The sequence below is a fragment of the Mytilus galloprovincialis genome, chromosome 5 (genome assembly GCF_965363235.1).
Source record: "Mytilus galloprovincialis chromosome 5, xbMytGall1.hap1.1, whole genome shotgun sequence".
In the NCBI taxonomy this organism is placed as follows: Eukaryota; Metazoa; Mollusca; class Bivalvia; order Mytilida; family Mytilidae; genus Mytilus; species Mytilus galloprovincialis.
Genome location: NC_134842.1, coordinates 89,728,328 through 89,851,988, shown reverse-complemented (window position 1 = coordinate 89,851,988; position 123,661 = coordinate 89,728,328). Strand labels below are relative to the sequence as shown.

The following is a 123,661-nucleotide window of genomic DNA, read 5'->3' as shown; positions in this document are numbered from 1 at the left end:
ACTTATGTTTTTTTTAAACTATCAATGCTATAGTCTACACAGGCAAAATTTGCTCACATGAATTTCACATGAATCTCACATGAAATTCACATGAAAAATTTCACGTGAGATTCACCTCAATCGAGCTTATACATGAAACTCACGTGAAAATTTTCATGTGAAATTCACGTGAATTGAAATTCACATGAATTTGATGTGAATTTTTTCACATGAATTTCACGTGAAATTTACAACAAAAAAAGATATTTTCATGATTTCGATTAAATTTGAAAATTTAGATGTTATTTGAAATATTCTATTTTGAAAATTCATGTGAATTTCACATGAAAAAAATTTACGTGATTTTCATGTGAAATTCACATGAGTTTCACATGAGATTCGTTTTGCGTATAAGCTCGTTTGAGGTGAAATTGATGTGAATTTCACGTGAGATTCACATGAATTTAATTCACGTGAGATTCACATGAATTTAATTCACGTGAGATTCACATGAATTTAATTCACGTGAAATTGATGTGAGTGTTTGCCTGTGTATATATTTGACAATTTCAATTCGAGCTCCCCTTGTAACAGGATGATCTACAAAAAAATTACTGCTTATACGGAATCAGAAAGATATTTCATCGTGACTACATATGAAAAAAAACCCATTCAAAGTTCATTTATTTATTTCATGTCCGATTTTTCTGGTTGCGACGTGACAGGCGCGGGTCAGAGATATGAGGGTGTGGATGGGCGTCTGAGAAAAGGAATTAATCTATAGGATTTCGCCTGAATCCGAATTTTTGGAAGTTAAGATTGAATATGTTCCTGTTGTCTAAGATTGATCACAAGATTTACCGGCCCTAATGGCCCAGTATTCAGTGGATCAATAGGCCACATCCATAATGGTTTGTAACTTGTGATGACATAGTAAGGTGGTGTTAAAACTCGGTGATGGTGGCTTAGTTAAGTTTCATACTTGATGATAGTGACATATGTTGCATACTTGATGGTGGTAACATATTATATATATATACATTTTATATTTGATGATGATTAAATTACGAGTGGAAATGGGCAATGTGTCAAAGAGACAACAACCCGACCGAAATGCATACAACAGCCGAATGCTACAAATGGGTCTTAAATGCAGCAAGAAACTCACGCACCCGGGGGCGTGCTTCAGCTGACCCCTAAACAAAAATGTATACTAGCTCAGAGATAATAGACGTCATAATAAACACTGAAATATACAAATGAAACTAAAATTAAAAAGCATACAAGACTAATCACAAAGGCCAGAGGCACCAGACTTTGGACAAGCGCAAAAATGTGGCGAGGTTAAACATGTTTTTTTTTTATATTACATATTTACGTTCCAGACTGGATGATGGTGACACAGTTGAGTTCCATTCTTTCTAATGGTGACACAGTTGAGTTCCATTCTTTCTAATGGTGACACCAATAACTTTCATTCTTGGTGATGATGACATAGTAGCATTTCATTCATGGTGGTGGCGACATATTTTAGTTTCATTCTTTGTGATTGTGACATTGGTTCGTTTTATACTTTGTGATTGTGACAATTAAGAATCCTACTTTGTGATGGTAATATATTTATGATTCATACTTAGTGATTATGACAAACTTATGTTTAATACTTTGTAATGGTGATATCATGATTACATTTTACACTTGATGGTGACAGAAATGTTTCACATTTGTTGATGATGACATATTTACAGGTCATACTTGGTTATGGTAACATAGATTAGTTACATATTTTGTATTGGTGACAATGATGTTTTATACTCAATGTGGTTATATAGTTACATTTCATACTTGTGATGGTGAAAGTAATGTTTCATACTTGGTGATGGTGAAAGTAATGTTTCATACTTGGTGATGGTGACCATAATGTTTCATACCTGGTGATGGTGACCATAATGTTTCATACTAGGTGATGGTGAAAGTAATGTTTCATACTTGGTGATGGTGACCAGAATGGCTCATATTTGGTGATGGTGACCAGAATGGTTCATACTTGGTGATGGTGACCATAATGTTTCATACTTGGTGATGGTGACCAGAATGTTTCATACTTAGTGATGGTGACCATAATGTTTCATACTTAGTGATGGTGACCATAATGGTTTATACCTGGTGATGGTGACCAGAATGTTTCATACTTGGTGATGGTGACCAGAATGTTTCATACTTGGTGATGGTGACCAGAATGGTTCATACTTGGTGATGGTGACCATAATGTTTCATACTTGGTAATGCTGACCATAATGTTTCATATTTCTTTCCTAATTGTGACATTGTTAAATTTCATACTTTATGATGGTGACAGTAATTTTTCACATTTGGTTTATCACTTGAGCAACAACTAATAATATTTCTTTTAGTTTAGAGGGAATAAAATTAGGGTGTACTCATTATTTGGTGGATATTGTGGATATCTTTTAAATTCAAAAAGGTATTACGTAATATTTCTTGGAATACTCTTTAATTACCAGTATGTATGTACTCGAGATTCCGCCAATTTAGACGCACCCCTTGATTGCCTGCAAGGGTACAGTGGATCCATGTACACTCCCTAAGGATTAATGGAGATGTGTCCTTTACCATATTATCCCACCACCAGAACAATCCCCACCCAACAGTGCCCATGGGAGCGTGTAGGACACCGGGAAGTCTGTTATTATGGTGGAGGAAGCCGAAGTACTCGGAGAGAACCACCGGGCCACTCGGTGGAAACAGACAAACCAGAGAGATATCAGAAGATTGATCTCCAGGTCAAAGTAGGGGACAACTTTGACCAACCGAGGCCCCCAAGTGTTGAATTTATTCATTTTTAATCCAAGCTAGTTTAGTAAAATGTTATGTGCTGCTAAAGGAAAATGTATATGAATTTATTGTACATAAAAGTGGCTAAAATTATATGTGCCAAACAAAAAATTTAATAACATATAAAACATTGGCATGTGCATTGCAAAGCAAATTTCATCAAAACTTGGTCACTCCATTGAAGTTTTAATATCATTTCAAACTCATATTACTTTCATTCAGCTAACTTCAATATTACACAAATTCCATATTTGAATATGATTTCAATTTTAAATAAAACATTGTTATTTACATTTTGAAGATTTGTCAATAAAAAATTATTCAATATTTGTTTGAATTTAAATAAAATCTACAAATTTCAAGGTTAAAGAGTTAATAAAATATTTAATCAATACCATTTAATTTGTTTGCTTTGAGTAAATACATTGAAAAATGTCATTCAATTTGGATTTATTCAAAAAAAAAAAAAAAAAAACTTTATTAATAATTAACACATGGATATGGCTTGTCTGTGTATCTAAATCATAAACTTTAACAATTGGACGAAAGATGATGAATGGATTGACATTCACCGTCTTGTGGCAAATTAAACGCACTTTAGAACAAGAACATAATATGTGTGTAAAATTATAGAGCTTGCTTTGTTCTCTAATGACATGCTGACATAGATTTTTAAACATGCTAGTGGTAATTTCTATGTGATTCGGTCTCTTGTGAAGAGTTTTCTCATTGGCTATCATACCACATCTTCTAGCTAACATTGTAACAGTAAGAAAAAGACATGTCACCCTACTAAAATTATTGTAACTCTGAGCCGACCAGTATTTGTTCTTACTCCTAACTGCCATGAGTAAAGAAGCAGCAAATACCAATTCTGAAATCTTTGGTTTGACTCGGCGGAGAAAAAAAAACCCAACGATACAAATTGAGGTGAGCAGAATACCACAGGCCAAAAAAGGTGTTTTTATAACAAATATCAGAATTCTAATGTCTTGGCTCTGCAATTTTCCTCACAGTGAAAACCAATAATAATATTTTATAGTCATAATTAACAAATGAATATGATATAACTAGATGACCAGGTTACCTTTGAACACAATAACCAGATAATGTATTTAAAAGACAACATACAATGTTCAACACTATACAAGAGGGACGAAAGATACCAAAGGGACAGTCAAACTCATAAATCTAAAACAAACCGACAACGCCATGGCAAGTATACAAGAGTTTACTGTAAGTTCAGAAATTATTGTGTGCATTATTATTGGGATTTAAAAAAAAGAACAACAAGAATGTGTACATACATGTAGTACACAAATGCCCTACTTACACTTTTATTTCCTATGTTCATTGGACCGTGAAGTTGAGGTCAAACTCTCATTTGGCATTAAAATTATAAATGTCATATCATGGGGAACATATGATTAAAGTTTCAAGTTGATTTATCATCAATGACAAATTCTTTAAAATATAAACATTGGGAACCACTCACTTATTTCTAACTTATGACTGTTCCCTTAAAACATATAGGTAACCCGGAAGGCACTTTGAAAATTGGCCAACCATCTTGAGGAGCAAATTTATTATTTCTATTCACATTTTTGCTATACCACACCACACATAGCAGAGATTTCCAAGTGATTCCTTGTGGGCCATTTTAGTCTTTAGGAAACAGTCCTTCAGTCAGACCCATCAACATGACTATTTTAACTAGTTGTACTGAGTACTCTGCCTTACTTCAGGAGAGAAAAAGGACTTAACTCATGGGCCTTTAAAAATAACAAACATTCAAGCACTTTGTATTTCTTTGATACAACTGAATTCTGATAAAAAATGTACATTTCATGAGAAACTGACCTTTGTTTTAGAATAAACCTTAACAACTGGTTTAAAACATGTAAATATTTCAAAGAACAATATATAGAGTAATAATTGAATATTATTCCAATGATATTAACATAATCATTTAACTTGGTGATAGTTTAGAAATGTACCCAAATCAATTTACCCCATATATCAATTATATACAGAGGTCTCATAGTCCTTATAAAAATATACAGTTTACTATTCACAAAAAAACATGTCAGTAAGTTTATGGGGTAATGATCCTGCTTTGGTTCAAGTTCAGACAGTTTTATAAATCTTCCATTTGATAAAGTAAAGGTAGACAGCTTTATATCTTCTTAAATCCTGAAAAAAAGGAAAAATAACCTGTCAATATTTTTATTTTATTCATTTTACTGTATGAAATTTTGAGTTAGAGACATCTATCACTATTATGTTTTCTCTTTGTATGTTCATTCAGTTGTTCAGGTAGCAACAACAGTTAGATGAAGAACAGCAATAAGTGCTATTCCTTTCCTTTCTTATCAAGAGTGTGAACAAATTCTATGCTATGAATTGATACAGAATATCCTTTATTTCTATGTCAGTAAGGGACAACATCAAAAGATCGATGTAGAATAAAAAACTTAAATCAAATAGTTTAGGGGTGGGGTGGGGGGTCAACATTGCTGCAAGTTTTGTTAATCCAAAATCGATTTTACATATATCCATATAGGTAAATCAATTTTTCCCAAATTAAGTTAAGAGGGTAGGGGGGCTATGAGCACAATCTATTCATATCAACATTAAACTGACAAAATACCTTCAATGCTATTTTTTGATGCAGTGCAATAATGACAAAATGTTATTTAAGTACTTTTTATTGTTTTGTATTGCTATGTTTTATCGACAGAGGTGTAATTTTTAGTTCCAAGATTATTTTTTATAACCAAATCAAACAGATACTGTTCATTTACAAAGTTTTACTTTGAACAGTTACCTAATTTGCAGACTGAAAGTTGTAATAATCCAAATTTAATGTTGAGTGAGTTTTAAAGATACTAGTACTCACTTTTTTATGACCTGTACCACATCTTCATCACATAACACGTGATCTCTTCCTACTTTCTGTGGCTGATGTTTTACTGATGTTCCCCAAACCAAGGCACTGAAAAATAAATATAGCCTCGAATTTCAATATTAATATTTGGTAAGTCTGTATACTGAGGATTATTTATTTACATGGTAACCAATTCAGAAAATCACACAACACCATTGGAAATAAGAAAAGAACAAAAAAACAATTATAAGAGCAAAAAAAAGCTGATCTAATGATTGATAAACAAACACAAACTGAAACCAAGAATGAACCAAAGTTTTTTTGTTGTTTAATGTGCTACTCTTGTGAAAATATGTTTTAAATAATTCATAATTAGAGATTAGCCATTATGTAATCAAGATTATTTTTTACTGGTCAAAAGTTTACTTTAAGTTAGCTATTACCATTTTATTGTATAATTATAACAACAATAGCTTCAATTGAGAACAAATAATTTTTACTTTGCTCAAAATATTAAATATTTAGAGGAGAATTTACAGTTAAGTTCACGAAGCATATATATAGTATATTTGGATCACTCGTTCTTTGATCATGCACCTATCATTCTATTCATATGGGTCAAACTGTGTGCTATAAACTATATTGTACTAAACATTCTTATTGTACGAGGGAATCTTCTAAAAATAGGAAGTTCAATTAATGTGTAATTATTATGTAATTTATTGTATTATATTATTTGTTTTGTCTAATTTGTTTGACCTTTTAATATCTTGCACCTAATATAATTCTTGTGCCAATTGTTGATTGAAATAAAACTGAAACTCCTAAATTCAATAGAGTTCTGTCAAACCATTTCAATGCATGAAAAAATTCATTTATCTAGTTGAATGAAATGAAGATCAAATATATGAATTATAAAGCTTCAAATACACAGATTTTTAAAATTTTTATTTGCACTACATTCCCTCCTAAATAAATAGAATTTTTATATAAATCTAAGTATTAAACATATCATTTAAAAGAAACATTTATTTTATTTACATTTTTATTTTCTCGCAAGAAACTCCCTATAAATATGATGATTTATATTTTTTATTAAAATTAGAGAATGACACTACATAACATTTTTTTCTTTGCTTACTGGAGCTCTGATAAAAGGTTAGTTACTTGGTTAAATTCCATATGCTGTGCTTTTGATGTATATTTTTTTTTATACTGAATGACATGCAATTGCTTTACTTTTAAATTACTAAAATCTATTACAGTTAATTATTCTAGTTTTTCTAGATATGTAGAATAAAAAAATTTCAATTACATGTACATTTACCACTTTGATTCATTCAATATTTGTCTAAATTAACTTTTGAAAAAGAAAAAAAACTACTGTTAACTTTGAACGTTGAAGATCTGACAGTAAATGTTATTATTTTTTATTTTATTTTTCTTCAAAGTCAATAATGTGTTTCTAGATTCTGACAATTATTGAGAAAATTGAAAAAAGCAATTAATTTGAAAATGCCTTTGTAATTTAGTCATTGATACACATTATTCAAATTTTATGTTAATCCCAAATTCAACAGAATTCACTTATATTAAACCAATTAACTCAATAAATGTGTTTCTTGAGGCTCTATCAGCTCTTTTTATATCAGATGATGTAAGAAAGAAAATGAAATATTGGGGGACAAAAAATTAAAATCTGACTAAAAATAACAATACTTTGATTAGTTTTATTTCCAAAAGAGACAACTACGGAACTAAATTGACTTAACCTTATATGACATAGAAATTAACAATGAGCAAAAAACAAATATGTTACACAGCAAACAAGAATGTGTCCATAGTACACGGATGACCCACTCCCACTATCATTTTCTATGTTCAGTGGACCATGAAATTGGGGTCAAAACTATAATTTGGCATTAAAATTAGAAAGATCATATCATGGGGAACATGTGTATTAAGTTTCAAGTTAATTGGACTTCAGCTTCATCAAAAACTACCTCGACCAAAAACTTTAACCGGACGGACGAATGGAGGCACAGACCAGAAAACATAATGCCCCTCTACTATCGTAGGTGGGGCATAAAAACTGCAACCTCTGAATTACAGGCTTCTGACTTGGGACATATATAAATAACAAGAGGTTTTATAATTGCTAATGAGACAACCAGAGGCCAAATGACGCAGAAGTTAGTTTGTATACTATAAATTCAAAAGAAAACATCTTAAACAACATTACAAGTAATCCCAATCACAATTATAAATGAGGTTCTGTCACTTGTCTTTTATAAAGTTAAATATTATTTGTCAAAATATTAATTAGTGTCATATATTGTTGTTTGTCAATTAAAATAATCTTAATAAAAACACCACTCTATAAGTACATCAAATGTCCGGTAAGATTCGTAAACAATTAACTAGAACAATTGTAAGCCTTTTGTATACCAGCGACAAATACTTTGATAATCTTATAAATCACTGAATACACAATATAAGATGATCAGTCAATCCGATATTATTATTATTTTCTATAAGTGATTTTAAATAAATAAATAAGATGTTTAACAATTCATGAAATTTACTTGCATAAGAAACACAATTGTATCTAATGCTTACTTTTCTTGTTGATAATCAAAATAAATATTTTTTAATTAACTTGTTTAATTCATACAGGATTATATATCATATTGACAGGATTTGACTATCCATTTTCCAAATATTTACACATTCGCTCCCATATTCCAACATATTAATTCTGATTATTCATAATTTTGAAATCAGCCAATTTTTTTTCAGATATCTTTTGAACCTACTGCTTAAACCACAAAATTTTACACCAACCGAAATATGATTTTATATTGATAGGATCCAGAAATTCTTTCAAATGATTTCTGTCATTTTCAGATGACTTTCAAGTTGTTGTCCTGTCTTTTTAACCATATTTTATCAACATCATTCAAGTCTAATTCTTCTACAGAATACATGATATATATCAGTAGTTCAAGGGTAAAGGTACTGTTGATTAATTAACAAATTTCGTGGAATGGGGGAAAATTGATATTCCATAAATAATAATGAATACACAGTAACCAATATCAACTCCTTAAGAAAGTCCTATATCCATTTGTTGAGAGTTTGGACTAACCAATATCAACTCCTTAAGAAAGTCCTATATCCATTTGTTGAGAGTTTGGACTAACCAATATCAACTCCTTAAGAAAGTCATATATCCATTTGTTGAGAGTTTGGACTAACCAATATCAACTCCTTAAGAAAGTCCTATATCCATTTGTTGAGAGTTTGGACTAACCAATATCAACTCCTTAAGAAAGTCCTATATCCATTTGTTGAGAGTTTGGACTAACCAATATCAACTCCTTAAGAAAGTCATATATCCATTTGTTGAGAGTTTGGACTAACCAATATCAACTCCTTAAGAAAGTCCTATATCCATTTGTTGAGAGTTTGGACTAACCAATATCAACTCATTAAGAAAGTCCTATATCCATTTGTTGAGAGTTTGGACTAACCAATATCAACTCCTTAAGAAAGTCCTATATCCATTTGTTGAGAGTTTGGACTAACCAATATCAACTCCTTAAGAAAGGCCTATATCCATTTGTTGAGAGTTTGGACTAACCAATATCAACTCATTAAGAAAGGCCTATATCCATTTGTTGAGAGTTTGGACTAACCAATATCAACTCATTAAGAAAGGCCTTTATCGCTATTTTGTGCATTTTTTCTTTGATCTTTTTTTGTGATAATTTACATATCATGCTACTCGCTCGAGATGGAAAATTATCGCTAGAAACTAAGCATGAACGTGGCGTTGCTAACGAAATTGACATGAAATTGACATGAAATTGACAACGTCGTCATAGGTAAAACAGTGATAAAAAGATTATCATTGTTCATCTCAACTCGATTGCCTTTCTCGCTTTCGCCGTCCTGGCTCAAGCGAGAAAATCAATCTTGTTGAGATAATCACCGATAATCTATAAATATCCATTTGTTGAGAGTTTGGACTAACCAATATCAACTCATTAAGAAAGGCCTATATCCATTTGTTGAGAGTTTGGACTAACCAATATCAACTCATTAAGAAAGTCCTATATCCATTTGTTGAGTTTGGACTAACCAATATCAACTCATTAAGAAAGTCCTATATCCATTTGTTGAGAGTTTGGACTGTTCAAACTATCATTGTAACCTACCATTTAAATTCTTTCATAATACTTCTATGTAGTTTGTTGCAGAAATCTTCCACTGAATTCCTTCCACCTTTCAGTACAACAGGTGCTGTGTAATCAGGTAACTGACCTTTAGGTTTTGTGTATCTAAATAAAATAAAAAGCATAAGTATTGTCAAGAGGTAGGTTTAGGTACAATGTAAAACTTGTTTACATTGGCAAATTATAGCATGCCTGTCCAAAGTCAGGAACATCACCAAAGATTATAAATAAGAAGATGTGGTATGAGGGCCATTGAGATTACTCACCATCCAAGTCACAATGTATAAAAAGACTTTAAAGTAAACAATTATAGGTCAAAGTTGCCTTCAACACTGAGCAAGCTACAAATGGCCCCCAAAATGAGTCCCAATGACTAGTGTAAAATAGTTTAAACAGGAAAACCAATGGTCTAATCTATATAAAGAAGGAGAAACAAGAAACACTTATGAACCACACTAACAAACAACAGGCTCTAGGCTAGGACAGGTACAAACAAACATGACAAATGCTGCAAGTTTAAATGTTTAAACAGACATAAGCTTCACCCTAACTTGAGATAGTAGTGTAACATAACAACATAAAATTGTCTGTTTGATAAACAAAGTATTTTTGCATTTTTGCCAAATTTTCTTTATTTGATGGCAGCATCATTATTGTCTGAAGTTGGAAAGGATTATCAACCATAAAACTGTTTAAAAATTCTTAAAACTTCTTTCATAGATCAGGAACAAATTTGTTGATCAAGTGGTTTTACTATTATTTTTCCCATAGAAATCATAACTTTAAGTGTGAATAATCATGAAAGGTCATGTCTGAGGATGGTTTGGGTAATCAACCATTCCTCGTACAAGGTATGTATGATTGCATCATCAATGTTTTATATCCTGAAGTCCTAAGTTATAAGCAATCTGTGGATTATTTTATTTTCGTAGGTACCAATTTTTGTGGTTTGATTAAAATCTGCATTTTTGTAGATATTTGATTTTCTAGTGGTTTTGCTAGATTTGCATACAACTCTGTAGAAAATTTGCAGTTCATTGAGCTTTTAAATTCATGGTTCACCTAAATCCTTGAAATCCACGAAAATTGGTATCCAACCAATGAAAATGTATCCACAGTAAGTCATATGAAGAGTTTTAAGATTGTGTAAAGGAACTTTTTTGATTAATTCATCAACATGATTTTTCAGCAAAAGCAACACAATTGGTAATAGCCAATGGAATCATCTAGTATAATTTGTCCTGTAGATTCACAGAATTATGAATTTTTTTTTACATTGGACAATGAACAGACAGATGACAGACATCAAGTGATGCCAAAACCTAACACGGGTCATTTGGACCAGATGAGCTTCAAAATCTGTATTGTAAGGTTTTAAATAATCAAGGAAAAACTGACTCATTTTGGTCTTTTGTGGACAGTTGTCTCATTGGCAATCTACCACATGTTCTTTTTTTATATTAGTCATCATTTACAGCAAAATGCCTTGAGTGTGTAGGTAAAGTTAATATCTTTGGTTAGCTTGCTTACTACCTGAACTGTGAATTCATTATTATATTATATTACATGTATATTAAGGTATACTACCCTACTTTCGGAGTAGTCTAGTCCTACGGAGAGATAGATTGGTTATCTGTCACACAAGTCTACTCTTAAAGGTGGTTAGGATACCAAACATAATAATGACTTCACGGTAACCAAACATATTACCTTCACCTACACAATCAATGCATTTTGCTGTAATATATGTATATACATGTACTTACATTCTGACTAGTTGTAAATATTCCCACATTTTTTCTAGTAAATCGTCAAAATTCCATTTGTGATGAGCTGATATGGGAACACAATGAGGAACTTTATAAATAATATCCAATTCCTAAAATTATATCAATTATAAATTATTTACATGTATCACAAGAAAGGGAATATGCCAGTGGAAGAAATGTTCTGTAAATATGAATAAACAAAACAAGAACAGGGCGGTTCAACAATGATATACATGTAGTAACACAACAACCACCCCTTCCAAGAAGAATTTATCATTAAGGTCTATATGACAAGTACTTAAGTGACTATTCAATGTGTCCAGCTCTATTTACCAAAGAGTGAGTTTGTTATTTCTCACTCGTAATAAAACAGCTAAAACTATTTTGTAAACAAGACAATGATGAGCAATGTATGTGCAAAATCATGGCACCATACAGAATGCTAAAGCCTGCTTAAAATTTCAAGAAACTGTTAATATAAAAAAGAAGATGTGGTATGATTGCCAACGAGACAACTGTCCACAAGGGACCAAAATGACACATACATTAACAACTATAGGTCACTGTACAGCCTTCAACAACTAGCAAAGCCCATACCGCATAGCCAGCTATAATAGGCCCCGATATGACAATGTAAAAAAATTCAAACGAGAAAACTAATGGCCTTATTTATATAAAAAAAATGAATGAAAAACACATTTGTAACCCATAAACAAACGACAACCACTGAACTACAGGCTCCTGACTTGGGACAGGCACATACATAAATATTGTGGCGGGGTTAATAATAAACATGTTAGTGGGATCCCAACCCAACCCTTACCTGGGACAGTGGTATAACAGTACAACATAAGAACCATTTAAGTACTTTATGGGTAAAATGCATTGAAAAATGTCATAGATAGTTGTTAAGGATACGAATTTATAAAGTACAGAGTAAACAGGAAGTTGATTAACAATGAAAAGAAGATACAATGCAGCATCACACAGTTTAAACCTCAAACAAAACCTAATACATTGTACCTTTAAAGAAACTTGTAGTTCCTATGAGAGAATTATTTGAATGAAATTTCATTGAAGGGAGCAAATAAATGAACAGGTTTAATGCAATGACAGGAGTCAAACAGTACACCCATCATCCAGAGCTAGGACTGTAATAAAATCTTAGACTCTTATAAATTACCTCTATGGAAATCTGGTCAATCTTGTTGAGTAAATAAATACATGGAACAAAAACACGATTTCCTTCAACAACATCCACCAGATCATCAGCCGTGCAGTCGTCTCTCAACACAACATCAGCATTATTTATCTTGTACTCGTTTAGGATTGTTCTCACTGTGTCAATGTCTAATTCAGATTGTGGAACCTAAAAACAGGTATTTAATGATAACTATGATAAAATTGAGAATGGAAATGGGGAATGTGCCAAGGAGACAACAACCCGACCATAGATAATATGGCCTACAATATACACAGCACTTGTACAACTGATAATATCATATCTACAAATAATATCAAGAAGTATTTAAGGATTGAGTAATTGTATGTTGGTGTTTTTTTTTATATAAAAATAAGGAGATGAGGTGACACAACTTTTAGCACTATTCACTATATTGTGGTGAACATCTTTAATTGGTGGAGGAATCTGGAGTGCCTGGAGAGAAAAAACTGGCATTCATACTAAATTAAAAGGGTTTGATCTCACAACCTCTGTGTTTCAAGCTAGTTATGCAGTAGATAAATTACTAATCTGCAACCTTGTCACCAGAACTGGTCAAAAGTACACCACCATATATAACTGGTATAATAACCAAAACAACTAAAAAAATAAAATATAAACTGTGGACACAGAAACATGTTTTATTCTTACTGTATATCTATTTTATATCAAATTCAACATTAGAACATTAAAAATTCGCACAACTTTCTAATTTCAGGAACTTTATCTTGTCTGTTTATTTATTTTATATTAAATGCAAATAAACTGCTTTGCTGAGAGCAGCTGGATATGCCTGTAAAGGTCTAACCCTGAACACTTGGGGCAAGAATGGACACAATATTCAAGCTTTATACAGGTCTGAGACTAAATTTGGATTGTAATTAAATATTTGACATATTATAGGTTTCTGAATAAATGTAGTCAAAGAACTTGAAATTGGTTATATGAATTGAATGTATATTCAATTAAAAATTTCTTTCTGTTGTGCAATACACTGTGCTGTTGCGCAATACATTGTACTTAGTAAATCTGTTGTCAGACTATAAAAAAATAAATAAACTCAGAAATGTAAAATCGAAAATTTATAAAAATCAAAAGGGAGCTTACACAAATAGATATAAACAATTTACCAAAGTTTCATAAAAAATGCTGAAAGCTGAAAGCATTTTTGAGTTATTGTTTGAAAACTGGAAAATCCCCCTTTTTGTAATGCATAAAACCCCATAAATTGGAAAGGTAAAGTATAAAACTTATAAAAATCAAAAGGGAGCTCATGTCGATAGAAATAAACATTTCACTAAAGTTTTTTGCAAATTGGTGAAATTGTTTTTGAGCTATTGTCTGAAAACTAGAACCCTCCCCCTATTTTAATGAATAAAACCCCAATACTCAGAAATGGTAAATCCGAAATTTATAAAAAAACGAAAGGGAGCTCTCATCAGAAGATATAAACAATTCACAAAAGTTTCATGCAACTTGGTGAAATTGCTTTTGAATTAATGTCCGACATGTTGACGATGGACGGACAGACAACAGGCGTATAAAAATTAAAATCAAAATTGCAACATTAGAACATTGAAACTAAGCACAACCTTCTAATTTCAGGAACTTTGACTGGAGATGCTCGGCAAAATAATCTCTGTGGAAATTAAATATGCATATGCTAATATAACTGCACTCTAAATATCATTCCCTTATCAGCTTTGAACTTCTGAGCCAAAATTGATTGGAAGGAGCATGCCAAACTTGCTAAGTCTCAAGACAATAACTGATTGTGAAAACTTTATTTTACACAGTATAAGGGAGACAACTGCAAAAAGATTTTTTAGAACTAGTTTTGCTTTATTTATTTCGTCTGCTTTGCATGTGCTTATAATCTACTTTAGTGTTTTACTTGTTTGTGCTTGCGTTTATATATGAACATTTTTGCTTATGAATATATCTTTCTTACTTTGTATGTCTAATGTGTGTATGTTTTATATGTCGTATATGTCTTATTATGTTATTAACCCTTTCCTCCATGGATACTTTTTTTTTAAATTCTTGATTTGCATAGGATTTTTTGCAATAACAAAAATTATAAGGTTTAAAGTATTAATGCATTGCCAAAACAAATGTTTCATCAAAGAAATTCCAGTCATAGATTCTCATGAATATCCTTTTTATATTAGATACAACTTTTATTAAGTCTGATAAAGATTTTTCGTAGGTGAGACGTTTCAACTGAGGCTATATACAGGCGTCATTATGGAGTTAAGGGGGTGGCGTCAAAAGGCGTCATTATGGAGGAAAGGGGGTGGCGTCAAAAGGTGTCATTATGGAGGAAACGGTTAATGTCAGAAAAAAACTATACAGAGCTATTATTTGTAATGTATATGTAACCCAGACTTAAAAGAAAATTTTCTATTCTGTACTATTGCTTAGTCATTTCAAGCTACTGACAAAATAAATAAATAATTACTTTGAAATACCACTCTTAGAAACTATAGACTTTAGAAATTTCTTCTTTAAACTAAAACAAATGCCACGCAAGACTTTTATATTTTTGCTACTTACAAGTGTTTGAAGATTTATTCCTCCCTTTTCTTTCTTTCTAAATCCTATATTAGGTGGTAGTTTATTAAGCCGTATACCAAAGCCTTCCAATTCTTTTTCTATCAGTTTTTTATGCTGTAAAGGTTTCAACACGTCCAGCACAATAAAAATCAAACCACACGTTCTTGCCACTGTAATAAGGAAAAAAAATATTATACAACATCTTTCTTATCTACCATGAAACTACATTTACACTCAAACATATGTTTAAGCAACCTTCTTTTTACGTAGATATATTTTCAATTACATGTGATGCTAATAACATTTCCTGTACCAATTTTAAATGCACCAGATTAGGCTTAAATTAAAATATTGTTTGTTTGCCCTTTATCGACCGACCCTTTAAATTCGTTCCGCCTGAAAATCTTTTATTTGTATTTATCAGCAAGATTTTATTTTATTTTATTTTTTCGTTCCTACCAAAAAAATTTTATTTGTATTTCCCGTTCAAAACTTTTTTACCGGAATCCTCGGGTTTTATCTTTATCGTGAAAGGTCTAGTCCGTTTGGTATCACGTGAGCGTTTGACATGGAACACTTGCATTTAGAGTTTCAAAGCATTTGTTTGAAATCGATGTTGAACGCTTTGAAATCATGATATGTCGTACGTTAACTCTATATTTTTATACTTGAAGAGCAGGGTTCATTTACAAAAAAGTTCGTTTAATACAAAATTATCAACGTGTGTACAAACCGTAGTATTTTGTGTAAACGGACGTTGTATTCTATGTAGGGATGGCCTTTTGTGATCCGTAGATCAGGAAGATATGTTAACGATGCCTTCGACCAGCATTGCTATATTATTTATATCTGACATGAACCAAAGGTGACAAAAGCCTGTGAAGTGGAGAATATTTGGCAGTAAAATCGCCCAAGTTTTCCATACAGATCATTTATAAATGCGATGTAAAATATGTGACAATTGAGTTCAAGTCTTGTAGCATTTTTGTTAGAAACATAGGCACACACGGAAATTTAAACACTCTAGGGACTTTTTCTACTAGTAATGTATGTCTGCCCGGACATATTTTACCAGGACAAAGTTATCTCTTACAGAAAACCTTTAGGTAGAGGTAAAAAGTAAAATCACAAAAATACTGAACTCAGAGGAAAATCAATTTGGAAAGTCCATAATTACATGGCAAAATCAAATAACAAAACGCATCAAAAACGAATGGACAAGAACTGTCATATTCCTGACTTGGTACAGGCATTTTCAAATGTAGAAAATGGTGGATTGAACCTGGTTTTATAGCTAGCTAAACCTCTCACTTGTATGACAGTCGCATCAAATTCCATTATATAGTCACCGATGCGTGAACAAAACAAACAGACATAATAGGTACGTAGTACAGAATATTAGTGCAAGCTAAAACTCTTCAAAGTTCCAGGCATATTTAAACGTTGAAAATATGCGGCACAGCTCTATATTTTGATATTTGAAAACAAAATAGTAGTGCATATGAATTAACTTCACATTCTACATGATACTTTTTTTCGAAGCGTAGTCCCAGAAACTTAGAATGAAATTCAAAACAGTGTGGCTGTGGCCATTGATTGACACATTAAATTCATCCATTAACTGGGACAATTTAGGTGAACGTGTGTCTGTAACGACCACTGTTCACGACGTACCTACGATAGACATTTAAACTGTGGGGTCACCAAAGGTTTCTTAATGCCTTTAATTATAAAATAGTTCGAAAAATTAATCAGGAATAACCTTTATGTTTTGATTTATACAATTGATATAAATCAAAACATAGTGTTATTCCTGATTAATTTTTCGAAATACTTTATTAAGGTGTTGAGGACCTTTGGTGACCCCATAGTTTAAGTGTCTTTAAAAAGTACACAGTGAGCAATGGTCGTTACATACAAACGTTCGCGTAAATTGTCCCAGTCAATGGATGAATTTAATGTGTCAATCAATGGCCACAGCCACACTGTTTTGAATTTCATTCTATTAGCAAAAGCAAAACAGACAAAAATGACATTATGCAGATTTTGTATCTATAAAATAAAATAGTATACCTACCTGCCTACCCATGAAAAAAAATATACCGAGCCAAGTTATTTTTTTGGGAAAAAAAATAAAATATTTTACCTACCTACCTACCCTGTTTCAAAACATAGGGTCGGAAAAGGGCAAACAAACAATATTTTAATTTAGGCCTTAGCATTTGTCTCTTCAATGATGCTCTAAGACAGAAATATTTGAATATCCAAAATCTAATATAAATATTGAGGTGCTGATCCGTCAAAACTCCATCAAGCGAGACAAAAATTGTGCAGAAGTATAAAATGAGGAAGTGATAAATTCAGTGGCAATGTAAATAGGGGAAGAAGGTATGAAAGTAAACAGGAATGTTAAATAAAATATGTGTAAGTCATAGAAATTAAAATGTTAATCTCAATCTTATTAAATTAATGCAGCAATCTAAAATTTAAATAATAATAATGGATCCTCAGAAATGCAAAATTTCCAATAAAATGACATTTTTCATTCTGTAAAAGACATTGACTATGTATAACCAGAGGTCTTTTACCAAGACTTCATTAAGATCCTCTTATGTTGTTCTATTAAAAAACTGTCCAATATGTTAGGGACGACATCAAAAAATCAATGAAGGATAAAAAACTTAATTCAAATAGTGTGGGGGTGGGGGTCAACCTTGCTGCAAGTTTTGTTTAATTGACATTCATTTTATATATATCCTTATTGGTCAATGAATTTTTCCAAAAATAAGTTAAGAAGGGGGATAGGGGGGTCAGTGAAAAAACTATATGAATTAAGTGTTTTATCCTTCATTGATTTTTTGATGTCGTCCCTTAAGCTTCCTTTATTATGTACTTGTTCCAAATCAAAATCCTGTTGTCCAGTCATCCAGTTGTTGTCTTTGGTTGATGTCTGTATTTTACCGATTTCTATTTGCTAAAATAAATCCTTTTGTTTTTCTCCCTCATTTTTTTTAACCAGACACCTTTTATAGCTGATGTGTTTTGCTCATTGTTAAAGCTAAATGGTAATCCATAATCATGATAATTGGTGCTTTCATCCTTCCAACTCTTTATATATTAAAAGAAATTGACTTTCAGTTTTACCTGCAATGACCTGTTTTCCTCTCCCTTTTCCATCCTTGGCACCCTCAATAATACCAGGTAAATCAAGGAGCTAAAAAAATAACATCAAAATTTATGATAAATAATTGATGAAAGGATGGACAGACATTCATGAGAATAAAACAATTAAACATCAGCTTTGTAATGGCAAAAGCAATTATATTTTGTTATCTCAGAACAAATACAGTATAAAACTCAAACTTATCGCATCTAATAGAGACTAAAGACTTACAACAACTATCAAATTACCCCAAAGTCATTGTTTTATTGGTTAACATGTTTTGACATCAAGTTTGTTGTCTTCAAGTGAAACACAACGTTATTGCCATTAATTTTCAATATTTCTAACTCTTTCAAAGACAACTGTGAATACCTTTCATTTCTATAGCCAGGTATGTAATTGTTTATGATCCTACTGCATAACCACTACTTAAGGCATTATATAGTAACAGTTAATATTTATACTAAAAGATAAACATAATAAAAGGTATATTACCTGGACTTTAGCCCCTTTATATTTAATGACACCTGGTACTGTTGTCAAAGTTGTAAATTCATAAGCAGCTACCTCAGAATACACTCCAGCCAAGTTACTCAAAAGTGTTGATTTGCCAACTGACGGAAAACCTGTAATATAAATGATTTTAGAATTTAATTTCAGTTTACATTACAATTTCAAATCAGTCCTGTGCTGGCAAATATGACTATTAATCTTTGTAAGGTATGGTAAAATAAAACCTTAAATTTAGCACCAGATGTGCTTCGAAAGATGAAAGAAAAAAGTTGTTCAGTGGTTGGAGTTTGTTGATGTGGTTCCTAAGTTTTTCTCGTTTCTCATTTTTTATAAAGATAAGACTGTTGCCAGTGTTGGTTTTCCTGTTTTCTAGGTTTTACATTAGTTATTATGCCCCACCTACGATAGTAGAGGGGCATTATGTTTTCTGGTCTGTGCCTCCGTTCGTCCATCCGTCTGTGCGTCCGTTCGTCCGTCTGTGCGTCCGTTCGCTTCAGGTTAAAGTTTTTGGTCAAGGTAGTTTTTGAAGAAGTTGAAGTCTAATCAACTTGAAACTTAGTACGCATGTTCCCTATGATATGATCTTTCTAATTTTAATATTCCAAATTAAAGTTTTGACCCCAATTTCACGGTCCACTGAACATAGAAAATGATAGTGTGAGTGGGGCATCCGTGTACTTGGGACACATTCTTGTTTTTGCATGTTTTGGGGCCCTTTATTGCTTGCTGTTCGGTGTGGGCTAAGGCTCCAGGTTGAAGGCTATAGTACTCTCAGATCTGTTCATTGTGTCTTTTTGTGTCGGGATGTATAAGTACCCGACCACGTCCACTTGTATTTTTGTCCATCTGATGAGTTAAGCCTTTTTCAACTGATTTTTATAGTTCGTTCTTATGTTGTACTGTTATACCACTGTCCCAGGTTAGGGGGAGGGTTGGGATTCCGCTAACATGTTTAACCCCGCCACATTATTTATGTATGTGCCTGTCCCAAGTCAGGAGCCTGTAATTCAGTGGTTGTCGTTTGTTTATGTGTTACATATATATTTGTTTTTTGTTCATTTTTTTACATAAATAAGGCCATTAGTTTTCTCGTTAGAATTGTTTTACATTGTCTTATCGGGGCCTTTAATAGCTGACTATGCGGTATGGGTTTACCTCTTTGTTGAAGGCCGTACAGTGACCTATAGTTGTTAATGTCTGTTTCATTTTGGCCTTTTGTGGATAGTTGTCTCATTGGCAATCATACCACATCTTCTTTTTTATATTTGACCTATAATGGTTGACTTTTTATAAATTGTGACTTGGTGGATGAGTTGTCTCATTGAAACTCATACCACATCTTCTTACATCTATAAATTACCATACTTTGTCCAGTTTCATCAGGCATATGAAATAACTGATATATGAAATTATTTAATATTATGGGTTAACTGTGTTGTCTGTTCATTGTCATACCCGCCAACTGTCACTATTTGCGGGGGATTTCCCCCATGGAGGCTCCCAAGTGGAAATTTTGTAAGAGCAATTTTGTCCACTGTTTTAAAGAAAACAATTAATTTAACAATGGCTATGAGCTTGTTAAAGCACGAAGAAACCAAAAAAACACATTTGAATATATTTGAAGGCCACCTTGAAGGTTTTGTAGGACTACAAGAACCATCTTTCACGTAAAACCCCCATGGGCATTTTGAAAAGTTGGCAGGTATGCATTGTTTGACCTAGTAATCATTGGTGAAAGACTTTGATTATCAATGTTGAAAAGTTGAATTATCAATATTCTTGAATTTTTGAAATTTCCATTATTTATTCTTTTATAACATTGACTTTCTAAGCTTCCCCAATTTGTTAAATGTTTTGATGCAAAGTTAACGTCATTCACAATCTGTTTTTATTCAACTGGGAAATCAGTGTTTCATTGCAACCAATGTCATAACTACATTTACAAAATATTCAACATTATCAGGCATGCTTGTGACAAGTTATTGCCTTTTATCATGTGTATGCCAAATTGGAACTAATTAATTTAAACTTATTTCTTACCCACAAAACCAATTCTTGCATCACCAGTTTTTGCCACGTCAAAACCATCTCCCGTACCACCTCCCCCACCTTTTGGTTCAATAAGTTCACGTCTTAATTTAGCGAGGCGAGCTTTCAGTAACCCAAGATGTCCCATGGTTGCTTTGTTTTTCTGGGTTCTTGCCATCTACAAAAAAAGAATCCTTAAATATCATCTGCAGTGTTTTTAGTAAGTATTTGTAAGAAATGAGGTCATGAAATTTTTGGCATAGATTAGAATTAAGTATATATATATACAATGATATATGTTATCATGTCTGTTCCGTTTCTCAAGTTTCAAAACAGCTATAAAGAAAATACCTGCTGCAGGACGACACCATTATTATCGACATAACTGACACAATACAATCAAATAATAAATGAATGTCACCAAAATGTACTAGTTTTATTTTAAATTGCAATTACAGATATATTTGTTTAAAAATATGTTTGAATATAATCAGAATTTTTTTTAAAAATTATTTCCATTAATCATTATAAAATTAGATGTTTTAATATTAATTTTATTTAGAAAACAATTTCTTATGTCAGTGCTTGTGTTAAGAATAGCTGATTTCTTTATTCTGTTGTTATTCTTAATGAAATAAAAATCTTCGGAATAAATAAGAGTTTTTTCCTATACACACTTAAACTTTTTTAATCTTTTATTGTTTTAGTTTGATTTCAATTTCAATTTTTATTTTAAAATACATGAATTAAGCCATTTTGATTAAATAAATTATTTGCTTAAGATGACTTAATATTATCCTTTTGTTATTTGTAATTTTGTAAATAATATTTTTTTAGTCTAATCTTATTTCACAATCAAATTGTGTATACTCTGCTAAGTGCTAACATAAATTAGCTAGGACTACCTTGAGAATATTAAATATGAATACCAGTTAAATAAAATATTTCAGAAGATTTTTTAGGTATTTCTAACAAATTCAAGCAAAATGTACAAGAGTCAAGATTTTCTTATAAGTTGTTATTAATTGATTAATAAGAAATTTAGTATAATTTGATGGGATCCTAATTAAACTAGAAAAGGAACGAGATGTTGCCCATGTGATATTGGGCACACTAGGGCTGCAGGTCATCAGAATAAAGCAAACTGACCATAGTTCATAAACTAGAACAAAACCATGATAACATAAAAGTGATTTCAGGACAATTTACCAAAAAATAAGACTATTTGCAATCATTCCCAATAACATGAATTAGACAACTTTAAAGAGATAAAATTCATAGAAGTTATCGGTCACCATATTTAATAATACTAAAATTTAAAGGAACCTATGTGATATCCAGTTATGGCAGACAAAGATATATATGGTGTATTAATTAAAGCTGGGAACAGAATATATATCTAAAAGGAAATAAATCTGATAGGATTTTCAGTGTAAAGTTGATCAAATCCCAAACTTCCTGCGACCTTGAGTATGTCGAGAGATTGATGGATTTTGAAATGTCTGACTGCAAAACCATTGAGAATGTTCAATAAATTAACCACATTATTACAAATATACAACAAATTAAAGTTTTATTTTCAAGTAGATATATATATACAATGTACTTTGTCATATATAAAATAAGCAGTATACATTTAAGTGTGATTTATCTGATGCAAAGATCTTTATATTGGTTTGTGAATTTCACAGTTACTGTGAAGCCATTGCACCATTTTTTATTACTCTGTTTGCATTCAGTTCTGTGATGAAATGAATTCGATTATATATGACAAATTTGAAGTGACAGAAATCAAGTTCAATACACTGGCCTCACTCATTACCTAGTTTGAATGGCATGTCTTGATATTACTAGATAATATTAAGATAATAGCCATTTCATATTTTACACATTTTCATTTACATATCGTGTTATTTTTTTACCCCAAAAAAATGACGCGACAATGAAATCCTCTATTATTAGATAGAGTCAAGTCCCACCAATATATATGTTCTTGATCTAAGGCACTAAATCATTAGATCATATATTTTCTGTTCATCATATCCTCAATGGAGATGTGACAATACATTTTAAATAGCGCAAAACCCCATGAATAATATGGTATAATTATTTATCTGACATTCCTAGCAAACCTAGTCTATCAACACAGCCACAGGACATATATGTCACTAGCGTATTCAACATGTTCAAAGGCTTATCCCACAAATTGGTAGTAGAAAGTTTTGAGAAATATTGGACTTTTCATTCCATGGGTGGGTAATATAAAAATTTTCACCATGCCCATGGTATCAAATGAATGAAAAAAGGGGTACTCAAGAAGTTTTACAAAGCCCAAAAACTCATATTACCTCAGCCTCAATTTCTGATATTCTTTCTAATATACCCATTTTGAGGTTTACTGTAAAGTCTCAATTAATGAAAGTGTTAAAAATGAGAAAATGTGTTGAACAAAACTGAGGGAAATGTGTTGTAATTTTTGGTTCGTTCGGAATGGTTGTCGATGGAAAAATCTAAAGATTTCCAAATGAAGTAAATGACCCGGAAGCAGTCTGTGAGCGATTTTATCGAGAAAAAAATTTGGGAGACAGATTAGCGTGTGCATTTCAAATCAGAGGTGCTTTTGCAAGAAGGCATATTATTTATTCTCTCTTTTTATTCAATCAATAATTGCATTTACTGGTGAAATTTTGCAAAATTTGACCTTATAAATGAAAATTAGGTCAATCTTGCTCTGCGCATGCAAGTATCCGGGCGATTTCCAACATTTTCCGATGTTGTACTGCAACCGTTCAAAAGTGGACTATGTATCATCTGTTTCAGCATGTATTAGGGCGACATTATAGTTAACCAGACCATATTTAGATATACTTTAGTTTCCTATTATATAACATTTTCGTTGTGTATTGTCTTTCGTGTAAATCTTCACAAACGGGGCTTTGCCCTGCTGAAGGTAAGCCATCAATCAAAAATCGACAGAGATGAAAACAATGCACTTATACTCTTGTTCTTACTCTTTGTGTAAAAACAATCTGTTTTGAAATCTTGATTTGTTGTAATGACATGAGTCTTGCATCATTTTAATTGTTCCGTTTCCATTTATTCCAGCAACTGAGAAATGTCAAAATTGTTTACAAATTTAATTACTTAGTATAAAATTGTGTTAGCATGGTATTGGTAAGTGAAATACAATATTGGAATACAGGACATCTCGGCACACTACAAACTCGGGACATGTATAACTCAGCATAGTACAAACTCGGCCTATACAAACTCGGCACATTACCTATACATACTCGGCACACCAATGAATATATTTATGGAAATGGTTCATAAAAAGAAATTTTATATAATAATTACGATGAGAAAAAAATAAACAAATTTTATTTTAAAAATAGGTGAGAAATGGAACAAATTATAGGACACTAAATGAAAAGTTAACGACATTGACAGAAAACTTAAAGTCGATAACAAAAAAAAATGACGATTATGAAACTTACAGGTTTGTAATCTTTTGTCTTCTTTCGAGACATGAGCACGAAGACCAGTGGAACCTGCTTCAAACTGTCTCCCTTTTTAATGAAGGCGTGGATGGACCATAGCTGAGTGAATGGGTCTTTCATTATTTTAAAGGTTCCATCACAAAACCATTTCTTTGCATATTTCAAAAGCTGTAACTGCCCGGGCGTTGAAAATACCAAGTGACGCTGGTCGTCTACTCTGATGTCCTCAATCAAAAAGTTGTCACATTGGAGGTAATCTGTATCGAGCTATATATAGAAAATTTGATTGAATTAGTTGAGTGTTAACATATTTATTTCAGAATACCGTATCACAAATAAAAAAAAATAAATAAAAAGGATTCCGAAACAAGCTTTTTGCAGCATTAAATTTATTTACTAAAAGTAGCTATACATGTGTGTTGCAAGTTGACTATCTAGAATATCATAAATATTTTACCTCGAAAAACAATGAGGTTGGTTCATCTGGCCTAAGTTCTTCTCGGACACGGTTTGCAGTTCTTTTTAGGTTGTTTTGATTTGGCAGCTGATGATCTTCTGGTTCTATATGACGAAGCATAGCATCATCCACAATACGACCTGCAGGTTTATGGATGTCTTGGAGTGCTGTCTGTTTTACCTAAAATTTAAAAGAATATAATTTAAAATTTAAAAGGTATATGCATAAAATTCCGAATGCAAATTAATGTTCCCAGAAATGCTATTCCTTCTGAGTGAATATTAAATATGTACTTATAGTTACAGAAATTTTCATATCTAATGCCAGTTTCCACTGTATTTACATTTCACTTTATGATATTTTATAATAGTTTAAGTGAAACACGTTATTAAGCTAATATGTTCCTCTGTCTAGGCTTTGCATACCTCTTTATGAACTAGAACTTTTTTTAAAGCCCCCTTGTCTGCTGGGTGAATGTGGGGTTTAGGGTTTCTTTTAAAATGTTCTCCCTTCTGTGACACAGTAGCGGGACAATTACTGCCTTTTGATCGTTTGATGCATCTCCAGTAGGTGAAATCGCCTTTAGACATCTAAAATATAAAGAATATACATGTAGTACCGTAGTTAATTTATCTTTTAAGAAGATACCTTTTTGCCAAAGCTTTAAAAAGATAATTGTCGAGAGATATAAATTCTGTACTTGAAAAATAAATATACCTTCTTTGTGTATTCGTAACCGTCACTGCTAACCAGTTTTAGATTACTTCTTTGTGTCCCCTTTTCTATGATGGAAAATGTTGGTGGACCATCTGGTAAAATTGTGTCAGGCAACTCCGACTCTTGTATGGAACTGTAAAAATAAATGAAAACATAATAAGCATTCTTTGAAAGTAAGGACTAGTTTTGAAGCTATGAAATGCAATATTTATTTGTGTTAACACTTTTCAGATAAATCAATACGTTTTTTTTTTTATGTTATGACATATTTTATGAAAATCAAAAAAAATCATTTAAGTACAACATTTGTTTAATATATTTATATATATATCTTACTTTTCAACAATCTCCTGGTCATCATTTTCATCTTGGTGATGGGTAAAGTCAAATGAAGCATCAAGTGGTAAGGGCGATAGAGGATACACACTAGTTGTTCTATTTAAATGCGTCTGGGATGCATCGGGCAGTGAAGGGCTGACTATTCTTGATGTATGATATGTTGGTGGCTGCATTACTGACTGTTCTGGTGCCACACTAACAACGTTATATGTCCTGTTAGGTGACAATGGCGACAGAATACGCCTTGGCACTCAAGGTAAGCCATTTCGACGTGGCGTGTAACTTGGTGACGCTGGAGTTGCATCGTTTGTTGAACTGTTTGCAACTGTATTTGATGTTGGTTGTTCTATTGATGCCTGTTCTGGTGCCAAACTTGTAACGTTAAATGTCCTGTGAGGTGACAATGGCGGCAGAATACGTCTTGGCACTCTTGATAAACCATTTCTGTGTGGTGTATTAACTGGGGATGCATAGGGAAGATTTGTTGGCTTGCTCGTAACTGAAGGTACTTCTGTGAATGTGGAATTTACAGAGTTTGATTTTCTGCTTATCAAGGAGATATTGAAGGTACCATATCCTGTCAGTGTGGAACGTTGCTCACTGTCTTGCTCTAATCTGGTGGATTCAACAGGAGCATTTTCTGTTGTGTTCTTGCATAAATTGCAAGTAAATGCAATGTCAAGCTTTCCTTTCATAAGACGACGATAGTCCTTTAATAGTGCAACCTTTTTAATGAAAGGTACAGTAAGCTCCATAATATCAAATGAAGATAGAAGTGATTGTAATCTATCTTTATCAGAAAATTCAAAGTATTATGGATATATATGATCTATATCTTTTTCAACAACAAATGGAAGTTTTTAAGCACCTGAGATCACCCATAGTTTATCTTGTATATATGAGAAAACAATAAAATATACCATTTTTGCTAAGCCATTTATAAATTGTTCATATATTTTACTAAGTATTAATCTCAAATTAAATGAAAATAAGTCTTTATTGGCACAATAATAAATCTGATACATTTTTATTATAAATGTACCGAGTTTGCAATATGCCGAGTTTGTAATGTGCCGAGTTTGCACTATGCCGAGTTGACGTGTCCCGAGTTTGTAATGTGCCGAGATGTCCTGCTTCGCAATATTGGGTTACAGAAAACCGTTTGACTGTTTTCAAATTAAGTCTTTCCGAGAAACGGTCAAGTATAGTTTTATCAGTAGTATTAAGTAACAATTTACATGGCTAATCTATCATGTCTTTTAAAGGCTATTTAACTTTTAGCTATTTATCCACTGTAACAGAGTAAACAGCTTTAGTGGTGTCATAGTAGAGTGTTAGCCTCGAGTGAGGGATATTGTGAGTTCCAACCTTGACTGGGTCAAACCAAACATTTTAAAATTGGTATTTGCTGCTTTTTCGCTAAGGACGCTGCATTTAAGAATAAGAGTAGAGACTGGTGGAAATAACATGAATAATGTGTCCTGGTTAAGTGACATGTCTTTCTTCAGAGCTAGCACGTTAAATATCTGACTCAGTGTGTCGGTCTAGTACAAAGCAGGGTAAATCTTCCTGAATATGCTTATCATCATGCCGCTGGATGTTAACTCATTGGCCCCTGTTGACACGGATATGCGTCATTTTTACTTTCGTTTTGCTCCCTGGTGACGCATATGTGCGTCTGAATCCGCCATTTTGTATTTCCCGAATGACGCATATAAGCGTCATTTTGGTTCGGTCCCGTTTTGGTCCCGTTTTTGTTAAACCTCTTCTGATTGGTTCCTAGTAGGAGCATGGCTTTAGAGTCACATGATTCTCTAATGAATATTAATGAGATTTAACACGTGGCACAGTTTTCATTCATAAAATACACATTGGAATTTTACTACAAAGTCATCGATCTGTGAAACGTAAACAATGGCCTTGTGAAAATGAGAAAAGGGGACGTTGCAAACAATGTTTTTCTAACTAAGGGAGAAAAGATGTTAAAATTAAACATAAAGGATGTCATGTGTTTCTTTGTCTGAGCTGTTTCAGAGAATTTCACAAGAAATAATGGAGAAATATATGAAAAATTTTTACAGTACAAAACTACGATAGAGTGCAATAAACAATGAAATAAAAATAAAAGTAAGAATGTATTAATTTTTATTTTTTTTTATTTATAAAATATAACATATTATTGAAACAAAAAACAAAACACAACAATTATATCTATTTGATAAATATTTTTAATTATTTTTTTAAATACACCCTATGTTTACAATCTATGGCAGCCATTTTCCTTCAGGGAGAGAGATGCTGCTGTTGAAAATCTTATCAGGAATACAGTGCAGTTTTCTAAAAATAGATTCAGGGGGCAATGAGTTAAGCAGCCATCGATCGATCATCATGATCATCAAGGAAATAATCTGATTACACTTCCAATTATCACTTGTGGATTCTGTGTAGTAAGCAATTTTCTAATAAGGCAAAAGTGTAAATGTGTTGATGTATCAGGATAGTTGGCAAGTCTGTCCGCCCTCATAAACCTTAATCCTTATTACATATATAAATGTAATAACATTGAGAATGGAAACAGGGAATGTGTCCAACAATGTAGACAACAACTCATCAAAAGAGAAAAAAAATATTCCATGGTCACATTTCGTCTTCAACACAGACAAATGACAGAGTTAAAATCCCAAACCTGGTTGGGGGCATCAGTTCTTTTTTCACTTTCTACGTATGTTCCTCAGCACAAACCTGTGTGGGTTACGTTAATATCAGCAGTACATGCATGTACACTTAACTTAAAATAGACCTGTACAAATTGAAGAATTTCATAGTCTGTAGTTTGTCATGATTATTTCCCATTGTATTTTGATGAATTAAATTATAATGAAACCAGTATCAGCCATTCATGTGCTTATTCTTTGGTTGTCTATGTTGTGTTTTTTCATGTTTTGCCATGGATTCATCTATTTAAAGATTAAAGGTGGTATTGTGTCCAAGAAGATGGCTATCCACAAGAGTTTCAAGTGATGTGGATGTAAGCAAATTGCAATTATAGGCAACTGTCATGACTACCACCTTCAATAATGAAAAAAAACATATATATATACATGTAGGGTATAGTCAGCTTTTAAAGGCCCTACTGACAAACAATTTAGTTTGTTTGCTGTGGGTTTGAATGTCTATGTGGTATCTTTTGATCCCAAGACATAACCAGTCTTTGAATATGGAATGCTAGACTCCATTTCAAAAGCATTATGATGTAAAGCAATTTACTAAATGCAAACTTTCATAGTAGGTTGATAGTTTGGTCATGAAGAGCTAATCAGTTGACTTTAACATTTTATTGATTTTCTGGTGTTAACAATAGACATTTTCTGTACAAATTAATTTTTTTTGTGGAAAGATATGTCATTGTATGTGACTGTGTAAATGTTAATTATTTCAGAATGGAAAAAGAATTTAATTCTGATGACAGTGGCAGGAATACTCCAAGAGAGGTTGTTCTGACAAGGTCTGATACTCCTGGACCTACACCAGCATATATCTACAGTAGGGTAAGTTGTTAGAAGAACAACTGAGGTCTAAAATATGGTTATCTTTGACCATTTGTGAGAGAAACAATTCAGAAGAGTCACAGTACAGAACTGCCAGACCAATTTGCATCAAAACACAATACATTGTATTTACTCTTTAGTATTACAATATACCGTATTTATTCTAATAAACGCCCCGGGGGCAAAGACAATTTTCGAAAGGGGGGCGTCAATTAGAGAAACAAATTTCGTACCTTACTTCATTGACCTTTACCTGAATTTTGTTGAAACAAACTATAGTAACATACACATGTTTCTTATTGTCTCCATAATCTATAAATAGCGTTTATCGGTAATGTGACCTCAACTTATAATTTGTTAAAATTTTCGAATGAACAAGCGTGCACATCAATGGAACATAATTTCAACAGCGTACTGTGTAACTGACAGATCTATTTTTGGAACTTGTTCACACTGTGTTGGATTATCAGAGTGGATTAAAACATGGGCATTATTGATTTTTCGTTTCATGTTTCTGAGTGACCGGGTCGATGTCTTAGCAATATTGTAATGAGGGGGATAGGACCTTTATCGGGACTCCGGGATCGTGTGTTTTTAAGCTCGGGATTTCGGGATTGACCCTTTCGGGATCCGGGAATTCTTCTTTTCGGATTTCGGGATGTGGGGATTTACTTTATTTAAATTCGGGACCTCAGGATTTCGTGTTTTTAAGCCCGGGATTTCGGGGTCAGGACCCATCCTATCCCCCTCTGTAATGGGTAAGTTTCAATTTTATTTTTTTTAACTACAAAATGGGGGCGTTTATTAGAAGTCAAAAGTTCTGAACGCACGATTTTCGGTAGGGGGGCGTTAATTAGAAGGGGGGCTTTAAATAGAATAAATACGGTATGCAAAACAATGTAAAAGAAAAATTATTGCAGTCTTGACAAGAAACTTGGTCAAGTAAGAGGGTATTCATTGGTATTTGGAAACACCATCAGGGTCAAGATTATATTTTCCTACTATGACAATATATTATATACATTGAGTTAAGGGATCCGTAGTCATACTTCACACCATGGCTGACAATTTAACAAAAATGTCTTCTAGGAAACTCATTTTTAGGTTGAAAACAGAAGGGCTTGGTAGTTGTTAAAACTGGAATCCTTCAATATCCAGTTTGAAAGATGAAATCTTAACATGCTTAATGAAATTTAACATGCCATACATATTTGGATGTTCATTTATCATGTTTATATAAAAAAAGAAGTGGTATGATTGCCAATGAGACAACTGTCCACAAGAGACCAAAATGACACATACATTAACAACTATAGGTCACCGTATGGCCTTCAACAATGAGCAAAGCCCATACTGCATAGTCAGCTATAAAAGGCCCCAATATGACAAATGTAAAACAATTTAAACGAGAAAACTATAGGCCTTATTTATATAAAAAAATTAACGAAAAACAAATATGAAACACATAAACAAACAGCAACCACTGAATTACATGCTCCTGACTTGGGACAGGCACATACATAATATGGTGGGGTTAAACATGTTAGCGGGATCTAAACCCTCCCCTAACCTAGGACAGTGGTATAACAGTACAACATAAGAACGAACTATAAAAATCAGTTAGAAAATAATCTGTTTGTATACAGTATATAACTATATTTTCTTATATTTCTATTGTCAAGTCTGAATGTCACTAAAAATTGTTAACACTAATAATGTTGCTATTTATTGATACATGTATTTGAAAACAAGATGATACATAAATTACATTGTGATTGATCAATACATTGTGATTGATTGTATCTTGTCCTTACAGGACCAGTTGTATGAGTTTGCCAACAGTAAAACAGCAAAGAAAAGACCAGTTTGTTTGTCTACTGATTATGATAAGTATGCTATCATTACTTGTAATGTTAGGGCTATTCCATTTGTGTGGGAGGACCCATATATAGAATAAGGACTAAGGAGCCTTCAACATCAATTTTAAATAGAACAGCTCCTAGTTACTTTTATTCATGTTATTAGATAAATGTTTTGAAACCCATTTTAAAATCTTAGACAAACAAGCCTTGCCATGAACATGTTAAAATGCATTGATGATCTATGGTTTTGAAGCAAAAGGTAGTTTCACATCTGCAATAAAAAAGCAAAAACATTCTAAGGCCAAATAAAAATATATGTGTGGTTCCAGTTGCATACTTCTGAAAAATAGGGTCAATAGGTCGGCAAATTTTATTTTTTTTCTAAATTTTATTTTGGATTGTCAAAATCTAAAAAAAAATTGTGTGTTTACCGAAATTGTTCCCAGTAATGCACACATCAATACTGGAAGTCAGCCATTTTAAAAGTGTTTGGTTACAAAATAAAGACAGTCATTTACGTTTTTCATTAATTTTGTTGCATTTTGACAACAAATTGTTATGATTTCTTGCATTTAATCAATAACAGATACTTCTTATGGAAATTCAGATGACAGAAATCTAGGAATATTACATTATTTTAATTCACAATCCTCAAAATTAGATCGTTTGAAATTTATTTTTCAGAAATGAATTTTTAAACTAGGGTTATTCGGTTTACTGGAACCACACATATATTTTTATTTGGCCTAAGTTAGAAGCTTGATATATGGAAATAATTTAGTAGTTAAAATACAGTAGTTGTTAGCATGCAGAATATTTTCTTTTACATCTGATTATTGTCTTATATCTCAAATCTTTCATAAGATACATATTCGTGATATTCTCTTACTACAATAACAAAATAAAGTCTTAACTGACAAATTTTATTGTAATCTGTAAATGATATTTTGATATTTTTTCAGCACCGAAGGTTTATGGGATCCAGAGAAATGGTTTAGATCTTTCGATAGTGGTGCTGGTGACAGATTGTCTCCTCTGAATGTAGGAGAGAAAGAAAAGAAAACGGAATATTTAAACAAAAGAAGACCATCAGGTTAGAAAGGTTTTTGTGACATTTTGGATAGAGAGCAGCTTTTTGTAAAAAGTTGCTTTTATATGTAATGATGTAAAATGTAGATTCTCTAAATTGAGTAAATTGGAAACTTATCATCAATTACTGCTTTCTGCTAAACTTTTTACTACCTTATGGTTGACACAAATATCAATTTTATGCCATGAAATTGAGGCTGAAATGAGTTTTGCACTTTTAGTTGTTCAGTTGAGAGATTTAATATTAGATTCTAACATGACGTCCTTCAAACACTTTGAGTACACACCCGTGGTAAATGAATATAATGTAAGGGCTGTTCCAATCGTACTCCCACGTCATATGCTTTTTATACGACCGCAAAAATTGAAAATTTTTTGGTTGTATATTGGTATCACGTTGGTGTCGTCGTCGTCCAAATACTTTTAGTCTTCGCACTCTAACTTAAGTAAAAGTGAATAGAAATCTATGAAATTTTAACACAAGGTTTATGACCACAAAAGGAAGGTTGGGATTGATTTTGGGAGTTTTGGTCCCAACATTTTAGGAATTAAGGGCCCAAATAAGCATTTTCTTGGTTTTTGCACTATAACTTTAGTTTAAGTAAATAGAAATCTATGAAATTTTGTCACAAGGTTTATGACCACAAAAGGAAGGTTGGGATTGATTTTGGGAGTTTTGGTCCCAAAAGTTTAGGAATTAGGGGCCAAAAAAGGGCCCAGATAAGCATTATTCTTGGTTTTCGCACAATAACTTTAATATAAGTAAATAGAAATTATTTGAACACAAGGTTTATGACCATAAAAGGAAAGTTGGGATTGATTTTGGGAGTTTTGGTCCCAACAGTTTAGGAATTAGGGGCCAAAAAAGGGCCCAAATAAGCATTATTCTTGGTTTTCGCACAATAACTTTAGTTTAGGTAAATAGAAATCTATGAAATTTTGTCACAAGGTTTATGACCACAAAAGGAAGGTTGGGATTGATTTTGGGAGTTGAGGTCCCAACAGTTTAGGAATTAGGGGCCAAAAAAGGGCCCAAATAAGCATTATTCTTGGTTTTCGCACAATAACTTTAATATAAGTAAATAGAAATTAATGAAATTTAAACACAAGGTTTATGACCACAAAAGGAAGGTTGGGATTGATTTTGGGAGTTTTGGTTCAAACAGTTTAGGAATTAGGGGCCAAAAAGGGACCCAAATAAGCATTATTCTTGGTTTTCGCACAATAACTTTAATATAAGTAAATAGAAATCTATGAAATTTTGTCACAAGGTTTATGACCACAGAAGGAAGGTTGGGATTGATTTTGGGAGTTTTGGTCCCAACAGTTTAGGAATTAGGGGCAAAAAAAGGGCCCAAATAAGCATTATTCTTGGTTTTCGCACAATAACTTAAATATAAGTAAATAGAAATCTATGAAATTTAAACACAAGGTTTATGACCATAAAAGGAAGGTTGGGTTGATTTTGGGAGTTGAGATCCCAACAGTTTAGGAATAAGGGGCCCAAAGGGTCCAAAATTGAACTTTGTTTGATTTCATCAAAAATTGAATAATTGGGGTTCTTTGATATGCCGAATCTAACGTGTATGTAGATTCTTAATTTTTGGTCCCGTTTTCAAATTGGTCTACATTAAGGTCCAAAGGGTCCAAAATTGAATTTAGTTTGATTTTAACAAAAATTGAATCCTTGGGTTCTTTGATACGCTGAATCTAAAAATGTACTTAGATTTTTGATTATTGGCCCAGTTTTCAAGTTGGTCCAAATCGGGGTCCAAAAATTAAACTTTGTTTGATTTCATCAAAAATTGAATAATTGGGGTTTTTTGATATGCCAAATCTAACTGTGTATGTAGATTCTTAATTTTTGGTCCTGTTTTCAAATTGGTCTACTTTAAAGTCCAAAGGGTCCAAAATTAAACTAAGTTTGATTTTAACAAAAATTGAATTCTTGGGCTTTTTTGATATGCTGAATCTAAACATGTACTTAGATTTTTGATTATGGGCCCAGTTTTCAAGTTGGTTCAAATCAGGATCCAAAATTATTATATTAAGTATTGTGCAATAGCATGAAATTTTCAATTGCACAGTATTCAGCAATAGCAAGAAATTTTCAATTGCACAGTATTGCACAATAGCAAGAAACTTCAATTGCACAGTATTGTGCAATAGCAAATATTTTCAATTGCACAGTATTGCGCAATAGCAAGAAATATCTAATTGCACAATATTGTGCAATAGCAAGAAATTTTCAATTGGAGTTATCTTTCTTTGTCCAGAATAGTAGTTGAATCAACTTAAATCATTGTTTTATACAATATACAATGTATATTCACTTTTACTACCAACTGATAAATTAAAACAATCTTTACCATTCAGTGATAACAAACACTTTATTTTACATTTTAATATTTTATGATGTATTTAAATGAGTAGTTATTGTTGCAAACTCCATTAGAAATTTGAATTGAGATCAGTTTTGGAAAAAGGGAAAGGGGATGTGAAAAAAAATGGTGGGGGGGGGGGGGGGTTAAATTTTTCTCATTTCAGATTTCATAAATAGAAAGAAAATTTCTTCAAACATTTTTTGAGAGGATTAATATTAAACAGCATAGTGATTGCTCAAAGACAAAAAAATTATTTTAAGTTCATTAGACCACATTCATTCTGTGTCCAAAACCTATGCTGTGTCAACTATTTAATCACAATCCAAATTTAGAGCTGAATCCAGCTTGAATGTTGTGTCCATACTTGCCCCCACTGTTCAGGGTTCAACCTCTGTGGTTGTATAAAGCTGCGCCCTGCAGAGCATCTGGTTTTATGAATGAGATACCCGACGTCATAGAAAGATGATACAACAAGGAAACGCAAACAAGGGATGCTAAAATGTGGTATAAGTCAATTCTTTTAAACATATAAGACATAAGTAAATTATCATTTAATTCATCCAAAACTATCTAAATACGTTATTGTAAAAACTTTAAGCATATGTCACTAATTCAGTTTGCTCCGTTCTTTTACGCCAATTTGATAGTGCGTTTATTTTATTTATGGGAACAGCAAATATTTGCCTCCACCTAGACCGCTTCGATCCAAAACAATTGCTGTATTTGTCCTATTGAATCTAAATAATTCATGGGGGCTTGAATATATCGTGATTTTACTATCATTATCGCTCATGGTAAAATATTTGTCATAAAGGGCCAAACCATGGTAAAACCATGATATGTTCAAGCCCCCATGAATTATTATACCCCACGCAACGAAGTTGCAGAGGGTATAATGTTTTTGACCCGTCAGTCCGTCCGTCAGTCCCTCCGTCCGTCAGTCCGTCCGTCAGTCCTGTTTCTTGTCATCGCAACTCCTCTCAAACCACACAACAGAATTTCACGAAACCTTTTCAGATAATAAGGACATACTAAGTTGTGCATATCGACGGGAAATTGCGATTCAATTTTTTTTCTAGGAGTTACGCCCCTTTGAACTTATTTACTTTAATTTACTACTGCAACAGTTTGTCATCACAACTCCTCTCAAACCACACAACAGAATTTCACGAAACCTTTTCAGATAATAAGGACATACTATGTTGTTGTGCATATCGACGGGAAATTGCGATTTAATTTTTTTTCTAGGAGTTATGCCCCTTTGAACTTATTTACTTTAATGTACTACTGCAACAGTTTGTCATCACAACTCCTCTCAAACCACACAACAGAATTTCACGAAACCTTTTCAGATAATAAGGACATACTACGTAGATGTGCATATCAACAGGAAATTACGATTCAATTTTTTTTCTAGGAGTTATGTCCCTTTGAACTTATTTGCTTCAATGTACTTCTGCAACAGTTTGTCATCTCAACTCCTCTGAAAACACACAACAGAATTTCATGAAATTTTGTAGATAATAAGGACATACTATGTAGATGTGTATATTGACAGGAAATTATTATTCAGTATTTTTTCTAGGAGTTACGCCCCTTTGAACTTATTTACTTTAATGTAATACTGCAACAGTCATGACAGTTTGTCATCGCAACTCCTCTCAAACCACACAACAGAATTTCACGAAACCTTTTCAGATAATAAGGACATACTATGTTGTTGTGCATATCGACAGGAAATTGCGATTCAATTTTTTTTCTAGGAGTTACGCCCCTTTGAACTTATTTACTTTAATGTAATACTGCAACAGTTTGTCATCGCAACTCCTCTCAAACCACACAACAGAATTTCACGAAACCTTTTCAGATAATAAGGACATACTATGTTGTTGTGCATATCGATGGGAAATTGCGATTCAATTTTTTTTCTAGGAGTTACGCCCCTTTGAACTTATTTACTTTAATGTACTAATGCAACAGTTTGTCATCGCAACTCCTCTCAAACCACACAACAGAATTTCACGAAACCTTTTCAGATAATAAGGACATACTACGTAGATGTGCATATCAACAGGAAATTACGATTCAATTTTTTTTCTAGGAGTTATGCCCCTTTGAACTTATTTGCTTCAATGTACTTCTGCAACAATTTGTCATCTCAACTCCTCGGAAAACACACAACAGAATTTCATGAAATTTTGTAGATAATAAGGACATACTATGTAGATGTGTATATTGACAGGAAATTATTATTCAGTATTTTTTCTTATACAATTTTTTTTTCTTATACTTATTTAATTTCTCCAATGACAATGTGGGGACGTGGGGTATGTGAGCGTGCTCACTAAGGTTCTTTAATTTCTTAATTTTAGATTAAAATCTTTGATTTCACAACTAATAACTTTAATGATATCAAGTCATGTTGTTTGCTTTTCTACAAATGTTTACAAGAAGACTTGATGACCAGAAATAAGCAGAGGAGGTGGACTGAGTAAAGATTTATGACAGAGAGCCCTCATTATGTCTTTCATACTTATTTATGACAGAGAGCCCTCATTATGTCTTTCATACTTATTTATGACAGAGAGCCCTCATTATGTATTTCATACTTATTTATGACAGAGAGCCCTCATTATGTATTTCATACTTATTTATGACAGAGAGCCCTCATTATGTATTTCATACTTATTTATGACAGAGAGCCCTCATTATGTATTTCATCGTGTTCATTCTTATTTATGACAGATCCCAAAGAAAGACTGAAAGAAGAAAAAGATGGCATAGTACTGAGTCCCCAGAGGAGGAGTTTTGGGACAGGATGTCATGTGACAGCTCCTACGATGACAAGACAAGTTAGTTGTCCTGCAGATTATAAGGACGACAACAGGTACTATAGCCAGACATACATGACATAATCAATGTACTCTGTATTCTCTGTGGTTTTCTTGTTAAAACAATCAAAGCTACAGGAGTTCAAATTAGCGGTGGGTCTGTTTGGTTTTTTTATAAACTTTTTTTTTCTTCTAAAAATTGAACGTTTAAAAAAATAAAGCAGGACTGTTAATTTTGTTCAAAGGTTCTGGACCTTTCTTTGCCTACAGTAAATTTAAAAACCTGCAAGCAGTTGTATTCTGTTACTGCTAAATGTTAGTTCACAATAAATAAATTATGTGGATGAATTGATCATGTTGATATTCGTTTAAATCTTTTAAAAATTTTTAAATGTTTTTCATTATGGAATAAAAAACTATAAAACTCTGTGCAAAATTGTTATTGAAAATCATAACATTTTTAAAACAAACAAAGCATAACAAAGTAAATAGATAAAGAATTATTATAGATTTGTATATTTTAACAAAAAGTTTTTATTAACCAACAAAATTTTCACACAAAACGAGATGGATGAATTGTCAATAATTCAATTATCAATTTAGGGATGAAATAGGAAAGATGTAACCAAACACATGTCTCTTTTACAGAAATGTCAGACGTATTGGTAGTGGTAGAATTCAAATTGACCGAGATAGAGGAGAAAGAGACCGTGAACCTCAGCATGCTCAGAGAGAGCGTGAACCTCAGAGAGAACGGGACTATAGGGCAATCCGTGATAGATTTGATGACGGAAGAGATAGGAGATATGATAACAGGGGAGACAATCGAGGCTACAGAAGGGAGTATGATGACAGGGTAAAGTTTGTTTTAAAAATATTGTATTTAAGATTGGTATCAATGACTATTTATTATAGACGTACTGATGCATTATAAAAATTTCTGAAAATTTTCAGGTATTATAAATTTTAAAATTTTTTTTTCATTGGGCCTAAATTATAAATGAACAAGTACAAGTAACTTGCAATACAGGAAGTTCTTTTTTCTAAAATGACAAAATCTGACAATTTGAATTGATTATGGATTGCCTTAGAAACCAACTAGATTGAAGGGCCAGCTGAAGGACACCTACGGGGCGGGAATTCTCGCTACATTGAAGACCCATTGGTGGCCTTCGGCTGTTGTCTGCTCTATGGTGGGTTGTTGTCATTTACATAATTTAAAATTATTTTTTTCATCATTTTTTAGAGGGACTTCAGTCGGCATTTCAGCAGAGACAATGGTTAGTATGATAGAAGAAATTTATTTGTTTGTTTTTGAATAAAATTCAATAAATATATACTTAGTACATGTAGTGTAAATACAAATCTTATTTTGTTAAATAAAACTTATCAATTGTTTAGCAATATTTCATTTTCCTTTCTAGGTCAGAATTTTAAGAGTAAATACTATTCATCCTTCATAATAATTTTAAATTATCATCTTGTTGAATTCTTATTTCATGTGGCCGAATTAAAAGAAAATTTGGTAGCCATATCAATTTTGATTTTAGAAGAAAAAATTCTGATTTTGTGTTAAAGTTTTAGTCTGTATTTTCAGTTTGAAAATTGAAATTAACCTTTACCTTGTCCAAGTATTGAAAATTGTCTAGTGACAAATGTTAACCTGAGTGTTTTGTGTCAATTGTAGGTCGTAACAGACACGATTCTTACCGTCACCGTGAAGAAGAGGAACCGGAATGGTTCTCGGAGGGACCCACCAGTCAAAATGATCGCATAGAACTTCACGGATTTGAAGGCCCCAGAGAGGTCAAAGAGGAACATGTAAAGGGCAAGGACGATGAAGAAGACGATAACAACATGGATACTGGATTTGATGAGGAATATCATGAAGAGGCTCAACAGGATGAATCAAATAGTAAGGAACTTTGTGATAATGCCAAATTTTTTTTAGAGAAAAAAAATATGGTTCAGAGGGTGCTTCAATATATTTTAGATATTGAATTAAAACAAACATATTTGAGGGGGCATTAATTGTTACCCTTGTCTGTTTGTAAAGCTGTCCTTATGAAAGTATGTTCCAAAATTGGTTTCCGTTCTCTAACTTTGTAGCTTGCCTCATCAAAATACAATGAAACTTAAACACTATGCATGCTACCACAAAGTTTGATCATGTACTAAATTTGGTGGTTTCACTTTAAACATTCTAGTGTATGTTCCTTTTAAATGTTGTATGCATACAGGGCCATCATCTGTGTCTTATTCTCCATATCTTGTACATTTCTTATATTATAAAAGCACATTTTATATGCTGTTTTATTTTACAGAAAGTTCAGAAGTAAAAGTAGCTGATGTGAAGGAAAGAAATGGAAGTCTGGAGACAAACGAGTCAAGTTCACCTGAAGAATCAAATAACTCTGGCAGTCTACATGTCCAATCACCACAGGCAACAAACTTGTTTGACTTTAATGAGTTCTTCAAGATAGAAAATCTACCAGGCTTAAATGTAGGTATTCTGGTATCAACTATGATATGTATCTCTGATTCCTTAAGGCCAAAAAAAAATATATGTCTGTTTCCTGCTGCCAAGGCAAAAAAATCAGGGTCGGTAGGTCGGGATTTTTTTTTTTTTTTGATTTTTTTTTACTATTTTTGCACTATTTTTGCACTCCCTGTCAGATTTGCAGATGGTTAAATGTCATGTTTGGTTAGGGTCCTGTACCCTAAAATCATTTAATCTCTTTAAAGAAGCTTCAATTGAATAATCCTCCCAGTGCCAACATTTTTTAAATCTTAATTGTAGCACATTTGTGCTGGGAGCAGCCATTTTGCTTGTTTGGGTATAGTAAAATATGGATTTGGATCGGACCGGAATTTTTCCGGACCGGAAACGATTTTTTTTCCGGAATTGAATAAAAAGTTCTAGGGTCGGGGTCTTTGAGTCAGGGTCGGTCGGGAAACAGGAAACAGACATATATTTTTTTTTGGCCTAATATTTAATGTAAATTCAGATATTATTGTGAGCATTTATCATTGTGAATTTGTCATTTTATACTAAAATGCTATTTTATTTTGCGAAAATTCTGGTTTTATTTCAGTTTATTTCATATCTTAAAAATTCAAAATGCCAGTTTAAATTACTGCAATTTTTCACAATAATAAAAAATCGCAATAATTTCTGAATTTACAGTAATCACTATTAAAACATACAAGCAAACTGACCTTGACTTTCCAAACAGATGAAAAATAACAAAGATACAACCAACAGCACACAACACAGCATAAAAACCTTTAACTAAGCAACAGTAACCCTCATCTAAACAGGTGATGATCTCAGGTGCTTCAGAAGGGTAAGCAAATTGTGTTCAACATGTGGCACCTGTCTTGTTTCTCATGCGAGTACATAAATAAGTTTAATATCGTAGGTAACATTACCTGGTATCTTATCATTCAGCGAAATTGATATTGGAAAAGAAATAAAAACCTACAATCAAACTCATTTAAAATGTATATGATATTTTTATTATTGATCCTCTGCATTCTCCTTGTCTCGGAAGAAGAGGGGATATTGTTTGCTTGTCCCTATGTCCATGTTGTAGTTAATTGGTCTTTAGAAATTGAATTCATCTGGTCCAGAAATCAACAAAATTCTACTGTTTATCAAACATGGTTTCCAAAAAATTCTTGAGAGGAAAAGAACTTGTTAGTCATAATGATTTGGGTATTGCTTCTAATCTTAATATTGTAAAAATGTTCGTGCAAAGTTCCATGTATTTTAGGTTGTTTAAAGGCCATGTAAATGGGTCAGCATTTTATGCTGGTTTGTCAGGTCTACGCATCCACCAAATACTAATCATGCTTATTAAATATTAACGCTTTGTCTCCTGATACTTTAATTCTGTGTTGTTTACATTTGATGATATTTTGATTTTGATAGTAGAATTAGAACAGTTTGATTGTTGCGTTACATTAGTACATATTGACTTTGTAGGAAGGAGGTAGTCCCACTGCTGAAGTCCAGGCTGGATTCCAGAGTCGGTTCAGTCGCTGGTTCTCCTCCCATCATGGAGGAGGCAGTATGGGTAACAGCAGAGAGAACAGTCGCAGATCATCAATCAATGAAGACTTCGGATATCTCAATGGTCAGTTTATTTATGAGATGAGACTTGTATACATTTTAAGTGGTAGTTGGTATGATAACTTTGCAATTATTTTGAAATTTATGAGAAAAGTCCACTGATATTTACATGATTTAATTTTGTTTTAAATCTTTTTATGCCCCACCTACGATAGTAGAGGGGCATTATGTTTTCTGGTCTGTGCGTCCGTTCGTTTGTCCGTCCGTCTGTCCGTCCCTCCATCCGTTCGTCCGTCTGTCCCGCTCCAGGTTAAAGTTTTTGGTCAAGGTAGTTTTTGATGAAGTTGAAGTCCAATCGACTTCAAACTTAGTACACATGTTCCCTATGATATGATCTTTCTAATTTTAATGCCAGATTAGAGTTTTTACCCCAATTTCACGGTCCACTGAATATGGAAAATGATAGTGCGAGTGGGGCATTCGTGTACTGAGGACACATTCTTGTTTGTATGTATACTGCATACTGCTGGTTCATGGAGAAAAAAATTCCATGCTGTACATCACTGTATGACTATATTTATTCAAATGTTTAATCAATGATTTATTCAAAAAGTCTTCATGGATTGGCCTTGACTTTTTTTAGATTTCCAAAATTTTGAATCTGAAGAATTTGATATCTATTTGCAGTAAGAAACTTTTATTGTATGTCTCTTTTAAATGTATTTTCAGAGCTACTTAGTGGAACCAAAAGTCCAATTGTTCCCTCACCACCACCTAACACCATTAATTCAATGTACGACAAGTCTGTGTTCATGACACCAGGCAACAGCACATTCTCTGACAAACCACAGTGTATTAGCGTGGACATGTCTGTCTCACAGAAGAACATTATAGCTCCAATGTTAAACAGTATATTCCAGAATTCTGGATCATCACATCACAAGCGTAATGATAGCAGTAAGTAGTCAAAATGCTATAGCATTTATCTTGGTCAATAAGTGAAGAAATGGTTCTCTGCAAGTAAATATGAAGATTTGGAAGCAGTAAAAATATATTGCCTATTTATGACCTTTTAGTGCTGCTTGGGCATACATCATCAATAATCAGATATTCATCAGAACATTATATTTATCTTTATTTTCTTTTTTTCTATATTAATTTTTTCTTTTTTTATTATTTTAAATTTGGTTAATTTAACTTATTTTTCCTCAAAATTTCCATTCTTAAAAAAACTATAAAACTTAGAATATCTATATGTTTGTTAAAATAATTATTCCAATATGATGAATACATTTATTTGTGGTCCTTATTTTTGAACTATTATTATGTTATATTTTAACATGTTTAAAAGCAAATGAAAAATGTGGTTATATATTATAGTAACTACAGCTTATATATTTTTTTTTGTAAAATGAACTAACAAATACTAACACATATATATTTACATGATCTATTGCTAACATTAACGAGGCCAGGATAAGGTACCGGTATTCGATGTTTTCATTACTAACAAATGTACAGATTTCAATAAAAAATGAAAATGAAAAAAAAAAAAAAAAAAAAAAAATAATCAGATTATCAGAGTCAGCAAACACAAAAGAATGTTGTTAATTAGTTTTTAACTAATTCCTGTAAACACTACATACACACTAAGTGATTGCTTTGTGCTTATTTTCAAAATAACAAACAGTGGCTTCTCCTGCAAAATTTGTTTTTAATTCATGAATTGAACCCCTGCATGAAAAGTCTTAACAATCTATGTTTACAGTATAAACATAAATGCAGCCATTAACAAAATTACTTTCAATTGAGTAGTAGTTAAAACAGATATTTCATAATATTTACATAAACATAATTGAAATGGAAACCTAGCACAAGACTTAAAAATGCAAATAACGGACATCCTTTGAGTCCTGAAATGTTGAAACAGTCTTACTTGCCTAATCTGACACACTGGGGACCAGAAAAACATGTCTGATTAAGCAGGGTGTCAGAATACTCAGGTTAGGTATATTTTGGGACCATGAAAATGTATTAATTAAAGCAGGATGTTCGAATACTCGGGTGTTTGATTAGGCAGGTTGCACTGTATAAGCATAATTCCACAAAAGGTGTGTTCATAAATATGTTTTGTTTACAGACAGCAGTAATTACAGTGTACAGGATGTGGAGGCCCAGCTGAAGGCTTTATTGTTTGGAAGGAAAGACTCCACTGCCTCTAGTAGTGGTAATAACAGTCCTGCTGTGTCCTCACCTAGAAGTAAGTCTCCATCTTATACAACATAACTACCTCAGTTTTCTAGCTTAAGGTTTTTATGTCCTCAAGGTAGCAGAGGGCACATTAACTTTTACCCTTGTCCATCTGTACGTCCCAAAGTTGGTTTCAGTTCTCTAACTTTAGTTTGCCGCAACCAAATGTTTTAAAGCTTATATATACACAATGCTTATAACCACAAAAGACAGATTAAGTTTGAATTTTGGTTGTGTAACTAAAATCTTTTTAGAGCTTTGCATGTGTCTTTACAGTTGGGAAAATTGCTGAATTTTTTGTTTCCATTCTTTAACTTCAGTTTGCCTCAACCAAATGTTATGAAACTTATACACAATGATTATTACCAAAAAACTTATATCAGCTTGAATTTGGATGGCATCATTTTAGCTGTCTTAAATAATGTCCCTTTAAAACATTATATGCAAGCAGGAGCATCATCATCTTTATCCCATAGACATATTCTCCATTGGTTTATGTATTTAAACATTTTTTGACAATATTTATTTGGTTTACAGATGTACCATACATCAAGACTGTACAGGAACTGGAAGCTGATATGAAGCCAACGACCACACCTGGTGGACATAACTACCCTCAGCAGCCAATCCCCCACCCCCTGGCAATGAATCATCACAAGATTGAAAGACAGAACAGAATGACGCCTCCTGGTGCAAGAATGACTCCTCCTGGTGTGAGAATGACTCCTCCTACTGTGATTCACCATCACCAACCACACCAGCAACAACATCAGCAGCATCAGCAGCCCTCGTCTCAACAATCTTCCCGACGATCAAGTGAGGATGAAGGAGATTTGACAGCATTTAATAAATTACTGAGTCTGATGCAAGCTGGTGCAGCGGCAGCTGTAGAATCTCCAAAAATTCCAGTAAGTTTCTGTTACATTGTAATGTCTAAATTTAATACATTACCACAAAGAAAATCATTTTCTACTATGTTTCACTAAAATAGAATTTATAAAAAAAGAAAAAAATATATTCAAATTTAAAGAAGTGCGATTTTTCAGGAGAAATTATCTCCACTTGATAAAACTTTGACCTGTTCGTCATATGTCTTGTTAGCATACCTGTTTAAAAAGATATTAAAACTGTACACTGAACACTACCTGATAGTGCGGTGACAGAATAGGAAAAAGTCGATTATTCAAGAAGTTTAATTTCACTCCATGGTACACGGCTAAAAATTGGCACAGTACTAGAAAAATGATTTTACTTGAATTTAAGATTGGTCGTCAAAAAGTCGTATGGTGCAGTTTTTTTTATTTCAGCTTTAAATCAGCGAGTTTGACATCAAATGCAGATCATTAGTGGCATGCAATTTGGCTTTTTATTCAAAAGCTGTCATCGCATATCTTTCTTTTTTGTTTTATTCAAACATCGGACATAGTGTTCTCTGCATTAGGCGAAAAGGGTAATCCTCTAAGCCTTTTGATGACAAATTATGAAGGTACAAACTACTATTAACGGGGACATTTTGTGTTTTACCCGATTCCAGCATCATACAATAAAGCGCTGATGAATAAATTATATCGTATCTACTATAAAGTAATAAAACTGCTATTTTTCTTTTCATGTACACATGTTTTTATGAGATAATATTGTTTAAAACAATATCTTTTTTAATTTTAAAAATCTCTGCTAATCAATCATTTACTTTAAAAAAATCCGGATAGTTGTGTCCTGTCCATGATCGGGCTGAGACATAGTTTTCCTGTAATATTTTGGACTTGATATTACTTGTTTTTGTTGATTGTTTATTGTTTCGTTAAATTATTTTGGTGTTCATAATTCTTTTTAAAGGTTCTGTTAATCTCATTTTATTTATGTAAGAGGCAAATTACGTTTTTCAGTGGTTTATTTAAGAAATAGGAATCCGACAAAATCCCCAAAAGATAACAAAACTAGAAAGTCCGTTGAAACTTTGCTTTAACATTTCAAAGTAGCAAACATTCATTTTAATCCCTTAAATAGTGTTAATTTCTTAAATGCAGAAGTGGAATAATTGATATATGTTTACCAACGTACAGTAAATTGAGGCATTTTGACACAGTTGATTGGTGTAATGATGAAATATACCCGAAATTACGTGGATAATTCAGTGTGACTTTAATCATAGATGTACATCTATCATCGGGTTAGTTCTATTCGCTTGAAAATTGTTTATAATAAAAATTGAAACGAATGATGCATAAGTCTACATGAAATAGTGATATCTATACAGTTCGGACTGCAATTTGAAATACAGAACCTTTAAAAGACCTAAAGAAACCATTTTGCTTAGTTCTTTGATTTCAAAATTCAGATATATTGAAGATATCCTGTCTCTATTTACCTACACATAAGTCAGTCAGTACTTACATTTCCCAGTTCGCTTGTGATAAAAGATACTACAGAAATTAGAATGTTCGCATCGTATCTTGACCTTTTCTTTGATATTGAGACGGATTGTGGACTACAAACAAAAATTATATGACAAAATTTGGAGGGCGATTTTAACTTTCCAATGTCAATTCCCCAGGTCTCAATGTACTACACTCCTCTGCGCCATCGTATAAAGTGCACATATCTCAAATGATACCTTACGTTGGTCCTTGTTCAGTCAATAAATACTTCATGAACAGGGGTGTACCTCTGACTACTTTAAACAGGCCACAGGATTTAAAGGGATATTAACACATATTAGTCGACGATAATATCAAGGGTAAGAGTAGAAGAACGACGTAAATGGCAAACAAAATTCTGCAAAACTCTACATAGACCACCCAAGATAACACGAAGCATACTGAAAAACAGGGGTTATCTCATGTGCCCCCGGAAGTTTTAGAAGATTCTGTTTCAATTGTAACACCTGAGTGTCGAACGTGGAAATTTAATTTTGGGAACATGTACTTAATTATGAAGAACTGGCGACTAAAACAGAACAGGCAACAGCAGAAGGTCACCGTATCACGAGTAATGATACCTGTAAGCTCTGTCGTTGCCCATCTCATTAGCAACATTTTGCAGTTTACAATTTTGAGATACTAAGTATCAGATCAGATCTGAAAATTTGCAATTAATTTGTTTTCCATTCCTGCTTGTAACATATTGATACTTGTAACATATTGATACTTCTGATATGCATGACACAACCAAACTGAACTATTTTTTTTTCTGGAATTCCCCTAGTTTTGGTTAAAACATAACCATCGGTAACTTACGTAATGTTGTCTGTAATGTTTCTTTGAGACATACAGACAAAATGGCAGCCGGCTAAAGTCAAGAAATTGAAGTCACGGCTATCAAAGGTTGTGCTATGTGTACTATTGTCTGTCGGTGTTTTCCATTTTTTGGCCATGGCGTTGTCAGTCTATTTTCGTCTAATGACTTTTAATGTCCCTTTGGTATCTTTCGTCTCTCTTTCATATGCTTGCATCTATTGTAAAGAAAACTACAACCAAGACGAGGAATTTCATTTTCTAAAACAGAACATTTAAGTAAAGGCTGTTTAATGCTTATTTATCATACAGCCACTGTAAACCTTTACTGGGAGTTAAACTGTTTTATTCTGAATTACAAGAACATTCACAGAAGAAAGTTTTTTACCATCAGCAGTGTGATATAAATGCTGTCCCTAGTTCAGATATCAAATCACTTATACAGACCAGACTGTAGGTATAACGACCACGACAATCGGAAATATTCAGCAGATTACAGTCATGTGATCATGGCTAGTGTGTACTGTCGATGCGGATCACAGATGTTGTTTTTTCTTGACTTTTGTTTAGATATATTTTGAGTTTCAAGCTGCAGGACAAGACGTTTCTTTCAATACAGGGTTCTTTTGGCATTTGTCCCAGAGGTGCACTGATATTTCAGTTGTTTTATGTCCCAAATAAAATAGAGTGACATGGCCAAAGTGTATTTTATAATGACGATGATGTCCAATGGTGATGGATAAAAGCTCGCTATATGTGGTACACAAACATTTGACCACCACTCTATTGCAATGCACAGCACGTTAAATGTCCGAAGTTTAACATTGATATTAGCAATATTATTATAGGATTCGTGCTTAAGAATTGTGTCGTGTTCTTTAAACACTATGGACCAATACTGACATTCGAGATTTGTCAAACCTTCATGCACCTGCGGAAATATGTATTCCAGCCAATGGTGAGAACGTCGTAATAATGTTACCACATTACAAAAGTCATTTGAGGTCTGAATTACTGATTAAAGTTTAGTATATTTAGAGCTATGTCAATATATCCTGCATAAAAACAATATGATCTAGACTTGCGTCACTTAGTTTGGGATTGAATAACCGAAACTTTCTCCATTTTCAAACGAATAAAAGGCTGTTCTATCATAAAACATATCTTTTTAAAGTTGTAAGTTTATCTTAAAATGATTTATTTTACTACTAATACAAAACATTATTTCATAGAAATCGTCATGAAATCTTTAAACCTCAATCATAAGTATGTTTTGAAATAATTTTTGTTGTCCGTTTTGCATGTAGCGAATTCAACGTATACATGGTATATGGCTAAAACTTAAGTTTTCACTTTTATTGATGTATACGAGAATGGTTATAGTAATAAGTACATATGTGTTCATAATTTTCTATAAATTTTGTTAAGTTTTGACAGACGTTGTTCTTATTATTTGAAAAAAATACATCATTTAAAACTGAAAACTACCCCCCTTTTTGTAAAGTCGCATACGTGTGATTGGAAATTTCATTTATTGATGGGTTTCCATTTTTTGGAGGAAAAATTGAATAAGGAAGAAAATAGATTTAAGTTTTCAATCATTCTACTGTAAAAATGGTATTTAAATTGGAGTTAGATATTCAATTTTGTTTTTCCTTGAAAACGACCTGTGACCTTTGATCAAGATTTCTGAAAAACTGCACCATATTTTCTTTTGACGACCAGAAGAATCTCAAAGTACACATATTTCCGAATCCAATGATATATAATATAGCCGTGTACCATTTTTGACGATTAAAATTTCACAATTCCGACTTTGGTCACCGGCCTATGAGGATGTATAAAAGGAATATAATCCATGTAAAACGATTAAGGGGAGATAATCACTTTGAAATGTTAAAGGGGAGATAATTGAATTAACTTATTTCATTATTTGCCTGTCGGAGGGTATTCTTTCACAGTTCTAGTTTATATTGTATATAGCACTATTCTCCTCAATACTAATTTTTCTCGGATGGCACTTAATCTGATACTCAACAGGTTGAAGTACTTTTACAATCTCCATTTGTTATTTCAGACTCGACAGGAGACTAGAGTTCCTTCCCCACCACAACAGATGATGCAGGCTAGACCTCAGACTCCAAATAGTCAACAGACTCAAGCTCAAATTGCACAAAATGAGTTCTTACAGGTTAGCTCATATTTTTCTACCATAACAGGAAGGAGACCCTGACCTGGAAATATCAAACTGCCTATTAAAACATGCATGTTAGAATAATATCTAACAGTCAAGGGTGTAACTTAAACAAGTTATCAGAGAAAAATAAAATGCATGCCTTATAACAGACACTTTCATGAGTTGTCTACTCTTTTTTCCTTAGTGACACCTTTTGACGCCACCCCCTTTACTCCATAATGACGCCTTTTGACACCTGTGTAGTACCTCAGTTGAAATACTTTGACTACAAAGTGTCTGCTTCAGACTTAATAAAATTTGTATCCAATATGAAAAGGATATTCATAAGAATATCTGACTTGAATTTATTTGATGAAATATTTGTTTTTTTCGCAATTTGTTTATACTTTAAAGCATATTTTTAGCATTTTATTGAAAAATCCTATGCGAATCAAGTATGCAAAAAAAAAATGTCAATGGAGGAAAGGGTTAATCTGTAATAACATGTTTGTTATCACTTAAATATATATATCATAAATATTTTATCTTTAGTGGGCACTTGGGAATTTTTGAAACTTTGCGCAGTAGCTTAATATTACCTTGATAACTTATTGTTTAATTCCATTAATACAATTTTGATCAACCATGGCAAATCAATGAGACAAGGCCTTTAGGGAAATCTAAGCTGTTATAACAAGGCTTTGTTATTACAGGCATGTAACTTATTATATGAGAGTAAATGAGACACTTGGAAATTACCTGGAATTTTGCACAGTGCCTCATTACAAGCTCTGATCATCATTTCTTACATTGAATTGAAATACATTGTGATATATGTCTGCTGAAAGGCTTTAAAGAGATGCAGATAAGCTGTGATAACACCCTTTAGTTATTACAGGCATATTTTTTCTGTAATAACATAGGTGTTCTATGCATGATTGGTAAACTATGAACTGTTATATCTTTGCAAAGTTTAGTTAACATAAAGAAAATTATGATATCAATAGAACTTGTGAAAAATTTAACAAAATAAAAGTTGCATATTGTCCCTTTGAAACATGTAACATACATATGTTGTCACAGACTCAGTATTTTGATATTTTAGCCCACAATAATGACATGCATGTTATTTTTCTCTAATAATTTATTTAAGTTAGACCCTTGACTGTCTATAGATGCTTTATATCTGAGCTATTTAAAAATTTAAAATTAGTGTCTCAGATTGAACATTTTTTAATTAAATTGTGCTGACTTGTATCCAAATATTCAAAAATGATGTTTATTTTGGCATATATGGAGTTAATTGTGACACATAAGCAAACACAAGCTGTTTGTAACAAAGAAGACCTTATTATAGTGATATGATTTTTTTTCAGGCTTTACTTCGTAACAAGGAGCAACAGAACCTGATAAGACAGCAGGCTCTGATGAAGATGAATTACATGACAAAACAATCCACGCCTCTTGCCCAGCCAACACCTTTAGGTCAGCAGACACCAGGTGGCCTACGAACAACCTTGCCCGAATCATTGGCAAATTATATCAAACAGAACCCAACCATCATTACAAAATCAGCCTCCCCAACCCCTCCGCCTCAAACTGTCCTTCAACAGCCACAGGCTCCAACCATGATGAATATCATACAGAACACATCCACACCTAGAGCTCCATCACCGACACCACAACAAGTCATTCCAAACTTCATGCCACAGCCAACATCATCACCTCGTGTACCTTCACCAATCAGTAAGTCATAACGTTTACTTAATTATGTGAAAAAGACTGAGGATAATAGATTTAGAACTTATAGAGTTTAAACAGTGGACTCCATTTAATTGCCAATCTGATTTAATTTTTTTTTTTTTATACCCCCGCTTTAAAAAAGGGGGGGTATACTGTTTTACCTCTGTCTGTCCGTCCTTTTTATACCCCCGCTTTAAAAAAGGGGGGGTATACTGTTTTACCTCTGTCTGTCTGTCCGTCCGTCCGTCAGTCCGTCCGTCCGTCCGTCAGTCAGTCCGTCCCATGAAACTTTCGTCACATTTTTCTCAGGAACTACACATCCACCCTTTCTGTAATTTGGTATCAACATTTATATATGTCAGCCATACCGTGTGATGCGTTTTCAGATTCATCACTTGACAACTTCCTGTTTACCGAACACTTGTATGATTTTACACATGATAGCCAAGTTGAAAATTTTCGTCACATTTTTCTCAGGAACTACAATACAAGGATTTCTGAAATTTGGTTTCAGGGTTTATCTAAGTCAGCTATACCGTGTGATGCGTTTTCAGATTGATAACTAGACAACTTCCTGTTTACCGAACACTTGTGTGATTTTACACATGACAGCCAAGTTGAAAATTTTGGTCACATTTTTCTCAGGAACTACAATACAAGGATTTCTGAAATTTGGTTTCAGGATTTATATAAGTCAGCTATACCCTGTGATGCGTTTTCAGATTCATCACTCGACAACTTCCTGTTTACCGAACACTTGCATATTTTTACACTATTAATATTATCCACTTGCGGCGGGGTATCATCAGTGAGCAGTAGCTCGCAGTTACACTTGTTTTTACTCCTTCAGACTTTGTTGCAGATGTGTAAAATCTGAAGACATACCTCATGTTTGTTTTTTTTACTGTAAAAAAATTGTAATGTTAAGTGTGCGGGAGTATAGGACGGGAGTCCTTCAAGGGACTTTCAAAATATCCCTGCAACCAAGAACCTTTTTTTTAGATAATTTTGCATAATGCAAACTGAAAAAAGACCCATGACCCACATTCAATAATTGAACTTCCCTTCCTACCCTCCCACATATATGTTAATGGAATAGCCCTGATGAAAATATCTTAAAAAAACGTTATACATTATTTATATGCTTTGTGATTTTAGTGTTCAGTCAGCAACCACCAATGCATCTCAATGCGCCATCACCGATCCATCCATCTCAGTTGACAAGTACATCACCAATCAATGTACCAGCAGTTTCTATGTCTGTAAGTACACAAATTATCCAATGTCATGTCTAAGATACTTAGGGGACTGTCAACACTGAGGCTGTAAGTTCAAAATCAGGTGTGCTAGGCTCCAATTTTAATTGACTTAGCATTGTCAGTTTTCCTATTTCCGGTTGTGGTTCTCTGTGGGCACTCTGGATTCCTCCAACATTGACCTCCTTGAAAAAGCACAATAGTATCAAAAGTGGTATTGAACAACAATCAATCAAACTCAGAAAACTGTCAAAGTATTAACAAGTACGTAAATTATCCAGCAGTTTCCATGTTTTTCCGTGGGTTATTTTTGCGGGTGTAAAATTTTGCAATTTTCATTGAATATGGTATACGAAATATTTTGGTGGTTCAAAACTTTTATCAATACCATTGCATGTGCACTTTTAAATTGACGAAATATATTTTGGCGATTATGTTTTTTAAAAGAAAATAAGCGAAAATGTACACCTCTTGAAAATAACCCGCTATACGGTATGTTCAAGCAAACACTCACTACTTGTCACTTAAGATATATTTATATATTTATACATAGTTTAGTACTCCATTACTTATTATTTTCAAGCTAAATAATTAATAAGAGTTCTTTGATAATGTTTTGTTGGTCATGTTACTCAAATATAAACTTCACTGTCTGTTTTTGGCTATTTCAAGAGAGCATCATTTTACATACCTAACCGTACATTTTCAGTCGACTGCTTCAATAAGGCCACCTGTTATCCACCGTGGACCAAGTCCACAGGAATTAATAGCTCATACACAAGCCATAATGCAGACAGCTTTACTTAAGAAACAACTGGAAGATCAAAAAGAAAGATTTATGAAGAAACAACAAGAGAGGTATGCCTACTAGTATATTTTATTCATTTCAAACGAACATTGATAAGAACTTGCAGTAGCAGGTTAATCAACAACTATCTGAGCAGAATTGCATGTAAATCTACCACTAATCTTGTTTATTTTGAGATCTAGTATTACTAGATGGATTTTTGTAATATTTATATACTTGAATGTTTGAAATTGAAATAAGAAGATGAGGAATGAGTGCCACTGAGACAACTCTCCATCCGAGTCGCATTGTGTAAAAAGTAAACAATTATAGGTTAAAGTTTGATTCTATAGTAGTATGATTTATTCCTGTCAAATTCTCCTGGTTACAGTGCATCTGACAACAGTGGCCAACAAATATTTGTATTATGCCCCACCTACGATAGTAGAGGAGCATTATGTTTTCTGGTCTGTGCGTCCATTTTTTTGTCCATTAGTTTGTCTGTTCGTCCGTTCGTTTGTCCGTCTGACCCGCTTCAGGTTGAAGTTTTTGGTCAAGGTAGTTTTTGATGAAGCTGAAGTCCAATGAACTTGATTCTTAGTACACTTGTTCCTTATGATATGATCTTTCTAATTTTAAAGCCAAATTAGACTTTACCCTAATTTCAAGGTCCAATGAACATAGAAAATTAAAGTGAGAGTTTCAGGTTAAAGTTTTTGGTCAAGGTAGTTTCTGATGAAGTTGAAGTCCAATGAACTTGAAACTTAGTACACATGTTCCCTATGATATGATCTCTCTAATTTTAAAGCTAATTTCTAATTTTAAAGCTAAATTAGATTTGACCCCAATTTCAAGGTCCAATGAATATGGGTCAGAATTTACTGTCATGAAATTTTTGTTACATCCAAAACTGTCTTTTTAGAAAATTTAAAACTACTCATAAAATGAAAAGGCCACTGTAAATTAAACCTTGGGATCAAGGCCTTTCCATTTCTGTATGCAAAAAGATAACTTGTTCATGCAACATGATATTAGTGGCCTTTTTTCATTTCATTGAATGATGTAACACAGACTCCAAAACTTCTTGTAAATACTGGTTTTCAGAAATTCTATGAACAATTTAACATCTGTGTAGGGTTAAGTCTGTTCATTATCTCTAAACAGATTAAATACTAGCAGTATTCTGTCTAATTTTGAACCATATTCAAGAAATTTCACTTTTAAACTCATGGATGTAACAGGACACAATTTCGGATTTCTTTTTATGTTTCTGAATATACCACAATCAATTTTTGGTGAAAGGTTACAGGATATCAGAAATGCATGGTGCAGATGAAGAAAAAGTTGACTAAATCCAATTGGTTCCTCATACTTTTTTTATTATAAACTATTTTTCAAATTTGTTGTCTTTGTTACATCAAAAATTGATTTAGTTTCAGTGTTACACCATATACTGCAGTATCCATATTAGCTTATCTTTTCATGGACCTTTCCTAGTATTAATATTGTGGTGCAATGTGAACTAATCTCCGTGTGTAAATTGGGTTACTTTTATTCATGAATTTTTCATTAGCCTAAATTTTGACAAACAATTCAAGGGTGTAACAATGAAACCATATTCTACACAGACTTATTGCAGCGAAATGGTTGTACCATTCTTCATCTATCATAAATCTGTTTACATCAAACTTAGCCGTACCAAATTTGTCAGGTTAACAATCTTTATGATATCAGATTTAGAAATAACAAAATTAATCACAGTAATCCTTCATTACATGTATATTTATGTGGTAAATATAACTGAAATATTTCATGTACATGATGTAACTAATGTCTGGTTTGCACTTCCTTCAATTTTGCAACCTTGTTTTCTTCCATTGAAAGTTGAAAAGACTGCATGTGTTGAATATGGTTGTACATTAGTATGACATTATGTCATAAATTTTTCAAAACATCAATTGAATATTGCTATTATGTTAATTGGTTCTCTTTTATTTAATTTATTAGTGTTGTATATAAGATGTAACAAATTGACACTATTTTCATGGATGTCCAACACTTGCGTATTTGAAGTACTTCTAGGAAAAACCGTCCATGCACAACATTATACCCGAATGTTGGAACAGTTTATCTCCGGGTAAAACTGCATGTTTTTGACAGGGAACATCTCAAAGCTGTTTTAAGTAACATTTTTTGGATGTAACATTTATGACACAAAATGTTACATCTTCAATTTCTGCAAATATAACCTATTTTCTCGTTTTAATATGACATGTATACCCTATTAAGCACCATTAAATAGTTATCTAACACCTCTTATTGATATTAATATTCATATAGCAAAGAGTATTTGAAAGATACAATCAACTGAGACGTATTTTTAACCACATGATTTTTACGGACACGATAAATTCAACAAAATGTCCACCAAAAATCACATTGAAATTTAGTATAAGAAACACTTGCATCAGAAAAAGTGGAATTCTATTGGGATTATTTATATCATCATCATGCAAATTTTCTTTCATTTTATGTTTTATTCATTCTGAATCTTAATTGACTATACATTTTAAGAAATTGTCAGATGTAACACAAATTCCATGACAGTAAATTCTGACCCATATAGAAAATGAAAGTGAGAGTTTCAGGTTAAAGTTTTTGGTCAAGGTAGTTTCTGATGAAGTTAAAGTCCAATGAACTTGAAACTTAGTACACATGTTCCCTATGGTATGATCTTTCTAATTTTAATGCTAAATTAGATTTTTTACCCAATTTCACGGTCCATTGAACAGGAAAAATGATTGTACGAGTGGGGCATCCGTGTACTTTGGACACATTCTTGTTAAATGTGTGATACACTTATGTGCAGTAACATCATGTGACACATTTGTGTACTATAAATAGATGCTAAAAGATAACATGATGTCAAATTTATTACTTGCAAGACAATATTATATTTAAGGGAAGCTTTTATTTTATTTGAACAAAAATTGAACGAAAGCTGGTGGTTTATAGCAAATAATTGTTCAATGTTCTGTTCTGTCAATGTAAATGTTTAGAACCAGGAAAATAACTTGATTATTTTTCAAATTAAACTTAAAATATTAGATAATGCTTCTTTAAGAATATGCGGATACGGTTTTATTGTAAAATTAAACAAGGAAAATATGTCTTATTCTTCTTCTAAAAACTATATTGAAATATAACCTTGTAATGAATAGATTTTTTTAATAATATGTAATATTTTACAATTGTAGGGCCAAGTCACCTAACCCTACAGGAACACCTATTCCATCAAAGTCACCAAGTATGATGCCGATGCCCATGTCCAACAATCCAGTTATTGTTAATAATCAACCAAAGGTAGGTCTTACACAACTCAGACATGATCTATGCATCAACTCTGAAACTTTTTTTCAATTAAAAACTTGTCATTCTTAAGAAATAACCGACATACTAGTACATTCAACAAATGTTTAAACATCTTACATGAAATTTTTAAGACATAATTACTACATAACCTGTCCAGCTATAACCAAATGTAGGAGCAGAGACTGGTACATGATAATTAAAGAACTGGCCTTTTTTGTTTCAGCCTGCGGTGTCAGTAGCTTTTACACCAACATCAGTGATGAGAAAGATGCATTCAGACAAAGCAAGTGAAAAGGACAAACAGAAACCAGAGATGGGTGAAGGTTAGATAAAAAAATTGCTTGATCTAGGATTGTAAATGTTGTTGTTTGAATAATTACTTCTTTCAGTTCTTATTTCTTGTATTGAAATTTGTTTGGTGTGGCTCTACATATTCAATTAATAGAACTGCTAAACCAATCAGTATACATAAATTTCTGCAGGAAATGACTCTTAGCATTTAAATTATAGTCTAATCTTTAAAAGGTTGATGGAATTGTTACTGCAAACATCTACTTCCACAGCTGTTATCAAATACATCTTAAAACATTTTTTGTATGTTTTCATATTTTATAAATTTCTTTGCCATTGACAACTATTTTATGTAAATTTATTTTCTGTAAATTGTTTACATCTTGAGCAGTTATCTGTTGGAGAAAATAGTATGCCCCCAAAAATGCAATAGATAAACCTAGTATTAAATTTCATCATTCTTTTTCTACAGAAATTTTGGTACATAATCATGATAATTAGCCTTGTCAAAAAGTTAGGAATTAAACAATCTACAGCATAATACTTTATGTTTAATACAGTGATCTTTGACTATTTATTGAACATCAAGATCTCACTCCTCTTATTAGGAACACCAGTGCCTCCTCCACCAATAAGACAATTAATACGACCTGATGGGTCATTGAATGATGAAGACCACAATAGTCCAAATAATGAAATTGACAGACACCTAAACAACAAGTACCAAGAGTCGAGGAATGGTCCTCAGTCAGATCAACAGTTCAACACTCATGTGCCTCCTCCTGGATATTCTATGGGGTCCAGTACAGGGAACATTGAACAGGTAAATAAAACACCCATATTTGTGTGTATTATGGTAACAAAGACAAAAAATATGTTGAAGGACATACTTTGACCTATAAATGTTTACTTTGTACAAATTGTGACTAGGATGGAGAGTTGTCTCATTGGAACTCGTACTACATCTTCCTATTTCTATGTATATTTCATGAGGAATATATTTTTCGCTAGTTTTCTTGATTAAGATAAAATCACAAAAATGTACCCTCGTGTTCATTTGTTCTTCAAGGAGTAGCAGGATTGGAGTAAGCAAAAACCCATAATAAAAACTATTTCAAAGAAGCTTGCCTTGTTAATACTCAACATAAGCAACTTTACAAAGTAACTGTATGTATTTGACTCTAAAATCATTATTTTGATAATTCCCATATAAATCAAACAAAAGCTCTGCCTGCTTTCTTCTATATATGGCAGATTTTACAGTATTGTGTTCTGTCTCCTACTTTCATGTTGCTAATGTGACGGAGACAAAAATGAGTAACGTTAGCGACATTTGGACATGTCACATGAGCAACAACATCTTTAAAAGTTAAAATGTATGCACACAGTGATGTTTAATATATGCCTGGAGTAATAAAATTGTACAGTCTGGTTTAGAATTTCTAAATATACAGAATGTCATTTGCAGGTGTACTTTATATCAAATGAATACACAAGAAACCAAAAAATTAGTAACGTTAGCGACATTTGGACATGTCACATGAGCAACAACATCTTTAAAAGTTAAAATGTATGCACACAGTGATGTTTAAAATATGCCTGGAGTAATAAAATTGTACAGTCTGGTTTAGAATTTCTAAATATACAGAATGTCATTTGCAGGTGTACTTTATATCAAATGAATACACAAGAAACCAATTCGTAATAGTAACATTAGCAACATCTACTATCATGACATTATGTTTTGTTGCGAACGTCTTTTTGATGGACGGAATACATTTAAGGTCCTCTTGTAACGATATTACATACAACTTACCTTCTTTGCTTCCCCATCATGTGAAGGAACTGACTCCGAATCTATTTCTGCAAAGGGCGATATCGTAACTCCTATACAGGAGAGTTACAGATATAAATATATGTTGCTCACGTGACACTGATTTGGACGGAAACCTCGAACAGTAACGTTCGCAAAAAATAAAACAGCCAATGATATTGATTCCTCAAGTCCTTTGACCCCCTTACGTCATCCAAATTTAATATGATTGCTATTTTCAATTATTTATAAAACCCGGGATAAAAATAACTACAATGGGCTGTCTGAGAACTAACAAGAAAATTGCGATCGTGACATACCACAATGGACGGAAAAGACGTGACGTTAGCAACAATATTATTAAATTACCTTTTTTAGCCTTTACCAATAAAAATCTGCCTTAAAGTTATGATTAAAACACAAAAGAAGACTTTTTATTAAAATATAAGTCCATGTTATTAGGCTCCACTTATAAATAATACTTCAAAATTCCACTCCAAATAAGCTGGATGTCAGTAAAGTAGGTCATGATGTCTATTCCATGTCCAATATTTTGAAATTGAAAACCCTCTAATTCTAACATAAAACACAAACACAGAGTAATTTTTATTTTTATTTACTCAGAAAGACACATTTTATTCAATAACATAATGCATTACTCCATTACACAGTCTGTTTCACAGTTTCAGCAATTGCTTTTTTGATGGATACAAAAAACAATAATTCCTTCTTATTGTAAAATCTGCCATATACTGTAAGTTCAAAAATTATTGCATGCACTTATTATTGCGATTTTATCGGTTTAGACTACTATGTGTTTTAATTTTTTGTGAAATTGAGAAAAGTCCTATTTAATTCATATAAAAAAATCTTAAAACATTAGTTTAATTTATAACGATAATTCAGTATACCAATCTACTTTATTATTTTGTGCACAAAGAAGGACTTCCATGATTTGAATTTTGTGCTGCTTCATATCTTTACAATAAATTTGAAGGAAAAATCTACAGGCTTCTTCATGTTACTTACAGGGAACAGGTGCAAATAAAAATTCTCGTCCTGGACCAAATATGATGTCTAACATGATGCAAGCCAATGGACCACTTCCACAGATGAGTGGGCCTCCACCACTTTTGTCAACACAATTATCCACTCCTGGTAGACCAATTGTCAAAGGTGCGTTTTTACATGTTTTTACAGAATAACTTACTATAAATGGCGGCAATGTTGTGTGCTACATTAAATACTTAATTAAGAATGAACAGTTTGACTTATTGTTTTGGGGACCAATTGAGAAATGGTGTTGCATTAATGATAGGTCAAGAGTATGTTTTTAAAAGACTGTGTAGTGTGAAATATAAAGGTATAATTTGAATTTCAGATTTGTTGTCTATCAAAAATTACATTACTGCTAAGTCGTTCATTCAATTTTTCTGTTTAATCCGGCAAGTTCTCTGTTTAATCGGGCATGTTTTCATCCAGTTAATCAGCTGTTAATATTGCTCTTCGAGTAGTATCACAAATATTTCAAACTGATCTAGTATGTAAAATATTTTTAAGATTTTGATCACCTGTAGTCTTTTGGAAGAATGGGATAAATATAAAATTATTAAATTTCCTTTCTGTCATATCTTTGCAGCAGTGAATGTTAGTACCAGTAGTGTAACAGGTGTTATGACACCAAATCAGGTACCTATGCGACAGTTCTCTGTGTCACAGCAACTAAATACTCCTCTGTCCTCTGCCAGTATACAACAGAGGGCTATAATGGGGCAGAACACTTTACAGACGGCATCACCCAACATGCCACCCAGACCAATGAACATTTCCCCCAATCCACTGACAAGACCGATCGTTGGGACTCCGGTGTCTCAGAACTTTTCAATGGGTATTCCCATAACTGGCCGGATGCCTATCCCACAAGGAGGTGTAAATATGAGCCCAAGTCCTCTTGTTCTACAACAGATGATGCAGGGAGGTATATCACCAGCTACAGCTAGAGGTAATTTATACAGATGAATGTTGTTAGTTTAGGGATTCGAAAGAGTATCGATTGTCCTAAGGTATGATAGGGGAGTTATTTGATGAGTGTTTTAGAAGTCAACCATTTGAGAATTTTTAATTTTGACTGTTGGAAGTTTCAGAAAAGTGTTTATTGTCTGATTTTTGTTTAATCTTTTAAGAAAACCTAATTAGCACTTACCATAAATTTAAGACATTTTATTGTAGTGTTTTTGAGCATTATATACAAGTTAAGGGCATACGATACAGTTCTGATCCCATATTAACAGTTTGATGAAAATTTCCATATAGGCTATTTTTGCCTGATTAAATCAAATTTGTAATAAAAAATATACCTTCATGTGCTACTTTTTGAGATAAATGAGGTCGAAATTTTGTATATTTGCTCAAAATACGGAATTGTGGCCGTATTTTTCATTTCGAAAGAAAGGCACAACTTTTTTGTTTTAAAAGATAAACACAAATTGTTTTTATGCCCCACCTACGATAGTAGAGGGGCATTATGTTTTCTGGTCTGTGCGTCCGTCCGTTCGTCCGTTCGTTCGTCCGTCCGTCCGTCCGTCTGTCCCGCTTCAGGTTAAAGTTTTTCGTCAAGGTAGTTTTTGATGAAGTTTAAGTCCAATCGACTTCAAACTTAGTACACATGTCCCCTATGATATGATCTTTCTAATTTTAATGCCAAATTAGAGTTTTTACCCCAATTTCACGGTCCACTGAACATGGAAAATGATAGTGCGAGTGGGGCATTCGTGTACTGAGGACACATTCTTGTTTGTTAAATAATTTGTAATATCTGTATTTTATAAGTATCCTAAAAATTTATGCATTTTTTATTCAGAAGTAACTCATATTTATCAAATGGTCATGAATTGAGAAAAAAAGCGTACTTTTTTGCTGTATATTTATCAAAATTAAAAAAATTGCACTATTTACAGTTTTATAAAATTTGGTCCACATAATCTCCCTGCAAAATGAAAAAAAATGTCGTTTAAAAAAATAGGGGTCCATGTACTCGTTTTCAAATTAAATCAGTTTGAATGATAAAAATCAGTGGAAAAATGCATCTTTTCCCGATATGTCATAGTTTGACGTTGCGAAAATAACATTTTACGTTAGCAACGTCATTACCTCCCCTATAACTGTATCGTATGCCCTTAAGACAGTTTTAATGGATAAGACATGTATTTTTCTGCCTAAATGGGAGATTTTAATGCTATAGTTTAATGGTATTTGTAACTTCAGCTGATTGAGTGCCAATGAGACAACTCTCCTTCCAAGTCACATTTAGTAAAAAAAGTAAACCTTTACAGGTCAAAGTACGCTCTTCAACACGGAGCCTTGGCTAACACTGAACAGCAAGCTCTAAATGAACCCCAAAATAATTAGTTTAAAACAATTCAAACAGGAAAACCAAAAGTCTAATCAATATATAAAAAAAATACTGTTATGAACCACGTTAACAAATGACAACCACCATGACCACTGAACATAAGCATGATAAGGGTTTATTCTTTATATTTTAGAAAATGCTCTTAATATAACTAATTGATTATGGTAACATTTTAGTGAATGCACTGAATCAGATTAACCAAATAAACCACCTGAATCAGATGGCTCTACAGGCCCAGCAACAGCAGCAAAGGATGATGGACCCTAGACTTCAAGGTATTCGTGGAATCTATCCACCTTCTACAATGAGTCCACGGACCTCTTTGCAGTCGGCGGGACTTAATATACCCAACTCAATGGGAGTCAACGTTGCCATGAGCCGTGCTTTGTCACCACATGCACTATCTCAGAAACAATGTTAGTGATACTTTCTGCTTAAGAGGGGGCATTTCAATGGTATATTTTTAGGATGGGTTTAAAGATACCACATTTATGAGAAGGGGGTGACGACAATATCTTTATTGGATATTGTGTCTTGAGTTGGAAGAAAACCCCTGTTGATTTTTAGTTCAATGGGTCTAAGCTCAGCATTGATATAGCAATTTAAGCTTACTTTAGCGACAATTTTTGCCATGGGGTGGGATGAATATTTTCAGGTCAGTGACACCGTCACTATATAAAAGTTCTAATCTGACGGCAGCAATAAACTGAAATTTGCAGAACTCCATGTTTGTTGCTTTAGGAAACTTGTTTTTGTTTTTACCATGCATCTAATCATCAAGAAAGTTAGTGTAGGGATATTCTTTGTAAAAGAATAATTTTGGGTAAAGTTTTGTTCTAGAAAACAAATTCTTTTACCAAAAATTCATTAAGATAGCAATTGTCTTTTTTGTATCAGTAATTTCATATATATATGTTAACATTTCAGCAATGGGTGGACCTGTTTCTCCAGGATTATATAACGGGAACAACAACCTAACAAAAACAGGAGAACCCAATCTGTTCAAGTGGTTTGGTAATGATGTGTTGAAAGGACAGATACCCAACATGCCACCGCTTCCTCAACAGGGAACCAGAGTCATGACAGTTGACGAAATTGAACGGTGTTAAATTCAGTGGTGGAATGATGTGCTTTTCCTAATGATCTGTGAGGTCTTTAACAGGAAATATGGTGGCATCATTTTATGATAGACTTCCCATTACTTACAATGTGATTGTCATTGGAAGAGGGAATAGAACAATGGCATGGTGATAGATTCATGTGGTGTTCAGACAGACTCATATGAACAAGTTATAAATTTATGTATAATGACATCAACTTTGTTATCTAATCCAACGATTTTGTAAGCTTGGCACAAGGTCTTTGATAAGCTTTTTTGTCAATTTATAAATTACAGGTTTTCATTAGTGTGGTACCTAATACATGAAACAGTGATACATACTTTTTGCTCGATTGCTTAGTTACAACTCGGAAACCTTATTTTGTCTCTGTAAATATTAACTTTTGTGTACAGAAATGTTGTTTTCGCTCAGATTTATTTTGTGAATGTATATTTTTTTTCCCATGAATATGTAATATTGATTGTATATCCTTGAAATGAAAATGTATGTATATATGTGTTAATTTCTTTTTCGATTGGTTAATTTTGTAAATAAGATGTCTTTTTTTTGTGTTGTTTACTTGGCAGATGTAACATATCACACAATCAACTCGTCAGTTTCACTGTAAATAAACGGTATATCATCTCTCAGTTAAAACCTCCATGAATATTTCGAATGTTATTTAGAAACTGTTATTTTTGTGCTAGCGAGTTGTTTCTGTATTGTAAGACAGACCAGTTGTGTCTGTACTAGTCATTTCATTATTTTTGAACACAAGAAAAGTGCTTGGCATTTCGTAACAGATGTTTATATATATATTTTTTGTTTTATTAATATTTTTTTCTGACAAAGTCATCTTTCTGTACATTTGTAAATAGTCTGGTGTTATTTATTGTTTTGATTTTGTTTGTAAAAGAATTAAACATATATCTACTCTGTACTCGGGGGTTCAACAAACATGGCAAATGTTAAAGCAAGTCAGAGGTCTTATCAATGGTCTGAGCCTCACTTTGGAGTTTGGATATCACTGCCAAGTATAAGCTTAAAATGTTAATAGGATACAGTTGTTTTCCAGTTGATTTTATTCTAAAGCATAATCCTGTTCAGTTTGAATTTGAATATGATGGGGCTGATAGATGTGCAGTAGGTTTGGTATATTTTCAAGATTTAAATTTGTTATATTAAAAGAAGTGAACAAGTTGGGGGTTTTATTTAAAACAAAGAAACATGGATATTTAGATTTATCTTACAAATCAAATTCCAGTTTAGATTTTGCAAACAAAATCATTGTTGTATGTACATAGCTGTAAAGAATTTACTTTTGTATGTTAGAAAAATAAATACATGCATTACTTATAACTTCTCTGAAAACAAAAGGTCATTTTTCATGCATATAAAGTTTTTAGTGTTTTATGTATTAAGATGTACTATTAGTAATACAAATTTTGACCAATCTGCATTAGGTAGAATATATTTAACTTATTCAAGCTTTAAGCATACATGATGTATACATTAAAAAGCCATCATTAATTGATATGTGGTTTGCCCCAAGCATGCTTACAGAAATAAAATATATGATCCTTGAAGCAGTGACTTCATTCAGACCCTTAGGATACTCTGCTTTTGGTTTAAGTGCGTTATATAAATATAAAAGCCAATGTTTTTAAATTATTATACTAGGGTTTGTTTTTATGAATATGAGAGGTAATGTTTCAGTAAATATGTGTAAATTTGGTAACATTCAACCTCAAGATTAGTTCATCTTATAATTTTTTTTTATTGTCTTAAGTTATTTTAGGACATTCAATAGAAAATAGTCTAGTATTGCATAGGGAGGTAAAAAAAAAGTTTTAAATGGAATTACACAATAGAAAGCCATTGAATTGGCATTTAGATTAAGACTAGTAAACAAAACCGTGAAAATGTGAAATGATTCAAAAATTTCTTCATTATAGTATATCACAATTACATTATCATTAGAATATGTTATTTACATGTATAAGTTTGTGTTCATATGATGAGAATAAGTGAACTCTATATCTTATTGTTTTACAGTGCTTAAGATTTAAGAACATTCTCTTATTGTGGTCTGGTCAATTCTTTGTGAATAAGGTTTTCTAAATATTTTAGTGCTGTGTTTTAACAGTTGTTTTATTTTGATATCTTTTTCTTGTGCTGATGTGTATTTTAATTCTGTCAAAGGCCAAGCAAATCAGAAGGTGTCTTCATAACTTTTAAGCAGTTGGTTGCTATTATCATTTATTATCATCTATCTGAAACAAATAATTTACTCAACTCAAATATTGGCTTCTTATAGTGCCACTTCTTATTTCTGTGGACAAAGACTTTCATTAGTAATTCAAAATCAATGACAGTTTTTTTGATAAGAAAAAAGGATTAAATGAGAAAACATGATTTTTATAAATTTGCTTGGCCTCTGATAACTCTATTTTTTTGTGAATGTCAAAAATCTGAGAGAAAATTGATGAAAATTGTTTGAATTATTCTTATGATCTCAGTTTTACAAAACATTGCTTTTTCTATAAAATCTCAATTTTATTAAAAAGTTATAAAATTGACAACGTTTTGAGAAAATTTGCCTCAGAAGCAAGGGATGCTAAAAGACAAACAACAACAGTTATGACTTCTAACAGAATTAAGATTTTATAGAATATTTATCCTTTATATAATGTTGTAAATATTATTTTCCAATACGTTTATTGATCAATGTATGATTACTTTGTTTACATAGGAATTACACTAAGATATATATATACATGTACAATGTATGTAACCATACACTAGGGGCATTTTCTGTATTAAATGATTTGAGTTAATTATTGCTGGATGCATTTTTCTTCTGGAATGAGAGTAACATAGACTAGTAGAATTCTGTGAAATTAAGAACAATGTCTTAATTTTACAATTAATTCTTGGTTCTAAACTCTCAGTAAAGATGTTTCCCTGATTTCACTGGAAATGTTGGTTTTTTTTAATTTAAAAAAGTTTTTACTTGGATCATTTTTTTCAAACATACTTTAAAGAAGTTAAATACCGTTTACAATTCCGTGAGATAAGTAAATTATTTTTTGGGTTTTCATATTAATAGTCATTAATTGTTATTTGTTTATTTTGTACATGTATGTGTTGTCAATATATTGCTCTGTTTTGTGTAAATAAAAATGATTGTGTTATAATTAGAAATGAATGTTTATAAATAGAAGTGGATGTTTATAAATAGAAATGGATGTTTATAAATAGAAATGTCATACCTTACTGTTATTCAAATTGTTAAATATTTTGTCTTCCCCTTTCAAATCAACGTCAACTGCCCATAAATAAATACTAAAAAATAAATGGCATATTATATCGGTGGTCGTTTTGTGCAATTGATATACCTTCATATTATAACAGTTCCGTATCACATGCTAACATTATTGTCATTTTTAGTTTTGCACATATTTCTTTTGTAATGGTATAGTAAATTCCTGTAAATAGTGTGTAAATAGTAAAAAAAAATGTTATAAACTTGATAATGTAAGAATTTATTTTCATTTTCAATATTTACTGGGTGTCTCAAAATGTCATGTAGATTTTTTTTCTTAGTAGACAAACCTATTTATGTTTTGCTGTGATTTTCTCAGACTATTTTGAAACATCTGTATTTTATAAGATATTTTTTCTCTCTAAGTATTTACCTTTCAGATTATAGGGGAATACTGAACATTCAAAGGGAGATTACTCCATTAGTCAATCAAAACATTTAAACAACTTTTATTATTGCAATAGCTGTCTCATTAACATGGATTGAAAATTTTACAGAAGACAAAATCTGTTTCTTTGACTGGGCATATTTTAATGGAATGTAATGGCTAACTTGAAACAAAATAAGATTGTTTTTTTTGGTTCAATTCTTACAAATTGTGGGACTATAAAAACCAAGCCTGGTATTGCTTAATTAGAACATATTGTCTAAACCTTAGATTTAGCCGAGTTCTGTGGAGAGACTCTGATTTTAACATATGATTTCTTTTGTTAAATTCTTCTTCAAAGTTAAATAGAATGGAGCACTAGCAAGAATTAGTTAAAACAAGTTTAGAAGTAAACACAGGACACTTTGAGACACCCCTTTACTCATTTTTTGTGAACTATTGCGTGTTGTTTATTTTGGTAGGAAAGGGTACACGATTGTGAGATTTTGGAAGGAAGTTGCAGATGAATGCATCCATGTATGTGTGTATGGTGGGTTTTTTTTCTGTTTTTATCAGATAATGTTGACATATCTAGTATTACATGTTATATTCAAAGTAAATTTGTGTATTTATGATAAAAAGTGCTTGCAAATGTAATTTTGTCTTTTATCTTTTATTAAAGTTTAAAATGTATAAAAAAAGGAAAATCAATAAAATGTTCAATTAGGGTAACTGTGTTTGCAGTATTTTATGATTTTGAGTAAATTTGTTGTTCTTAAATCCACTGTTAAAGAACGATGGTCACAATGCTATAAATAGAGTGTGCTAAAAATTCGCTATGGTATTTAATATTGTATTAGCCACTGGACATTAAGCAATCAACAATCACTCAATGATGTTATTCTGAAAATCATAACTGTTTTCCAATTTAAGACCAAAAAGATCTTTCACTTCTAGTTTACTCCTTGGTTTTGATTGTTATTGTCTAGTAGAGGTTAAGGTTGACTGGCGAGTGTTAGAAAATAAAGTTTTCTCAGGAAATAGATTGAGGGCGACACAAAAAATTCTTTTTGTATTAGGGCAATACCTTGCCACTTACTGGGGGGAAAAGTGGTAATTTCGTTCTGTAACTTTATGCCCTGAAATGCACACCATAAAACTGAAGGCTGGTGTTACTTGTAAATATTTCAATGATGAAGAGTACTCCATGACATCAGATATATTTCAGCTGCAATGGAAAGTTTTATTTAACTTCCCTGCCAATAAAGATAGAGACATTAAAATCCTTAAAACTAAATACTGCAAGGAAGTTGTTTGCACATTTTGTTTATTGTTCTGGTAAAAGAATTCTAATAATCCAAGGATACATTTCTATTACTGAATGATTTAATTCTGGATGTAACACGTCTTCTGATTAGCTGACGTTATTTTGTTATCAGCCCATAGACATAATTTAGTCATGTGACCGTGACGTCATCAACGTTTTTTTTATGGTTACGGTTTAAAATGGAATTTAGAATTAAATTATAAAAAATGACTGTTATATTTTTCTGTCTATTGGAAATAACATAAAAAATGTGGTTGCACACTGTTAAATAACCCGCTACGCATGTTATTCAGTGTGCACCAAATTTTTAATGTTATTTCTTCATAGATAGAAAAAATATTAGTCATTCCTTAATTGATGTGATTTTAAATATTTGTGGAAAAATATTTGTGTTAAATGGTGACAAGAGAAAAATACTTATTCTGTATGTTTTATGCAAGTAGTGAATTACAGTATTATTTCATGAATGGGTACTTTTTTTTTTTTTTTTTATCGATTTAAAGTTTTTCTGAAACAAGGGGATGTATTATACATAGTTTAATTGATTAAAGAAAGGTTGTGTATCCTAAATTTCTTTCCTCCAAAGTTCTATATACATTTCCTAACAAATAAATGTTTTTATGGTAAATCTGTTTGTAGATATTTTTTGATACTGTGTGTCCTTAAGAGATAATTTTTGAAGAAAAAAATAAAACCACTGCTGCTAAGTTTATAAGTTCTCATAAGCTATAAATAGAAGTGAAACAAAATTGATAAACCTTTAATTTTTCGAAAGGACTGTTTTTACTGGTTTAGATATTTAGGCCGTTATATTACTATTTTGTATTGACATTTCTCTCCACAAAAACAACAAAATTTGAATTTCTAGAACAATTTCTATCCATGGAAACAAACAAAATTAAACTTTCTAGAAGAAAATTGATTGCCTACAGTATAACAGCATTGAAGATAATTTGTGGGAAATTTAAGGAAACAGCTATTGCATCTTTTAACTACAATTTGGGGGTGTCATTTAGAAAAATTTCATGAAAAAATAGCCTTGATAGCGTCTTTGGACATACAGTTCCTTCATTAGTCTTCTGAGGCTTAGTATTTTGTTTTGAAAGAAACAACACTTTCTTACAAGAAGTTGGATTAAGAAAGAAGCTCTTAGTTGTGATATTTGTCTCAGGTTCATGACATTGTCATTTGTATGCTTGGATTGTGTAAATATGAACGAATGATTGGTCTACCTGGTTCAGTTCTCTTGTGAAGTTTGAGAAAAAATTATATTCAATAAATTTTCACTTAAATATAGTTTTCGATCTTCTCTTTGGTCGGGTTGTTGTCTTTTTGACACATTTCCCATTTCCGTTCTAAATTTTATTTCTGGTCTATGAGGAGTTACTTAAGAAACTTTCAATCTCTGTTTATTGTGTTTATATTACATTAGAATGTGAGCAGATTAATTTAGAACTTATACCCAATGCAAAAATGAAGTTTTAAAATGTGTCATTGATATTTAGCCTTCCAGTTTGCCTAAACTGTTAAAATACTGCAAATTCACTTCCATCTACAGATATAGGCTTATTTTTATGTTATTCGCACAAACAACTACTGCATCCCGTGTTGGAAAATAAAAAGGGACCAGAATAAAAGAATAAATGATCTTGACACAGAAAATACAAGTCTGTTTCATAAAAACATTCATGAAGAAAACTCGTCCAACTTTCACCAACATGTAGGTGTCTGTACAGTAAAAGTGTATACATTTACCGATATAGATGGTTATCAAATTTTCTAAATACCTACCATTGGTATTATTAATATTCAAAGGAACAGCCCTTACTCTAGATTAACACCATAGAAGAATCTTGTTAAAATTAGATGTATTGATGCCTTAATATAGGAATATTAAGCTGCTGAAGTTTTAGAGTAGTAATGATGAGATGTAAAGACATCCTGTAACATTTCCTGTTCCCTGTTGTAAATTTAGGCACCAGTAACAATTTTACCAGTTTTTAGAATTCTCCTTTTCTTGCAATGAACATATTTTAAGTGAATTGTGTGGAAAAGGTTCTGGATATTATGTCACTATTTGTATATTCATTTGTTAAATAAGAAATAGAGTTGATTTTATTTTTCATCCAGAATAAATTAGTGCCTGACTAATTTCATCTTGAATTTTCATGGATACTGACATTTTAAATTGCCATGTTGTTTGTTGTATGCAAATACCACAAACGCTAGTTCCACCTAGGAAATTATAAATATTATAAAAAGTTATTGAAAGAAAGGGAGATAAATCAGGCTGAAAGAAAGGGAGATAAATCAGTATAAAGTTATTTATCACTTCTTTTACATCTAATTTCCTAATGCTTGTAGAGAAAAACTTTGGTAAGCTTGCTTGCTTTGTTGTATAAATGTTTATTCAAGCTTTATAATTAAGATTGACATCTTCAAACAGTAAATATAGGCATAGTTAAACCTGTATATATTATATTCAAATTTAATTGTACAAATTACAAACTAAGCAATCAAGCTAACCAAAGTCTTGCTCTACAAGCATTAGGAAATTAGCTGTAAGAAATATTTCATCCCAGTTCAGTTCATTTGTGAACATTCCTGTTGTAGGCACCAATACTTGTATCTTATTTATACTGTATATTCTATGTTTGTGTAATATTTTTTTATATCATTGTATACATGGTATTAATGATTAGGAAAGTTGATAAGCATTTTTTGGGGAGTAAGATTTTTTGTTATTTTTGTAAACATAGTAATTGTATAATGGATATATTTTTGTTTACTTCAGTAAAAACAGTGAGATGGAAGAAAAATTTCATGTTGGAAACTTCTTGTATATGGTCAATATTTGATTTTTAAGTTGGTTTTTTAATTTATTTCCTTCACATCATAAAAAGATTACATTAACAGACTAAAGTGTGTTGTACAAAGTTATTAGTTCAGATTAGAATCAAAATTAGGTTGAGTTGAATTGAAGTAAAGTACTAAAACCCGGTTTTGGTCATGCCTCCACATTTCATAGTGGATTTGGCAGTGGCATCAGACATGTATTAGTGATGAGTTCAGATTAAGGGGAACCATTAGTGTAGTTCAAATTTTTACTTTAAATATTTTCATAGTTTATACACCATTTTAATTTCAATATTTACAGTATTCTATCAAAACTACACACAGGCTTGACAAATCAACAGTTTAATTTTTATGGTACTGGAGAGTAGAAATGAAATGAAAGGTCATGTTTATAAATCACTGCTCCCTCGTATCAGTGTGCTTAATTTAATTTTTACTTAAATTTCTACCATTGTTTACTGTTAGTAGAAGATTACAAGAATTCCTGTTACAACAAATTATTAAAACCATCTCCTATTCAAGCAACATCTTGATATATATCAATAGATATTTGTCCAGTTATTTTCTATCATTTGAGTTTTTATCCCTTTCCAATACCAGATGAATAGCTTTGAGGTTTAGAAAGGGGGCACTTTACCCAGGGTGCACTACTGTGGATTCATTTATTTTCATGGGTACCAATTTTTGTGGTTTAAAGAACACTTGCATATTCATGGATATTTTTTTTTTTTTGGTTTTGACAAAGTCTGCATATTTTCCTTTAGAACATTTGTAATTTTCTGATCATTTGAATTTGTGGTTCCCCTGTACTTACGAAATCTACGAAAATTGGTATCCAACCAATACTAATTAAATCACAGTATCTACTATTGGTTATGTAATTAATTATATTGTGTTAGAACATTTCAATCTTTAGCTGTTGTGTCTATGGTAGACAGCTCTATACCAATGATTCACAGTATCTACTATTGGTTATGTAATTATATTGTGTTAGAACATTTCAATCTTTAGCTGTTGTGTCTATGGTAGACAGCTCTATACCAATGATTCACAGTATCTTCTATTGGTTATGTAATTATATTGTGTTAGAACATTTCAATCTTTAGCTGTTGTGTCTATGGTAGACAGCTCTATACACTAACATTTCAATCTTTAGCTGTTGTGTCTATGGTAGACAGCTGTTGTGTCTATGGTAGACAACTCTATACACTGTGATTATTAACTTGAAGCTCGTTGAATGGTCAGATTTTTTTGGTGTATATTTTTGTTTACATTTTTTTGAATTGTATTATTGTACTTGACAAAACAGAAGTTGTATTTGTCATTTAAGAGCTTCTGACAATTAAGAATAAAATATTAAATTGCTGTTTGTCTTTTGTTTTTTGTATGATATTAAATTTAAATATGTTTTTGTTGATCTGAGTGTCCTCCTGCAAAATATTAACGAGGGAGTAATATATCCTTTGATTTTGTTCTTATTTAACCCCAAGAAATGAAGTTATAGAGGATATAATACTTTACATCAGTCTATCCATTAATTCTTCCATCTGCTGCCACTTTTTAGCTCACCTGGCGCGAAGGGTCAAGTGAGCTTTTCTCATCACTTGGCGTCCGTCGTCGGTCGTTATCGTTCGTCGTTTTCGTTAATTTTTGATATTTTGAACTTCTTCTAGAGAACAACTGAATGAAACCAAACATGGCATGAATGTTCCTTATGAGGTGCAGACCAAGTGTTGTTACTTTGTAGCCGATCCATCATCCAAGATGGCTGCCAGTGGGGGACTTAGTTTAACATAGGACCCTATGGGAAATGCATACAAATGACTTCTTTTAGAGAACCACTGAATGGAATGAAACCAAACATAGCATAAATGTTCCTTATGAGACGGTGACCAAGTGTTGTTACTTTTTAGCTGATCCATCACCCAAGATGGCCGACAGCGGAGGATTTAGTTTAACATAGGAGGTCCGAGACCACAATTGTCGTCCCTTGATTTTCGTTGTTCACGATTATAGTCCCTAGTGTTGACAGTGGGTTACTTTTTTTTGTAATATATATTTTTATTATTTTCATATCATTTTCAAATCTCATCTACAAATAAAGATGCACAAACAAATTATTCTGCTATAAATCCTAAACATTTAGTTAACCATACTTGTTACAAATTATAAAATACAAAGTCAGTAACAGAATACAGAGTACATCTGCATTGAGCTCTATTTCTTAATAATATTATCAATGGTTGACCATTTTTCTTTTAATCTTATTGCTTTACTGGTAGAGCACAAGTTCATAGAGACCATGTCAACCCTATAATAATAGTTTAGCCATTCAATTGCTTCAGCAACAGATGGGACTGTAAATCTAACTCTACATAAATAAACATATCTCTTCAATATTAGAATACATGTATTAAGAATATCTTTAAATAGATGATGTTTAACACCCAAGATTATACTTGATAAGGTTGGGAGAAAGCTTACATTACATACATCTTCTAACTTTTGAAAAAAATTAAGCCAGAATGTTCGAACATAACTACATTCAAAAAAGAGGTGTATGTATGTTTCTTTAGTTTCGGTACAAAAAGTGCACAGTTCTGTTTCACTATATTTACACTTCATAAGTAAAGTATTTGTTCCTAGAATTCTATGGAGTAATCTGTATTGAAATGCCCTTAATGTGGGATCTTCAGTTATAATTAAAGGAAGACTAAAAAAATAATTCCATTCTTCGGCCACAATATCTATTCCCAATTTCATTTTCCATTTCTCTTGTATGCGTGATGGGGTTTCCTTTATTTTATCTAGAAAAAATTTATACAAATGTTTTGATACTTTATCAACTGTTTTAATGGCGGTAACAATTTTGTAACTGACAGTATTTAGTTTGATAAATACTTGAGAATGAATAACATTCTTCCATTCCTTTGGCAGTGCCAAGGTTAGTCCATAGAAATCTAAGAAAGTTGTTTTTATATTATAATTTCTAATAAATTCATCATAATTGTAAAATTCTCCATTTTCCTTAATGAGATCATTTATGAAAAATACATTATTCTGTATCCAATTTTTATAAAAAGCTGTTTTTCCATCAATCATAATATTTTCATTTAAAAACAATGGTTGAGACAAGATATCACTTGGGGCTGTGGTCAGAGGCTCACACAATGAGGCCCATGATGAAATTACATTTTGCCAAAAAGGGTTAAATTCTTTTTTAATTTCATTGAGTGCTGATTTTGATAAATGCCACATATTTTCACCACCATTCATTTCAAGGTGATCTGCCAAAAGAACCTTCCATGAGGAATAATTTGTGGGGTCTAAAACTTTTTTAACCCAGGATAACTTAAGTGATTTTATAAATGATTCAATATGTGGCATTTTTACACCACCATCCTCGTAATTTGAGATAAGTATATTTCTTTTAATTTCGTCCCCTTTACCATCCCACACAAATCTGTATAGCATAGATTGTATCTGCTTTAATATATCTGGGGATGGATCTGGTAAAACAGTAAAACATTGAATTAGAATTGGTAGGGCGAGAGTTTTCACAACTACAATTTTCCCATATATAGTAATATTTCTGATTGACCAGTCACTTAAAAGATTTTTTACTTTTTGAATTTTTTCTAAATAATTATCAACACATATATCAGCTTTTGACAAACAATATTGAATGCCTAGGAGTTTGAAATTTCCTGAATGGTTCCATATTATTGTTTTATTTGTGTTTAGCTCTTCACCACAGCCCCTTTTTGCCCCAATCCATATAACTTGGGTTTTTTCAAAATTAGCCTTCAAACCAGAGCATGAGTAAAACAAGTCTATCTTATTTAGAGCACTGTTGAGAGATTCTTCACTATCATCCAGGATCAAAGTGGAATCATCAGCATACTGACTGAGTAAAAATTCAGAATTTTTAATCTTTATACCATTAATGTTGTTGTCATATTTTATTGATGCACTAAGCAGTTCCAAACATAAAATAAAAAGATAGGGAGACAATGGATCCCCTTGTCGTACCCCCCTCTCTATTACAAAAAAATCAGATAGATAGCCATTATTTTGAATGCAGCTTTTTGAATTGTAGTAAAGGGTTGTGAACCATTTCACTATTGTGTCCCCAAAACCTAGAAATTTCAAGGTTTCACATATAAAGTTCCACTCAAGAGAGTCGAAGGCTTTTTCAAAGTCCAACAAGACAAGCAAGCCAGGAATATCTTCGTCATCTACTTTTTTCAAGAGGTCATATATAAGTCTGACAGTGGGTTACTTGCTATTAATTTTTATACCCCTTCCAAATTTATTTCTCCATGTTTAATGCCTCAAATTGCAAGAAGGTGGTTGAAATTACACTAAAAAAATTTGGGGGACTTTGGAACTATGTTCTTTTATTCTTGTTGCTATGATAGACCTATAATTTTGATTAACGTCATCTTCAAAATAAGATACAAGTATCCATCAATGAACATGATCAACACCTTGGATGTTTATACCAGACTATGACTTTCCTCACTAATCCATCTATTGATATAGAAAACAAAGTTAATAAAGAGTTTGTGACCCGTTAAATGTTGATTTGTCATGATGATACCAATGTCGATAAAGAGGTGAAGTAACAGTTCAACAAACTCAATCTGTTGATATACTGATTCTTAGTTGTTGTTTTTTTAAATTGATTTTCCATAATACTTCTGTTGATAGGCGGATACGTTTATTGCGTAAAGCATAAGACTGTTTGAATTGAATGAAAACCGAATTGAACACACTGTTAGACCGTTTATTTGTCAAGTTATTCATTGACATTGTCTTTTACTCGTTGAAGGTTGATATCCCCAGCTACTCCGTATATTGACACACAGTTTGTCTATGAGATTTTGAAGTTGATTACTCACCTGCTACATCCAATGATTATAAAAAAGAAGATGTGGTATGATGCCAATGAGACAACTCTCCACAAAAGACCAGCTGACACACAGAAATTAACAACTACTAGTCACCGTACGACCCCAACAATGACCAAAGCCCGTAACGCATAGTCAGCTATAAAATACCCCGAAGTAACAATGCATGTAAAACAATTCAAACGAGAAACCTAGCGGCCGAATTTATGTACAAAAAATGAACGAAAAACAAATGTGTAACGCATCAACAAACGACAACCACTGAGTTTGCCTATGACTTGCCAAAACTGGAAAGTCAATGCAATCCGTTTAATAAATATGTTTTCTGTTTCTTTTTACAGTCCGATTTACTCAAAAACTCTATCTACATATATCATGTATATATATTAATACAAACATTGTGAGGGATTTACCTTAGTTTCCGTTTTTACTTTTTAGATAATAAACATGTATTGATAGTATTCCGATTTTCTTTTTCAAAGAGCATTAGCTGTCAAGTTCATGTTCATCGATTTGATTCAAATTCTCATATTTGATTTATAACATACATTTTTGTACTTAAACGTATATCCAAATTACAATAAGTCTGAAATAAACAGTAAACTATGCATGTACTCGATGATAAATATATAAGAATTTCGTGTGAATGTAAGTTTAAGCGCCATCTAATTATCTATCGAGATGACCTCCGAAAACTGCCAACGGTCACAAAACCCGATAAAACATTGATATAAATAGATAACGACCTCGTGCAATTGAATTTTTCTATTTCTTCTTTCATCTTTCCAATTATCAATTTCCCATTTCTGATCAGTCACATATAGTACTGCAACCAGAGTTCATTTTTCGATGTCAGTTGCAGTACTAATACCTTCTGTTCCATCCTATGGTGTTTACATATCTCAATTGATACGTTATGCTCGTACAAGTTCACACTATACGTACCTCATATCATATACAGAAGTGTGTTCCTTATGTGGAAACTGCTCCAGCAGAGTTAAGAGGAAGAAAGATTAAAAATGACACTCCGTTAATTTTATTGACACCATCAAACTAACTAACGACATTTTTTACCACGTCGTCTGGTCTTTTTAAGTCCCGAATATGACCTATTCCTTAATATGCTGAGTATGATTTCGCAATGCTTTTAGGTGTGTCTCGGTATTTGTACATCCAACATTTGTGTACTAAGTTATGATGTTCCATGTGTAGTTCTGGGTGGATGTTGGTGCATGTCTTATCGTTTGTGGTAAATTCTTTTTTCATTGTCTATGTGTATGTTAAAGTAGGGATATTAATCATGTTTATCACCTAGTTCATTTATATGACTTTTATCGTAGAAAGCTCGACATAGTGATAGTAATCCGACGGGTGGTTGTGGCGTTTGCTAACTTCAAAGCTTTATATTTAAGAAGGAAGAAGACATAAATGCTTCATACTTTGAATATAGATGCCTAATGTTAAGAAGTTGTCCATTGGTCTTGACCTCATTATCATGGTTTAGTAACTACTAGAAAAAAGTTAAAACTTTTATAATGTTATTTTTTTTCTTATTAGGAGTAATAGGATAACTATATTTAGTATGTTCGTATTTTGCTAGGTCCTCATTCTCGTCAGACAGTTTTCATCTAACCTTGATCTCATTTCATGGATCAGTGAACAAGGTTAAAATGTTGTGGTCAAGTCCACATATAGTGTTAGGTTTTGTGTTTTGATTTGGTTTTTCTTGAGCCTGCGACTTTGGTCGCAGAAAACCCAAGCGTGTGCACACTTGTTAGTATAAAGCAAATATACGCATATGAATTATTTGTTTTTACAAAGTTTAATTTAGAAGAAAAACCATGTATCCTAATAAAATCTACATCTACAAAAGTTGTTTTCATAGTTTTTATTATCACCTTGAACTGTTTAGAACAATATTTCCCGCAGGCAATCGATTTTTCCAATTCGTTGTAAAGCTTTAATCAGTTCTTTAATCGTTGGCTTTGGAAATTTTGATTGGCTCCAAATTCGTAATATTTCTTTATTCTGATGTAACAGTTTACAGCTGTGATCGTTTTGAATTTCTTGAATCTCAGCGCTCCGCAATCCTAGTTCTACTCCTAGCTGCATGCTGCTATTTCCGATATGATTTGACAATTCTTGTAATGTAGCGTTCGTAGGTGTTGTGTTCGCTCGATCTTCTAGAATATCTGGAAGTAAGGTTTCACTTCATGATAACTTCATAACCAAAAATTTAAAACGAAAAGTCTCTTATCAAATGGCAAAATCAAAAGCTCAAACACATCAAACGAATTGAAAACAGTTTTCATACGCATGAAATGGTACATGCATTCCTTATTTAGAAATCGTAGATTATACCTGATTTTATAGCTAGATAAACCTCTCGCTTGTGTGACATTAATAAATGATGTAAAAGTTCTAGTACTTTATCAGGAACGGCTGATTATAAAACCTTTTAAAAATGCTGCCAAATAAGTAAATCTGAGCGTCAGTGATGAATCTTTTGTCTTGTTTCTTTAGTGTTTGCTGGTGTGCTTTGTCTGTGTGCTTTTTCGTGTTTCGTTCTTGTATGTGACTTGTCTCTGTACTTATGCATCCCGTCATTGTGTTATTGTGTCATGGAAAACGTTGACTCCTAAACACCTTGACTTTATTTTACTTATTGTATCTATAGTTATAGGAAGATGTGGTATGAGTGCCAATGAGACAATTCTCCATCCAAGTCACAATTTATAAAAGTAAACCATTATAGGTCAGGGTACGATCTCCAAAACGGAGCCTTGACTCACATCGAACAACAAGCTATAAAGGGCCCCAAAAAATTACTGGTGTAACACAATTAAAACGAGAAAAGCAACGGTCTAATATATAAAAATCGAGAAACAAGAAACACTTCTGAACCACATAAACAAACGACAACTACTAAACAGCAGATTCCTGTTTGTTTTGTTCACACATCGTTGTCAATACAATGGAATTTTATACGACTGTCATACAAGTGAAAGGTTTAGCTAGCTATAATACCAGGTTTAATTCACCATGTTCTACATAAGAAAATGCCTGTACCAAGTCGGGAACACGACAGTTGTTGTCCGTTCGTTTTAAGCTTTTGAACTTTTGATTTTGCCATTTGATTAGGAACTTGTCGTTTTGAATTTCATCGGAGTTCAGTATTTTTGTGATTTTACTTTTTATATACTCTAAGTAAGAGTGAAAGACACATTTTATGCTATAGACTGCTGGCCATCTACTATAAAACCACCTTACATTTGTCCTTGAACTATTCAAACCAACTAGTTGTAGACCCTTGAAATTGTTCCAACATTATGTTACTAAATCCGATGAAGATAAATGACAACTTGCCATCAGAAAAGTGCCCCTTGACCTAATGATATTGTTCAGTTAAATGTATAACTAGGTTTATCCAAGCATCTTTTTGTACTTTTGATATAATTATAATTTGTTTTGCCTGGGAATTACCTTGCAGTGGTAATGTTGCTTTTTTAAAATTGTTTCGTTAATCGAATATCGTCTTTACTTATTTTGTTTACATGGCTACCGAAATCTAAATGTGTTACAATGTGAATATTTGCAAATTCGACAAAATGTATTACAAGTATTCTTAAAAATCAAGCATATCATTTACACTTACTAAATTTCTTCAGTACGTCATCCACATTTACATCTCTATTCACCTGAAATTAAAGGGATGAACAATAATATCCATACATCAACTGTTTTACTATACGATTATCTGCATACTTCTTATAGATAATAAAAAAAAAAACAAAAAACTACAACTGACAAAGGAATACGAAGGTTAGATATATGTTATTCACACAATCTGTGTCGTTCCCTTGACGGAAAAAGAAAAAAAAAGACCTAATCTGATATGCCATGGGTCGCATGTTACATTTTTCACACAGAAAATTACATGTCTGTGTAATCTAAAATATAAAACACTCATCGAAATTGATTGCCTCGGTAGGCTCGTTGTAGCGTGCAGTGTCTAACTCGTCCATGCCAAGCCAACGACAGATTAGACGAAAATTGACAGATGCTGCTTCCCCTGCTTCATGCGGTCTGGTTTGTTTGGAGCCAGACTAATGAGTCTGGGCTAGGTGACCTGTCTTCCTGGGGACTTTTATCCTGTGAACTAGCTCATTGAAATCTAGCGCAACATGTCGGTCCAGTACAAATAAGGATTGATTCATTCATCTCTGATCAAGATTCAAAGCTACTGAAATGATGTGTTGCATGATACTCATAAAAGCAACAATTAATAAGAACAGCTGGAAAACTTTAACTTAACTTTTATTGGTATTCAAATGCATTATTTAGACTCTTATGCATATACCAGATATATTGGTAATCAATATCGTAAATAAAAGCAACAGTAGTATACCGCTGTTCCAAAGTAATAAATCGATTGAGAGAAAACAAATCCGGGCTACAAACTAAAACTGAGGTAAATACATCAACTATAAGAGGAAAACAACGAAACAACAGAAACACTAAAATGCAACAAAAAACCAAAACGACAATGCAATACAGACAGAAATGAACTATAAGATAATAACTGCCATTTTCCTGACTTAGTAAAGGACATTTTAATAAAAATGGTGGGTTGAACCTGGTTTTGCGGCTAGCCAAACCTCCCGCCTTTATGGGATCGTAAATCAAAACACTAAAATGATAACATTTCATGACAGGATTACAGTACAAATAAATGCAAGAACATTACGGACAGAGAAATACACAAATGTACATTATAATAGGACATTTCGACATGCTAATTGTTATTCAAAGAACCAGGTCTACTATCTAATACACCATACGCGTGCTTCGTCTACATAAGACCCACCAGCGACGCCCAGATCACAATAGTAAAGAAATTAAAAAAAGTACAAAGTTGAAAAGCACAAAAAAACAAAACGTTGTGCAAAACACGGCTAATTTGATCTATATATGGAACAAGAAAATCCGTAGTATTTAGAATAATGTGTACCCTTGCAAACAGTAAATATATAAAACACATCATAACTAATTCCAGTAATTTGTTTAATAAAAATATGTTTAAAAGTGTCCAGTAAACCGTTTAAGGTTGAGCGGAATGGTGAGAACTCACGAACTGTTGTTTATGACATTGTGTTGTTACATCACTGTTTGAGGTTGAGTAAAAGGCTAAAAACTCACAAACTTATTGTTCTTACATTGGGTTGTTACATTTATGTTTAAGATTAGTGATACGTCTCGAAGTCACAAACTGTTGTTTCTAAAATGATGTTGGTACACAAGTGTTTGATGTTGAGTGGAATATTGAGAACTCACTAACTGTTTATTCGTACATTATGCTGTTACACCAATGTGTTAGGCTGAGGGTAATGTTTAGAGCTAACAAATATAGTGTTATTCGCCACATTGTTCTTGTGTTACGGTTCAAAGCCTGGATTTGAAATCAAGTGGTTGTAGTAGGTAACTTTCTGTCATCATTGATATCGTGTAAATATTCAGTAATCATCAATCTGTTAGGTTTCTTGCTATTGGCTATTGATTGTTTAACATCTTATCTAGTCTGTGCATTTGATAGATTACTATAATGGTGTTTTAGTTTTGGTCATTGTTGAGAGCGATAATGTAAAATGCAATTGTTCACATTCTAATTTTTTTACCTTTGTTTGATAGTGTTTTCGTTTGCTCTCATACCACATCTCTATATGACATGACGTTAACGACGTGGACACTGTGTGAACTGGACTTTAAGTTTGTGTTATGCTTAGTCTGTAAAACTATTAAATTAGTGAGACGAAAGGCAGCTTATGTTTATTCATACCTCACAAAGTAAGTGTTTGTCTATTTCACCAAACTTATCTTCAATGGTCTTCAATGACGAATCAGTCACGCTTGTCTTCCATATTGACATGGCTGTGTATTTGAAATCATTTACATGAAAAGCCGAGTGAGCAAGTTTGTCTTGTAAATCATTCAAAACTTTTGTGTCTAATCCAAGTCTGATTAACAATTCCCGACATTCATTTACTTCAAGACTAGAAGCAAGTCTTCTTAGGGCTCTGTCCGATGGAGATTGTTCCTTTTCAACTCTTCCTAACCCTATTGACAAACAAAAATCATAACAATACAGGAGAAAATTTATACTTACTGAATTTTGAATTTACAATAATCAATTAAAATAAAAATTCAGTCTTTCCTTTAAAGAGTGCTACTTGACATCCCCCCCCCCCCAAAAAAAAAAAAAAAAGAAAAAAAAGAAGAAAATACAATGTGTTTGTTTCTTGCAAGACACGTTCAACAGTATTTAACATTAGCAGTGTACCATTTGTTGTTTTGATATTAGTATACTTAGATACAATAAAGTACAAGTGTATAGTTACTTAAAAATAATGGGATCGCTGAAAAGTGTCGATACATGTTGTCATTGACAACTATTGTTACTGTTAAAGAACATATACCATAACAAACATGTGTGTCGGTTATTTACGAGTGAAAAAGATTTAGTATGGTAGTAGGTAAAGTAATTTGATCTGGCTTTCGTATGGTATAGTCTAACTAAAGTCTAGTAGGTAAAGTAATTTGATCGGCCTTTCGTATGGTATAGTCTAATTAAATTCTAGTAGGTAAAGTGATTGATCTGGCTTTCGTATGGTATAGTCTAATTAAATTTTAGTAGGTAAAGTAATTGATCTGTCTTTCGTATGGTATAGTCTAATTAAATTCTTGTAGGTAAAGTAATTTGGTCTGGCTTTCGTTCCTTTGACATACTTTAGTCTGTAATGATAATGTATATTGTTTAAATTACAATAAAATTGTCCTCAGTAGTTTGTCTGCATCTATGTGTATTGTATGTTTTGTTTATCACTTTTTGTAAAGCTACCAATTAATATAACAATCTCAAAAACACTTATTTCACCTCGCAACTCAATAAGCCAAATACATGCTACACATTGTACTACTTTATTTGTTGTTTAATAAATTAAAAACATTAGGTTTTTTAAAACTTTTGATATCGCATGATATGATAGTCCTGTTGAGGAGGGAAAAAACAAGAAAAGATTGAAAGAGGTAAGCCAAGTCAGGAACATCGTCAATGGTTATTGTGTGTTTCATTATGAAACAACATTGTTCTTTTGTGTGAACATTAAACTGATGCCAGGTTTTTTGACATTTTTTATATCTATAGGTAATTTACAGATTGGGAAATGTTATATAATATATACCCTTCCGGTGTACCTAAAGTCGCCCCCAGTTTTAGGTGGGGTTCGTGTTGATAAGTCTTTAGTTTTCTATGTTGTGTGTTTTTTGTACTATTATTTGTCTGTTTGTCTTTTCATGTTTAAGTCATGACGTTGTCAGTTTATTTTCGCTATGTTCCTCTGGTATCTTTCGCCTCTTTTTTACATATTAATACATACATAACGATTTTGTATTAACAAATACATGGACAGGTCAGGTTAAACAAGTTATAAGAACATGAATATATCAATATCAGGCCATGTTTTGTATCGTTTGAATGATTATGATTTGACAATTCGGTGTTTTTATAGCTTGCCATTCAGTTTTGGTTTTGTTAAAGGCCGTCCGCTGACCAATGGTTTATAATGATTAGGTGATTTGGTTTCTGCCTGAGATTTCTTTCATTGGCAATCATAAAAGAGGGACGAAAGATACCAGAGGGACAGTCAAACTCATAAATCTACAACAAACTGACAACGCCATGGCTAAGAATGAAAAAGACAAACAATAGTACACATGACACAACATAGAAAACTAAAGAATAAACAACACGAACCCTACCAAAAACTAGGGGTGATCTCAGGTGCTCCGGAAGGGAAAGCAGATCCTGCTCCACATGAGGCACCCGTCGTCTTGCTTATGTGATAATAAATCCGGTAAATAGTCTAATTCGGTAGGTCACATTCATGAAAGGGAAGGGGATTGTAGTTACGACGTAAGGAACATATCCGTTATCATTTGTGAAACGGTTATTCAATAACGGTCAACCAACTCGTGATGGCGTCCGTTAAATTTACGAAGGGATGATTTCAACTTCACCATTTGGAACTCTTGGTTTAATAGCTTCCTTGTGAGCAGCAACCCTCTATTAAGAAAATCATGATAGGAAATGCAAGCACGGAAATATCGTATCAATTGGGAGATATATACCCCGTATACCTAATCTTTTTATCTCATTATTATTGGGATATCGGATTATCACTATTGTAATTATTCACTAGCAAAAGAGAGTCACACAGTTTGTAAACAATCAATCAATAAATACAAATATCTAGATATTTTGAAAGTTGACTCGGTTGAAAGACCTTTAAGCGGTATCTTAAGTTGGTTTCTAGTACATACATACCATTGCAAGATGCATCACATTTTTCACGAGGCAGCTACAAGAGAAAGCATGTATACAGTCTATGTTGTTGATACATACAAATGTAACCTCGAATTGGGTGATCAAGGATGGATCTGCACTGCTAGTCCTGAGTTTTTGCCAATCAAGGTTATGTTGCAATTTATTTCTTGTGGTACGTCAAATGCAGGGGAAACTTAACAGTTACAACAAAAAAAAGCATTCTTATCTTAGTCGATTTATGAAATAAAAACATTGATAAACCACTGTTGCTGCAATATTACATGAGAACGATACATAAATGTATATTATGCAATCAGCCTTCTCACTGGCTTCACGGACTAACAAAATGACCGATTCAAAGTAACTGCATTACCTTTAGAATTTAAAAAAAGAATGAAAATAAACAACCTAACATTCACTCTAAAATGTTAAACTTGTACATATGTAAACATTTTGTTCGAGGATTTACAGAGACACACCAAAATGCTGATTTTGTTTATCTCCGATCAGCATAATATATTAAATATTTATCAAAATGATAGTAACTAGTTCAACAAGGGTAGTTTTTCGTGGCGGAGTCGTAAATCGATACAAACGTTAATGTCAGGGAAATGTTTAGTTATCATTCGGCTATTCAAAAATAAAATTATTTTATCTTAAAAAATGAACTGTACTATCACGGATATTTCATTCTAATTCTGTAATTTTTCACAAAATTGAGAATGGAAGAAAGAGATGTCAACGCGGCAAAAGAGCAAAACACAACCGCTGACCAATGGTTTATAATGATTAGGTGATTTGGTTTCTGCCTGAGATTTCTTTCATTGGCAATCATAAAAGAGGGACGAAAGATACCAGAGGGACAGTCAAACTCATAAATCTACAACAAACTGACAACGCCATGGCTAAGAATGAAAAAGACAAACAATAGTACACATGACACAACATAGAAAACTAAAGAATAAACAACACGAACCCTACCAAAAACTAGGGGTGATCTCAGGTGCTCCGGAAGGGAAAGCAGATCCTGCTCCACATGAGGCACCCGTCGTCTTGCTTATGTGATAATAAATCCGGTAAATAGTCTAATTCGGTAGGTCACATTCATGAAAGGGAAGGGGATTGTAGTTACGACGTAAGGAACATATCCGTTATCATTTGTGAAACGGTTATTCAATAACGGTCAACCAACTCGTGATGGCGTCCGTTAAATTTACGAAGGGATGATTTCAACTTCACCATTTGGAACTCTTGGTTTAATAGCTTCCTTGTGAGCAGCAACCCTCTATTAAGAAAATCATGATAGGAAATGCAAGCACGGAAATATCGTATCAATTGGGAGATATATACCCCGTATACCTAATCTTTTTATCTCATTATTATTGGGATATCGGATTATCACTATTGTAATTATTCACTAGCAAAAGAGAGTCACACAGTTTGTAAACAATCAATCAATAAATACAAATATCTAGATATTTTGAAAGTTGACTCGGTTGAAAGACCTTTAAGCGGTATCTTAAGTTGGTTTCTAGTACATACATACCATTGCAAGATGCATCACATTTTTCACGAGGCAGCTACAAGAGAAAGCATGTATACAGTCTATGTTGTTGATACATACAAATGTAACCTCGAATTGGGTGATCAAGGATGGATCTGCACTGCTAGTCCTGAGTTTTTGCCAATCAAGGTTATGTTGCAATTTATTTCTTGTGGTACGTCAAATGCAGGGGAAACTTAACAGTTACAACAAAAAAAAGCATTCTTATCTTAGTCGATTTATGAAATAAAAACATTGATAAACCACTGTTGCTGCAATATTACATGAGAACGATACATAAATGTATATTATGCAATCAGCCTTCTCACTGGCTTCACGGACTAACAAAATGACCGATTCAAAGTAACTGCATTACCTTTAGAATTTAAAAAAAGAATGAAAATAAACAACCTAACATTCACTCTAAAATGTTAAACTTGTACATATGTAAACATTTTGTTCGAGGATTTACAGAGACACACCAAAATGCTGATTTTGTTTATCTCCGATCAGCATAATATATTAAATATTTATCAAAATGATAGTAACTAGTTCAACAAGGGTAGTTTTTCGTGGCGGAGTCGTAAATCGATACAAACGTTAATGTCAGGGAAATGTTTAGTTATCATTCGGCTATTCAAAAATAAAATTATTTTATCTTAAAAAATGAACTGTACTATCACGGATATTTCATTCTAATTCTGTAATTTTTCACAAAATTGAGAATGGAAGAAAGAGATGTCAACGCGGCAAAAGAGCAAAACACAACCGGAGGCCACCAATGGATATTCAACACAGGAAGAAAATCTCACACTCTAAGGCGTGCTTCAGTTTGCCCCTAAATAGAAATGTGTACAATACAGTGATAATGAAGGCCATTTTAAACTCCAAAATATCTTAATGAACCAAAATCAAAAAATCATACAATACTAACAAAGGACAGAGACTCCTGACTTTGGACAGGCGAAAAAAGCGGCGGGGTTAAACTTGTTTTGTGAGATATCAACCTTCATCCGATTTCTCTTGCCAATGTAGAAAAAACAAACCAACAGCAATACAGAAAGTAAAACTTAGTTCAAAAGAAATCCTAGTCCGATGACAGAATAGGCAATAAAAGAAACTAAACAAAATGACAATAATACATAAATTACCCAAGGAATACTAGCAGTTACTGACAGCTCCAGACTTAAGAAAATGATTGAAGATTATATATGTCTTCATTATATGAAAATCAAGCACCAACCCTCCTTTTATGGATTTTAAAAGTATCCTACCATCATGTTTATTGTCAATAAAAATAAAAATTTATTACTCTGCAATCGGACGAAAATAAAGGCAACAGTTCTAGTAGTTTACCGCTGTTCAAAGGTCATAAATCGATTGAGAGAAAACGAATCCAGGTTACAAACTAAAAACGAGCAAAACACATCAACTATAAGAGGAAAACAAAGAAACAACAGAATACCGAAGTGCAACAAAAACAAACGAAAATACAACATACATAGACACGAATTATTATATTACAACCTGGGTTGGTACAGGACATTTTAAGAAAAAAATGATGTATTGAACCTCCGCACTTTATGGCAATAATCCATATACCACTACAAAGACAACATAACATGACGGGAATACAGTACAAATAAATGCAAGAACGCCCTAGACAGATAACTACATAAACAAATAATATGATAGTACATTACGACATGTTAACCACAGAATAACAACGAATAACTTAATTAATTAAGAAAGTAAAAAAAAGCATCTTGATGGAATTACGAATTGTGTGTCTAAATAAACTCATCATAGAAACTAGGATTGACATTTTGTATTTGATCCAGACGCGCGTTTCGTCTACAAAAGACTCATCACTGACGTTAGTAGTCTTCATTTGTTTATAGTTATATACGAAAATAAAAATGGAATGATAGTGTTTTGGTATTTTGCGTTAACGTTTGATTGGGCTTGTCATACAAAAAGAAAAGTTTATGTTGTATGTTGCCCTCTTTGTGCTGTGTGCATGCCTAAGTATATACGATTTCAAACAAACACACAATGTGCGAACCTTGAAACACACTCACACAGTGTCTCGACAATAATTTACAGAAAACGCACGAAGTACAAACGATGATCATGGAAGTTAATGACACACGGAACGATGAATTATGAACGCAATTATGTTGAATGAATCATGACGGAAAACGTACTCAGGACGTACGAAAGAACGGAGAAATGTCAGTTTGAAATGTGCAGAGTTTATATTAATCAAAAATAGTCATGAACATTAAAATAATATTGGTATTTAAGAAGATCTGCACGTTGAACTGATAACAAGTTCTTTATAATGACGCCAGCGTCTTTTTACGAAATAGATTGAACATCTCACGAACACTAGCATTTACAAAAGGGAAAAGGAAAAGTGTTATCTTACCTTTTCTGAAAACCATAATTTTAAACAGCTGACATCGTGATGTACTTTGTGTTCTAAACATTGCCATTTTGCTGATGTTGGTATTTTGTTATGACGAAAAAAACACAATCTTTTTTTGCAATGAACTCCAAACTCAATCTCAAATGGCATGACCATATGTAACTCAGATCTTTTATCCGTGGTAGATGAGTTTGCTGAAAGAGTTGAGTAAAAGTCTGAAATTCTGTGAATAGCTGCAGTCAGACATTCTTGGACAGAAGTTGCAATTGTTGGGACAATGTGCTCTTTCATTTCTGCATGGATAAGTGACACCACCACTCTATTTTCTATAACCTGCACTGCCACATCATGCTTGTCATCTACTTCCACAACGGCTAAATCGCTGAAAAGCATTCGCTTCTTGTTTTTGTAATTTTTCACTCCCCACATGTCTACAAAAGAAGCAATAAATCGGTATGGAAAGGCTGGTGGTATTACTTTCTCAGTGAACTTGTACGACAGCAAAATTGAAGTTTCAATCTTACAATTTGTTCTCAGGTAATTCGTGTTGTTTGGCTTTGTAATCATTGATGGAACAATAAATTTCGACACTTCATCAAGTGAAGTGCTTAATTCGTTTGTTGTCCTTCTTTCAGCAACTAGTACATCAAGATGAACCAAAACTTCAATAATGAAATCTTTATATAACAGAATATGTTCAAAAATCTGTTGGTTCCAAAGGACTTCAATATCGTCGCGACTGAGTGCTCCTGTTTTCTCCATGGTATGGAAAATACTTTGTAATTGTTTCCCTGTTGGCCAAAATTGCTTCTCTGTAACAATAGATCTTAGAACCTCCACCAAATATGCTGGTGTTATGATTACAAAGTCTCGAAAATTGGCTACGTCAAAGTAGAGCAATTTACCGAGTGAATGTTGTACTTTAAGAAATGTTTCCATCTGATTATCTGTCAATACCATTGACTCATTTTGAGAATTAAACATCTGTATTTGTTCTTTTGTCAAGATGTTGACACCTTTCTCTACCTGTTGTGCTAGATGTAGCTCTAATGGGAGCCATGCTGTTGGCATTTGTTCACCCCACCGAGGATGCTCTTTAGCTCTATTCATCAGACGTTCACGTAATGCTTGGATCTCTGGATCCGCTTCGTTCATAGCATTGACGAAAATCAGTGGTTTGAATTCAAGATGTTTGAGCGCTTCGTGTGATTTAAATATATCTTGAATGACGGTCATCACTTTCTGTTTGTGCTTCTCAAAATTCTGAAAAAAATGTATGGTTGAAGTCAGAAATCAACATGCCTTTCACAGTTACTTTGTTTCAATAATAGCAGTCGTGAAAGTTATAACACCAAAGAAATCAGTGCAAAACTTTAACATGATTAATTAAATTGTAATGTTCTTACAGATTTTATGAGTTTCCACAAGTATGAGCAGTTTTCAACAAGTGAACATGGACCTGAAAATAGTGGAACCAATGGGACACCAATGGGTCTTCAATACAGCGAGAAAATCTCGCACCCGGAGGCGTGCTTCAGCTGGCCCCTAAACACAAATGTGTAGTAGTAGTGTGATAATGAACGTCTTACTAAACTCCATATATAAATGAACTAAAATTAAAAATCATACAAGACTAACAAAGGCCAGAGGGTCCTGACTTGGGACATGGGGCGGGGTTTGATGCCTAAGTGAAAACGAGTTAATAACAATGACCTTGGACGATTTTAAATTTTGAATTTACATTGCATTTCTGGTCTTTTTTTTGTATACAACGAATGACTCAGGATGATATATCTGCAATCAAAGATGACAAATTCAAGTGCAAACCATTTGTAATAATTATTGCAAAAAATCATTAAAAATATTACGTTTACAATTTGGAAGCGAAAAGCGTTAAACTTTGAACGCAGAAGGTCACACATACTGTATTATTGCTCCAATTCAACATTTAAAGAAATACAGTACCTTACGGATCTTATCTTTATGTGTTGCAACGAACACAATTCTTGGAAATCCATCATCTGAACGGTTGCTGTATGTCAGGATAGAGTTCACCCAGTGCCGAAGGTAAACTGAAAAGAAAATTATCAACAGAAATATAATAAAGTTAAATACAATAACACAAAGCTTAGTGTCAGCTTCAGGGTTAAATATACAATAGACGTGCATGTGGCATTGGCAATACAGTAGAATAATTTCAACCTTAATCAGAAGATCTGTTTTTGTCCTTAGAATCTCATGTTTCATTTTGATATGAAAGTTGTAAAATTCGGTTTAAAATGTAATTTTCAGCGTCAAATTATAGCTTATTGTACGCTGATTCCAAAAATATATGGTTTCTATACAATGTTTTTTAAATAAGGGAGATAATTTGTTACTTCCGGTTTGAAAAATGTTATTTCTGGTATTATTCAAACGTTTAATTGACACTGATACCAAAAATATCTGTTTCTATATACTTTTATATTAATTAAACAAAAAATAGCTACTTCCGGTTTACACAAGGTCACTTCCGGTTGGCTTTTCCAGGGTAAAATGGCTTGAAACCTAATGCAAAATGTCCCATGGCTATATCATGTATACATATGTGGTAAAAGCATAGGTCAAAATCTAGAACGTCAATTCAACCTATGAGCTCAATTTCAAGGTCATCAATCAAGGACCTCAAATCAAAAGACCCTAGGTCTAAATTATATTTTGTTCGTGAGTTATGTCACCATATGCATATTTTTAAATAAAAGAGGGGAGAAAAATCTAATTTGATGTAAGTGTACCCTTAAAACTAATATGTATGTAGCAAGACCTTATAAATTAGCTTCAACGTTAAGGTTATATATAAATGTATAACATCAGCATGTATGAAATAATTGCATGTATCACTCTCGCACTGTTAAACATTCATTAATCATCGCTGTTCATTATTCATTTATTCCGTTATGTTCCTTATGTCGTAACTACAATCCCGTTCCCTTTTCACGATTGTGACCTATCGAATTACCGGTTTTGTACTAACATGAGCAACACGACGGGTTTTTCCGAAGCACATGGGATCACCCCCAGTTGTGGGGTTCGTAATTCTTTGTCTTTATTTTTCTATGTTGTGTTTTGTGTACTTATGTGTGTTTATATGACTTTTTCCTTTTTTAGCCATGGCGTTGTCAGTTTATTTTCGATTTAGGAGTTTGAATGCCCCTCTGGTATCTTTCGACCCTCTTTTAATGGCACACGTGTTCTTACATACCATAGATTCATCCATTGAAAACATTATTTTATGTTGTTTTTTGACAACTTCGCCGAACATTAATTACAGAGAAATTATCGGCATTTATCTTTTTATAGTAGCCTTATCCTTGCACTATTTAAAACCATTATGACAGACGGCAACTAACAACAAGTTTTGGACGACATGTTCCCAACTTTTAACAGGCACATACAGAACGTCATGGCGTAAAACACGTTTGAAGGCATTCAATTATCCTCCTAACATGGGACAGGGATGTTACAAAACAAAAAGAAAACACTGAAAAACAAAATAATTGAACAGGACAAACTAATCATATTTGTTTGAAGCACAAATAATATGTACAAAATGGTAGCAAACAGGGTATTGGTCAATGATAACGAAATCTGTTCATGCCGAAGTATAAGTATCTAAGTATCGACATGTTTTATACCTAATTAGCAGTATATTTTCAGTTGTGCATTACATTTTGAAAAAAAGTTCAATGTTAGTAAAAATAATATTCAAGGATCCTACTGCAATGATAATTGTGATATGTATATTAATTTGTCTTATTTTTTTTATTTTTTTTATTGTTGTTTTTTTTTTTAAATTATATTGTTTTTTATTTTGTTTTTTTTAATGTTACCTTTGTATTATAAATCATGTTTACATTTTATATATGTACCTCATGTTACACATTTATGTGTCTGAGCGTTGCTTTACAATAAAATCTTGAAAATAAATTGATCATTTCAAAATTTGGTTTGTTCAAGGTAACATGAATCTTATCTTAATATGTGATATTTTAAAATCAAATCACGGTAAACATAGGCAGTCTAACCGCAATGTCGAAATTTTGTTGGAATAATTCAATAATGGTTATACGAAATAACGCTTGAATACATGACAAACAGGAAAACTTACACGAATATATAAATTCACCTAATCGATTTGTTCCAAGGGAGTTTGAGTCTCAGTTTTTCAATAGATAATTCTAAAACAATGCCTTATAGATCATGTCAGTTCAAAAACACAGAGTTTTCAGGTGATGATACCACCGAAAACAAAAAGTCTGACATCTTCGGCATTGACCCACTGCGAAAACAAATTGATATTTCACTTGAGTTTCATCGGAGTGACATCTACCTTATACAAGCGGACGAATTAGACTATTTACCGGATTTGTAATAACATAAGCAACACGACGGGTGCCACATGTGGAGCAAGATCTGCTTACCCTTCCGGAGCTTCTGATATCACCACCAGTTTTTGATGGGGTTCGTGTTGCTTAGTCTTTAGTTTTCTATGTTGTGTCTTGTGTACTATTATTTGTGTTTGTCTTGTTACTTTTTAGCCAGGGCGTTGTCAGTTTATTTTCTATCTATGAGTTTGACTATCCCTCTGGTATCTTTCGCCCCTCTCTTGTTTATTTAATGATGCAACTTAATCAGCAATGCTGACGAACAAAGAGGTGTGAATACCTGAATACCTGAAAAGGTATATGAATCATGTAGACTAACAGTCAAATCCACTAGGTAACCCTTGCCTACATTTATCCGTAGAGAACTTTATAAATGTATTTAATAAATCATATCACTGTCATAAATTACCTGTTATATTTAGAATACGTCAATTGACTACCAACACGTCACTACAGACACGGATATTACAAAATGAATAGAAAGATACCAAAGTAACTATTAAATTTCATGAACCGATAGTAAACCGAAAGGAAACAGACAAGTATTATACAATTTTTGTTATTATTAACAACAAAAAAAGATGAAGGGAATGTTGTTATTGCAATTGAAACATATCTTCGGTCATTTCGGATACATACATATATTTTGTAAAAGGAAACCATATCATAATGGCGTTTATAAACAAGGTAAAACTTCAACTTTCCACTGAAAAAAAAAACTATGGTTTAATAGCTTCACAGGAAGCAGCATTTCTCTATAAAGAAAACAATAACAAGATGCTTTGGAATATCGGTTGAGCTTGGAGATATAAACTATATATACAGGCTTTGCTGGAATATCACATGTGTGTAGAAATATTTTAAATCTGACTGATATTTCTAAACAGAAACGTGCCTAAATTATTATGAAACTGTAATTTCGAATCCAAGAGAATCAGTTACAAATTTTTTGTTCTTCTTGTTTTGACATTGTTTAAAGTCGGAAGTGCCTTTTACACATGCATTAAAGGATGCGGCTTCAATATTTAATGATATAACTCGAAAAAATCCTGATAATATTCCTTTATAACAATATTATGATCTACTGTTAACTGAGTAAGATGTGATTGCTGAAAATAGTACCGCTAGTTACGGGTCTTTATCCACATTATCTAACAGAAAAGTAAAACTAAAAATAAAAACGCACTTCGAGGGAAATTCTAAACGGAATGTCCCAAAGCAAATGGCAAAATCAAAAGCTCAAATACATTAAACGAATGAATTACAACTGACTTGGTATAGGCATTTTCTAATGAGGAAAATTGTGGATTAAACCTGATGAGCTAACTAATGCTCATAGTCCATAGAGTTATTTGTCATATTTTGTAAGTAGAAGAATTGTGAAACCACTGAATTCTAGATCCAAGATAAACAGATCCACTCCCCATGAACATAAAAATTCCACCTAAACTAGAAGGACTGCTTTGTATGTTGATCTTTTCTCGATATTGACTCAAATGACGACTTCTAGCTTACATATATGACAAACTGGACTATTTCAATTTTCGAATTATCAACTTCCCATTTCTCTAAGGAAACAGCTCATATGCCATATAGTATGGTGTTTACACATTCAATCGATAAGTTACGCTCGTGTACTTTCAGACTATACAGACTTCATTAGCAGGGATGTGCTCCTTACAGAAAATCTAAAACAGGATGATAAAGAAGAACGACTAAATCGACAATACATACATTGTATGCGCTCCATCACGAACTGTTTTACCGATACGACTTTTACATTTCTTAAATCACTAGCGACATGTTTTGGCAGTCTTAAATACCAGAATAGTTGTTCAATCTGCAATTTAACAGCTTGTTACCTTGTGGATATAGGTCACATTACCAATCACACCAAATCTCCCTTTTCTTCTACTATGCCGTTAGCTGGACGTAATTATCTTGTGTTCATTGATAGATTTAGTATAATTTAAAAAATCCGTCTAAATAAATAATTCAAAATATCAAAAGTACTGTCTTTAATATTGATGATTTATGTCAGTCAGTCGTAGTAATATAAAAATATAAATGTATATATTTCAAAGATAAGTTACAAGGGCTATAATCAATTAGATGAAACTGTAACCATCAACACTTTCTGCATATTTCAAAAGGTTTACTAATATCGATGATCTTTGAAAAATTTCTTTACGTTTACTGTTTACTAACATCGATGATCTATGACATATTATAGAACTTTATTATATACTTAGTAGTAAATACAGATAAATTGTATGTGTAATACAATCATTGGCAAGCGTGCTATATCAGCCACCCGTGATGATATCGATATCAGCACGGTTGCAAAAGCTTTATCACACCTTTAATCTGTATGACGTCACGTCATCGATTGCAGTCACTGTTGCAAAGGCTTTATCCCCTTATCTGTATGACGTCATGTCAAACCTATAATCTGTATGACGTCATTTCAAACCTCCTTATCTGTATGACGTCATGTTACATAAAAAAAAAAATCTACGTGAAGTATTATGTATATAATAAAGTGTATATGATATGGCTTTTTCAATATCACACACCGTATCAACCCTCAACCAATATAATCCCTCGAGCAGAGCTCTTGGGATTATATTGGTGTCTCGGGTTGATACGGATGTGATATTGAAAAAGCCATATGATATTCTCTATTTATCAACCTCAATGATATATGGCATAACCCTAACCCTAGCCCAAACCCTAACCCTTATCCTAACCCTAACCTTAACCCTTAACCCTAATCCTAACCCTAAACTCTAAAGATTGGATACCATTGATTATCTATTACAAAGCTCTTTTAAAAATTCCTACACATATTTTAGCGTAGTCACATTTTGTGAGAACTAGCCGAACGTGCATTTTAAATATGCAATTGTTCAATGTTGTTACGTTTCATATGTTTATATTGAAACGGATGTGTCCTTCATTCTAAAACCATGGGTAGTATTTGTCTACACATCATCGTGATCGAGACGTAAGACAAGCTTAAATGTGTATGTAAGGAAGACAGTGCTTTACCAGGTACCACATGACATAGAAGTTAACACTTTAGGTCATCGCATGGCTGGCAACAATGATCGAAACCCCATTCTTTCAGTCAGCTATTAAAGTCTCCGAAATGAAAAATTAACAACAATACAAGCGAGAAATCTAACGGACGATTTTAAGACAATGAACAATGTACGAAAAACAAATATGATATACAGGAACAAACATTGACCGCTGATTTACAGTCTCTACACTTTGGACAGGCACATTATGCACGTTTGCAGGCGCCCAACCCTTTCGCTTACATGTGATAGTTGTTTGATAGCACGACATATGAACAATATTAAATTCCATATATATGTGCTAGGTGAATATTAATAAGCTGTTAATTAACAATACTAACACAAGATATGCGAGTACAACCATATAAAAGGAAACAATTTATCATCAATATTTTATTCTTTCTACGAAAGGCAGTCTATCGTTGATACTTTAGCATATGTTATACATTCCGTTATTTAGGAATTGTTTATTAATGTGTTGTAAATGTTGTATAAACACTTTAAAAAAATGATAATATTCCTGTTTTGTTTATCTATATGCCGTTTTGAATATTTTAATTTACAGCAGTTTTAAATTAATATAGCTAAGCTCACCTGCGATAGTTGGTTTGCCGAAATGTCCTGGTAAAAATGATAAACCAGGCATATGTTCATGCAGATTAAGGCTACCATTAAACACCAACACAAATATTCCTCTGCTTGTGATGAAGAGTTGATGAGTCATGTAGTAATCTTTCTGCCCTCCAAAATCCCAGATATCAATAGGGATAATCTTCTGCTTATACTTCCCTGCTCGTATAGAGCTGATTACCATTTCATGAAGTTGGTTATGCGACAATTCATCGGCTACTTCTTTCATTAACTTTTCTTTGAATTTTTCTCTTACAAATTTATTACTTTGACTTCTATCTTTTTTTTTGGGATGCATTTCTGACGGACTGTATTCTAAATCATTTACATCGGATGTATTGTTTTCTTCGGGGAATAACCCTGATGTATTGGTTGCTGCAACACAAATACGTAAATCATAGCTTTCTGTATCAGCTGCTGTTGTGTTTCTTTCCGATTCTTTAGCAGTATCACAGATTTGGCTGTTTTGCTCTGAAATACAAGCTGGAAACGTGTAGTCATGATCATCACAGTTTTCCCTAGGATGACTTTCGAAAATGAGTTCTGTATGCACGTCACTTTGAGCAAAGTTTTCTACATTGTTCGTGTCCATACTAATTTGCCTGCTATGAAGGTTTATCTCTGATTCATTTAGGCGTTTTGTTTGGTTTGCTTTGTCTATACACTCAGTTGTTGACAAAGTCATCATCATGTTCTTCAGTATCTCTTCAACAGCTTTACCTTGAGAGTAAATTTAATTGTAGAATATGTTGTCAGAAACAGATCAGGATACAACATAAGAGAACATTCAAGACCTGGAGTCGGTTTAAAAAAACAAACTTACGATTAAGATTGATCGTAATTCATGAACAATTCAGTATACTTACGATAAATCTTAGTCGTAAGTTGTTTTGTGAAACCGACTCTTGTCTGTTATTATTTAATAATTTGTATCTACACTATTGATTTGGCTATATCTTGATAATTTTAATCATTTCAATTATAAGTTCAGCTCCATAAAAACATAAATAAATATTATATTAGTACTTCTCACTCACTGCTAATAATTGTATATTTTAGCGACAATAAGTGAAATTAGGCATTAAGCTTAAATCTTATGCAATAACCTAACGCTAGGCATTTCAGCTATTCCCTGAAATTTCCAGGCATTAAGATTATTTCCTGAAATCTATTGCCAAACATCATTTCAGGCAATAAGTTAATGTTTGTGATTTTTGTTTATCTTCCAAATACATGTTAATTCGGTGAAATATTCTTGATGAATATTATTCTAAACATTATATTCCAAAAATTGATATACAATGATTTAAATTATCTTTATCTTTTAGTAGGTTTTCGTATTCAAAACAGAACTTTCTCGTATTTCTTTGTGTATTGCACCTCAATGGTCGGGACGGTTTGAGCTGGTCAAAAATAGACATTTGAAGATATGAAATTTTGCCAGTCACATCATCTTTCCATCTGTTTAATTGGATCTTAAATTTCCATCTTGTCTTTTTATTTCTTAAACTGAATAATTAGCATTCAAGAAAAAACATTTTCTTAAAACTTTGCGGACTATAAATTTTAATCAGGGAAAACAAAGATCATATACACAAGGCAAAAAGTACAATGATCATTTGACAACTTTTTACCATTAAAGGTTTGAAAGACTGGTAACTAAAGTAAAAAAGAATGATGAGAGAAATTTCAAAGTTTATGTTTTCTAGCGGAACTGTATGGTATTTTGGAAAAAAGAAAAAATATATATATCAAAACTGCCTATTATTATTATAGACCGTAGAATTAGACAACCTAATAATGGCTTTGCAAACATTTTGCATGATTCCATTGTACCATTTCTTCCATTTTGTGAAAATTGAAACATGATCAAATGTGCATAGTGAAGAAATTAGTAGTAAAACCTGTTTTATCCAAAGAGTTTTGCAGAAGTGGACAATATAAAAATGAAGATGTGGTATGATTGCCAATGGGACAACTCTCAACAAAAGACCAAACGACACAGAAATTAGCAGCTATAGATCACCGTACGGCATTCAACAACGAAGAAAGCCTATACTGCATAGTCAGCTTTAAAAGGCCCCGAAATCCCGAATGTAAAACAATTCAAACGAGAAAACTAACGGCCTACAGTAATTAATGTACAAAAAAAAAACCGGACACAATTTTCAGGATTTAAGAACAATGCCTAACATTATATAGGCAATAGACTTACTGCCTAGGCGTTAGCTTATTGCCTAGGATTTAAGCTTAATGCCTAATTTCACTTATTGCCGCTAACATATACATATAAACAGTGTATTATCACTCATATAAGAGTTATACTCAATTTGTAATGTGTTACAAATGTATTTTTTTACAATTTCACCTTTAGGAATAACAATCCATTCTTCACCGTTTACATCCATACCGGCTCTTCCCATATATATACATATACCATCCGTTGATTCTCGTTCCCTAGGTAATACATCCCCAACCAAAAGTTTTGCCAGACAACTTTTTCCAGAAAAATAAGGCCCAACAATATATACCCTGTTCCAGTAGCACTTAAAACTTCCGAGTTTCATGACCTCCTTAAGATCATCAGTTGTTTCCAAACCAAGACCTCTCAATTCTCCTTCTAGGATTAGAAAATTCGATATTAGCATAGTTTCCGTTTTGCATGCTTAAGTAGAAATTCAAAAAAGCTTTAGAGGAAGAAATAATTTAAATTGATTGAATACAAAGCAGAATTTGTCTTTATTAGCTGCAGTATAACAATTTAGTTTGTATGTTTTACCGGTTAATGAACATGAAAATAGAAGAACAATACATAAGACATGAAAGCAAACACAGGTGTATATCATGCAAAACCAAACAAACACCAATCATTGAACGTAACACCAAGTGTTATTATGCGTTCTTTTTGTACAGTTTGTTTATTCCAATGATCGACATAACATGAGGTTTGAAGGTTTCGACTTCAAACTCTAATTTCATAATCGAAGTCATATATGTTATTTTGTGCGTTTTCCAAATCTTGTACCTGTTATTGATGCTTGATACAGGACATTCATAAAAGATGGTAGATATTTGATAGTCTTTGTTAAGATTTTGTAGCACAGTAATTGTTATGGCTGCTTGATTGATTATAGTTGCATATGTGTTATTGTTTAACAAAGATGAATGCAATGTTATTGCTAATAAGACGCCAACCATCAGAGCCCCAATGACGTGTAGTTAAGTGGGTATAGGTAACTGTACATTGTTTCATGAATGAGTAGAGACATACCTTAGTTAGATATAAAAGACTTTGACATGCTACGGAACAATTCATACGATCAACAGACTAAAATGTGTCGGGCTTAATCATATTTGTGAGTGCTTAACTCTTTTTATCACCTCAATAATGGTGTTACAGCACAACATAAACACAAAAAATAACAATCAATTGGAGAGAGTAAAACACACAAACAAAACAACTAACAAAGAGGCAAACGTAACAAAATACCTTGCTAAGAGTACTTGCTGTTACTGAATGCTGATTCAAGGCAATCACAACTCATTGATACATTATGTTTTCCTTGGATAAAATACTCAACACAGAAGCAAAGTAAACAAAAAAGCGTGCTAAGAGTATTCGTTATTACTGAACAAATGAAATAATAAATAATATTTTTATATCTTTCTCAGGTTTGCTTTTTATCTTTTTATCTTATACTGGTAAGCTTGCAATCAGTTCAATGTGAAATCATCTATTTTTTTTGTCCGGCTTTACTTTTTTTGTATTTTTATCTTTTCAGGAAATGAAAACTCCAATGTGTCAGCGTCGATTTCAGAGTATTTTCTCTCAGCTCCAATCAGTGATCTAGATACAAAAGCAAGTGGTTTATTTTCGTTTACTGTACAAAAACGGCAAATATCAATCGCAAGCTCGCTAAATGTGTTTCTGTAAATCAAAGTGTGTCCATTCTGCCTATCAAACCGAATGATCCCATAGTAGTAAGTTAGGTTTTTTTTTATGTCAGATAATGACGAATTGTAGGAACAGGCCAAATAGCTTGAAACAAAGAACCATTTATAGTTCATCTAAATATTTGAAGAGTTTACTCTATTTAAGAATACAAATAATAGTCTCCCGTGTATGCGTTAATGGCTCACCATTTAAAACGCCATTAAACTAATGTATACAAGCTACATAGTATCTGACGATCTTGTTAAGCGATTATAAATATGACGGATTCAACTCATTATTATTTTTTCCTACATGCAAGTATATATATATATTGATTGATCGAAAAAGTGTAAGTGAGATACACTTATTTAAAAACAAAGTTGATGAAAATAAAAGCCGTTAAAATGTTATTTACAAAAAGTAAAACAAAAATATAACTCCAAAGCACATCAAAAAGGGGAAGTCCTTAAAACTGACGAAATCAAACGCTTTGGATCAAACGAAAAACAACTGGCATATTGCTGATCATTTTTGTACCTTCAAGTAAGATAACACTGCAGAGAGAGAGAGAGAGAGAGAGAGAGAGAGAGAGAGAGAGAGAGAGAGCGAGCGAGCGAGCAAGCAAGCGAGATCAACGTATAGTATAAAAGTTATTCAATTTAAAAAACATAAAACTGTGTTTATGTTTTAATATCAAAGGTTTATAACACCTAAGCAGCAAATGCCATCCAAATATTTTTTAGTACATGTACATCAGTAGATGAGTATGTATCCTAACAATTTTTTTACTACTGTTATGCATGTGTTTATGTATACACAGTATTTTAAAACCAATTAAACTTTAAAACAAAATAACGACAAATATATAATATTCTAGTTAGTATTGATAGACATTAGGTAAACACGTTGTCTCGTTTTTATTTGGAGCATTGTGTATTTGCAAAACAGGCATACTTACTTAAGATATAACACTGAAAGAAAGAAGAATAAGACTTTTATGTATTTCTGTCGCTCATATGGGCATGTAATCTAAGTTACAACAGGTTTAGCTAAATACCTGAAAACTAGCAGTCACGATCAATTTTACAGCCTTGTCGCAGGAACTTATTTTTTGTTTGTTTGCAGACATTTTGAAACCCGAGGAGGTGTAGGTAGCAATCTCAAATTAATCATCAGTATTGATACAACGCTCGCTTCCAACATCAATTCAAATAACACATATTACATTTGTTGTACTCAAGAATTGATGGTCGTCAATAGGCAGTAGTTTCGAACAAGAGGTATAAAGATATTTGCAAATTGATATCCGTTTAAAGATTCACATAAACTAGTGAAACATCTTCAAAACAATTTCTAATGGGTTTCGTGCAAATCTTGGTCATTCAATGACATTCAAAATCTTTTGAGGTCGAAAAAAGCTGATGTCTAAAACAATCTGAAAAAAGTATATAAAGAAATGAAATGTGAACATAAACAGACACAGTTACCGAATCCCATCCAAACATCTGGAGGAATTTAGTAACAATTATTTACAGACGCAACGGTTATTTTCCTGCTTGTTTTGCTATAAAACACCTTGAATAAATTTCTATGCAATAATATTGGAAATTATGAATGAGTCGTCTTAATTTTTTATTTAATTTTTAAAGGTTTTGTTCCTTCATTCCATTTTCCTCAACTTGTTATCCATCTGTAAATTGCTTTTTTAAGTACCATTTAAGTGTAAATGATAGCTAAATGTGTGATCGTTATAATAAACTGTTTCCATCTTTTGAAACACACGTCAATCAATGAAACACAGTGCCAATTGTTTGATTCTGTAGTTCTTAACAATTCTAGATTAGCACATAAATCATTGATAATACAGTCTACAAATCCATATTAATAATCGCAGTAAAATAACATAATTGTATATATGATACGTTAAGTATACCTTTATTAAGTCTGTTATTGTTCTTTTTGTTTTGTTATCTTCTGTTAAATGCCGATCCCTTGCCTCAAAAACATCAAATGTTTTCTTATTTTCCTGGATTAAAATCAATACACTATAGTTTTTAAAATATTCCCATTCAATACACGTTTACACTAATACAACAATTATAGCCATATGTTGAATATCAAAACAACTGTTTACTTATTACGGTTTGATAAAATTTCTACAGAAAGTCTTTAACGATTTGAAAATTAATTTGCTATAAGAACCCCACAATACAGAATAAAATGATGATACATTACTTTATTTTGTATTTAAAAGTTTCATAGTCAAAGTCGTGTACATATTCATGCACACGTGCATTTGATACGGTCGATTTCTATCCGAGAAAGTTCCAACATATTTCGACATAAAAGATGACAGGTGTGCTGTATTATTTATTTTTTTTAATTTAAACTGAATTTTTCGTCCGATGGTTGGTGTTTGTAAATATCTGATGGATTTTATCAAATCAAACTAAAAAGGAACATTCCACTATTTATCAATAATTCGTTTCTATAAAAGCACCCTTTCGTGTCTTAGTGTAAATGAGCAGATAGTATGGGTAATTCATAATTAGTAAGTGTCTGCTTTGTTGCTCCATATTATCGTTGAAGAATTAGGAACGAGGGGAAAGTGAAAAGCATTTAATAAGATCAGTGTGTCGACATCGGATTGATTATTGACAATATAACAAACAAATGGTATACCTTATTTAATTTATCTGCATCTATATCTCTTCTCTCTAATAACAATTGGACCATGCTAAGGCTTCGACGTCTAACAACTGTGTGTAATGGAGTGTCGCCGTTGTTCTGAAGTAAAAAAATTAATTTTTTTCTTAAAGAGCAAACAATCAATTCAGACTTGTTAATGAAAATTAGAATATCATTTCTATCATAAATATCGCCTTTCTCAATGAATGAGATTTATTCAAACAACGGTACATTGCCGGTTCATCTGCATGTTTGACGAAAGACTTGTCCATTATATTAACAAACAGTACGTCCACAGTGAATAAGGGTCTCAGAAACTCTGTGAAATTGTTGTCGAGTAGTGGTACAAACCATATGTGGATTCTCAAAAAAAGACTTAGATGATAAATATTCCATTTTAATTCATACAGGATGGTCTAAAGGTATTCCAGGTACTGACGTTGTTTATCATCTTAATAACGTTTTTACAGTATTATTTTATTTGTCTTTGTAAATTATTACTTTTAATGTTAAGTCTGTTTTCGGTAATATTCATTTGACGTGGCTCGCTTCGAATGCATGCCGTCATTGCGTTATTGAGCTATGGTATATGTTTGTATTCCTGTCTCACGTTATTTGTAATGTTCTTTGTCTATATGATTTTTTGTTTTTCTTTGTTAACACATGTTTTCGTTTTATAGTTATAAAAGATTATAACACAAGTTTGACTGAATGTACCCCTAGTTTGACATTTTTACCTATAATGTCTGTTTGTTTTGTTCGCAAATTGTTGTCAATATAATGGATTTGTTATATGATTGTCGTACAATTTAGAAGCTTAGCTAACTATGAAAAAACCAGGTTAAATCCATCATTTTCTGAATAAGAAAATGCCTGTTCTAAGTCAGGAATATGACAATTTTTATAAAATCGTTTAATATGTTTGAGATTTTGATTTTACCATTTGCCTTGAGAGAGGGGCGAAAGTTAAATGAGAGTTTGGAATTGTCCTTGGAGTTTGGTTTTTTTCGTTACTTGACTTTCAATTCAATACTTTCAAATGATCAAAACCAATCAACTACTAATCATTAAAGTCCTATATATTCCTGTATAACATGTATGATAAGAAAAGTTTTGAAAGAATATACAAAAAAGTAAAATCTCAAAAATACTGAACTCCGAGGAAGTCCTTTGAAATATGAAATACTTCTTTTCAACCTCATGAACAGATTACCTCAGCTGTAATTGGTAAAAACCGTTAGGAGATTTTGGTTTTCAATGCTCTTCAACTTCGTACTTAATTCGGCCTTTTGAACATGTTTTGATTCGGGCGTCACTGATGAGTGGTTTGAAGACGAAACGGGCGTCTGGAAAATATATATTTCAATCCTGGTATCCATGATGAGATTATTTAAACACGCGCGTCGCTACAACGATTATGAAAAACCCACTTCACACAGTAATAACTGTCAAAGTTATAAAAACGTCATTAAAGTTATGTAGCACCATTCAACCAGACATTTTCATTATCCAATACAATAAACACTCTTATTGATACGGACATTCTTGCCGATAGTTATACAATGCAATCAGCCGATTATTTTTTTTCAATCAAAATCTGAACGTGTGACGAGTTCAAGGTAAAACCCTAGTTTTGTATGATTCGGACAAAACGTCCGAGTAACCTTAAAAACAATATGGGCGATTTAGTTTTTTTTTGTATTGGTGTTTATATTGTTACCATTTTTCCTATGTCTCTGATGTTTGCTGTCTTCTTTGCATTAATAGTTTTGTTAGCTATTATTCGTGTGTTTCTTTGTCAATTATGTTCTTTTTATTTATATTGTAGTCCTGTAATGTTGTGTTGTCATTTTAATGTTATATTTCACATGGCCATAAAAGAGGGAGGTTTGGCATGCCACAAAACAAGGTTCAACCCACCATTTTTTCCTTTAAAAATGTCCTGTACCAAGTCAGGAATATGGCCATTGTTATATAATAGTTCGTTTCTGTATGTGTTACATTTTAACGTTGTGTTTCCGTTGTGTCGTTTGTTCTCTCTTATTTTTGAGTGTGAATTCACATTGCTATAAGACGTGTCACGGTACTTATCTATCCCAAAGTCATGTATTTGGTTTTGATGTTATATTTGTTATTCTCATAGGATTTTGTCTAATGCTTAGTACGTTTCTGTGTGTGTCACATTTTAATGTTGTGTCGTTGTACTCCTCTTATATTTAATGCGTTTCCCTCAGTTTTAGTTTGTTACCCCGATTTTGTTTTTTGTCCATGGATTTATGAGTTTTGAACAGAGGTATACTATTGTTGCCTTCATTTTTTCCTAATTTGTTATAATTTTATTTCTCTTATCAAGGGTTCTTACGTTAACATATATAACATTGGAATACAGTTACTAATCCTTAAATTCAAACCCAATTTTTTAGTACTCCAACTATCATTTCAGCTTTAATGATAAAAAGAAATAAGGAACACTTTTAATAAAAATATATAAGGATTATTTATAAACAAAAGTTAGTTTGCGAAAATGTTTTGATAACACGCATAGGACAAGCTTTCAGTATTTCGTGCAGGTGCGTTAAAAAATTGTATAAGCAACATTGTGTGGATATTGATATGATTGTTATCACATAGCTGATTTAACAATGCTTAAAATTCCAATGTATTGACAATGATGTATAAACAAAACAAGTAGACATAAAAGGTAAATTTGTCCTTAATAGGGGTACAGCAGTCAAACTTGTGTTATAATCCTGCTCACTATAACAACAATTGAATATACTTTTTTGGATTCGAGTGTCATTGATGAGTCTTTTGTAGACGAAACGCGCGTCTGGCGTATATACAAAATTTAGTCCTGGTATCTATGATGAGTTTATGTTAACAAATATATGTAAAACAAAATTGCATTCGTGATATATAAATAATTGTTATGTTCAAAGTTTCTACGCAAATCTGTATAGTTAATTTTCTAAATCAGGATGGATTTCATAATACAAATGACAGCGAATATGGAATACAATGACTTTAAAATATTTTCCACATCAATGTCTTCTTTTTATTCAAAATCTTGACCTGTCACAAAAACCCAATATTTTTAATATCTCAGGCTGGCTCGTATGACAACATTATTTGACTGCACCAACCAACACTGACTATGTTTGTAATTAACATGATACAAGTATGACATGTATGAGGTGACATTATCATGGAATTCCTTAATGAATGACCATAATATTCATGATCATTTGCGATTGTTTAGCCGCATCATACATCATAATTTTTTCAACTCAGGATTGCTTATATTACAAATAAATGACAGCAATATTGGCACACAGTTGGCATGATGACCACAAAGTACTCTCTGCGTCAATTTACAGTACCATCGTTTTTCTTTAATATAATATTCATAATATTGAAAGGTCACTGAACATGCTTATATCAGTAATTCAGGATGGTTTGTATCACTATTTGACGACATCATTAACACTGACATAACTGGTTTTATAGTTTACTATATAATGAAAAGTATGAGAAGTGTTCATCTGAGAATAGTAAACTGACTGACTGTGTGTATATAATGTCGGTTGATCGATTTTGGTAAAAGCTGAACGGGTAAATACACCGTATATATCAGGACACTATAAATTTTGTGACAAAATAGAATCGTAAAACCAAGGCAAACAAGGTCAATTACAATGAATTATCCAGGTAATGCATAGAGTTATATCTCGGCCAAGATTGAACAAAAGGGGAACGAATCAACTTTAACGATGATGTTGATATCCCATCATACAACATTATTATTCCTATAATTTCATCCGCTTTTTGTTTAAAACAAACAACATTTCTTTCAAATGGACTAATAGACAAACTATTTTACATACACTGACAACATATAAAACTGTAGGTTGAGCAAAACAAACACATCCAAAACCTCAGGTGTTCTGGAAGGATATGCAGATGATCCTGTTCCACATGTATCAAACGTTATGTTCTTCGTGTTAGTAATAGGTTTAATTCGGGTGATCACATTTGAAAAAAAGTGGAGGAAATTGTACTTACAATATTTTGAACAAATCCGCTATCATCTGTGAAACGGATATGTCATGACGGCCTACCAACATCCACTAAACTGATGAAGGGAATATTTCATCTTCACCACTTGAAATTCTTATTGTAATAGATTCTTGAGATGTAGTTTTTTCTTCATATATATTAGAAGATGCCCGCTAAATTGGGTACAATTGGTAAAGTGTTGAAAAAAATATTTTTTTTAATTTCGCGGTCAGTACGCAATACCTTACCTTATTTTCTTTATTTGGGTTTGTATCTTCTCTTTCTAAAAACAATTTAACAATATCGACGAATCCACCACTAGCAGCTGCGTGTAACGGAGTATCACCAAGCTGAAATTAAAATGTTTCAATGTGCATAGTAGCATACGAAGGTATAGGAAAATGTCATACAAAACATAAAATAAGACCATAATTCGAAAAAAATGAGTTTTCAAAAACATCCGCTAAACTGATTAAGGGATGATTTCAACTTCACCACTTGAAACTATTATTGTAATAGCTTCATTGTGAGCAGCAATATTTTGGCAAGGACATCAAGATAGGAAATACAAGCTCTGACATAAGGTATCAAATGTGAGATATATACTCCGTATGCAGGCGCTGCTAGAATGTTGCTACATATAAATGGAAAAGTGAAGCTGAAGTGAATAACTTGTGTATATGAACATCTTAATGCTGATGTGTATTTGACTCACATTTATTTTGTCAAAGACTGCCTGCTATCCAGGCACAAAGGTCTATTCAATCAATATTCTGCCACCAACAAAATCTAGTCGCAATTGTATAGCTGATATCATAAAGGATATCACTGGTTTTACACTTCAACACATAAAAACACAAACAATACGTAAGTTGTCTTACATTCATAGTATACCATTTGATATTAAGGTGGAATGGGTGTCTTTCGCCGTCTTGGATTGTTAAAAACACAGAACCTAAGGTCCAGATTTTCTATCAAGTTAGCAAAATTTGATGCAGAAATGCAGATATTTAATGTGAATTTTCATTTAAAAGAACTAATTTATAAGAAAATAACTTAAAGATATCAATATTTTTACAAGTGTAGATTATTTTTTTTAGGTTTTTAAATTATCCTTTTATGGGGAGGTAACTCTAAAACAGTGCATTTCTGAAGGAATCTACATGAAATTTTCCTATTTTCTATTTTAGACGAAAAAAAAAACGTACGGTGACCCTATCTTTTCTTTTGACATTCACAAAGCATTGTCTGAGAGCTATCTTTTCCTAATTAATTTTACAAATCTATCATTTTGTTTAGTTTCTAATAACAAAATGGTGTTTTTTCCTGTATAATCAATACACAATGTGTCATTTTGTCACAACCTGTAGCTTGAGAAAATGCGCGGTGACCTATCATTTTTATTATATGTTTGAAAATGTATCAATAAATACTACGTTTTGGCAAAGTATAAACAAATTCTATCATTTTTACTTTAGACTCCCATACCACCTTAATCAGGAAAGATTTAAAAAAGAGACCTCAGAGTGAAGGCAATCGAAATAGGAAAAGATGAAGTTTTTTCTTCTTATTTTCACATATACTAGAAGATGCCCGTCAAATCGGGTACAATTGATTAAGTGTTGTAAAAAATAGCAGTACGCCATACCTTACCTTATTTACTTTATTTGGGTTTGTATCTTTTCTTCCTAAAAACAATTTGACAATATCGACGAATCGACCACGAGCAGCTGCGTGTAACGGAGTATCACCAAACTGAAAAATGTTGCAATGTAGCATACGAAGATATAGAAATAATGACATACAGAACATAACATCAGCCCATAATTCGAGAAAAATGAGTTTTCGAAATCTTTTTTATAGATTGCTTTTTTGTTGCAACTGTACAGTCATGTGAATTAAGTGAATAACTGGTATACATAAAATATCCTTATAGTAATGTGTTTTCGAATCGACAAAACACTGGCAGTTTGCCAGCCGTAGGTCGATTATTATAGATATAGGAAGATGTGGTATGAGTGAAAATGAGACAACTCTCAATCCAAATAACAATTTATAAAAGTCAACCATTATATGTCAAGGTACGGCCTTCAACACGTTGCCGTGGCTCACACCGAACAGCAAGATATAAAGGGCCCCAAAAATTAGTAATGTAAAACCATTCAAACGGGAAAACCAACAGTCTAATTTATATAAAAACGAGAAACTAGAAACACGTATGAACTACATTTACAAACGACAACTACTGTACATCAGATCCTGGGGACTTTCAATTTTGACTTTTCCTCGAAGTATATCAGGATATGTGTAATTTTTAACATAATTTTTATTTCTCTCCTGTTCTGTGTGTCTCAAATGATTTAGCAATTATATTATCCGACTAATCTATTCATACCCTATTTTGTTAATTTGTAAATCATAATAACACTTTGACTATTTTGAGTTCTCCTCTTCCTTGCTTTTGATGGAAGATTTAAAAAGTTGGACAAACCTATAAAAAACGTCATAACTTACCTTATTTTCTATATTTGGATCTATATCTACTCTTTCTAATAACAACCTAACTATGTCGGGGTGTCCATTGATAGCAGCTAAGTGTAACGGAGTAGCAAAATACTGAAATAAAAAAGCTTTGGATGCTTGAAACTAATTACATACTTTTAATGGTCCTTTTAATTCTGTTGAAAGTTTTTACTTTTTTACTCTTTACACTACACTTCTTCTCAATCGTATCAAACAAAAGTTTTCCTATTCTTATTTTCTCCTTGATGATAGTTATGTACGTTTCGTCAACAAAGTTTATCAACAGGTTGTAGATATTCCAATTGGCACTATTTGCGTCCTTTTAATAATAGACTTGTTTTTGCGCTGTTATAAACCACAGTTTATGACTCAACTCAGTAAAGACCCGAAGAAGTTCTTTACGGGTGCCTCATGTGACCCAGTATCAGCTTACCCTTCCGAAGCACATGTGATCAACCAAAGCTTTTGGTGGGGTTCGTGTTGCTAAGTTTTTAGTTTTCTATGTTGTGTATTGTGTAATTATTTGTCTGTTTATCTTTTTCTTTTTTGGCCATGACGTTGTCAGTTTATTTTTGATCTATGAGTTTGAATGTCCCTGTGGTATTTTTTCGCCCCTTCTTTGCATTTAACTGATAAATTCAACTACACTTACCGTTATCTTGATGATATTTTTTGATTAAACAATCAAGAAATTTCTAAATAAACTACCGAAATTTACACAAAGGAAATTACTTTAAATAAATCAAATTTAAACGGTGATAACTGTCCTTCCAGGATTTAGATATTTCTGTTTTACACGGAAAAATCCACACTTTCAGATGTTACATTTACGACGAAAGGGATGATTTGTCGTTCCCTATTGTTAACTTTCCCTTTTTGGAATGTGATGTTCCTTTGGCTCCATCTTACGGTGTTTTTATTTCACAACTCGTTCGTTATTCCCGTGTATGTTGTGACGTTTTTGATTTTAACGAATGTAATCTATTTATTACCGGTAATTTTTTAAGACAGGGATTTCGTTATCACAAATTACTTAAAACCTTTAATAAATTTTTCCATAGCTATAACGATTTGGTTTTGAAGTTTGGTTGTATCTGTGGAAAACTTTGTTCAAATTAGATAGCATATATTCGTTTTTACGGAGATGATGTTTACCGTGCCGAGAAATTAAGAAACGATCCTGGTAAACTTATCGATCCTTTAAATAAACTTATTCATTTGCTATTCTAAAATGTTACAAATTCAACACTGTTATTAGATCATGGAATACTGTTTTTATTGGTATTAACGTTGATGTTGTTATCAGTAAATTAAAAGCAAACTAAATATCATTGTAATATACATATACACATTCATGGATCTACATGATACCCATATCTTGGCATTGTAACAAGGTCATGGTTTTTTTCTGTCTGTTTATGACGTCTTTACACTATATCATTGGATGTTGGATGTTTACTGATTGCTAATTTAGTAATAGATGCATTATTCTTTTATTAGTTGATAGTGGCTTTGAACTAACTGTCAGTAACTGCAAGAACTCTCAAATCTGTACTTGGGTGTCTTTATGTTATGGGGATATACAAGTACCCTGCCATGTCCACTCTGTGTTTTTGTGAGATGTACGTCTATTTGTATTCAACTGATGAGTTCTGCCTTTTTCAACTTATTTCTATAGTTCGTTCTTATGTTGTACTGTTAAACCATCTTCCTCCGTTAGGGGAGGGTTGGGGTCCCGCTAGCATGTTTATTCTGTTTGTATGTGCCTGTCACAAGTCAGGAGCCTGTAATTCAGTGATTGTCGTCGGTTGATGTGTTATTTGTTTTTCCTTCATTTTTCTCTCGTTTGAATTGTTTTACATTTGTCATTTCGGGGCCTCTTATAGGTGACTTTGTGGTATGAGCGTTGTTAATTGTTGAAGGCCGTACGATGACCTATAGTTGAAAATTTCTATGTTCTTTTGTCTCTTGTGGTGAGTTGTCTGATCGGAAATCATACCACATCTTATTTTATTATATTTGCAAAGTTCATTGTATCACCATAATAAAAATGATATTGAGAATGGAAAAGATGAATGTCACAACGAGACAACAACCCATCCAAAGTGCAGAAAACAGCCGAAGACTACAAGTTGGTCTTCAACTCAGAAAGATAATCCCGCAGCTGGGGAGGGATTCAGCTGGCCCCTACACAACATTGTGTATTAGATCAGTTAAAATGGACGTCGTATAAATGAACTAAAATCAAAAATCATATAAGACTAATAAAGGCAAGAGGCTCCTGGCTACAGATATGCAATACAATTCTGCGGGGCTAAACATGATAAGTGAGATCACTACCCTCTCCTTTACCTCTTGCCAATGTAAATAAACATACATACACCAATACGCGCAGTAAACTCAGTTTAAAAGATATCCGAGTCCGATGTCAGAACAGGTAAGAATAGAAACAAATGGCAATGATACATAAGTTAACAAATTTACATTTTACCCATTCGTTCTATTTTTAGCCATGTCGGCAATCTTTTATCGTTCATTTGATTACAGACTTTCCTTTTTGAATTTTCCTCGGAGTTGAGTATTTTTGTGATTTAACCTTTTACAGTTTTCAAGATAATAGACAAAAATGAAAAAAATGATAAACTTTGTCATGTAAGGGCAATCACTCCTGTCTGATTTTCTTCACTTATAACGGTTTTCAACATACTTGACAAAACTTACATTTCACTCATTCAATCTATGTCTAGCCATGTCGGATATTTATTGATGGGCGGGATCATTGGATACATTTGTTGACTAGATACCTCAATGATGGTCGTGGATAATTTAGCCGACTGATTTCAGAGGAGTAGATTTTTGTAAAAGTTAACAACAACGACGACGACGACGGACGACGAACGCTCACTGATAAGAAGTTCACTTGGTCTTGTTGGTCAGGTGAGGTAAACATGGATAAGAAACAATGGGATATGAAAATCATCATTTATCATAACGTTTGGTATAAAGCTTCCCGCAAAAGATATAAATATCAAGATCAAGGAGGAACAGTTTTCATTGTTAGTATTAGTTATATTAAAATTCATTTCAGACGGATAAGTCTCCTTAGTGTATATACTGAAGTCGTCATTATTGAGAGGCAAAATATCATCCAAATATCTTAAAGTGTTATTACAATTTTGTAGCAAATGTTGTTTCGATGGGTCTTTGCTGATTAAAGACATATATGGTAACTCATAACTACATATACACAGGTTCTCAATAAGTGGTACATAGTAAGTCCCAATTTAAACTCCGATAACTTGACGATGTACGGAATCTCCATAGCGAACAGACAAATCTAGTAAACATCCAAACGCAGTTATAGTATCAATGCTCGTCAAACGGACATAGTTCTTTTGTTTGTTGTAATTTAAAAAATAATCTAAAAGAGTCTGAATATACAAGTATATATTCGCATTCTGACTTTTTAAATGCCCATTTAATAAGATATGTGATTTGTTCTTAAGAAGTTTATGAGGCAAAGATATCCCTGAACGTAGCCTTGTTCTCAAACTCACAGTATCATTATAAGTTATATCACGTTCATTGTATACCAGTTGACACCATAACGTGCAGATTTAAAGGCAGAGGTCTAAGTGAAGGCAATACAAATAAGATAGCACGTCAAACCTATTTTCTTATGTATTTTAATATTACTTTAGTCTAAAACGATTTAGCTTTAAAACTTGTATTACTCCTTTTATTTTGGGGTGGAGGGATTTGTATTTCCTATTAACAATTGAACTACTAGTATTTCCAGATCTCCTCATCTTTGAATTTTATTGAAGATTTAACAGAGTTGGACAATCTTGTAAAGCCGTCACCCCTTACCTTATTTTGTTTATTTGGGTCTATAGCTGCTCTTTCTAGTAACAGTTTAACTAGTTTTAGTAGTCTAAATCTTACAGCTGTGTGTAAGAGAGTATCATCATACTAAAATAAAAAGGTTGCACTGTTAATATCATGAAGTTTGTAATAATTTAAGTTTTTTGATTTTCTCTCATTCTATAAAAAATTTAACATGTTTAAGATGCATCATTCATATTGGCGACTGGGTAACTTTTAAATCAAGCTTTTTTCGTCAAAACTATTAACTAAAAACAATAGGTCAATTATTACTGGTGGAAGGAATAAATTGACCTCATGATCATTGTTCATTCATCCATATTAAGTTTTCATGGTAAGTCTGTAATGTTCATGTCCATGTTCGTCTTCCATGGTTCATCTTACCCTGACCTCATGTTCATGGTTCAGTTAATATATAGGGCTTTTATGGTTTATGTCTATTTTATTTTGTTTAAATAGGTAGCAACAGTTTCTACGCTATATGTTGTATATGATAGTCAGGTTACATGTCAATCTGACCATACCTTGCAAAAGTTTATACTAATATTTTCAGTTTTAAACGATTTTTTTTCTTTCTCTCAGGTACTATAAGCTGTACCGGTTGAATAATGGTTTCTTAAAGGTAAATGATAGTTCAATCACTGAAATAAAGAACCAGTACACCAATAGATAATGGAAAACAAGTGAGCGGTTCAGCTAGCTATAAAACCAGGTTTAATCCACCGTTTTCTACTTTAGAATATGCTTGTACAAAGTCATGAATATGACAGTTGTTATTCATTCATTTGATGTGGTTGAATGAGTGTTTGATTTTGCCATTTGATTAGGGACTTGAATTTTTCTCAGAGTTCAGTATGTTTTATGTGATTGTACTTTTTATTTATGGTTTTGTGTGTTATAATCGGGCCAAATAACACTGTCTAAGTTCCCAACCCACACAAATACTAAATACTGCATACCTCATTCATGGAATTGTGATCTACATTTGATTTTTTAAGTAACATTTGGACAATTTCGAGTTCTCCTCTTCTAACCGCTTTGTGTAAAATAGTGTCACCATTCTGAAATACCAAGGATGAAATTTTTCAATGCACTTACTTTAAATGTATAATGATTGCATACGTTCTGTTAAAGATCAAAATGTAGCTACAAATAGTTAAATATATATTGAATTAAACCAGATTTTATACAAGACGTAGTACGTCACATCCAGATGAATACAAAACAGGGTTGCAAAACATTTTCCTTTTAATTTGACAATTGTAGGAAATTATCCTACATTTCATTGCAGTAAAAGAAATATAGGTCACAAACATATATCTTGGGTAATTCAAACACTACAAAAGTCCAAAGGTCGGTAATGACTAATTTTTGTATCTATTGACATGAATATTTACTCGACATAGTCTTGACATTCTGAATATGATCTTTAAATTTCTTGACGAATTCTCGACATTCAAAAAGTGTCTTTGAATTTCCTGACAGGTTCTCGACATTTTTTTCTCAGTTTGGCTTGATATATTCTGAATATTTTGAATGTCTTAAATTTACTTGACAATTATGAGGTTGACATATCATGAACAACATACATACATGATATTTATGTGGCTTTATATCTCTTTATAGAATATACTGTTATTTCAAGTTACACTTAGTACAACAAAAACAAAAAGTAAATATATATTTACAGTGAAACCTGTTGTAAGAGACCACTTAAGGTAGAGCAAAAAAGTGGTCTCTTAAGACAGGTGGTCCTTTAATACAGGTTCAAAACTATATGAAATGCACTGCAGAGGGACCTAATTAATGGTCTTAAAATACAGGCTTCTGTTAAAATACAAGTTGTCTCTTAAGCAGGTTTGACTGTATGTATATGAGTATGAAAAAAATAGCAAATATTAATGTGAATATGTTGATATAAACAAATGTAAATTTTGGTTTGTAAAAAAAAAATGTAGATTAAAAAATCTTATAAATTTTTGCTGAATGAAATTATACTGTAAACATATTTCATTTTTCATGCATAACATTCAATGTCAACATGGTAAATAAACAATGATTGTACCAAAATCTTGCTTTTTTATAATGAGCAATTTTATTGTATTCTTATTAATCTAGTTTACAGATAACAGCAGTTAGTACAAAACAGCACACGAAAGTGTTTAAAAGAGGAGCGAAAGATATCAGAGGGACAGTCAAACTCATAGATCGAAATTAAACTGACAACACCATGGCTAAAAACGAAAAAGACAAACAGACACAAAATAGTACACAAGACAAAACATAGAAAAGTAAAGACTAAGAAATACGAACCCCATAAAAAAATCATTATTAGCAGATAACCATTAGAAGTTTAAACTGTCAGGAATGTGTCTATACACAACACCACACAATTCAGGCAAATAGTATACTATTGACATAGTGTCGGGACATGTTTTAGACCATCAAGAATGTGTCGAGATATATTCAGACATCTTTTAGACTGTCAAAAATATGACGAATTATATTTCGACATCATTATGAATGTCAACAATATGTCAACACTGATCAAGACACATTTTAGACAGTCGAGATCGGGTCGAGATTAATCAAGAAACTAATCAGATTATGAAAATAGTATTAAGAAAATGTTTATACTGTCAAGACATATGTGAAGAACAATCAACTACTTATCTTTCAAATTCAGACTTTGTTTAGAAATATGTCGAGTAAACATTCATGCAATTTCAGATACAAATTGGTCTATTCAGAATTTAAGACTGTTGTAGTAAACGCACCATTATTAATTTCTTATTAAGTATGTCTACAGAATATTTTGGAAACTTGGGGTTTAATGCTTAATAAAGCTTTTACACAAGGAAAGAAACGATTAGTTAACTTTTAATGATTTTTTTTATATGCAATGAAATGTTATTAGTCTGTAGTATTGGACAAAAAACTTTACTCATGCCAAGTATTTCTTTACTTGAAACAAAGATAAAGTCTGCACAATATTTTGAAAAGTGCCAATTTAACAAAGACTAGTTGAGAAAAACCAATAGTGATATTTTACCTTATATGGCAAGTTGTAAACGACCTTTGACCTTTTGAGTACTCTCATATGTTAAAATGTTATGCTTTTAAAGTAAAATTTTACACAATATGAAATATTATGAGAGTCTCAAAAACACGTTTTATGAGACAATTGCCTTGAAATAGGACTATATCATGAATATTAGTAGACAGAGCAAGCCAATTTGTGGGAGCTTTTTCTCCTGATTTCTTATAATCAGCTATAATAGAAAACTTTTTCCGAAGTAATACTTGAATAAACATCCATTGAAAGGTAAATGAAATTTATTTTTGAATCAGTAACAATAAATTATTCACTCAAAGGGAGTGAGTAAAATGAAATTTTGAGGAAATAAGAGGTATAAATGGACAAAACGAAACGTTATAATGACAATGTCCCTCTCTGAAATGCAGCTTAAATTTAATTTGTACGTACGAAGGACTTCAAGTTACCCAAAATTCTGATTTATTGGCCTATAAAAAATGAAATTTTGAGGAAATAAGAGGTATAAATGGACAAAACGAAACGTTATAATGACGACAAAGACATCCATTAGGGTTATTTATCCCCCTAAAGTCATATTTTGTGTCATATTCAACTGTGTGTAGGCAGATGAGAGATGAAATATGTTATCTTGTAGTGGTAAACGCTATACTCATAATATTATATCATGATGAGGCTTGATTTTGGATTTTTCGAAGAAATCATGCTCTAATCGCACAAAAGTTATAATTGATTTTTTTTTCTGGAACTATTGAACTGATGATGATAAAACTTGACAGTAATGCTTGAAAAAAAAACAGTATCACAAAGGAAAAAAACACATGAAGTTTAAAAAAGTCTTTAAAAAGTCTTCTGTAGGTGTAATACCGCCAAATCACAGTAAGTCACATCCGATGGCATACAAAAGAGGGTCGAAAATAATTTTCCATTGAATTTGGCAGTTGTAAGAAGTTAATCCTATATTTAATCGCCGTATTTTTTTTATCGTCATCAACATATATCGGATGTTCCTAAGCACATTTCTTTAACAGATTGTGTGGTTACTTAGGGTGACATGGCTATAATGTTATAATGGATAAAGGCAACAGTAGTATACCGTTGTTCGAAACTCATAAATCGATAGAGAAAAACAAATCCGGGTTACAAACTAAAACTGAGGGAAACGCATCAAATATGAGACACAACAGAAACACAACATTAAAATGTCACACACAGAAACGAACTATAATATAACAATGATCATCTTCCCTGACTTGGTACAGGACATTTAAAAATAAAAGGACGTCACACTGAACTTCGATATATATAAATAACTAAGATAAAAGAAATCTTACAAGACTAAAAAAAGTCTCCTGACATTGGACAGGCGCAAACTAGTAAAATTTGGATTAATTAACTTCCAGAGATGAATATTTTCTTATGAGGGATTTAATGCCATGTGAAATTTTGTCTATAGTACTGGAAAGAATAAAACTTTACTCATGGTAATTAATTCTTTATTTGAAACAAAAATTAAGTATGCACAATGTTTTAAAAAGTGCAAATGTAACAAAGACTTAACGGAGAAATCAATGGTGGAATTACACCTCCAAATGTGTTATGTTATATTAGAGGTGTATAAGATATGTTTGCAATATTTATATTGAATCTTTATTTTGGATTTATAAAACACAACTGTCTACCAGCGACTGAGTTGAGAGGGATACCTCAACTTGGATGCCTTTGCAATTTTCCTGGAACGTCCTTTTTATACACTAAGCTCTGAATTCTATGTGATAGTTTGGTACAAATCTGAACAGGCAATGGTTGAAAATCCTTCAAATATTACATTCCATACCTTATATACTCTTGTTGGATCTATGACGGTTCTTTCAAATAACAATTTTAATATTTTGAAATTTTCTTGATCTGCAGCTAAGTCAAATGGAGTTTCCCCATCCTAAAATAGAAATTTTGCAGTGTTAAAGTTATTTGATAATAACAATAATAATATTATTATTATAATGTCTTACAATCAAAGTTTTAAAATGCTTAAATTTTTTGTCTGCATCTATTAATAATAATAATTATACATTCTTTATTTAAAAGGGTAAACACAGTAAGTTACAAAAAACTAATATTCCCTGAGGCGCTCACATACAAATTACAATACAATTAAACTGATATTTACACATTGTTAATTTGCAGTCAAGTAGTTCAATGTATTATTATTAACATGATAAGCTATAAAGCTGTCATTTGTCAGTTTTTAACAAATGACCATTTAATTATATATTAGAGATTTCTGCTTGATAAAATTGTGTGCAATTTTAGTGTACAGGGTCGAGAAGTTAAAGTTGTCCACCAAATTGAACGAACAATCGAAATCACATATTATATATCCAAATATTCATATTTATTTTATGTACCAAATATTTCTATTTCATTATTTTCAGTTTCTGTATTATAAAAGATATCAAATATATGCGCATGGGAACTACTAATTGCATTAAACGATAAGTCGTAGAACACTTACTAAAATCCGAAATCCATCAAAACATTTTAAAAGTTATTTTTACCCCAGTATTGTGAATCGAAACACTTATCAAATTTGATAAACTTCGACCTCCTCTTATATGAACATAAAGTACTAACGCATTTCGGTCTTTCTCGTTACAAGTGAGTGTTGATAATGTATACCAATTAAAAATTAAAAGTTTGAATGTAACTAAAAAACATATACGGACGCCATCACGGTTTGGTTGATCGTTTTGAATACATTTTTCAAAAAGGACAATGGAAATATTCTAAAATATTCCGTGCCCCATGGTCAGGATTAAGTAACCTCTAAACAAAAATGTACAATTTCCGTTAAAGAGGAAGTCGCAGGAAACTTTGAAGCATATACATGTACTTAAATGTAAAAAAAAAGATGGAAGATTAACAAAAGTCAGAGACTTTTGACTTTGAACAGACGTACAAATAGTCCGATGTCAAAATGACAGAGATAAATAAATTAACAAAGTACTACTATCGGTTACTGACATGTCAGCTCCCTGCCTTATATACACTGTTTAAAAGATTATGTATTCATGTTATGACAATCATGCACGATCCCCCTTGTGAGAGGTTATGTATCATATCATCATAAAGTAAATGAAAAGAACATAACCCGTGTCATGCCAACAATTGGTTTGAAATAAATATGTTTATTCACGAATCTAAGAACCTATGAGTTAATCAATATTAATTCCAAAATATGTCCTATTTAATGACTTGATGGAAGTATCGAAACTATATCCCTTCTTAACAAGTTTGTTTGACGGTTGGGTTAAAATTTGAGATGAATGACGACATGTTTTGTGCTTTGTATAGAATATTACCATAAAAGATTGGATGTTAAATACCTGAATGTATACGATGACTGCATGTTGATGTATATTTACGAATGCTGTCGTTGTACCAATTATTAAATGAAGTTCATGTTTTCACTAGTTTGTAATATGTAAAACCCTAGTGTTTACTTATACAGATATTTCTTTAGTTAAAATCAAAAATGGTATAACACGCACGAGCAAATCAAGTTGAGATAAATAAACACCATTATAGGGTGACATGGGAACGTCAATATCTCAAATGGATAATCAAAATAGGAAATTAAATATCGTCTCTTTTGTCGTATATCTCGGGACCAAGGTTCGCGTTAATTGTTTTTGTATCAAGATCCAAGGAAGGTCAAAATGATGAATTTCGTTAGTGTACATACTGAAATCGCTATAATTGAGAGCCAATATATCATTCAGATATTTAAAAGTGGTATTACATTTTTGTATCAGATGTTGTTTAGATTAGTCTTTGCTGATTTAAGTCAAACTTTGAATTGTTGTTACTGATATCAATACAGAAACAGGCCCCGATAAGTGGTGTACAGTTAGTCTCATTGGAATTTCTATAACTGTACGATATATGGAATCTCTATAACGAACACAAATGTTTTCTAATAAAAATTTAAATGCATTCATCTTAGCGAATAAAAGAAGTGTGTACATAAGTGTTAATCCCTATCTTTTTCGATTTAACAGCGATGGACAATTCTGACAGGAACTACATTCCATACCTTGTTTTCTTTGTTCGGATCTGTATTTGCGTTTTCAAGTAACAATTGAACTATGCTGGAAAGTCCATTTGCAGCAGCATAGTGTAAGATAGTGTTACCTGACTGAAATAGAAAAGTAGTACGATGTATAATGTATTGCATTGTACACAAGTATTAATTACGGCTAAATAGAAATATTGAAAGATCGACCACAATTATTTCATTTTCTATATAAAACAAATGCCTGTACCAGGTCAGGACTATGACAGTTGTTATTCATTCGTATGATGTATTTGAGGTTTTGATTTTGCCCTTGATTCGGGACTTTCCGTTTTGTATTTTCCCTAGAACTCTATATTTTTGTTAATTTACTTTTGCAATATCAATGTTTGCATTGCTACTCTACGTCATACTTGATTTGTCTATCCGCCTATTGTTATATTAAGCCCCTCTATTTAACATCATTATGAACCTTCTACATTTGATCAGTGTTTGATGATTGGATTTCACTATCAACGGACTATAAAGGGACTTTCAATTTTGACTTTTCCTCGAAGTATATCAGGATATGTGTAATTTTTAACATAATTTTTATTTCTCTCCTGTTCTGTGTGTCTCAAATGATTTAGCAATTATATTATCCGACTAATCTATTCATACCCTATTTTGTTAATTTGTAAATCATAATAACACTTTGACTATTTTGAGTTCTCCTCTTCCTTGCTTTTGATGGAAGATTTAAAAAGTTGAACAAGCCTATAAAAAACGTCATAACTTACCTTATTTTCTATATTTGGATCTATATCTACTCTTTCTAATAACAACCTAACTATGTCGGGGTGTCCATTGATAGCAGCTAAGTGTAACGGAGTAGCAAAATACTGAAATAAAAAAGCTTTGGATGCTTGAAACTAATTACATACTTTTAATGGTCCTTTTAATTCTGTTGAAAGTTTTTACTTTTTTACTCTTTACACTACACTTCTACTCAATCTTATCAAACAAAAGTTTTCCTATTCTTATATTCTCCTTGATGATAGTTATGTACGTTTCGTCAACAAAGTTTATCAACAGGTTGTAGATATTCCAATTGGCACTATTTGCGTCCTTTTAATAACAGACTTGTTTTTGCGCTGTTATAAACCACAGTTTATGACTTAACTCAGTAAAGACCCGAAGAAGTTCTTTACGGGTGCCTCATGTGACCCAGTATCAGCTTACCCTTCCGAAGCACATGTGATCAACCAAAGCTTTTGGTGGGGTTCGTGTTGCTAAGTTTTTAGTTTTCTATGTTGTGTATTGTGTAATTATTTGTCTGTTTATCTTTTTCTTTTTTGGCCATGACGTTGTCAGTTTATTTTTGATCTATGAGTTTGAATGTCCCTGTGGTATTTTTCGCCCCTTCTTTGCATTTAACTGATAAATTCAACTACATTTACCGTTATCTTGATGATATTTTTTGATTAAACAATCAAGAAATTTCTAAATAAACTGCCGAAATTTACACAAAGGAAATTACTTTAAATAAATCAAATTTAAATGGTGATAACTGTCCTTCCTGGATTTAGATATTTCTGTTTTACACGGGAAAATCCACACTTACAGATGTTACATTTACGACGAAAGGGATGATTTGTCGTTCCCTATTGTTTACTTTCCCTTTTTGGAATGTGATGTTCCTTTGGCTCCATTTTACGGTGTTTTTATTTCACAACTCGTTCGTTATTCCCGTGTATGTTGTAACGTTTTTGATTTTAACGAATGTAATCTATTTATTACCGGTAAATTTTTAAGCCAGGGATTTCGTTATCACAAATTACTTTAAACCTTTAATAAATTTTTCCATAGCTATAACGATTTGGTTTTGAAGTTTGGTTGTATCTGTGGAAAACTTTGTTCAAATTAGATAGCATATATTCGTTTTTACGGAGATGATGTTTAGCGTGCCGATAAATTCAGAAACGATCCTGGTAAACTTATCGATCCTTTAAATAAACTTATTCATTTGCTACTCTAAAATGTTACAAATTCAACACTGTTATTAGATCATGGAATACTGTTTTTATTGGTATTAACGTTGATGTTGTTATCAGTAAATTAAAAGCAAACTAAATATCATTGTAATATACATATACTCATTCATGGATCTACATGATACCTATATCTTGGCATTGTAACAAGGTCATGGTTTTTTTCTGTCTGTTTATGACGTCTTTACACTACATCATTGGATGTTGGATGTTTACTGATTGCTAATTTAGTAATAGATGCATTATTCTTTTATTAGTTGATAGTGGCTTTGAACTAACTGTCAGTAACTGCAAGAACTCTCAAATCTGTACTTGGGTGTCTTTATGTTATGGGGATATACAAGTACCCTGCCATGTCCACTCTGTGTTTTTGTGAAATGTACGTCTATTTGTATTCAACTGATGAGTTATGCCTTTTTCAACTTATTTCTATAGTTCGTTCTTATGTTGTACTGTTAAACCATCTTCCTCCGTTAGGGGAGGGTTGGGGTCCCGCTAGCATGTTTATTCTGTTTGTATGTGCCTGTCACAAGTCAGGAGCTTGTAATTCAGTGATTGTCGTTGGTTGATGTGTTATTTGTTTTTCCTTCATTTTTCTCTCGTTTGAATTGTTTTAATTTGTCATTTCGGGGCCTCTTATAGGTGACCTTGTGGTATGAGCGTTGTTAATTGTTGAAGGCCGTACGA

At 32.4% G+C, this 123,661-nt stretch overlaps 5 protein-coding genes and 1 long non-coding RNA gene across 9 annotated transcripts; 1 reads left to right on the top strand and 5 right to left on the bottom strand.

The window, feature by feature from the left end:
• Positions 1 to 4,625: 4,625 nt before the first annotated feature.
• LOC143076654 (developmentally-regulated GTP-binding protein 1-like) lies at positions 4,626 to 23,720 on the bottom strand. 2 transcript variants are annotated; one of them, XM_076252496.1, is made up of 10 exons: positions 23,560 to 23,720; positions 21,224 to 21,389; positions 19,166 to 19,296; positions 18,652 to 18,721; positions 15,508 to 15,677; positions 12,913 to 13,098; positions 11,727 to 11,839; positions 9,943 to 10,065; positions 5,735 to 5,830; positions 4,626 to 5,028 (listed from the first exon to the last, which is right to left on the bottom strand). In XM_076252496.1, exons 1-10 carry the CDS (start codon positions 23,596 to 23,598, stop codon positions 5,022 to 5,024), a joined length of 1,101 nt encoding a protein of 366 aa, XP_076108611.1. In that variant the 5' UTR covers positions 23,599 to 23,720; the 3' UTR covers positions 4,626 to 5,021. The 2 variants fall into 2 exon arrangements, with proteins under 2 accessions (XP_076108611.1, XP_076108612.1); XM_076252497.1 differs by lacking the exon at positions 4,626 to 5,028 and having other exon boundaries at positions 5,731 to 5,830.
• A 52-nt stretch (positions 23,721 to 23,772) lies between these two features.
• LOC143076653 (uncharacterized) lies at positions 23,773 to 63,744 on the top strand. 3 transcript variants are annotated; one of them, XM_076252494.1, is made up of 24 exons: positions 23,773 to 23,825; positions 29,664 to 29,772; positions 31,589 to 31,662; positions 32,597 to 32,727; positions 37,853 to 37,994; positions 38,587 to 38,794; positions 39,185 to 39,218; positions 39,626 to 39,853; positions 40,263 to 40,441; positions 41,927 to 42,077; positions 42,743 to 42,970; positions 44,154 to 44,273; positions 44,801 to 45,171; positions 49,577 to 49,690; positions 51,052 to 51,421; positions 52,577 to 52,680; positions 53,384 to 53,532; positions 56,719 to 56,824; positions 57,057 to 57,156; positions 57,733 to 57,947; positions 59,969 to 60,113; positions 60,577 to 60,939; positions 62,526 to 62,765; positions 63,277 to 63,744. In XM_076252494.1, the coding sequence occupies exons 2-24, from the start codon at positions 29,665 to 29,667 to the stop codon at positions 63,456 to 63,458; spliced, it is 4,062 nt and encodes a 1,353-aa protein (XP_076108609.1). In that variant the 5' UTR covers positions 23,773 to 23,825; position 29,664; the 3' UTR covers positions 63,459 to 63,744. The 3 variants fall into 3 exon arrangements, with proteins under 3 accessions (XP_076108609.1, XP_076108610.1, XP_076108608.1); XM_076252495.1 differs by lacking the exon at positions 23,773 to 23,825 and adding an exon at positions 23,961 to 24,161 and having other exon boundaries at positions 62,526 to 62,624; XM_076252493.1 differs by lacking the exon at positions 23,773 to 23,825 and adding an exon at positions 23,961 to 24,161.
• Positions 24,308 to 27,915, bottom strand: LOC143074195 (uncharacterized). The gene is made up of 6 exons (XM_076249744.1): positions 27,869 to 27,915; positions 25,886 to 26,018; positions 25,594 to 25,758; positions 25,169 to 25,348; positions 24,709 to 24,978; positions 24,308 to 24,319 (listed from the first exon to the last, which is right to left on the bottom strand). Exons 1-6 carry the CDS (start codon positions 27,913 to 27,915, stop codon positions 24,308 to 24,310), a joined length of 807 nt encoding a protein of 268 aa, XP_076105859.1.
• A 9,797-nt stretch (positions 63,745 to 73,541) lies between the features above and the next one.
• On the bottom strand, positions 73,542 to 74,912 carry LOC143074194 (uncharacterized). The gene has a single exon (XM_076249743.1). The coding sequence runs from the start codon at positions 74,796 to 74,798 to the stop codon at positions 73,542 to 73,544; it is 1,257 nt and encodes a 418-aa protein (XP_076105858.1). The 5' UTR covers positions 74,799 to 74,912.
• Positions 74,913 to 78,113: 3,201 nt separating this feature from the next.
• LOC143076670 (uncharacterized) lies at positions 78,114 to 99,294 on the bottom strand. Its single transcript, XM_076252509.1, has 8 exons — positions 99,097 to 99,294; positions 96,693 to 97,448; positions 90,557 to 90,663; positions 88,592 to 89,854; positions 84,618 to 84,651; positions 82,074 to 82,351; positions 79,893 to 79,935; positions 78,114 to 78,429 (listed from the first exon to the last, which is right to left on the bottom strand). Exons 1-8 carry the CDS (start codon positions 99,149 to 99,151, stop codon positions 78,146 to 78,148), a joined length of 2,820 nt encoding a protein of 939 aa, XP_076108624.1. The 5' UTR covers positions 99,152 to 99,294; the 3' UTR covers positions 78,114 to 78,145.
• A 3,301-nt stretch (positions 99,295 to 102,595) lies between these two features.
• Positions 102,596 to 107,758, bottom strand: LOC143074827 (uncharacterized). Its single transcript, XR_012978109.1, has 3 exons — positions 107,655 to 107,758; positions 103,345 to 103,449; positions 102,596 to 102,688 (listed from the first exon to the last, which is right to left on the bottom strand). It is a non-coding gene; the product is annotated as an uncharacterized LOC143074827 (long non-coding RNA).
• Between the last annotated feature and the right edge of the window lie 15,903 nt (positions 107,759 to 123,661).

Coding starts and splice junctions, on each gene's coding strand:
- LOC143074195 (XM_076249744.1), bottom strand. CDS start 27,915: ATGGCGGATTCAGACGCACATATGCGTCACCAGGGAGCAAAACGAAA. Junction 26,019..27,868: donor CACCAGGGAGCAAAACGAAA/GTAAAAATGACG, acceptor TTATTTTTACAG/TTCCATACAAGAGTCGGAGT. Junction 24,979..25,168: donor CAACCTCATTGTTTTTCGAG/GTAAAATATTTA, acceptor TTCTATATATAG/CTCGATACAGATTACCTCCA.
- LOC143074194 (XM_076249743.1), bottom strand. CDS start 74,798: ATGCTATACAGATTTGTGTGGGATGGTAAAGGGGACGAAATTAAAAGA.
- LOC143076654 (XM_076252496.1), bottom strand. CDS start 23,598: ATGGGTATATTAGAAAGAATATCAGAAATTGAGGCTGAG. Junction 15,678..18,651: donor AGGAAAACAGGTCATTGCAG/GTAAAACTGAAA, acceptor TCCTTATTACAG/TGGCAAGAACGTGTGGTTTG. Junction 5,831..9,942: donor ATTATGAAAGAATTTAAATG/GTAGGTTACAAT, acceptor TTTATTTTTCAG/TGCCTTGGTTTGGGGAACAT.
- LOC143076653 (XM_076252494.1), top strand. CDS start 29,665: ATGGAAAAAGAATTTAATTCTGATGACAGTGGCAGGAATACTCCAAGA. Junction 44,274..44,800: donor TGCTGTGTCCTCACCTAGAA/GTAAGTCTCCAT, acceptor TTTGGTTTACAG/ATGTACCATACATCAAGACT. Junction 49,691..51,051: donor CACAAAATGAGTTCTTACAG/GTTAGCTCATAT, acceptor ATTTTTTTTCAG/GCTTTACTTCGTAACAAGGA.
- LOC143076670 (XM_076252509.1), bottom strand. CDS start 99,151: ATGGGAAGAGCCGGTATGGATGTAAACGGTGAAGAATGGATTGTTATT. Junction 97,449..99,096: donor ATGGATTGTTATTCCTAAAG/GTGAAATTGTAA, acceptor TTTACTCTCAAG/GTAAAGCTGTTGAAGAGATA. Junction 78,430..79,892: donor TGACGTACTGAAGAAATTTA/GTAAGTGTAAAT, acceptor CCTTACTTCCAG/ATATTCTAGAAGATCGAGCG.